The sequence below is a fragment of the Tyto alba genome, unplaced genomic scaffold (genome assembly GCF_018691265.1).
Source record: "Tyto alba isolate M040663 unplaced genomic scaffold, T.alba_DEE_v4.0 Super-Scaffold_2, whole genome shotgun sequence".
Taxonomy (NCBI): domain Eukaryota; kingdom Metazoa; phylum Chordata; class Aves; order Strigiformes; family Tytonidae; genus Tyto; species Tyto alba.
The window spans coordinates 41,366,263-41,510,441 of NW_024881282.1; the positions used below are offsets into that span (position 1 = coordinate 41,366,263).

The 144,179-nt window shown below is 40.0% G+C and overlaps 1 long non-coding RNA gene across 2 annotated transcripts; it reads right to left on the bottom strand.

Moving 5' to 3' along the window:
• Positions 1–9,575: 9,575 nt before the first annotated feature.
• On the bottom strand, positions 9,576–73,427 carry LOC116965719. 2 transcript variants are annotated; one of them, XR_004409588.2, is made up of 6 exons: positions 73,233–73,427; positions 72,757–72,823; positions 21,387–21,506; positions 20,581–20,869; positions 13,929–14,035; positions 9,576–11,433 (listed from the first exon to the last, which is right to left on the bottom strand). It is a non-coding gene; the product is annotated as an uncharacterized LOC116965719 (long non-coding RNA). The 2 variants fall into 2 exon arrangements; XR_004409589.2 differs by having other exon boundaries at positions 21,387–21,524.
• Positions 73,428–144,179: the final 70,752 nt, after the last annotated feature.

Sequence of the window (144,179 nt, forward strand, 5' to 3'; positions counted from 1 at the left end):
GAAGAGTCACAACAAACAAGTCCAAAAAAAGAGTGAATGAGTCAGAAATTTTAACATCAGAGAAAATAACTCGTTCAGATTTAGTCTAAAACTTGGAAAAGAAATTTCTTCTAGTTGGATTTTTGGAATATACAGGTAAATATGTGGCATTTCATTTCCAGAATCCTGGACTAACAGACATTAAAGCTGGAAACATGGAAAGGAATGAACATACAGCATTCAGTGAAAACAAATTGGATCCAATGAGAAAGTCCCAGTAAAGATGACAGGAGGGAAAAGAGAAGGAACAATGCACAATTTATCAGAAAAGGAAAGGCAAAAAATTAACTGTAATTAAAATGGCAAGACAGCTACTTAATCTGAACTGCAAATAATTTTTCTGTGTTTAGTAGGTCTTCCAGGACTGAAACAAATATGGTTGTTCTCTAGATTAAGAATGTTTTTACCATTTAAGACAGAAATTTCTGTCAAGTGTCTAGAATTCTGCAATCACAGCCTTTTAAAACTAAATCAGCAGATGTACTCCAGAAGTCAAGCTTCTTAGGAACTGCAACACCTTTTCTAGAATAAAGCTGAAAAAAATATTTAAGAGCAGCTGAAAAGTAGCATTTTACTTGAATATAGGTCAAGAATCCATAGTTATGTGTTTTGTTTATGTTTTCAGTTTGAGCATGTTAGCCACTCATAGGGAACTATCCTTTTATTTCTGGAATCTAGAATTTTGACCTTGTTTCCTAGGTTCCTAGTGGCAACACTGGTTTCAACAACAAGAAGACTTTTGAAAGAGCTGTTTAATGGTGAACCACTAAGCCTGTAACACCCAGTTTATTTCATTGCATTGTTATTCTGCAGTATTCAGAGCCTAGATATAACAGTCCAGAAAAAAAAATAAAACTCCTACTGCAGTCTGTGAGTCACTCATGTTATTTTGTCACAGTTTTATTCTCCAATATTACCCTATGGCATTTTGCTGAATTTTCTTCATTAGGCTGTTCAGAAACCAAATGGGAAATTCAGGATGAGCCTGTTTCTGACAAAAGCCTCCTCTCAACTTCAATTTGCATACTTGACAGGGAATAAAGGCTGTAGAATACACAGTCACCAGTTGCACTGCTTTGAAGGAATTGAAACAGTATCTGGAGCCAGATTCAGTGCTTCACCTCCTACTGGAGGGAGAGAGGATACACAGAATGGTTTTACAGTGTTCTGGGAATTTCTTGAGGGACTGCCCCATGCTCTGGGTTTGAGAGATTACAGCATGTTGCTCACTCTCCTCTTCTGTCATTTGGAGGGTTCCCCAGAAAATCCTTGTTCTGGGAACTGCAAGAGAAGGTAATTATATTTTATTTAATGAGTAATTTCTCTACTGTGTCAGCTCTCCATAAGGGAGCTACTTTGGGCTCAGAAGACATTTAAGACCCTTGTAAATATTTGCAGGAAGCAAACTTAAACTAAGAATTTTGCTGGCAACAATATGTGGCTGTGGCTGGTGGGATAGCCAGAACCAGGTTCAGATGTATGGGAGACAAGGGAGACTTGAAAAGTGACAGGTAGCTCAGTTTGCATATCTGAACCACAGCTGGCTGTTGGGGCACCTTGTGAAAATGCTTCTGTTACAAGGATCTTGAGCTAAAGCTGGGAAGCCACCACTGAGCACGTCTCTGGTGAGTGGTAAATGGCTTTGACACAAATGATCATAAGGATGCTGCCTGAGGTATGGGAGTGAGGGTGCATGGGGTCCTTCAGGGAGACTTTCTCTAACAGACTGTGAGGGTCATTAGATTTGGTTCTCCACCAACCTCTTCTTATGGGCAGTGCCCTTCCTAGATGGCTGGCAGGACATAGGGATACAGCTGAACTGCGTTTAGGCTCTGTGCTTCTCAGGCCATCTCCACAAGTTCCTGTGGCAGCAGAAGCTAATGCCATCGCTGATGATGCCACGGATGCCAGCTTATATCATCAGTGGAATAAGAGAGCGGTGAAAGGATGCTCTACTTGCCACAAGAGAACTGGATAGATCTCTGTAAGGTGTGGGTGTTATGCATATATTCACTGGAGCTGAGGTTCATGTATCTGAAGTGGAAAAACACCTTTACAGCTGCAATAATCACAGGATCTGTGAGCAACTCCATTAATAGTATCAGCACAGCTGGTCACCTCACTCTTCCAGACCCCAGTGATGATAACTAGGATGTCATGGATAGTGGCAAGTTGGAGAGTGTTTTGCAAAATTTCAGTAACAGCAGAAGGTACTTGACAGTACTGAACTACTCATCTATTCTCATACAGGTCTGGCATACCAAGTACTCAAAGGGTGATACTGATTTCGGAAACAAGCTGGGCATAGAAAAAGAGGTACTGCTGCTCCGTACCCCATACCAACTCATGGGACAAAGACATGTGAACAGATTCCTGAACCTCGTACCTGGAAAATAGCAGCCCACTGGTGAGATAGAAGCCATCAGGCAAACTTAGGGTACTATCAAGATACAACGGGGCTGATATGGACAGCAGGAGTCACCAGTCTTCTCAGGGCTCTGAGGACTGCCAGGCGTGTGGCTGGAGCTGGTACCCATTGTGATTTTGCATCCCTGAGAGATGACAGTGGACTTGCACCATGGAGAGCACTCACGTGGTCCTCCCATGCGGTGGCCTGCAGATGGCAGGCAGCATTGAGGCTGTATAGTGCTAATACGGATGGGGATTGTCTCAGGATGAGTATCTTTCCCAGAAAACGATGACTAAGACAGCCTTAGAAGTAATTCAGACATGGTAGATGACTAAGACAGCCTTAGAAGTAATTCAGACATGGTAGAGTAACTTCACTCTATTTAGAATTAAATCCACTGGAGTACATTAAAATAATTGCTTGCTCAGGAACAGGCACATGCTACATACACTATGGTCAACTTGCAGGTAAGCATGTTTAACATATTAAAGCACCAGAAAGTGTATTCTAATGAAGACTTACTGTGATTTTTACTTGTATATATGTTTCCACATTCAAAACCTCATTAAAAGCAGGCTTGATATATCCATCATTATGGACTCAAAAAATCTCCCTTTACCTTCAGAAAAAAAAAATATCTTTCATTTCAAACAAGTAATGCCATTACAGTTCTTTAAAAGGTAGGGGTGCTCAATGTAAACATCAACAATTTATTTTTAATGTGTGTACTCATTAAATACCTTCCAAACCACTACAAATCCTGTGCTTCTCCACAGCATTACTTTATCATTTCTACAACTAATGAATCCAAAGCATATAATGGAGAATGGGTGCTCGGTGACACAGACAAGTGCGCTAAGTCCATTGTTGTATTTCTGTAGGACTAATTAGTTCAATGTAGATTTGGGGATTCAATTTGAAAAGATGTTGAATGTTTTCAGATCTTGCTGTTAATTGATTTCAAATAATGTGTTTTGTTTTGTTTTTCTTCTATGAATTATTGTGCTGACATGATGTCCAGAAAACTTATTACCAAGGACAGTCTTTGAATTTTAAAAGCCTGGAAATTTCTCACATTTACAGATTTGAAATTACAGAATTAAAAAAGAATTGAAAAAGAAATTCCCCACTTTCCAGTTTTCCCTACTTTTTGGGGGAAACTGACTCTTGTTCTAGCAAAATATGAGAAATTAAACATAATATTTTGGCTTTTTCCAAATATTTTAACAGATCTCATTCTTAAGTAAATACACATGGAATAATTCAACCATTTGAAGTCCTCTCCTGGGCTTGTAATCGCCAGGTGTTCTTGAAAACCACAAGTGCTACTGACCTGTCATACATACAGCACCAACCACCTCTTCATTTTGGGCCAATGACATAAACTGGGGGGGGGGTGATACCTGCTGACTTAATCACTGTTCATACAAAGGCAGTTTTGATTAATGCTTAGCATTGCACCAACTTGAGCGAATTATCAGTTTGCTGGTGCATTAATCCAATGACTTGTAAGTTGGACTGTTCTCTTTGTACTTGAAGAGTCCAGTCTTGCTGCAATATCTTCTTTTTGTTTCTAGTACATGCACTTTTGGTCCAATTTATTTCCACTGATTGGAAACAGTTGTTGGAATATTATTCACTAGGGGCTACAGTTTAATGCAGTACCACTACAGTGCATATACATTAAATAAATTAAATAAATGAATGAATAAATAATACCTCCCAGCTCCACACAAAACGTGTGTATCACTGTGCAGTACAGTGTCACGTCGACCCAGCAAATCCTTTTTCCTGTCACAATATTCATCACTATACCACCCAGGGCTCATAAAGCAAAATTTAAAGATAATGGAAAAAATACAGGACACAACATGTTTCTAGCTGATAATATTGATTCCAGGTGTTCTGAGAGAATATTAATTCAGTCATATGTTCCAGCTATAACACTGCTTACCCCTTTTATGGATGCCTGTTGAAACAGCTCCTAATATTCTGCAGACCCCAAACCACAGATCAAAACTAATTACAAAAATTAAGCTAATTGTTTAAGAGCTTGCAGCAGAGTGCAGATTAGAGACATCAGCAGCTGCACAAGGCCACCTGACTCTTTTCTTGCCCATGTGGAGTTTATGAAAAGAATGATACTCAGCTGAGAATTAAATTCAACAGATATGGTCTTAAACTTTTCCCAGGGTATTATACTCTCAGAACGTAGTTAAGTCACAACCACAATATCCCTTCCTTTTTCAAACTTGCACATAGCATATGTCACCAGATGCAAAACATTTCCATTTATTTCAATTGGTACATTAACCAGACTACCAGTTAGTAGGGCAGCTGAATCACAAATACTGTCTTGCTAATCTGCAGATCTTCAGCAACACAATTTGCATTTGTGCAAGTGAAAAAACAATTTGCCATGCAGTTCACTTGTGGCCAAATCTCAATTTACAACACACTTATGAACTACTCTTTTTGGCTGTATCACTGACACTGCCATGGTTATTCGTCATGTTCAATGTGTCATCTCCTGCTATGGGATGTTACCTTTGTCTCATGACTAACTGTCATTGCTAAATGTGAGAACATCCATACAGATGTCAAACAATGAATATTGCACATTAGAGGTGAGTTCTTGGATGAAACTCTTTTTCTGTTGAGCAAAATAAACATGTCAAGGCCACCACATGCACCAATAAAATATTTCTATATTATTTTCTAATGTTCCAGAAAATTAACTACTCATTTTCAGAAAACCAAAAGTTTAATCATCTCTGAATATAAAAACAGTGCAACACAAGAGAACTGCTAGGAAAGACATCATCACCTCTGGAGTCAGGACCAGCAAAACCAACTTCCTTGAGCCAACACTGAATATATACTGGGCAAGAAAAAGCAGATTCACTTGAGCTGCCCACAGTGCTGATGAGGCAGTGTTCTTCCTTCAAACCTTGTTCAGAGTTACAGTCATGAGTGAAAAGATGAATGTGCTAGCTATGAAGCTCACTTGGATTTTCCCAAATTAATCTGCTTTTGTGCTTAAGGAAGAATTGCTTTTCATGTACAGCTTGTAGTTTTTCTTATAAAGAAAGGATGAGTTTGCTTAAAATTCATAATAAAGGCATGGTGGATCTTGATGAATCAGATTTTGGATGTGAATAAAAGTGATCTAGTATTTGCCTAAGCAATTAGTCTTTACATTCGTATTTACTAATGCTGGCCTTAAAAAGAATAACTGACAATGACATACCAGGTGGTGAATCTGAATTTCCATGGTCTTCTGCATAGGATGAAAGCAAGCAAGTTTGTTCTGCCATTCTACAAGAAGCAGTCTGACAGCAGAGTTATTTAGACATTCTTGTTTATTTCTATATTATTCAAGTACAGTTTCCCTTGTGAGATACAATTCCAATTTAAACTTATTCCTATTTCAAATTTTCTATGAGACTATTTTGGAGCTACTTCAGAGCTGATTAAGTTGCTCTCTGAAGACAGCAAGCAAATTCCACTGCAGAGAAAACAAAATAAGCTAATTTTTATCTGTGAAACTCTGTAGTGCTGCTGTCCTGTATCTTTTTTCAGTTTATATCAGAATTCATCTGACCAGACATTTCTATTTCTTTGTTCTGTCTAGCTGAGAACTGTCAGTATGCAGTATTATCCCGCTATCATGAGAGTAAAACTGTACACATTTAATGAAAATTTCCTATCCCTGTATCAAATTCATACCTAGATATATGGCATTTATCATAAACTGACGCCAGTCCCGTAACTGTATGGAATTTTTCTCTCTTCCTTGAGGTTGGTTTTTGTTTTGTTTGGTTTGGTTTACTTTTTTGTTTGTTTGTTTGTTTGTTTGTTGTTTGTTTGTTTGTTTTTGGAGGGGGTCTTCTTATTACACTGTAACTTTAAAGCAAGCATGTGGGTACTTATAAGGTCTGAAAATGAATGAAAATTTATGCAAATGGACAATCTGGTGTTCCTTGTAGAGGACATTAGGGAGGTACAATAACTTGAAATTCGCGTTCCTATCTGCATTTGCCCTCCAATGTATTGAAAATACCCAGATGGAATTTGCTGAGTTGTGTATTTATCAATCCTAACAGGCTGCGCGCAGAACCTTTTGAAGACAAACCAGCCGTTAACAGCTGGAAGAACAATGCTAACCGCTGTACTGTGTAATAGTTTTTACAGCTTAACTAAAACAAATAGCCTGATCCTTCAGTATGGTAATTCTAGCTTTGTCAGTATTCATAGAGCATTGGGTTTATTTGTATGAGGCTTAAAAATGTACAAGGTGTGCCACTTGTTATGTTCATGTAGTATATTCACACATCATGTTAAAAGTAAGGAGCTTCAAATCACAATTGTTAGCATCTAAAGATAGCTAGGCTTTTAAGAAATGCTTATTAATCTCTTTTTCTGTTAAATCTTGTGAACATTTTTGTCTGTAGTGGGAATGGGCAAGCCAGAAACCAAGAAGTTCGCTTCTTGTATGTTTTTTCTGGGCACCTACTTCAAAGTTTTCCAAAGCTTCTTCCAAACAGCACGTATTTAAAATTTAAACAGGTGAATACTAAATTCTGTGTTCACTGTTAGGACACCACTGAGAAACTATCACTGTTGTGGAAAGGAGCTCCCACCGGTCCTGAATGAAACTTTAATTGAGGTATGAAATATAGGAGAATCAATCTATAATCCACAGAATGATTAAGGTTGGAAGGGACCTTAAAGATCATCCAGCTCCAACCCCCCCTGCCACGGGCAGGGACACCTTCCCCCAGCCCAGGTTGCTCCAAGCCCCGTCCAGCCTGGCCTTGGACACTGCCAGGGAGGGGGCAGCCACAGCTGCTCTGGGCAGCCTGTGCCAGTGACTCACCACCCTCACAGGGAAGAATTTCTTCTAATCTGTCAGTTTAAAACTGTTACCCCCTCATCCTATCACCGCATTCTTTGATAAAAAGTCCCTCCCCATCTTTCCTGTAGGCCCCCTTTACATACTGGAAGGCCGCCGTAAGGTCTCCCCAGAGCCTTCTCTTCTCCAGGCTGAACAACCCCAACTCTCTCAGCCTGTCCTCATATGGGAGGTGCCCCAGTCCCCTGATCAACTTCCTAGCCCTCCTTTGGGGATAGAGTATTTCTAGCAGGTCCATGTGTTTCTTATTGTCGTGGTTTAGGCTTGATTGGCAGCCAACCACAATGCAGCAGCTCTCTCTCCCTTCCCCTCCAGCAATGAGAAGGGACAGAGAGCCAGGCTTGGGGTTCAAGATAGGACTGGGATGGGGGAAAATCCCCCTTTTATGATCACGAGCAAAAGGCAGACTCGTTAGGGGAAGAAAAAAAGAACATACATTTATTACAGACACTAACAACACATAACAGAGTAGGACAGTGAGAAGCATTGCCACATCTTGAGAACACCTTCCCCCCACCCCTCCCTTCTTCCCGGGCTCAGTTCTGCTCCCGATATCTCTACCTCCTCCCCCAGTGGTGCAGGGGCAGGGAATGGGGGGTGCAGTCAGTGCTGCCACTTCCTTCATCTTCGGTGAGGGGAGTGTCCGAAACTTGTTACCCCCTGCTCCATCGTGGTCCCCCTCTCACAGGAGACAGTCCTCCACAAACTTTCTCTGACTTGAATTCCTCCCATGGGCCGCAGCGTTCCCCACACTGCTCCGTCATGGGTCACTAACTTCCTCCGACTGGATTCTCTCCCACGGCTGCAGCCCTTCCCGAGCTGCTCTGGTGTGGGACTCCCTCGCATGCTGCAATCCTCCCAGCACTGAATTACAGCAGCGGGGCTACCTTTTCCCACGAGACCCCGGCCTTCTTTGGGCACAGAACCTTGATCAGGCAAGCAGAAGCCACAGGCCGTAAATCAATGTCTGCTCCACCGTAGATCTTCATGGGTGGCAGGGGGGGCCGCCCTGCCGTCTCACCACAGGATACAGGGGGGTCTCTGCTCCGGCACACCTCCCCCCTCCTTTCTTCCTCCGTTCCTCCACTGACCTTGGTGTTCATGCAGCTGCAGCAACTCCTCCTCACAAGTCCGACTGCCCGTCACCACGTCCCTTCTTAAATACGTTATCGCAGAGGCCCAGCCGATTGGCTCAATTTCCCAAACAGAAGTGGAGCTGACTTGGAGCTGGGGGAGCTTCGAGAAGCTTCTCACAGGGGGCCGCCCCGATAGCCCCCTCCCCTGCCACCAAAAAACTCCACCACTCACTCAACCCAGGACACTTATGCTGGGGACCCCAGAGTTGAACACGTAACCAGGTGAGGTTTCATGACAGCAGAGTAGGAGGGGAGAATCCCCTCCCTCGACCTGCTGGCCACACTGCTCTTGAGTACCCCAGGATACAGTTGGCTTTCTGGGCTGTGAGCACACACACATTCCTGGATCATAGTCAGTTTTCTATCCACTAATACCTGAAGTCCTTCTCCGCAGGGCTGCTCTCAATCCACTCATGGCCTAGTCTGTATTTGTGCTTGGGATTGCCTCACCCCATGTGCAGGATCTTGCACTTGGCCTTGTTGAACTTCATGAGGTTTGCACAGGCCCACCTCTCCAGCCTGTCCAGGTCCCTCTGGATGGCATCCCTGCCCTCCACCGTGTCACTGCACCACACAGCTTGGTGTCACTGGCAAATTTGCTGAGGGTGCACTTGATCCCAGTGTCCGTGTCACTGACAAAGATGTTAAATAGCTCTGGTCACAGTACTGACCCCTGAGGAATGCCACTCATTACTGGTCTCCACTCGGACATTGAGCCATTGACCACAACTCTTTGAGTGCGACCATCCAGCCAATTCCTTATCCATCGAGTGGTCCATCTGTCAAATCCATGTCTCTCCTATTTAGAGACAAGGATGTCATGCAGGACAGTGTCAAATATTTTGCACAAGTCCAGGCAGATGACGTCAGTTGCTCTTCCCTTATCCACCAGATCTGTAATCCCATCATATAATGCTATCAAATCCATCAGGCATGATTTGCCCTTAGTGAAGCCATGCTGGCTGTCACCAATGACCTCTTTATTTTCCACATGTCCTAAAATAGTTTCCAGGAGGATCCACTCCATGATCTTGCCAGGCACAGAGGTGAGACTGATTGGCCTGTAGTTCCCAGGTCTTCCTTTTTTCCCTTTTTAAAAATGGGGGTTGTGTTTTCTCTTTTCTAGTCAGAGGAAACATGACCCCCAATTTTAAAAAGGGAAAAAAGTATTATTAGTAGATATAATTATTAATTTTATAGTAAATTTTGTGACAGGAAGTTTCCCTGTTAAAATAGCCTTACACTAACAGCAATCTTCTCCCCTGTTTATTAAATTGTATACTGTACCTGTGAATTACTACTAGGTTAATCCATCAAATCAGATGACGAGTTAGGAACATGACTATCCTAAATAATAAACTCAACAGCTTAAATACAAGTCAGACCCCAGGTTTTCCACTGATTAAACTATGAAAATGTGGAGGAAACAGGAATGCCAACTGTCAGAGGAAAGTGGTGCTGGCATACAGCTGCCATGAGCCTCTCAGCCAGGAGAGTGCAAGCTGATGGGGTTAACAACAACAAAGTATTGACTCATACAGTTTCTGAAGACGGCTACAATTCCCAGCATGGAAAGTCTTCTAAGTGCAGAGTCTGTAACAGCCGTGTGGAGACCATGCTCTGACCCGTTTGTACCTGACGAGAACCTTATCATCCAAGCCCCATAATTTTTCAGCAAAATAAATGCAATGTTAAGGTCTGAGAGCAAGGCACGGAGATGGTAACATCCTCCACAGCTTTATCTATTTAAAAGGTAGGCCTCTAATGTAAAGCTACTGCTTTGCCTTTCTACAGCTGGTGGAAAAAATGACACCTCAAAAGGGCACTTAATTCCACTTACTTCAGACATACTTTAGCTAGCTGGATTGTCCTGCAGAGGTTAGTCTCCCTTCATTGACCACAGAAAGAGCTTCAGTAACTACTTTACACTAGATTTCTAACTTTTAAATTGCTGAGGTTAATGAGCTGAATCCCACCTCAATTCCGCAACTTCAGAAAGGTGGAGAGCTGGCTTGAATGATCGTTTGTTTAGTTATTTTGCCAGTGCTGTGCCTGAGCAGATGTTTCTATTAAGCTGTCCACAAGGAATCCAGAACTTCTCCTGCGTGCTTGTCATTAATTTAGAAGTCAGTCATGTGTGAGTAGTTTAGGTTGTTCCTCTCAGAAGTCCATTACCTTTGCACTGAACTTTACCTATTTAAACTAATACACTTACGCCTTGCTTTCTTTAAATGGCTGTGGAAACAGTATAATGTAATAATTTGAGTCTGACCCGTGATGTTTTTAAAAAATTATGTGTGCTAGTATACATAGGAAACTTTCTTAACTCAGATTTTTGTTGTATATGCAAAGGATAACAGACATGCAGATTCAGATGATGGAATTAATAGATTGACAATTAAATACCTGGCAGTCTGCCTCAGGAATTCTGAAGAATAACATCTTCTGCCATTAAGTGGTATTATGTCAAAGTATATAAACACACCTTGTGTTCATCATCAGACCGCAAATAAATACTATCAAGAGACATGAAACCAGGCCAGATGGAGCACAAACCCAAGAGGCAGTTAACAAATAAATTAATTAACATTCAAATTGAAATAATTACAATTCTGATCACATACAAATATTGAGCTGTCAGATCTAAGCTTTGTTTGGAAATACAGCATTTGTTCATATTGATGGATGGAAGAATCAGCGTAACTATTGACTTGAAAGCTCAAAGTCTATTAAACACATCATCTCTGGATTCTACCCTTTGTTCACTGACACATCTGAGTGACGTTTGGTTAATGGTTTGGTCTTCATAATATATTTAGTGTAATCTCTCCCACAATGTGATGAACTATACTGGAAATGCAGATGAAAAGGTATATTCAGTGTTTTGCAAAGGGTTGCAGATGGGCAGCACTACCTTCAACATTTGTAGATATCTAGGCAGAGAAAGAGATAATCCATACTGAGTGGCAGACTACCAGGGCTTTTTATACTACATGTAATGACCATACATAATAGAGTTCAGAATAAAAACTAATTGTTTCATCATGCAACCCAGAGACAATAACAATACCTAATAATTAAGGAAGGGGAGCAACAGCTCATTATACAATGCTTAATATGAAGGGCTGGAGGATATAATTACCAAGAGTTCTCTCTAAGGTTCAGTCAGTAATAGATGTCAGACATGTAAGAGAAACCAGATTCTGCAGAGATGCATACGTATAAATACTCACATGCACACAGATGCACATAACCCATTGTGAATGGCATAATTGCAATCAATGGGCCTACTCACAGTGTCTATGACTTATTTACTCTGTGGTTTCTCTAAAATGGTCTGGTAGCAAGATTGGTCTGAACGTAGTAATCAAGTGCATTTACATTCATTACAATGATGTAAAAAGGCCTCAGTTTAACTAGGAATAAGGCCCAGGGTACATTAAGTTAAATACGTACATAAATCTTTGCACAATCAGAGCTTAAGGGCATTATGCAAAAGGTGGTGCTTTCAGATGAAGTCATTTGATACAAGCAGTTAGCATAATTCATGTTACTAAACAAATATGAATAAGGCAAGAAATGTATATTTAAGAGAAATTACTCTGAAAAAGCTCATTACTTTCTGATTATTATTTCTTCTGTGCCCTTTCTTACGTCATTTTTTTGTAAGTACATGTTGATACCTTCTGTGCCAAGGAAAATGAAAGCATGCTATTCTCTTTGCTTTAAATTACTGATCTGTAATTTCATAGACCAGGAAAGCTTCCTCCCCCCTCATTCTCTCTCCAACAGGATGTCTACTGAGCAGCAAAATAGAAGCCAAATTTAGTTACTGTTGAATTTCTTATGGTCTTCCTGTGCACCTGTCCCAGCACAGAACTGCTGATGAGAAGTGAGGCTGTCCATTCTCCTTGCCACGGAGCTACAAGAAGAGGAGAGGGTCTGTGCTCTGAAACTGCAACTGCAGACTGCGCAGTCCTCTCCCGTGTCCGCACTGTGACAGCAGCTACCCATGCACAAGCTGTTTACCACATTTGCAAAATATTTATTCTTCGTATACATTTTTGGCCCCTCATGTGGAAATATTATGATGACAGTTTGCCATTCACGGGCTGGATGCAGTGGAGTTTTGGAAAATGGTCACATCTCCTCACATATGGAGAATATACATGAATTAATGTATCTGCAAAAGGCATAGATTAAATCCACTTGTCTTCTATCAGTCACCAGTTATTAATCATGAATATCCTGGTCTTAATTAGGCCTTTTAGACAGTGGCTTAGGTTGCTGGCATTTTCTCATTTTCCTCACCATTTTCTTACAAAAAGAACCAGATAGGGCAAAAAATACAGTGCTGTACCTACATTGACAGAACTAAAGTAATGCAGCAGCCCCTCCCAGCTTGGTCAGGGTTACAGTAACATTGAGGTATGTGAATACAATTATATGTGTGTTTACATACATATCACTAAAAGATATTCCTATACTGGGAGGGAAATAAACTACTGGAGTTAGCATAATTATGACACTGAACCAATGCCCATCCTAGTCAAGCTATATTAGTAAAAGTACCAGTATGTCAGTATATAGGGAAAGAAAACCTATAGAGTTTGGCAGCTTAATAAACTGGTATAATAAACCCTGTATATGCCATAGCTGTCACAGTTGAAAAGGAGTATGCATCAGCTTGAACCACCCCTGTTGAAGTTTAACTGAGCACATTTCACTTCATAAGGGATCTGGTTAAGTATATGCACACGGCCAGTTAGTGCAGCTCATGAAAAGTTGCAACTGAGTATACTATGATAGCCAGGTTGTTCAGAACATTCAATTGCGTGTCCCTATCTTTTATTAAATGACATGGGAACTGCTAATGTTAGATTTTTATCTCTAACTGTTCCAGCTGCAAAGAGAACTTTGTCAGTGTACTTTGTCACTAACCAACATGACAGTTTCAAGTGTCAAGAACTGATCTCTCCAAGAAGTGTGGATTGCACTGCCAGAGGATGAAAGCTCAAATGCTTGGTCATGGCTGTTTATATACACTATTTAGTATTCCTGCTCACAGTGGTGAGGTAAGTATCGTATTTGGAAGGCCAGCACAAAGTACTCTTCTGTATTTTGCTTCCTTAACTGGGTATTCTCCAGGGAGCTCAATTCCACAGTAATGGCAATGTCCAACCCAGATGGACACATGAGCTGCAGTGAGGAAAGCTGAGATCCATGAGTATGAATGGACAGATTTAAACTACGGAATTACATCTGGACATCCTAGAAAATGGGCATGGATCACATTCAGCACATCTATCCAGTCTATCACAGGTAATGTTACACAAAGATGATTAAGGGACTGGAGCATCTGACATATGAGAAGTTGAGAGAGTTGGGACTGTTCAGCCTGTAGGATCTTGACAATGTGCATAAATACCTGGTGGTGGAGAGCAAAGAATATGGAGTCAAATTCTTCTCAGTGGTGCCCAATGAGAGGACAAAAGGCAATGGGCACAAATGCAAATCCAGGAAATCAGGAAATCCCTGTTAAACAGAGGAAAAAAAAAAAAATCAATGTGAGGATGGTCAAACACTGGACCAGGTTGCTCAGAGAGGCTGTGGTGCCTCCATCCTTGAAGATGTTCAAAACAGCTGGACACAGTCCAAGGCAACCTGCTGTAGCTGACCCTGCTTTGAGGAGAGAGATGGACCAAGATAATTTCCAGAGGTGCCTGCCAACCTCAACCATTCCCTAATTCTGTGATTCTGCACTGACATGCTTCAAAGTGAGAGTTAATTTGTCTCTGGAGCTAGAAAGATTGTTACCTTTTCTTTCACTTCAGTTACCTTCTCCTAGTTCGACCCTTTATATCAGTGCTGCTGTTTGCCCAGACTGTGATTATTTCCCCTCTAACTCTTCCACTGACTTCAAAGGGAATTAGACGATTTTCTAAAGAATATAATGTTAAGGTGTCAAAGACGCCCATTTTCTCTACTGAGGAAATCAGTGGGAATGAGATACTTAGCCCACCTGTGAGTTTCTGTGAATCCAGCTACATTCCTAAAATCTTTAATATTTTTTAGCCATAAATATATCTGGTCCTAATAATTTCCTGGCCCAAATCAAATTCTTCTGTCGTTAAGAACTCAACCCTTTTGTGGATTTGCAGCTTTGGTCACAGCATTTATTCCATTCAATACTTTCCCATTTTCTGTATTTGTTGTGATCAAAGTTATCTTTTAAAATATTAATGTTTTACAAGCCCTTGTTAACTCTATTACACTGACTCTTGTTTTCCCTCTGTACTTCCTCCCCCACCTCCATCTAGATTTTCTTACAGTTTCTGTTTTCCTGTCAAAGTAGAATTTCTTTAATAACCACAAGACTCCTTTAAGCATGAAAAATCCATCTGCACTGAAGCTTATGGAACTTCTGTCTGGACTTCAGCAGTAAAAGCTGAAGTTATATTTTAGCAGTCAAAGTTGATTATGATTCTGAGAGGAACCAGTTCAACGTTTTGAAGATCTTTGTATGAACTGAATACATGCCAAATAATTTTGAGAAATTAACACTGGAACACTTGAATAAGAAGACATTGTATGGTCTTTTTACAAAGTCTCTCTCTCTACATATATGTAATAGAGTGTGCAAGAGAGTGAGCATATGATTACATACATACATATACATAATATGAGTATACATATATACTTCATGTATACACACACAAATATATATATGTACACAAATATATACACGAATATATATGTGTATATATACTATGCTATATATATAGTATATACATGCACACATATATATATATACTATATATAATATACTCATACACATCACTCAGTTCTAACCACAATATAGTCCATTGATTTTAGTAAATGTAGCCATTATTTCTCTGTAATGAAAACACCTCTGCATGACTGATTAGAAGGCAATATTGGATACTACCGACTTCTCTTTACTGTACTGCAGGTGTTAATGCAATTAGAAGTGCTACGCTTCCATGATTAAATTTCCCTTCAGGAAAAAAGGAAGTATTTGTTCTTCATTAGCATTTTTGCTAGATGGGATCCCACAATCCAGTCTCAGGAACAAATGAGGCATTTTCACTCATCACTGCAGATGCAGTGTATTTGTGAAATAGGCTTTTAAGAAATGCAAATCAAGCAAAAGCTATGAAAAAACATGCAGGCGGGAAAAATCCCAAACTACTGATAAGAGTGCCACTCCTCTTTGGCAGAGTGCTCTCCTGGAAAACTGCACAGTGAAGGGCTTGAAGTCAGCAGCCTGAGTGCACTTGGTTGGAAGCAACTATGAATCCCTGCAGCCAAATGCCTGTGAATTTTTAGTAATCTATATGAAACAGGCTACTGCTTTCAAGCATTTTTTGGTGGCCCACTGCTCCCATTACAGATTTACTCCACTAACCTATCCTGTAACTTTGGTAGAGATGGCAATTTGTGGTCAGATAAAAACTGACCAGATCCTTTAGCCCTGAGGGTGGATTTCCAGATGTCGTGGTGTCATGGTTTAGGCCTGATTGGCAGCCAACCACAATGCAGCAGCTCTCTCTCCCTTCCCCTCCAGCAATGAGAAGGGACAGAGAGCCAGGCTTGGGGTTCAAGATAGGACTGGGATGGGGGAAAAAAATCCCCCTTTTATGATCACGAGCAAAAGGCAGACTCGTTAGGGGAAGAAAAAAAGAACATACATTTATTACAGACACTAACAACACATAACAGAGTAGGACAGTGAGAAGCATTGCCACATCTTGAGAACACCTTCCCCCCACCCCTCCCTTCTTCCCGGGCTCAGTTCTGCTCCCGATATCTCTACCTCCTCCCCCAGTGGTGCAGGGGCAGGGAATGGGGGGTGCAGTCAGTGCTGCCACTTTCTTCATCTTCAGTGAGGGGAGTGTCCAAAACTTGTTCCTCCTGCTCCATCGTGGTCCCCCTCTCACAGGAGACAGTCCTCCACAAACTTTCTCCGACTTCAATTCCTCCCATGGGCTGCAGCGTTCCCCACACTGCTCCATCATGGGTCACTAACTTCCTCCGATTGGATTCTCTCCCACGGCTGCAGCCCTTCCCGAGCTGCTCTGGTGTGGGACTCCCTCGCATGCTGCAATCCTCCCAGCACTGAATTACAGCAGCGGGGCTACCTTTTCCCACGAGACCCCGGCCTTCTTTGGGCACAGAACCTTGATCAGGCAAGCAGAAGCCACAGGCCGTAAATCAATGTCTGCTCCACCGTAGATCTTCATGGGTGGCAGGGGGGGCCGCCCTGCCGTCTCACCACAGGATACAGGGGGGTCTCTGCTCCGGCACACCTCCCCCCTCCTTTCTTCCTCTGTTCCTCCACTGACCTTGGTGTTCATGCAGCTGCAGCAACTCCTCCTCACAAGTCCGACTGCACGTCACCATGTCCCTTCTTAAATACGTTATCGCAGAGACGCAGCCGATTGGCTCAATTTTCCAAACAGAAGTGGAGCTGACTTGGAGCTGGGGGAGCTTCGAGAAGCTTCTCACAGGGGGCTGCCCCGATAGCCCCCTCCCCTGCCACCAAAAAACTCCACCACTCTCTCAACCCAGGACACCAGACCATATTATAAGGGTAATATTGTGAATTTTTTATGGCAAAGCATCTCTTCAGATATAATGCATTCAGGCTGAGAGGCTGTTAATCCATCCAGTGTTGTGAGCAATGTGCTTGTTTAATTATATTCCCAGGCAAATGAAGATCTCAGTTGGCTGAGTCCTCATTCTCTCCTCTCCTCTCCTCTCACTGCCTCCACATTTATTAATGATGGAAAGCCCCTTAATTGTGGTTAGGTATCTTCTTCAAAGAGTCATTTACTGTAAAAATCATCAGGCTTTATCCTGGATAACATGTCACTTAGGGTACTAAGGAAATACTGAGTGTGGAATCAAAGATGTGGGAGTCATGAAATACAATTCTCTGGGAGATCTTAATGTTTCAGTATATGCCTTACTTTTCATCAAGAACTTCCAGAAGAATATGAAGTTCAAAAATAAATACTGAATAAGTATTACTTAAGCATTTATTTTCCAGTAAAAAGCAATCTTTTTAATTTATGTAGTACATGACATATTGTGGTATATTGTATAGAGGAACAAAAAGTCTAAACGAGTTAGAAGTAAAAATACACTATATTTACATTATCAGAATAGCTCCTTGGAAAGATTTACCCCAGAGGATGTCATTAGAACTGATTTATTCACTCAAAATATTTCCATTTCAATGAAATTGTGTTTTCTGATGGAAACACTTTTCCTCATTTTTTCAACTACTTCTCTTTAGTATTTTGTTAAATCTGAAAGCATATTGCTCAATCTTTTCTTCCTGAAGGGAAATGCTTAAGTCCCAGACACATTTCATTTGGTTAAACTTAGAGACACTTATAATATTTCTTCGCACATTGTGCACCTTCCTTGTCAGAAAGCTAGTGAAATGAATATTTTTTTAAGCCATTACTGAAGAATTTTTATTTAATAAAATTCTGATCAGTAACTTTAAACACTACATTGTCTGTCTCAATTTTATGTAAGTTTCACACAGGTAATTTCTGAATTCCTTGAAAATCTACACACATTCAGAATCCAAGCTATTATTTCTGTTGCCTGCCATAGATATATATTGTCAGACAGAAATTTAACGCTGTGTTGCTTAATATTTTCTTTCATCACACTCTCATGAAATATTGATAATATGCCCTTAAGAGGTCAGACCTTGTCCTATGCAGTATCTTTTTCTGTGAAACTGTCATAAAATTCTTTTTTCTTACTTTATTATCTCATTGGTAATATCCTGGGCTGCTCATTTTTTATGCATGCATACTGTTTTCTTTCATTAGGCACAGTTCAACTCTCCTGCAAGGGCCAGTGCATGACACACAGATGAGGGAGGAGAAGCCATTTGAAGAAGCTGTTGACTGGTTTTCTTCCCTTATCTGACATGCTTGTTCCCATTGCCACTTCATGGTTCTTTTTTCCACCGACTCAGTGGTACCTCTGACACTGCACCGATTGGAGGGTCACTGAAATTAGGGGTTATTTTGGGGAGGGTTCTTCTTTTAACCATTTATGTGACATGCAGTATGGCCCCATAAACTACTACCTTCCATAGCACTGAGGGGGTGAGGGAGAGGACTCAGCAGCAGGATGGATGGGAAATGAATGAGACTTCATAAGCCAGCTTTGCTGCCGAAACCCAGCTGCCGTTGAACTATGGCTTCAGGCAACTTTGCTAATGTTATGGTAATTGATGGCTTGGAAGAATAACATCTACATGTCAGCTATTTAATTTTCAGTTTTGTGCTTGACCAGTGTTAAGTAAAATGATACAGGGTAAACAAACCAACCAACCCTGAATCCTTTGCCCAGACCTGATTAAAATCAGACATTTGGATGGTGCAAACCAAGGGGATCCCATGACCTTTTGAAGGAAGTAGAATGGTCTAGTGAAAGGGAGGAATGCAATGGAAGGAGAAGTAGGCAGCCAAGGGAGATATCTGAGACTTCTTGAAGCCAACATGACATTCCCTGTTAGCTTCAAGAGGACAGAGATATCACACTGGGCTCTGTTCCTCGCTCTGAAACAGAACTTAATTATGTTGGCTGCTATGTCTTCATTTACATCTTTTCCAAATAATTCCCTACACGCTTTCAGCACTTTAAAGAGAGAATAAGCATGTGGATACAACTTCTCAGTGACCCCAGAGAACTGCATAACACGGCTGAGGTCACTGGATCTTTGCCACCTTTTGTGCTCATTTGGGCTCTAGGCTAACATATCTGTGAAATGCCTGTCTTTTGTCAGCTAAAAAGTATTTTACCCAATACAAGGTGACACTGGGTTGGACTTTATAATATATAAAAAATGAATTAATAACCAGACCAAAATTTATGGTTGCTTAAAGACTAGTCATCATGTATTTCATAGAAAGAAAATAATAAGATCTTCCAAAGAGAAAGGAAAAACCAAAATAAATGGCTGGAGTCTGAAGCCAGGGAAAATCAAAGCAAAAAGTAGGTACAATTGATTAAAATACCTTGTATTGTGAATTTGACCTCCCCTGGCCTCCCAAGTCCTTCACACTTAGGAAACATTTGTAAACAGAAAACTAGGAAAAAGTGATTTGGATGGTTAGAACTTGAAACTTTAACACAATGAATTTCAATTTAGAAGACTTCAGAAAAAAAATAGAAGAAAACCAAAACAAAAGAACTCCAAAGTGCTAAACAACATTTTCACAAAGCTAATTTTGTGACAAAATAGTCTGAAATGGCATGCCAGAATCTGTTTGCCTGTCAGCTCTGCTGCTATGTAACTTACAAATATGCTATTAACATTCTAGCACCTCATCCTAGCACTTACTTTCATACAAAATTAGCCCTGCATACAAGATGTACACACATGTCTTTTTGTGACATAGCAACGCTGATTTGAAAACTGGAATTCACAGTAACCCAATAAAAATGAGGGCTGTAAATTAACTGGGCGTAATGTAGGCTTTGCAGTTCTCCAGAGTCCTTGAATAAATACAAAAATAAATGAGGAAGAAATGGAAGTGAAAAGAAACAGCCTTTTCTTCAGATGGTCTGCATTTCTAATTGAAGATTTTGTCTGGCATTTGTTGGCAGGAGCATGGAACACACAGCATGAAAGGTCAATAATGAGTCTAATACATGGAAAAAAATGCCTTACTGGAGTAGTTGATGGACACCGTCAGTTTTGGAGTTACATATCCTGCTTGTTTGCCCATTTCAAAGCCCTTTCTAACACTTTAGTGATACAAGGCCATCACATTGACTGACAAAGACCTAATCACTTCAGGTTCCAAATTAGGAGATATAGGGGAAAATTTGTTAGTACTTTGTGTCTATCCAGTTCACATAGCTGGTACAAACCCCATATTTATAAAAGAATAATGCTGAAGAGAAAATGCACATTTCCTTCTGCATCACTAATAGGCTGTGCCAGGGGTATTTTAATGGCTTGGAAAATGTTAGTGGTATATGAGAACAGACAAATTAAAAAGAAACTTTACAAAACATACCTGAATCACAGTGACACTTCACATTCATCCAGTGCTGTTTTATTTAACAATTCTCAATAATTGCATTTTAGACTATTTTGTGCTTAGCCTCAGGGGAATTCTCTGCTGACTTCTACAATACAAAATGAATATATTTATTTACGTGATGAGTTCTCCAGGGGCAAAGACTGGCTCTTATCATGTGTTTTTTACTGGGCCTGGCACAGTGGGTTTTGTCTTGATGGTGTTGTAATACAAGCAAGTAACATATCTGAAAGCCAGAAGGTGCACTGTAATCACCCACTTTGATCTGCAAAACAAAATGGCAGGGGTTTAGGAGGATTCAAGTCCTGGCCGCTTAGGAAGTAAAGTGAACTATACAGTATAAGGAGTTTAATGGCTTCCTACATAACAGTCATTCATCACTAACAAGGAGAATATGAATCCTTTTGCATTCATTCCACAACCTCAAGCCACTCACTAATAGTGACAACAATGAATAATACCAGAAGCTAGTGAAATATATTTGATTTCCTTTCATTTCATTCTTCCCAGAAACTCAGCAGTGGTTCTGTATTAAATCTGATGCTTATATTAAACTACATTTTCAATAGTGTTTAAATTGAAATTATGCACCCAGATGCCAGCTGAGAGTCTGCATTTGATGGGTCTGATGATAAAATGGAGGAAAGACCAACTCACGAAATTTAGGAAGCCAAGGTCTTTTGGCATGGCCAAGGCCATGCTCTAGATAGTAAAGTAAATTTTTTAGATAACCTGTTGTTTTCATTATCTGTACATGGCTTTGATCTGTTTTAATTCATTACCTTCAGCATTTCAGTCCTCGAGGATCACAGCTTCAGATTAGCAAGAAACCCTGGAGTTACTGAAGCGCAGTGTAGGGTTTTGAGCTTTGCATCTTTCATTGGAGTCACTCTTTCAGCCATCTGAAGAGTAAGAAATGCCTAATAAAAAAACAGAAATGGCCAACTCAATGTCTGTAACATCTTTTTCCTGACACATCTTTCAGGTTCATTCAAAAATATTTCACTAGACCCTGATCCTTAAGTGACATAAATCAGTGCAGCTTCACTGATGTTAAAGAACCTGGATTTAACAGCAGTTGAGATTAAAGCCTGTGCTCTTTATATTATAGAGTCAGTATTTACATTTGCAAGTAGTATGGTGCATGGAGTAGAAAGAGCATGGATCTCAACCTACAGAACGAAACAGAGATACAGGGGAACCAATACTGTGTGTGATACAGGGATTTTGCTCTGGGTCAGTGAACACCCAGTAGCAGTTGGCATACAGCAGGGGTGCTGCTGGAGCACTGGCATACAGTACAGTGCTCGGTGCTTATGGTTTAGCTTCATCCTAAAGGATTCTGGTTTAGGTGCTCCAAGACTACACCAATATGCAGACCAAAGCATGTTTAGGTGAGATGACTGGGAAACCTGTTTCAAAGCACAGTTCTGATATGAAGAAACATGAATCAACAGCATGAGTCAACATTGTAAATCTAGAGTGTTCTCTCAAAGCACATAAATTGACCTTAATTTTGAAACATGCCCCTTCAGGACTGCACCAACTATGTGTGTTATTAGAATCTTGAATGTTCTTCAGAAGAGCATTTTGACCAAGAGCTATATGAACATAATCTGCTTTCAGCCTTCTGAGCATTTCTCATTTATGAAAACTCTAATTTTCATATTCTCCAATGATGGGCAAAATGGAATACAACAGTAATGTGTTGTCTCATTAGTTGTTTCATACTAGGGTCACAGGGCATAGTTTCAGGTTCAAACTCAGAGTACCTGCCTAGATGCCTATAACTGGATTGAGAGAATACTGTCAATGACCTTAACAAGAAAAAAGTCTCCTCCTAGTAAATACTGTTTCACTGTGCTAAAGTCCTATTGTAAACAGAATGGATGTCTTTAGACTATTGTCTAATTAATCAAATTAAGTTTAAACTCCCTGAAGCTTTAAGTTTAGTATATAACAAAGGTAAGCCACTGCCAGCTTTATTGAGGAAGAATTTTGCCTTAAATATTAATGCAAGCAACAAGACATTTTGAAACACCAGTGGATGGATTGCGGGAATGAACATTTAAGTGCAGCTTGTTCAGACTTGTGCTGGTATTTGGTGCTGAAAAGAGCTTTTAGTGATGTCTGTGGGAAACTTCAAATAACAGCTTTAAGGATTTGCCTGACAATGAGCCTAGAGAAAATACCCTGGAATTACAAGATATTTTCCTTTCAAAATAATCACACGTTAATCATATATATTATAATAAGTAATATCACGTCTTCACTCAAGAAAAATTCATTTTCTGTATTTCTAATACTTGAATCTGGGCTCAAATCACAGGTGGTAAATACTATTTGCAGTTATCAGTTTTCATTGCCTTTCAGGTAGAAACCTTTTTTTTCAACTTTGGTTGAATTAATAAGACAAAAATATATATGTGCTCAGGAAATGTATCTGTTTTGCCTGTCACTCAGAGTGGAAATAAAAAAGCAGGAAAATTTATTGGAATAAAAAAGCTAGCAATTCCAATTCAAATAAATAAAATATTTCTTATAATTTAAGCATAGGATTCAGCTAATACAATTATCATTTACAGTGTAAGCATGTACCTTGGAGCTAGAACTCTTTTCCAATGAATAGAGTGAACTAAACACTTTTAAGGTGCAAAAAATACAACCCATTTCGGATATCTACTTTAGGAATAAATTAATTTGCCCTTTGTTTCTTTCAACTGACCATCAGATGATATCATACAAGTAAGCATCTACCTTAAGTCTGATGAATTCTATTTTAATTGAAAAAAAACCCCAAACAAGTTCCATAGAATATAAGCAACAGTTGAGGTTTTGAAATGTTTTACCTGAGGGTTTTTTTGTTCTTTTGCTTTGTTTTCTTTTTTGCCTTCGTATGAAGCATTACACTCATGTCACAGGTAGCTATGACTGAGATGGACTCATATTTCTAAATGCATTAAAATGTCTTGAGTGCTGCTAATTTACTGGAGCTAAACCACAAGCAGTGGACATAAGGAATATTTTTATCCTGGGTCAGATTGGCTGAACTTTGGGATATTTTTGCTCTCTCTGAAGTAAGGAATTTGCTCCTCTTTCTAGGCTCACCTGAATGTTTGTATTTGTGCTTCTCTACTCCTACAGTTGTCCAGCTTTTCACCTCATATCTCCTTCCATCCTGGCCTATTCCAGTGCTATGTTACAGTTCTGGTTGGGTTTTCTCTTGTTTAGATGCTACTCTGGACTCTTGAAAGTGCTGTGTAATGGTGAGGTGGTGCGATGAGTATGTGGACCCTTCTAAATTAGACATATCTATTGTGGCACACATCATGCTATGTTTAATAAGATCACAGAGAACTGGATTTGAGGGATCAGATGGTCCTCTTGAGCCCTCTGTTCCCATATTCCCACAAAAGCCTGCAATACAAGTAGCATAGATCTAGATCCAAAAATTCACTTAACTGCGAACTCATGAGTAGTCATATTGCCATCAACAGCATGAACAAAAGTTAGGCACATGTTTGTCAAGGTCACATTCAGGTCAAGAAAGTGTAAAATGAGGCTTTTCATAAGGTAGACATATTTGTATAGTTGTAGGTATTCTATATCTTCTGAATTATTTGCCAGAAAGGTTAGGTTTGGACTCATAAATTTTCCTGGAATATTACCTAGGTCCCTGCAGATCTATAAGCAAATACCCATTCACCCAGTATCATACCAAATCTAAATACCCCCAAAGAGTTTTTGTTTTTAACATTATCTGGATAAAGTCAGTTTCACTCCCTGTGTAAATTCCCATTGACTCAAAAGGGTGACAGCATCTGTTTTACCTGCCCATTAATACCTTCATGTGATGAGTATGAAAACAGGGTATAAAAAGGAAGGACACCAATAACAGGAGAGAAAACAAATTAGAATATTACTTGAATTAATTTTGAAGATTTCTTGTGAGAGCTTCATTCTAGTCCAGCTTCTTCACATCATATGAAAGGGACGAGGCAGCAGGAGGTGTTATGTAGGCATTGCTAAAACTCTGCTTTCACAGTAGGATAATTCCTCTGGCTTAAGTGCCACAGAAAGCAGTCCTCTTAGGCCCTGGAAGTGGCAGGGGTATGTTCAGCGCAGGATGCAGGTAATGATGCAGAACTGAGTCACAGTTTGGTCCATTGGGCAGCATAAGGTGAAGGAGGATGTCTTTTAGGCCTGGAAAATCTTCTGAATTATGCCTGGGGACTCTTACTTTTTAATTATCTCTCACAGCCATTGAGCATGACAGAAGCTGTGTATTGCAGTGTCTGAGAACTAACCGGGAATCCTCATGTAACGTAAGAGTTTACGCAACTTAGTGATAGCTAAGTAATAGCTAATATGGGAGCCTCTTAAAGTATGATCCTTTACAAGCAGATGTTTTCATGCTTTCACTTCTTGCTTTTATGTTCCAAAGCTGTGTACTAACACAGAGAAGGGAGTGCTGTTAAACCTGACACCATCCCCCATCCACCTAGTGTCTTTCCCCTCTCTTGAACAGGAGTTGGCAAAGTGGTGTACTAAATCTTGTTAATACTTTTGGTTGGTTTATCCTTCCCTTTTTGACATTGCATCTTGTATCTGTCATTTTTATAGATGTACATAAAATTGGTTTAAGGAACAGCTTCAGTTTGGCATCCATTTTTTAACCAGTGTTGCTCATAAATCATACACAATATGTATCAGTTTTAAGAGGAAAAGACATGGATGTCCAAGGCTTATGAATTCCTTGCAGCTCATAAATTCTCCTGGAAACCTGACTTCTAATGATGTGGGCATACAGTTTCAACTTTAATTTTTCTGTAACTTTTACTAAGCCTAAGACCAAACTTTAAAATCTGACCTCCCATAAAGAGGTCATGAATTGCATCTGTTTATTCATTTTGTTAGAAACTCATCATTACTGAGCCTGGAAGATTTTTCTCTGTCTTGGATTATATTGATAAAGAGGACAATATTGATGTACAGAGATGGGATGAAGTGGGAAGGTTCACTTTCCTAAATTAGCTATGGAAGTTTGAATCCAAAAGCTGCAGAACCACTTTGTATGCCACTGATTTCTGGTGGCATTGTGGTACCAACTTGTATTTTTGTACATCAAAGTTATATCTTTGTTCTGTTGCTTTTTCACATGAGTTTTCTCACCTCTTAGGCAACTCTTAGAAAACTTCAGTACCTGAGAATTTTAAAGTCATCTGCCCAGGAACCAAACCAATACAGATCTCTTAAAGGTGAGTATTGGAAAAAGGATATCTTCTCCCAGGAAAATATTTTGATATGATAATTCTATAATTTCAAGAAGGGTTTTACCCACAGACTGAGGCTGATCACAATTTCTGAGACTGAACTGATGTGTTTGTTGTTTGTGGAGGAATGGGACATTTCATTTATAAAAGCAGTGTTGATTTCAATCAACACTAACAAAGTATTTCATCGGCCTACTGAAATGCATGTATGATGTTTAGTGTATACCTCAAGGAAAAATGGCTACTACTGAATTTTTTGAGAACTCAGCATTTACCTCATCAAAACTGTCAGGAAAAATCAAAGCATTTTCATAAAGTCATACTGAAATTTTTTGGGGGGGCAAGGGATTGAGGATATTTTCATTAAAAATCTTATAATAGTGCTGTAATTTAAAATAGAACATGCCTAAAACATTTGGGGTTCATGTAATTTAAATGTAGGACTTCTGATTATATTAAATTTATGTGCTGCTTTAAGACATTTAAGACTTCACTTTTTCTTATACCCATGAAGTGAGTAATCCTTTTCTTGATTAGCTATGTACTTAAAAAAAAAAAAATCAGCCTTCCTCTTTAAAGGGAAATTTATTGTTACAGTTCCTCTGTGTTTTCTGAGCTTTTCGTATCTACATGGCACAGTGACCTGGTACCTGGATCTCTTGTACCTGGTTTTGCAAGGGGAATTTATATCGAGCTGAAGCCTTCTAAAACTGTAGTAGTTTAGTTCCAGAGATTTCCATTTGCAAATGAGAAATTTATACAAACTATTTAATTAAGAACCTTAACTTCCATTCATACATAAATGATTATGTGGCTTTTTTTTTTTTCTTTTTTTACCTCCTGAACGCTGTAACCAATGCATTTTTAGCTCTAATATACATCATATGGATGGAGGTAGACATCCTGCTTTAAGAAGTAGCTGCATTTTTCAGCTGCAGTCTGGGACAGAGATCATATTTTATTGAGATGCTGTGCTTGTTCTTCCTAAACTAGTATTTCCAAAATTATGGTCCTGACCTTAAGTCATGACACTTTGTCACTTTTTATTTGTAACTATTACAAGGAATGCAAACCCAAGGAGAATTCAATTGCAGAAGTCAGGCTCATGGGTGGAAGCAAAACCAGGATTTTCAATGGAGGAAATATGACTAAACAGGGTGCTGTGATTCCATAAACACCATTAGTGGGTGTTTTTCTCCCCTATTCCTACTTTGGTAGCAGCTTCTCTTTCAGCTAATTGTCTTTCAGAAGGATTTTCTGAGAAACTAAAGCCAGTCTATGATCAAGGACATGTAGAAGCAGCAGAGAATCAAAAGCTTTTCTCTCCTCAACTCAGACAGGAAAGAAACTGTAAGATCAATTTCCCCACAGCATGGACTTGTCAAGTTTACCTGTATACTCTTCCAGAATTTCTTTGTACAATTTCCCTCTCATCAGGAAATCAAACCTTCTTAAAAGTGTTTCCTTTGTGGAATGCCTTCGGTGTTACCTGGCTGCGACACTCTGCCGGCGACATTCATTACAAGATGTTATCAACACATAGCCTTTAGGTTGAGAGAATACATTCTCCTTGCCATTTCAAATCTGGTTTAAAAACAATGCAATGTTGATAGTCTGGGAAGGTTCCAGTACATAAATGAATTTTATTTTAATAGACAGTGAATTCTCTTTAACTTGCCTGGATTTAATTTAATTTTACATATTTTTGGGACCCTTCACTAAATGCTGTTCCTTTGAAATTAAACACGAATTAAGAGGTAAAGGTCTCTGCCAACTCTAAACTTCAGTGATACATTCTCAACTGATGTGATGTACTGGTCTGTAGTTTACCATTTTCTGGCAACATTAGGACATGAAGTATGGCTTATATACAGTGCAATGCACATTATTTTAATCAATCCAGATTGTTCTTGCTTTATAGACATTAGACCCATGGAATAAATTAAGTAAAAACAACATCCATTAAACAAATCTTTAAATTATTGTTTTCATGTTTATGGACATAAAAAATTACATAACTTAAATGTAAGTCAGGTGATATAAATGTAAAGTTACATGTGCATTTTCAATTCTTTGGCTTGGTTCACCTAAAAACTGAGAGGCCATGTAGAAGACAGGCAAGGATTCCCTTTGAAGTATCATTCCTAATGCTTCAAATGTGACAAATTTACAGTGAAAAAGAAAGATTGAAAGAAAGTAAGAAGTAGAGAATTTTTATCTCAGAAAGAACATTTACATGATCTGATGTAGTGAGGACTGTAGGTTACATTGTACCTTGCATAGCTTTTCCTAATGCAGGAAGGATTCCTATTAAAGAATTATTCCTAAAATCCCGTAACTTTAAACAGAATGTTGAGTTGAAGGGATGTTATTTCCAGATAAAAGTAAATATTTAAGAGCTCTTTTAAACATAATAACATGCCCTGCTGATAGAGGTAGTGAGTTCAACAATGCTTGGAAAAACTTGTCTTGCGTGCAGTAAATGGATTACATGGTGGTTTATGCATTGGATCAGTCAGTGGAGGAAGCCAGTCTGTATTTATCCTGTAGTTTGCAGCTGGAAACAGTGTCTTCCCAAACTCACAGAGGGTGAGTGATTCTGCTGCTGGGCTTCTGCTGATGCAGTTCTGCAGCACAAGATGCCTTCCTTGCAAGCACACAAGTGATTAGGTTAATTAAAGGACACAGGCTTAGGTACTATTTAATCATTAAAAATTAAAAGGAGCTACTTCATTTCCACTGTGGCATGCCAATTATTTGTTTTCTAATACAGAGAGTTTAACACATCCGATTTGGAAATTGTAGGTCTGATAATTTAATATGCTGTTTATCTGATCAGGTCATTCCACTAGTGCCAAAAGAGATATGGGGTATAAAATTGGTGTAAGAGAGAGAAAAGCTGGTACCATAAATGTGAAAAAAAATCTCACTCTACCTTAAGTGCCTAATGACTACCATAAATTTCAGATTCCTCATTTTCTTTTAAGTAAGCTTTTTCTCCTGCCTGTGTTTTGTGGAGTAAAATGTGGTGACTTAAAGCCATAAGGCTGGAAAAACAGAAGTCAAACTACAAGAAAACCAAAAATACTGAAGTTTAACTGTCATTAAACTGTTCAGTGATTTTGAAAGCAGAGGCTGATGGTATCTCCTGTGACTTTAGTGCCAAAGTAAACAAGCCTGAAATCTTTGCAAAATTTCCTCTGCAAATTTTCCCAATTTTAAAAACCTGTGTTTGTGACTTGGGTAATGCCAATTCATTGAGCATATTCTGGCTTGCTTTTTTTTTTTTTTTTTTCTGCCTTGGTATATATACATCTATTTCTGTATTCACTTTGTTTAAAAATATTTATGAATATGCATTTCAGCCTTTATTCTTTAGGAAGATTTCTTATTTAGTCTTTGTCCATATACATACCTGCTACATTACATATTCAGTCAAAAGAAATACAGAAAACAAGAAAATAAAGTGTTAAAGATTCTATTGTGCAATGGTGTTCATCCTTGTCTTTACTATTAACATAGTGCAAAAGCTATCAGGTCAGAGTATGTTTTACATCTGTGAGTATAGTCTGTATGTGATCTTTGCTCTTTCCTTAAAGAGTTTGGTTTAAACAATCCCAGTAGTACAGTCTCACATTCATAGTCTTCTATTTTAGTTCTCCTTTCAAGGGAATTACTGCAGTTTTAACCTGCCTCTTGCTCTCTTTCCTAGTGCAAAGCTGTGTGATTACAGGGGAAGGGTGATGAAGCACATCAGCTCTGTCTCTTAATCTTCTTATAAACCCTAACAGATTTTGAAGATAAAATTTGGCAAATGTTAATTGTACGTGCAGAATTCATGCTGAGAAAATCTCCTTCAAAAAAAAAAATCCAAAAAATAGAGAAGAAAAGCTGAGTGCACAGCCGAACTGTTATGTAAGATGTTTATTTCCATCAAATCTAGCCCAGTAGAGGCTATGCAGAAAATAGGCCAAAGCTGCAGAGTCGTGACATCATAACATCAGTAGAAAGGTCAAAGAAAACATTGGCACACTGAGAAATACTAGTTTATAGTACTGGACATTTTGCTCTATATTTAATGGCTTTTTTTGTTTCCCCTACATATTGGAATAGAGCCTGATAGCGGTAAGCAAGCCTGGTCTGTTTCAAAACTTCCAAAGAAACACATTTGTGATAACAAACGGTGGCATATGAACATGGCTGAGAACTACTCATTGTTTTGATGATGAAACTGAAAACCAGAAAAAAAAAAAAAAAACAAGAAAAAAATTTTGGTAGAATGTGAGAAGTTGCATTTATCTAAAATTCAACTTTAGAATTGTGTCTTAAGAAATTGAAACATTTTGCATATAGCACATCCAAATGAATCTACTGATTCCTTAAAAAAAATAACTTGAATTTTTTCCTCAGTCAGTTCGAGACCAAAATAATGAATCAATTTCAACATCATGAAACTCTTTTTTTTTCAGTTGAATAACCTCATGATTAGAAACATTTCTGGGGCTCTCACTGTACTGTTGTCAGGTTCAGAATGGCACTCATGTACAGTTGCTCTTCTGATCTGTCCTTGAGGAATCTACTATTTAGCCAGGCATCCCATTACATTCACATGGATTGCCTCTTCTCGTGTCTCTTCTCTCGTCATGACTGAAATAAGGCATATATATATGCTCCAGTACATAATAAATTCTACACAAACTAAACATTTTTTAATCCAGATTTACTTTAGCTTTCATGCCTCTTCATACTTGTGACTAGATTTAAAAAATCACCCAAAACAAAATCAGATAACTATATTCACAAAAAGATGTGATTATATAGACACAAGAGCCTGAGTATAATAATTCTTACATACTGGTTAATGCCCATTTCTAAAATCAATCTTTTTTTCTTATATGCTATATATAATCAAAACAAATACTAGGGGTGTTTTAAGTGATCATATGTAGGTATCTTGGCTTGGGTACAGAGGAAGGTACTGTTAATTCATGTTTTATACCTCGCCCTGTGTGAAGTAAGTTATTTCAAGAAAGGAAATACTGGCCCAGGGTGCCCAGAGCAGCTGTGGCTGCCCCCTCCCTGGCAGTGTCCAAGGCCAGGCTGGACGGGGCTTGGAGCAACCTGGGCTGGGGGAAGGTGTCCCTGCCCGTGGCAGGGGGGTGGAACTGGGGGATCTTCAAAGTCCCTTCCAGTCCAAACCATTCTATGATGATGATTTTATGAAAGAACATGGTGCCAATAGGCTAGTGCTAGCCCATAAGGAACACCAGTGACCTGACTGCACAGGGAGGTCAGGAGAGGGGCACCAAATTTCAGGCTCCAAGCTGCTGCTGCTACACAGGCAAAGCTGCTTCTGGCCAAAGGCAGGCAGTTTGTTGCAGGGCCACAGGAGGGGTGAAGGCACCTATGGAATACCCACTAGATGCACTACTGCTCAAGAATAATCGAAAGCATTTATTCTATGCCTTTTTTTTTTGGCAACAAAAATTGGTTGGCAGTCTTCTGTAAACTCTCCAAACAGAAATTTGGAAACCAACCTTAACAGCAGATTGTATTTGCCTCAGCTTGTGTACATGAGGGGAAGAGAAAGCAACAAGGCTAAGGACTGATCTGACCAAGTGTAGACACCTACAGCACAGTTGCCATGTAGGCTGTTTGCCAGATTCATGGAGAGAAATAGGTGTTGCTAGAGATAATTTTTCTCATCTTAAAGTAGACATCCAAAATAGATCAGATGAAACATGCCATAAAATGTCTACTTCTGCACTGTTGCATGAGGGGAACCCTGGGTGACTAAAACACAGGATCAGCACTGTAGATGTCTGAATTAAGATTAAATTAATCTCATTCTAAATCTCCTTTTGCATCTTCATTCCTTGGGACATTCCATGTCATTGGGACAAGGAGTCAACATGGCTTCTCACATGGAAACTTCTTTCAGGCACAGATTTTTGTGTGCTCTTGTAGGGTGCCTGGCACAATGGAGGCTTTGTTCATATGGTGCAACATCTACCTCTGATGGATCCTTGGAAAATATCCTTATCCCTGAGATAAAGACATTTTCCAGTGGCAGAACTATCCAGCTCCAATGCTCTGTGATATTTCAGTATTTTTACATTGACTTCTGTGATTACCATGAATTTCTGAGACAAAAAAAGCCCCTAAAGATCTTATTAGCCTGACGTTTAATTTATTAATGTAAATTTTTCGCTGAGTACTTTAAGTCTTATTTTGGAGAACGTAACCTACTATTGCTTGCTTAGTCACTGCTGGGCACTTAGGCACATGAGATGACCCTACAGGCACATGGCTACAGGTCTGTGCTGCCTTCGCAAACTAGAGGACCAGTTTGTGTTTGTGGGAACCTCAAGGCACATACTCACTGTTTCTAATTTTATACCTTCTTTGTAACTTTATGTCATGGTTTGAGCCTACTCAGCAGCTAAACGCCCCGCAGTCGCTCACCCACCCTCCCCCCACTTGGGAACGGGGAGGGAATCGGAGGGGCAAAGGGAGACTCGCGGGTTGAGATAAAAACAGTTTAATAACAGTAACAGAACAACACGCTGACAGCAGTATCAGCGGGTAACGTACCATACAGCTGCTCACCACCCACTGACCAACACCCACCTGCTCCCAGCCAGCAATCCCAAACACAAAGACACTGCAGCACTGCTCCGGGAAGTGAGAGCCCCTCCTGGCTCACTCCTGCCTTTATATAGTGAGCACAATGTCACATGACACGGACTATCGGCCAATCGGGGCCCAGCCCTCCAGCTGTGCTCCCCCCGCCCCCGCACACAGGTGAGGGCACTGGGACCTGGGGAGCCCCTGGGGTCTCAGGGGGCTGCAGCTCCTCCCCCTGCCAGACCAACGGGAGCTCTAGTCCAGCCCCAACCTGGACACTTTACACCTCCAGCAACACTCTTGTTGCAACTGAGGAATGTAACCTGTTCATAAAGGCACACAAATGTTTATTTCACTCCCATGAAACCATCTGGCCTGTAGGTCCTAATGAGCTGTGTCCTTCTTTACAATGTGTAAACCAATGTCCAGGGCTGATGCTGGACTCTGAAGGCAGCAGAGGAGGTGCTTTCAGCCTCAAAGCTGTTCAGATAGCTCAGCCTTACCTTTTGCTGCATTTTGTCTTCATTACAGACTAAATACTTGTCTTGCAAAGGTTAAAACTTTGTATGTCAGGAAAATCAGTTCTTGATTTACTGTCATTTGCTTTAGCTCTGTCCCTTGGCTAACTTCCAGTGGGATTTATTTGATTAGGGTATAAATGAGACAAAATGGAATTATAATAGGCATTCAAACAAAACCAAACTTTGTCATGATTATTCTGTGATTTATAGCTGATATCCAGAAGACAGAGGAACACTAATCAAAAGAGGAAAATTTTGCACATAAAAACCAGACAATCCTGATGCAATCAAAATTGAATCAAACAAATGACAATTCAAATTAGACAACATCTATTTTTCTTTTTCCTTGCAATGAATGAATGAATGACTTTCAACCTAGAAACGGTTTGAGATGATTATAAATTTTGGTCTGCTGTCCTTTCACGCTTTAAATTAGTTTGATGTTTTGAATATATTAATCTTTCCTCTGTCTTAAACCATGATGGCTCTCACCACTCTTTGCATAAATAGCTGACTTATTAAGGCTCATTCTGTGATGAATTCCAATGAGCACAAGAACTTCCCACTTTTTCAGTATGCATGAAGTGTGTGTTCACAAAAAGAAGCTTTAAATCAAACTGTTGTGTGCATTGTCTTGATGGTGATGGAATGACCAGTATCTTCATGTTAGGCTTTTCAGAAGGATGTGTCTGATAACTGTTTTTTTTCCTTTTGGGCTCCCTCAGCTGTTATTTTGATTACCAAGCAAAATAACTTTCCTGAACAATATGAGCATACTTTGAAGGCCTTATGTATTGAAAGGTTGCAGATCTTTAAGCTTGCCCTTTCAATTTTTATGTGAGTGACAGTGAAAGCTGGGCCTGATAAAATTGTTAAGAGGTTTCATTCTGTTACCCAGTGTTCCCTTTTCATCCTCCCAACCTCTGCACATCATCAAGATTAATGTTTCAAGTTACAGAACGCTCAATCATTGGAGATTTCAGATGGCAGCTATAGATGAGATCTCCCAATATTGATCTCCTCTCCCCCCATTTCTTTTCTTTCAATGTCTGAATCATATCTGTCTGAATTATGAACCAGCACAGATTTCTTGCTCTGGCAGATTGCATTAGAATCATGTAGCACTGGGCTTCGGGTTATCGATTAGCAGCAGACTGACTCCACTGTTAACCAGACGTTTCTCCTTCTGCCAGAGACATCTCCATTCACAAACAGTTGTGTGGAGACACAGAACCTGCTGCATTGTGGGGAAAGCTGTGCTGCTACTGGCTGAATGGATGCTAGCACAAGGACCAAAACTACTCTCTGTTTTTGAGGCCCATCAGAACTGACATAGACATTGTTGAGCCTTTTTTGCCCAGAGATGTGCATGCTGGGAAAGCCTAAGTGAGGTATGTTTCAGACCTTTGCTTCTATGATAAACAAGTAGGAACACCAAGCGCTCCATGATTACTGATATGATTTTAATGAGATCAAATCTGGGGAAACTTGGCCATGGCTGTTAGACTTGATTCACAAAAAGAATTACACATGGTGGCATTCAACTTCATTTTAAAGTGCCTTTTTGTCAGTCAAATCTGAAGGTGACTCACCACATCACACGTGGAAATGCAAATGCCTTTGATGGATTCTCATGGTGGGGGGTGTGCACATAGCACACAGTAGTATGAAGTATTAATTTGCCAGCAGCATGTTATGTTATTTACCAGAGCAATTTTTGTCTTAGATTGTTATTTTAAAGGGGTCTTTCATGACTGCCTACATTTTAAGACAGGAATGTATGCAGAACTGATTTTATAAAGCCTGCAAAACATACATTGGAAAGGAGAGTCAATCCTGTAGTATTTTAATAAAGTACTTATGAAATATGGCTGAAAAAAAATAGACTCTAACATATAAACCAACATAAAGCAGTACAGGTACAATGGGTACAGCTGAATGACTAAGACTCTCTCAAATACAGAGTTTAAGAAATCTGGTATATGAAGTACAACAAGCAACAGAATTCCTACATGTAGTTCACTTATTTCTCCTTCTGAGGAAGAGCAGTAGTGAAGATAGATTCATGTAATGCAGTGAAGTGCCAGCCTTGGAAGAACAGTCTTCTTGTATGGAGAAAGATAGGAAATGCAAGAAGGTAGCTCTAACTCACATGTGCTGGGTTGCCTTCTAGAGCTGCCCATAATCCCCACAGACAATTTAGGACATACACAAGAGTCAACAGTGGGAAGTCCCAAGAAAGGAAATCCAGTCAGGTTACGGAACAAAACGTCTTCAGGACAACGGTGGTTAAGCACTGGAACATACTGCTCAGGGGAGCTGTGGGTGAGGCCCTCAGTGAATTCACCTCGTTTTGAAGTTAGCACTGCTTTGAGCATGTGGTTGGATTAAAGGTTGGACCAGAGACCTCCAACTAAAACCCAACCTCAGTCTCCCTATGATTCTGTGCACTCTTAGCTCAGGTACTCTGCCTCCACCCCTCATCCCAAATCTTCCTCTTTTTACAATAGTACTGATCCTGGACGTATTTACAGGTGCACTTGATCACTGATCTTGCTAAGAGTATTTGTATGCATAAAACCAAGCATAGTCATGAAAGAGGGATATATATATATATATATATATATATATATATATATATATATATATATGTGAATATTGGTGCAATCTTTTCCCTATCCTACTGTTCCCCTTTCTACAAATGCTTCAAGAGTTTTTAAATTTTATTTTTGCCAACTCCCATTTCAATTGCTACATTTGCATGTTGCTATAGACCTTTATCTTTCTGATTTCTTGTCTTGCTTCCAATGAGATTATAGTTGCCACTGATACAGAAATACAAAATCTGTGATCTTTTTCTATGATTATCAAGAAAACATCTTGAAAATGACTGAAAAAAAGACATTCTTTTTGGTTCCGTCAGAGTAGCTTGTAATTTTTGAATAGGAAAGGTAACTGTTTGAATGATATCTGTCGATGTTCAGAGACTGCCTCAAAGATGAGTCACTAGAACTGGTAAGTGAAACCCTGAAAATGCCAACAAGCTGTTCTTCTCCTTTCTGTTTATCATTACACAGACTGTTACCTTGATGCAATTTTCATATACTAGCATTTTGCTCTCCCACATTACACTCCGCGCAAATTGTATTTACTACTGTATTTCAAATGGTCAAAGGTATATTACTTATGTTAAATGTTACAGAAAAATTTTACTGGAGGTGGTAAAAATCCATAGAGCCTCTGATAAAATCCAAAGAGCCTTGTAGGTCCGAGTTAAATTTACTTAGCTACATAGATTCAGTAGAAAGGATATTTTCAGCTATATGGAGGCCAATGCATGCAATTTTGTGAATGCTAACTGTAAGAGACTGCACATGCTTTTCTCATAAAAATATATCCATATATGTGTTTCTAATTTTACCCTTAGTACATACTCATCTTTTCTTCAAAAGAATGGGAAGGCAGAACAATTGATACTATTTATTGACTTTAGTACAGGCCAGATAAGAGGACAATGGACTGGCTGAGCTGTCGAGCTCAACAGGTTGTGCTCAGCACCACAAAGTCCAGCTGGAAGCCAGTCACTAGTGATGCACCCTGGGGTTGATACTAGGGACAATACTGCTGAAGATCTTCATTAATGATCTGGATAGCATGACTGAATGTAGCCTCAGCATATTTGCAGGTGACACAAACCTGGGAGGAGCAGTTGATACATGATGGATGTGCTACCATTCAGAAGGACCTAAACAGGTATGAGAAATGGGCTGACAGGAACTTCATGAAGTTCAACAAAGGCAAATACCAAGTCTTGCACCTCAGCAGGAATAAACCTATGCACCAGTACAGCCTGGAGGCAAGCTGGCTGAAAAGCAGCTCTTCAGAGAAGGATCTTGGGGTCTTGATGGACAACAAAATGACCATGAGCCAGCAGTGTGTGCTTGCAGAAAAGATGTCCAACAGCGTCCTGGGCTGTATCAGGAAGACCTGTGGGTCGAGGGAGAGGATTCTTCTGTTCAACTCACCCCTGGTGAGACACAGCTAGAGTGCCAGGTCCAGTTCTGGAGTCCCCAGTAAAAGAGAGACAAAGACATACTGGACCAAGTCCATCAAAGAGCCAAGAAAATGATTAAGAGACTGGAGTATCTCACATATGAGTTGAGGCTGAGAGACCTGAAATTGTTCAGCAGAGAACAATTCTCTGGAGCAGAGAAGTCTCAAGAGGATCTTATCCATGTGTGTAAATACCCGATGGGAGAAAGTAAATAGGTGGAGTCAGTCTCCTCTCAGTGGTGCACAGTGACAGGATGACAGGCAATGGGTGCAAATTCAAATACAGGAAAGTCAACTTAAACACCAGACAAATGTTTTACTGTGAAAGTGATCAAACACTGAACCAGGTTGCCCAGTGAGGCTGTGGAGCCTCCATCCTTGGAGGTACTCAAAACCTGACTGGACACAACTGTGAGTAATCTGCTGAAGCTCATCCTGCTTCAAGCAGGGGGGGTCTCATTAGATGATCTCCAGAGGTCCCTCCCAACCTCCACCACTCTGATTCTCTGTTATTTCACAAGTATCCATGAGTAATGGTTGGCATAGTCATGAACACAGGCAATATGATAAAGAAATCATCTAAAAAAATTGTCAGCTACTCTGAGTAATTATGAAAGACCATTGTTTGGCATGCTCATTAAACAGTTGGATCTATCTGAATTTCAAAACAGACCTGTAAAACACTTCTTAAAAATAGGACGTGTAATCTTACAAAGAAAAGTAGAACAAGGACATACAAAACTTCATAACTATTCATTCAAGTGATTAAATGTAGAAACTCATTAGATATGGACTATTTTGAAATAATATAAAGGCTAAAAATACATAAAGCAAAGAGGGAATTTATGAGCTGAAGAAAACATTATTTAGAGAAAAGTCCTGGAAAATACATTAATGTGATAGAAAATGCTAACCTTTTGAAAGGTTTTTTCACCAGGCCATGCAATATAATGGAAAATTATATCACTTCCACAGAATTCTATGGGATACTTCAGAAAATCTGGACACAGATTTTACTGTTCTATTAAATCTGATAGATTTTTAGTATAATTTTCATAGAGCCATATTACTTCTCTATAGGAGAAGTATTGGCTTTCTCCCGTTGTTCAGATCCTCAACAGTACTGTGAACATGCACTGATTTTATTGTTATTATTTTTGGCTTCCTTCTACTTTCACTGGATAAAAAGACAAAAATCCTAATAATGATAAACTCAATTCAGAGTTGTAGTGTCTAGTTACTAGAACATTTATTGTACCTGTCACAATCCTTTAGCCCTCAGAGAACTAACAAATGCTTTTAGCTTTTGTGACTCCTTATGAAGAGTGCATACATTACTGTCTGGTTTTATACCCACTTCATGGGGGTGTAGTTCTTTTTTACACTCCAGTATTCTCTTTGAGGCATAACAGCTAAAACCACTATTCAACTTCAGTCCTAGTGCAGGACGGCTATGAAAGTTCAGAGGTAGAAGTGCTTTTTTTGTTTAGTTTTGTTCTGTTTTTTAAATATGATTGGCTTAAGAACTTTATTTTAAAAGTAAAGTAAAATAAAATGGAATAAAATTACAAAGTAAAATAAAGAAAACAAGCCCCCCACTCACTGTCCTATCAGTTCATCTGAAAATGTGCTTAACATTTTTGACAGATATTTGACAATCAAGTAGGTATGTGATTATCTCACTGGTGGAATTACACAGAAAATGCATCATCCTATTGTGTAAAACTTGTCTGAGATACTTCCCCAGACACAAAGTACAAAGCCTATCTGCCAGCCAAGTAATCACTGTAAGTGAACTTCAAGCTTTAATGTGCACCTGTGCTTGGTATTGGAGAGCATTTTAGTGCTGTACACGCTGTGGTTTAGCTGGTGTGTGCCTTGCCTTGTTTAGGAATTCTGACATTAGTGAAGTGTTTTCTACTAAATCTAAACCAGTTCTTACTCTCTGTAAGAGAATCATGTGAAAAAATTTACTGTGTATTTTCATGGTTGGTAATTTTCTTCCTCTACAATTTCAAAACTCACACGAATCCAGTGATTTTCTCCATTATTTATTTTTGCAGAAAACCAGGTATGTCAGTGATAATACAATACAGAGCAATTTGCATTGAGAAAAAAATCCAGACTATGTAATGGCTACTCATTCTTCACTTTGATGTTTCACTAACAATCGTCAGCTAAGTACAAGAATTAGGTGTCCACCTCTCTCTTCCTTTGCATTATGCAAAGCTCTACTACCTGCTAAAAAATGTAGTGTTATGGTAAAGAGAGGCTATGTGAGATTTCAGCAGGTGCTAGGAGATTTTCTTCTATAAAACTGCATTTGTTCAGGAGGGCTTCAGTTACATTTAGCAGGATGTTATTTATGTGCATGTATTTCTCCTCTAAAAGTTTGCAAAGGGCAAATTAGGTAATGTGATTAAGTGCCTGAACACAGTAAAGGTTCAAAAAACTAGGTCATTATTGAGATTAACGACTGGATTAAAAGGATTTAGGAGAGTGGTAGGATTTTGATTTGCATATTACTCCAAAGACCTTTGACTTATGTAAAGCCTCCTCTTAAAGACTATCAAGCCAAAGCATTACATCAAGCAATTTAGCAGTTGCAAATTACTCTTGCCTGTTTTTTGACCTTGTGTATATTACTCATATTTCTACACTGGAATTATTTTTCATAATTCAACACTTGGATTGCTCCTTCTGATGTGGCAAATGCAGAGGGGAGCACTAATGTGAAAGAGATAAGTGGTAAAATAATTAAATCTTATTAAGTATAAACTATAGGATTCTTGAAGGATTTCACCTGAGTATTTTAGCCAGCTGCTAAAACAGGAGACCTGTTTAACAGCAGATTCTAGCAATTCAGTCAAAATCAAGTCTCCACCAAAAGCCTCCCAAATTTATTTAGATTAAATGTCGTGCCTCTCTACAAGAGTATACACAGCTGTTTTGATATATGAAAAATATCTAAGAGCTCAAGCCTGTAACTGCTTTGGGAAATTAAACTGGAAGGTCTGCATGGCTGAGGTCACCCATTCAGCATCAGCTAAAGGAAAAAAATTAGTTTTAGGGGTTACTTAGTATAGAACTCCCTCCATTGACAGCCTGTGTTTGTATCTCAGCCTGTGTGAGAAGGCTGTTTATGGAACTTCTATGTTTTAAAATATGAAAGAAGGAGGGGAGGTACTTCCATGTCTGCAATTTAGCATGAACAAATGTGGTGGTGGGAAAGAGGGCAGAAGACATTCTGCAGATGGGTGATTCTATAAGACATGACATTTGTGACAATAGGCAAAATGCAAAATTATTTCAATACACTACAGGGTTAGAAAACACAAATAATTTCAGGATTTTCTGCACAAACTATAAATGATGACAAATATTTGCAGATCATATTTTCACAGTCATATTCTTTATAGATAATCCAGTCACTCGTATCTAAAGAGCATTCCATCTATTTTTATAAACCTTTAACCTTGCAAATGCTCTTATCATTTTAGTGCTCTGCTTTTAAACAATATTACTTTAAAATGTCAGTTTCCACTGGCCTGTCAGAGTTGAGATGATATCACTTCAGAAACTGACTCAATCACCCGCAACCTCAAAAGTAAAAATTCTACTCAAAAGTACTAGTAATACTGATGTGTCTGAAAAAAAAATATATGTGGTATATGGGATCATTAGTTCACCTAAGAGATTCATGTACATACATTACTCACAACATGTGTAAGTTTTTTGTGGGTTCAGGTAGAATGGATGACAAATTTCCCATGTAAATCAATCTTAATTATGCAGTGAGTGAATGAATACAGAATTAAGGTCAAGGAATGGCTCAATATGATTAGTTTAGATATATCGTTCAGGAGTTGATTTAGTGTCAAGATACCATTTGTGCAATGTTGTATGATACTATTAGTAACTTTTGGATTTTAAAAAGCCCAAATCAAAACATAGAATTCTTACATGTAGAAAATAACACAGCTGCTCTCTGAAGACAGCTTTAGCTCTAACAAACTGTACCTTTCAACATTTTCCTCAGGACCTTCATGGCAGAGTTATGATGAGGAACACAGCTTTTCCAACTCCTGGCCTCACCAACTTAATTTTGTCTGCAGTTGAGCTGGGTTTCTATGCCTACAGCATTCAGATTTCATGAAATGTTTTATCCACTCTAAAAATGTTTTTCTTCCTTTCTTAAGCACTCTTCCACTGTAATTACAGAAAGCAACATTTTAAAAGTGCGTTGTGACAAGTTGGTGTGCTGGTTTTTAACTGGGATAGAGTTAACTTTTTCCGCAGTAGCTGGTAAGGGGCTCTGCTTTAGCTTTCCACTGGAAACAGTATTGATAATACAGGGATGTTTTCGGTATTGCTGAGCAGTGCTCACACAAAGTCAAGGCCTTTTCTGCTCCTCACCCCACCCCACCAGTCAGCAGTCTGGGGGTGCACAAGAATCTGGGAGGAGGCACAGCCGGACAGCTGACCCCAGCCGACCGAGGGGACATGCCATACTGTATGATGTCATGCTCGCCATATAAAGCTGGGGAAGAAGAAGGAAAGGGGGGACATTCGGAGTGATGATGTTTGTCTTCCCAAGTAACGGTTACGTGTGACGGAGCCCGGCTGTCCCGGAGGTGGCTGAGCACCTGCGAGCCCTTGGCAAGGGGTGAAAGAATTCCTTGTTTTGCTCTGCTTGTGTGCGTGGCTTTTGCTTTACTTATTAAACTGTCTTTATCTGAACCCATCGGTTTTCTCACTTTTACCTTTCTGACTCTCTCTCTCATCTCACTGTGGGGGAGTGAGCAAGCGGCTGTGTGGGGCTTAGTTGCCAGCTGGAGTTAAACCATGACAGATGTCATTCATGTAGAAAACTCCAAGATAAAACCACTGCATTTTTAAATCTGGTCTCTAAGGTCCCAAGGCTGGAAGGAGACAGAGGGATAGAAAGGGATAGAACAAAAGCTTATGTGGTAAATTGACCTGACTAATGTCTTTGGTGCTGACCAGGTATTAGATTTCAATCCCAGGATTTTTTTTTCTCTGTTCTACTTAATGGCTGTTGACTTTAAAATGTGAGGATCACAATGCAGGCTGCCTCAGTTAAAGACAAGCAACCCAATATCCAGGATGCAGATTTAGCTTCCCTGTATTGTTTGCTTATCTTCTGGAGTCTTGGCTGTATTATTTTCAGAAGGAGAGGTGGAGAGCTTGCCCTATCCAAAAGTGCATGTAATGTGATGGTAAAGGCCACCACTTCAGAAGCAAGAACTGTGCTTTTGAGCTTTGCTAGACTGAGAAGATGTCCAGCCCAGGAACCCTACAAACCCTGGGAAAGTACCCTTGCCACTAAGCTGTAGCATTAGAAGTAATTTGTAGTGATAATTTCTTGCAACTACCTTTTATGAAGAGTCACATCTTGTTGATTTACTTTGGACATATCAAGAGGATAGCTAGGAAATTACTCCCTTCAGGGGATTCGCATTGTGAAGTGCCATGTTGCTGGGTTCCCTTCAAGTCTGAAGGGAAGATAGATGGTGAAACATCCTACTGCAACACTTGTGGTCCTGAGGAAAACAGAATTTTAGCTGCTGGGGAACCTTAGAACCCCAAGAGGCACCTACAGAAGTAGAAAGCAGCGAGTAAGGGATCTGAGGCTGTAATATTCAAACCTGATTTTGGTGTTTTAGATCCTTAAAGAAGTCTTTCAAAAAGTCCTCAGGTTTGGAAGGGGGAGCACGTTAGAACAGAAGTAGTGTGACAGACTGAACGCCCTGTGGAGGGGTGACGACGCTCCTCCAGCCAGCCCTGCCAGTGGGTCTCGGGAGGAGCTGGGTGAGACCCTCACCACACACAGCCCCTGACTGCCCGCAAGCAGTTAGTAGCAAACAAGCACATACTGGTTATAACAGTACTGCAGAACAGCATCTTAATGAATCTGGAGTAAAGACACCTTTCTCCAAAACAATCATGAGATGAACCACATTTTTTCACCATCATTCTTGCAGACATTATGTTTTGGAAGGATATTCCTGGTTTCTCACTGACTGTTTCAGATCTCTGAGGCAGTGAAAAGTGGTTATGTTCTGCCTAAACATAGCCAGTGGAGCTAATCAATTCCAGAAAGAAGCTCCATGTTGCTATATAATTAATGGAGTCAAATTGTTTGATAGCTTAAGCAGCTTGGCTAATACAGCTGATGAACATGCATTCAGAAAGCTTGCTACCAAAATAAAATAAAAAATCCAAGGTGCTACCTGAAAATTCTTATTCTTCAATCAAGTGAATTTAAAATCTCTTACATGTAGGACAAGGAAAGGAAGAAGAGATTCTTGGATGATTTTTTTTAAAATTAAAACAAATTTTCTTTTAAGAAGAGGCCACTTAAATGACAAAATAATTGATGCAATATCTCTAGCTTCACTTTGACACAAAAAAAAATAATTACAAATTTTAAAAATTAGGTGTGCACACCTTAAACTGCAGCAGGTCAACATAAGAAGAGCTCTACCTCATGAGGACTGTGCAGTACCATTGGAAGTTTAAGATTTGGACTTCCCAGACCAGCAGGTCTCAAGCAGCCCCAAGATCTTGATGACTTATTCAGGCATTTAGACATAAAGGGCCAGCTTTTCCAAGACTCTAAAGATAGCTTGGGAAGATGCCAACAGAGTATCATTGGTAGAAGCCAAACACTTTTGTACGGGTTTAGGAGGTTTATTGGTGTTGTTTTGGAATGGTGGAGGAGTTTGTTTTTTGTTTGTTTTGTATTGTTTGTTTGTTTGTTTGTTTTTGTGTGTGTGTGTATGTTTTTTGTTTGTTGTTTTCTGTTGTGTTGGGTTTTTTTCATCCCACAAGTATCTCCAGAAACATCTGGAAATGTTAAATTGTAGCCCTGAATTTCTTCCCCAAACAGCTTCCACTCTAAAGACAGGATGCACCTGCCTTTCCCGACGTATTCACTGGGCACATACTCCAAGCAAGAAGGCTGCATTCCCTCTAACAGAGAAATGGGTAGCCTACTTTCAGAGGTCAATTCATTCCAATCTGACTAAATAACCTTTTTTAGGATAAACTGAATCAACCTCAGGAAGTTCCTGTCACTCTCCGTTGACTATCACTTAGACTAGATTATTAACTTCTAGATGGCTAAAGTTAGGTGAATGCCATCTGAAAAGACAATATTTAAACAATGAATGGGATAAACATGAAGGTGACAAGAAAGAAGGACAAGATAAGGGGTTTAAAATTACATTTTAGAATTAATCAGCACAGTCTGTAACTCTTGTCAAATCAGCACCAGAAACACCATTTTCTTACTAATCTAAGTTTTCATTACTTCAATAATTGCAATGTAGAGGAATATTAGTAGGAGGAAGCTGGGATCTGCCACTCAAATTCAGTCTGGTAGTCAGAGAAGTCCTTGCATTACAGAAATCAGTTAAATTGTCTGTCCTTTCTTTTAACAAGAGGTAATTCGGATTTCAGACTATTTCCATCAGGATAGGTTGTCATAACAATTGAACTTAAATCAAGTGGTCTGATCATATATTTTGAATACTCACACAAGCATGCACATTTCTCCAAATTCTAGCTGCAGAATGGAGTGACTTTCAAAAATAATTGTGTGATTTTAGTTTTCTCATCTTATTACTGAGTGTACATACTTGGTAGCAAAGTTGTATCTAAAATGTTGGAAGAATGAGCAAAAGCATCATAAAAATTGTTTATTTCACATTATTTATACCACAGGGCAATATGTGGATCTCTCTGATTCTCTACATGAATTCAGACTGTAGTACATCCCCACACATCCCAGTGTTCTCTAGCAGGAATTCTGGATGTCCATGGTGCTTTGATATGGTCCAAGAGCTTTCAAAATTGTCAAACAGAACTGCATGGAACAGCTCAAAGTGCACCCACTTTACAGCACAGACACTACCAGTGAGAACTAATAACATATGTTGTGATTAAAATAGGGTGAATCCACTAGTGCTGATTAACTGAAAATGGAGTAATTGTGGCTTTAAGTTGGAACTGCCTTGTTAAACATTCAGCAGAGGAAGCTTGTGAGCGAATTCTAAAACTGCTTATATTATACTGAGGTCACCAGTGTCTTGTTCCTTGGTGCTGTGTCTGTGAGGTGTTGTCTGTCTCCCTCCCTCCCTCCCTCCCTCCCTCCTTTCCTCCCCCTTTCTAAGCTTTCCTTTCTTGTCCTTTCCTTCCAACAGCAGCCACTATATTCAAAGAGGAAAGAAAATCAGTAAGAGTCACACATCTTTCTTTTATTTATGAACTAATTCAATTACCTCAGATGAATTACTGTTGTTTCCAACTATGTCTTTTAACACTTTCTACAAGTGATTTATACTGTCAGATTAACAGTCCACTAATTCTACTAGACAGTGTCTGAGATACCATTTTACAACTGAAAAATCTCTGAGAGATGAAATTCATTGTAGCCTGGTATCTGCTCACACTTCACAGTTGAAATAAAGCCTTGGGCAACCACCATCTCACACAAAAGAACAGCATCTTCTGTGGCTCTGCACCCTCTCTGCTGAGATCTACAGTGTGATCCAAAACATCACCTATCTGCCTAAAGCAAAATATCCAGCAGGATTAGACAATATCTAGACTACGGGTGAGACGCGCTCCACACCACAACCCTCATGTACTCGTGATCCCACAAGTGGCCAGACCGAACTCCCGGCTGGAGAGCGGAGCCGTGCTGGCGGCTCCCTCCCGGATCGTGCCCCGAGCTCGCCCACCCGGGCAAGGGGCGGCACGGCAGCAGCGCAGGCATGCCACGAGGGGCAAGAAGAGCTGTGGTCCTCCCCAGAATCAATCTAGTCTCCATGAAACCTTGAGGTCCCACAACAAAAAATAAACTGTTACAGCACGAGTTATTGGACATGTGCGGATCTGCGGAACCAAGAAGTCAACATTTTTCAAGCAGAAAGATCAAGAGAAAACAGTATTGTCAGTGGTTCAGGCCAAAAATCCGTGGACAAGGTACTCTTTGAGTATCTGTTTATGTAATTTATTAAACACACACACACATTTTAAACGCTCATATTACAGACTCCGGAGAAGAATTTATGTGGAAACATGATTCTTCTCTCTTTCTTGGCAGCAGAAAGGAAATTGAGCTATTAAAAGTTTAAGGAAATATGAAGGATCTGAAATCAAGCCAAGCTGAGTCAGGAAAGTCACACTTGTGACTGTACTTCATGGTTTTTTGGGGGAGAGGGGGGATGTCACTTTTGTTTTAGTTTAGTAAAAAGACCACTTTGGGCAAGGCATTCTGGCTTAATTTTTCAACTTGGATTTGTCTGTTTCTGTCAATATGGTAGTTCAGAATAAAAAAGATGAGATCCAAGAATCAAATTTTAAAAAGTTGGAGAGGTTCCTGTGAAAATTATAGCCTAAATTAACACACTTTGTACAGAGGGAACTCCAAAAAACAGGGATATCTTCATATTAATTTTACCCACAAAAATAGACCTTAAATGGAAAAAAACCCTCAGTTTTGTAGTCAAAGACAGATTTTCTCCTTCTGTCTTTTCTCTTTTTCTTAACATTTTTAACTATTCTTTACACCACCACAGTAATTTCAAACTCAGGGAAAAAAAATATGAAAGCTGAGTTGCCATTTTCTCTACTTCATTTTTCAGTTTCTGATTTCATCAACACTAAAAAAAACTATTAATTTTCCTCATATTCAAGTATTCTGATTTGAGAAAGTAAGTGAGAGTCTTGACCTTTTAGTTAATATGTTTTAGGCTACATCATGAGTTAGAGATATATTCAGGCTATTAATTTCAAGCTAATAATTCATTAATTATATTCATGAGGCTGTTAGTAACTTTATTAACTAAGTACCTCAGAACTTTGCTCTCTTCAGTGCTGTTATCCTAAAACTCCCCTTGGATCTATTTACAAGTGTTCCCACTGAAGCTACGTGACATGCCAAGGCTGTCTGGGTGAGACTGATCTCACGAAAGCTTCAGTATCAGATGTCTCCTTTTTGAGCTCCTTTTATAGAAAATTGAGAGAAATGGGTACTCTTAGGGAATGATTAATCTGACCTATCTACTTTGGGATGAGAGGCATCATGTCCTAGAAATGTCTTTTTCCTTCCTTCAACTATAAAGGGACTCTAGACTTCTGACAGATACCATTCATGGGCTGTGTGATGAATTCTAACTTTCCTGGCCATAGAGACATCATTCAAGGTATGGTAGAATGAAGCTCTTTGCTCCAAATGCTCTGAGCATGGGTTCCTCACTTCTGGGATGGGAATCTATGGAAGCTCTGGGCATCTGTGTGAATTTTAAACCCACCAATAAAATCATATCCTTTAAAAAAAATACTGAGGGCATTGTAAGAGGCAGTACAAAGTAGCATTTGTTTTCAGATTCACTGTTGTTCTGCAGAGTTAATTAAAAAGTGAATTCAGCACCAGAGATCTTTTCAGTGCTGTTTACATTTCCTCCTCTGACAGGCTGTTGGCCAGATTGAACTCCACAGAGCATTCTGCAAACATTACATTTGTGACCTCTGTAAAGCAGGTGCTAATTTCCCTTAGAGATGCCCATTCTGAGGGCACAGACTGACCCCCAATTTCTCCTAGGCATGGACAAAATTGATGGGAGACAATCTATCAACAAAAAGTGCTAGCAGATTGCATGCAGAGAATTAAAGGCAGCTTCTGGTATGCTAGACTGAATTTTCAACTAGGCCATGGCTTCATTTGGTATTTTTATTTCTCTCTAGCATGTGAATTCCTACCCAGTTTCTGCTCTTTAACTCTCAGGGGCATCCATAAGATATTTTGTATGAGTTTAAAACAGCTTTGGGGTTCTTTCCAATCATGCTGTTCTAAAAGAGCACATTGCACTGATCTTTGCATAGTAAAATTTCTATTTGAAACATCATTGTCATCTTCAGTACTGAAATGAATGGGACTTTTTGACCCTCTTGGAGCTCCTACAACGTTCTTTAATGGTTTGGGGGTGGAAGACCTTGATGCTGTTCAGCAACAGATTTACCTCAAAATCTCTGACATGTTTACCATTGGGTTGGTCCTATACACATGCATAACAACAGCAATGACATGTTGTTGAAAGAAACTTTATTTATTTTAAAACCAGAAATTCCAGAAAGTATTCTACTGTATGCAAAGCCAGCTTGTAACGCTAGCATCTGTGGTAAAGAGTTTAAATAACCATGTGTATTCCTAGTATGAACAAATATTTATATAAAAGTTTGTCTACTTTTCTGTATGTGTGTATGTGCAAAAGACTGGGTACCAAGTAATGAAGGAATCGTTGAATATTACACAAATGCTAAACAAACAAAGAAGGCTGAAAATCTTACCATTCACCAAAGTGATGAAAAATTATTAACAGATACCCAGCGCCTCCCAGAAAATTTAGTTTTATGTAAAATCAAACATATCTGATGCTTCAAAACAGTTATAGACTGCTCAAAAGTTTATCTTCTGCACCCAGTTCTGCCTTCACAGTTCCCATACACTAAAAAAACCCACCAAATATTAGTAATTCCTCATTAGCATGCACCTGACTGTATCCTAGGAGAATACTGGGATACAGATGCAGCACTCTAAAGAGGGTATCAATTATTTGCCTTAATCATTGTCATCCATAGCATTTAAACAATACTCTGCCTAATGCTGAAAAACCACTCTTGAACTCAAACTGCGTAATTATCAACATTATTGCTATTTTAAATTATTTTCCTTTTCAAATCATCAAGTCAACCAATAAAAATTATTTTTCACTAGGAAATGAGCAAACCTATTATCTGCCCTTCAGTAAGAAGGGTGACCTAGATTTTAGATCTAATATTTGTTTAATGCCACACTGTGCTTTAAAAATGGCTCTATACAATGGATAGTAAGAACTCAGGAAAAGCCCAAGGCTATCAATATGGTAAGTAAGCTGTGTTTCTGGATGGGTTCTGACTCAGATTCAGATATCACCAGAAGTTCCCTGTCAAATCCGAGGCTAACAGGATGGAAAGAGGAAGACAGGGAATGCAGTAATTACAAGGGCAAGAATAAGAGAAAGTAAAAACGCTGTGCAAAGTTAGAAGCACAAAGTGATTGGGGCAGGGTGCAGATGATGACATCGTTTCCATTCAATATTGACATGTTTATCAGAACTGGACTGAGGTGCTCCCTAGCTCTGTCCCCTGCCCTTCACAAACACACTGTAACTTTTCCACATCCCCTTCAGATTGCCCAGCTTTGGGTAATACCACAGGCAAGGCACAAAGTTTGCCTGGAGTCCTCTGACAAATCACCTAAAGGTTCTGCCATGCAGTCATGGCCACCTTTTATTTGTGTGTTTGCAAGCATTATTTTAAAGCCATTCCTGCTAAATCCAGGTTATGATAAAAACTAACGGGCTTGTGGAGAGAAGAATGACAGACACTTTCACCTTAGATCCTTCACATTTCCATATTTAGGAAAACCAGCTGTACTGACATGCAGAAGCATCTTTCTCCTTGAACTCAATATGACACAACTCATATCAAACTGGAAAAAGTCTACTGAAAATGTAGCATCACGGTCCAAGGCATTTTTAAAAAGCTGAGTAATTTTGTAGGACTTCCTTTTATTTATTCATCCTGGCTGCACATTCTTCATCTGATTTGTAACGAAGAGCCAACACTAAAGTGCTACTAATTCACACACAAAACACTCATCCATCTAAAATATGTGAGACTAAAAAGGGCTCTCAAGTCATGGCCAGCAAGGGACTGACTAAGTTTGTACTAATATCTGAAAAAGACTTCTTGTCCCACTAATGCTTAGGGTTATTTATGATTAGGACTCCAGAATAATTTTAAATCTTTAGAAGCAAAAAGACGATGAGACCTAGAGAACAAGTGAGAGTTACAAAATGTAGTAAATTATGAGAAAGAGGTTGAAATAACACAAGTTTTGACAGAATGTCATACTCAGATGAGCTGATGGAAGACTATGCATAGAAATTACGTAAGTCAGTGGATTTACTGCTGGTTTCAATAAGACCACATAAGGCCACTCAGCTAGATTTTTTTGAGTAGGGATAGTCTTCAACTATCCTTAACAAGTATTTATGCTCCCATATCAGAGAATAATGAGCTAAGAATGGATATTTTATTTTAAAATCCTTTCATTATTGAACTCTTCACATTAAACATCTTTCCACTTGGCAGTTCGAGCAGTGTAATTCGCAAAATATAGCCTGGTCCAAAGATTGCCAGTATATGTTTCAAACTGATAAAGATTACTCCCCAGCTGCTTCCCATTCACAGACAATATGTGTGGCCTTCCCTAGAGAGGATGGAAAATGTGGTACTATATCCCAGTACCACATGTCTTATACCCACTTCATGTGTTTATGTTGGGGTTTTGCTTCTACTTGCTAAAAAGCATGGTTTTCTCAAGACACTGCTTCTTGCTATATTTTGTATATAGCTATTGGTTTTGTTATTCTTATTGTTGCCGTCTTTTATCCCGCTGTTTAAGAAAATATTTGTGGGGCTTCAAATGGCAGACAAAACTGGATAACCTCTTTGCAAGTTTATGCTGGAAGTTCTTTGATACTATCATCACTCTAAAGGAAACTGTGCCCCAGTAGGCTCAGCTAGTGTGCAAAACCTAGTGTGGTCAACAAATTGGTCGTCTCATGCTGCCCTTTAACTGCTGGCTCCACTGTCAGCAGTAATAAAACTAGGGGACAAACCTTGGGAGGTAAGCCAGCCATTGATTCGCTCCTGATACCTGACTGTGTTGGCTGATGTGTGATCTCTTGGTGTCACAGAGATGAAGTGCAAATTGTTTTTGAAAATCATTGCCAGGAGCGAGTGGATGCTTTTTTCAGAATGTCACACCCAGTAAGCCATGACACACAGACAAGCTTTGGTTCCCCTACCAGGTAGAGGAATTAGGTTTATGTTTTGTGGAAAGATTCAAGATCAGACCAGAATTGTGCTGATTTAGTCTTTTTTAACCTCTTCTTGTCCTCAGTATTCTTCCTGAAATACTTAAAAGTGTTAAGAAAGAGAAAAGAGAGAAGGAGAAAATCTGTCTTTGACTACAAAACTGAGGTTTTTTTTCCATTTAAAGTCTATTTTTGTGGGTAAAATTAATATAAAGATGTCCTCGTTTTTTGGAGTTCCCCCTCTACAAAGTGTTATTATTTTAGGCTGTAACTTTCACAGGAACCTCTTGGGTTTAATCTTTTTATTCTGAACCACCATATTGACAGAAACAGAAGCAAGTGATCCCATGAACTGTTCTCCCAGCTCTACTGCATGGGCAGTTAAATTCAGATCCATGTTCTCTATCTAAATCCACCGCAGTAATGTCTGGTCATTTAGGTGGCAGTGGCAAACTGTGGGAAGACAAAGAAAGCTCTTGGGCTGCAAACTGCTGGGGGCTGGGAGAGCACTCCATGGCAGGAGGCAAGTCCTCTCTTGCCCTGTTTTTCTGCAGACAGCCACTATGGAGCCCATCACTGTCAGGATACCATGGTGTCTTGGCTTTTGGTTGTATTTGGTAGGATATCCTCATTTAAAAGGAGGAACAGCTTCTCCAGTAGCTTGGAAACATACCATTTGAGCTTCTTGACTGCCCAGTCTGGAGAAGCTGTCTAGTTGTATATCAGATACTGATACCTTGCTCAACTACTTTGCCATTTAATATAATCAGTCTTGGTGGCAACAAAAGACCAGTTCTCAGCCATACAGGTTTGTGGAAGAAAGATGAATAACCTTTAAGTACCGTTAGTAGTTTCCATCCTACAATTGGGGATCCCCTGACATAGACTCCAAACTCAATTTAAGATACTGAAAGAATCAAATGGAAATATCTCAAAATAGAAAAATAAAGGAATAAATACTGCTATTTTCTGCAATGGAGTGAGCCACTTCATTTGCTTATCTCCTTCTGGGTTTCTTCTGTTTAGTACATCTGCTTGCACTGTATGCTTCTTGGGCAGGCAATGTCTCATGCTGTGCTTATGTATGTGCACAAAGCCAAACTCAACAGCATTACAAAATGGGCATCAAATTCTAAGCTCAGTGGGGAAGGGTCCCATTCTAACTGGGTATCTGAAGACCCACACCACTGCACTGAGACCCCGGTATTATCTGGAACTTCTAGTGAGAACACAAGTAAAAATTACAAAAGGGGAGGGGGAAGGGAAGGAATGAAGATGGAAATGGCAACGAGACTCAGCAAACAGCAGAATCATGGCCATGATTTCTAATCGAAACCCACTGTAAGCGAATTACTGCACCACTAAACGTGGCTCAGCTTCAATCACAGTCCAGAAAAAGAGACCAGGAGCTGGGCAGGAATAAAGGGGGCAAATAACAGTCTTTCAGAGAAAATAAGGGGAGAGCATGCTGAAAGACGTAGGCTATCCAACAGGAGCAACTGCAGCATGCCCAATGGGTTAGGAGGAATGGTGGTCACTGTGCCACTCACTAGTGCTCTGTGAAACTGCTTTGGCATAGGATTCCCTACTACCTGCTTGATTCTGTTTTGCTTGAAAATAGCAAAAGCTTTACAAGAGACTCCGTTACACTTAACACTGAGAAGCAGTTACTAAGAGGGAAAATTTTTACCAGAGATACAAAAGTGAAGCAAGAAACTGAGAGGCTTGCCAAAACAGTCAAAGATGTGCTCCTAAAACACAACTGGAAGTAAACATGCTCCTAAAACATAATTGTGAATCCTCCCAAAGAAAGAGGTCATCCATGATTTAAGTGACCAGCTGTCATGTCCTCAAGGAGCACCTTGAGCAGTCCCATAACTGCTTCTCTCACTACAGAATCCAGCTGAGTACAAGAACAGACTTTACCCTGCTTTCCCAATTTTCTTAGAGAGAAGGAAAATAATTCTTTTTGCAGCTTAATAAAATTAATGGGAAAAAAATTCCCTAAATAATTCCTCCAGCAGTTAACAAAATTAAAATGTAGTTATGAAAATGATGAAACTACAAATTACCTTCAAATGTAAGCCAAGATCAAAGTTGCCAAAATTCACAAGCTGAATGATATTTCTTTAACAGACACATCTAGCATAATGCAAATGAAAAACAGCTCCAGCCAAAGTCCAAATTACAGGGAGCATAAAACCAGCTCCTACTAAATAAGAATCCTTGGTACCTTTGCCCAAAACTTGGTCTGAACCCAAACTAAACATCATATGAGGTTCACAAAGTTCAGATAACTCTGCTAATTTTTAATTGCCACATGCCTCTTTACAGTTCCTGGAATTAGAAGCCGGAGTGCCAAAACTGTCCTGGAACCTGTTTCAGCGCAGTTATGTGAATGACAAAAAATGTTTTCCACCAAAACTTTTGAAATTCCAGATGACATCTGATTTGACTGAAAGAATTACCAGAACACACAGGGCAGAGACAATCCCATGCATGGACTAGAAGTGATGGAGTATGAAAAGGCACAAAAGTACACCTTTTCTCCCCTGTTTTTTTTTTTTTTTTACTTCTGGCTGCTGGATTCTATCCTGAAAATAGGAAAGGGGGAGGAAAGAAAGGCACTTGATTACTTGATTCCTGTTTTTCCTTTCCCCCCTACCCCCCCCCCCCCCCCCCCCCCCCCCCCCCCCCCCCCCCCCCCGGGTGTGAGAACACCCTTCTGGGAACAAGTCCTTTACCAAGATTATTCCACACAATTCACCCCACTCAGAACCTATTCTGAGGCTCTCCTGTCCTTCAGTGTGTGTTACTGCAAGGACGGACTCCTGCAATTCTGAAAATGCAGCTATTCCAGTGTCTCACTGTCACTCTCAGCATCTCAGAGTACGGCACTTACTGTGCTCTCTTGATCCAGAGCAACAGAAACACATTACTTCAAGGCTAATTAACCCAAGGCCAAAGTCATGAAATAACTGTGCCCTTGATTCACAGAATGGTTTTGTTTTTGGGCTGGCATGAGGAGCAACTTTATATTATGGAAAATATGTACCGAAACAATGCCTGTGAAGTGAATGGCAGCCTAAGTGCGTGATGGGTTACTGTGGGTTTAAGCAAAGGAGTGTTTGGCTGGGAGTTGAAATTAGAGCTTATTGTGTGCCCTTGAGTAAACAAAGCTATAATGGGTTATTGAGACTGCTGACTTCTAACAAACAATGCTCTCTGTGTAAGCATGACATTTTAAAACCATGAAGCCTGAGGCATGTATGCTTATTATCATACATCTTTTTATTGACCCATTTTATGTAATGCTTTTGAAAGAACAACACAGAAACACACAGTATATGAAGGGAACAGAGCTGAGGTATGTGGATAGGATTGTTACCAAGTATTGGCAAATGCCATGATGATGGCCAAGGAACACAAAATCTAGGACTTTAGAAGTAGCTGCAACTAAAAATTAGCAACATAGATTTGTTCCAAAGGCGTGGCCTCTCAGGGAAATTTTCAAACTGGAACTTAATGATCTGAGAATGGTGCAGACATACAAAAATCCTTACAGTAGTGTTCACATAATGGACCAAGAATGGGCTCTTTTTCAGTCCAATTTTGACTATTCTTATCATGAACAGGACCAATACACTCTGCCAACATTACCTTGGTGAGAAGATGGGGAAGCTTTACAGATTGCTTCTGAATGATTCTGATGTCCTGAGTGTGTTTTCTGCACACTCTATTGCCTTCACTGTATTTGCAAGCAGCTTGCCAGTTTCTTGCAGGATCAAGCCCCAGTGAAAAAAGAAGTGTGTTTAGCTTTTCCTCCAGTTAGTATTTTGCTTAAAAAGATGGGCAAGTACAAAAAGCTCTATAAACCACCTGTTGTTTGAGATTTTCAGGACCCAAAACATTTCAAAGCATACCCCTAGAAGGAAACAGCGCTGCCCTTGTCCCATTTCTCATTCCTGTCACAGCCTGACTGAGCAAACATGCTGCCATCTTTCATTTGCATGACACATGGAGGTGCTGGGATGGGAACAGATTCATCCTGTGCCATGGTCAGTTCTCATTTCTGTCTATGAATAACAAGTTATAGCAACACTGCAACAGCAGTGACTCTCGTTATAGACTCACTTTGGGGACAAAGAGAGTAATAAGAACAGAAAAGCACATTAAAAAATAGAACTCGTTTTACAGTGTTGACGATAGGGTTTTGTCTGCAAACAAATAAACTCTGGAAGTGTAATTCCCAGAGACCACTGCAAAACATCTTCTTTAATCCCAGTTTGTGTGGTAACCCCCTGGCTCACAAAGCCCGATACTGAAGCAGATTGAAATTAAAGCAAAAGATTTTTGTGTGTTTGATTTGAGTTGGCAATGTGAAATCCGGAGGAAAATACTGCATCTTAATTTTCCAAATGGAAAGCAAATGGAAGACTGGAAAAATCAGGAATTTCCTTAAGAACTAAGTGTCAAAAGCTTTAGTCATGACACCTCCTCTCCTGCCCAAATCTCAGCTCCATCCAAGATATCCAGTTTGAGTAAGTAACTACAAAAAGGACTTAAATTTGGTTCCTATCAGTGTACCAAATACCCTTTCTCGTTTCTGAAGCAGGAGCTCACGCTGTGCATTTGGCTTGTCTGCCTCCGTAAAACAGCAGAGCTCCATTCTTGTCTTTGAGGTTGGGCTCCTCTCAGGGCAACCTCTCTTTTCCCCATCAAAACAAAAGCAGTCTTGCACAGGGAATGCAGAAATAACATTTTTGCCACGCCCTTGCTACTTTAGTACCTCTCATTTCCAGACAATGTACACAGAAACACTGTTTATTTATTTTCCAATATACTCAGAGTAGTCAGGGACTGAGTTTTCATCCATGCTCTGGACATGAAAATATTCATAATATCTGGCAGTAGTATACCAAGAGAACAGAAACACACAGTAGTACCTTATGTTAAGACACACCCCACTATTGAACATGTTGCCTACTTGACATAACAAAGCAAATCTATTTTTCATATTTTATTAAATACAAAAAGAGACAAATGCTACATTAAAAAAATGCCCCAGTTCCCTTGGATCTGTGATTGTATGTGAAGCTCAGAGAAGGACAGAATATCTTTAATTCTTTTGATTGTGACTGTCTTCCATCCAAGTTTCGCTTGTAATAGCAGCAGGCTTGAAAGACAATGTAATTCATGTCAGTGATTTTTTTTTTAATTTATGGTATTATGAGTTAAAGGATGCATCTGACATAAGATCAGACAGCTGATACCAAATTCTTTTTATTTGCCATTTCTTAATAGTGATTTTTTCAGTATTTTACACAGAGCTGTCCTGTGGGGCAGTGTTTACATTTTCTGGGAAGAGATACTGGAATAAATATGGAAGGTCAGATAATGTGGAAATACAATTATTGTCACCAAATAGTTACAAGGAAGGGAAGTGGGAAAGGATTTCATTCAGCTAATTTATCACTACATTATATATAATAAGTTAACCTCAGGGTAAGGAAATAAACTAGTTTCCCAGGTGACCTGAATCTATTTCTGGCTCTGCCATAGATCTGAATTCTGACACAGGGTGAATATTTTTATATATAAATAGACATTTAAAATATATTGTTTCTGGCCAGCAGTCAGACCACAATCAAAACCAGATCAGTACTACAATCAAAAACAGAATCTAAGGTACGTCTGGCACCTGCTTTTCTTCTGAACTCTCTTTGTCTCAAATGCTCAGAATATTTTAGATACAGATTTTCATTTCTATGTGCTTTTGTAACAGCCAACACAGCAGGAACACAGCTGAAACCTACAGGTATGATCCAAATAATAGAAATACTGTACCACTGCCACATGGATAGTATAAACTTTTGGACAAATATATCTGGTACTCTTTCAATGACTGTTTCCTCTTTTGTCTTCTTCCTCCGGTTCCCTCTCCTGGCTTGGTGCAGCTACAGGTGCTTCATTCAGCACTCTTTAAAGCAAAAGGGCTCTGCACTCTTGGTTTTGGTGACCCCAGGAGAAACGTGGAAGAGGGAAAAGGAGATCATCCAAATTACTGATACATTTTCTTCTTTACTATCTCACATTTTGCCTTGATCATGACTTGGCCTTAGCTATACTATCTGCACAGAAACTTCACACTGCTGTAAAAATATTTTATTGGAAAGGAATATGCTAAAGGAACTCTAAAAAAAAAAATCTACATATTAATATCCTTACAAACATCTTCTTTAGCATAAAAATGTTCTCAGCAGTTTTCTTCCTCATACTCAATATATTCGATTTTGTTTCTACTATTACCACAAAGCTGCAAATAAGCTTTTATTTCAATTCCCTAACAACTTTATCTGAATTCATTCTGCATGAGATGTTATTTGCTTTATCTCATAGTATGGTAAGATTAATCCAAGAAACATGGAGAAAATCATCAGTTCAAAATGATTAAGGCTGTCTGAGCTAGCTTAGATGCTTATGTATGCCATCTAGAAATGAAAGAGTTACTAGATGATATCTTTATATAATTAGTTGGTTACAGTAGTTCTACCATCTCTGTCATCAATCCTTGGTCTTTTGACTCTGCACAAGCGGATTATTGGTACCACTGAGTATCTGAAATGTAAAAAATTCACACTGAGTTTTTCCACTGTAGATGCATACAGGCACACAAAATTCCATAAATACAGTTTCCATTAGGACGTTGCATTTATCAGTTCTAAATAAACTGATCTTCAGCAAAGTCTGTACTATTTGATGTATTTTTCGACTCATCTGCCAGAGAACTTTGCAGAGAGATAATGGTGGAAGAAGACAAGTAAGAGGAAAAAAAAAATCTCTTTAAACATTTAAACCAGTATTAGATGTTTAGTACATATATTCTCATTTTGAAACTAACCAACTAAAAGAATAATGATTAGATTCTAATCCTCTTCCTGACATGGCTATATTGAAAAACAGCTACTGCAAGACCATACACAAATGCTATCATTTGTGTTAGTCAGGATGTGTGGTGATGCAGAGCACATGTCTTAAATTAGAAGCTGCCTTTTTATCAGTATGTCAGCTAAAGACCACATCCTAATCTTAGCCATGTGCTACTCTGCACAGCACATGAATGTGCATCTGAGATAAGAGCCGGGTCCCAAGATGTGTCATGGGAGAGGGGCTGTTCATCTTGCTGTGCTCCATGAAGCACCTCAGAAAAAACATAACAAAACAAACAACAAACCCAACAACAACAAAAAAAATAATTAGGTGAAAAGTCAGCACCACACAGAGATGTGTTTGACTCTGGTTTGCTTTAGAATGGTCCATTTCAAGGAGTTAATTTGTCGGTGTTTTTTCAGAAGTGAACGGACAACACAGTATGAACACACAAAGAGTATCTTAATCACTGCAGCTCTTGTCACCCTCCTTGCATAACAGCATTATGTAAGCATCTGATTTGCATCAGTGTACAGCTCTGATTGCTGAGAAAGCAGTTTGCAATTCAATAAGATTCATAGACAACATTGCCTTTCTCTCATTTTCCTGCAGTAGTGTTGGTAGCTGGAATTACACAGATTTTTTCCTCACACTAACAAGCACCAAGGCCGCTGTGAATAGTATGATTTTTGTCTCTAGATGTATTAAAAGACCTTTCAAGACTGAGAAAGATATTGTTCATATTTTGTATACTCGAGGCTCAATATGAAAAAGACAAAAAAATGTCACTAGGTCAGGAAGCACAGATGTATCGATTTCTTCAAAGAGAAGGATGAGATTACTGTACAATACACTTTTAGCTCGCAGTGACTGAACCATTCGCTATCTGAAAGTATTTTCTTGGTACTGATTATATCTAGCACCTCTGAGCTCAGCACATTATGTTTTGATTCAGAAAAGCTAAAGAAGACATTTTTAGCACTAAATCGCTAAATACCACAATAGAGACCAGAGCTAAAATCCAGGACATTTACAAGAGGTGATCTCAGTCATCTTTTATGAGTGAGTGCTCCTACAACTCTACTACAAAGAGCCCTCAGTATAACCAGAGAAGACAAAAGAGTCAAGAGGCAAGGAGAAAGGTAGGCTACCCTTTCCATTGTCCACATAAACCACTGAGCATTAAACAGCATAAAGGGCTCAACCAAGAGGCATCAGGAAACCCACAGCAGAGCTGGAAGCGTGACTTGGAGGTGACTCCTGCCTGACACTTCCACCAGAGAGCTGTACAGGAGAGCTAGCCAGAGAACGTGGATTACTTTTATGAAAAGGGTCTTGTACCTGTTTTAAAAGAAGCAGAAGTTCTTTTACCAGTAACAGCATCAGGAAAAGTTGAAAGCTACTGAGGCAGATGGCATAAACAAGGTAGAGTTTGCTAGCCCTGTGTTTGAACAACCAGTGGTTTTGTGAGAGGTCTGGGCTGGAAAAGGCTGTGGAAGCTCAGTAATGCATCCACCTGGAGACCAAAGAGGGTATTCAGTGCTTTGAGTATCCAGCATACGAAAACGTGCTTCTTTAAAGAAGGCTTTTTATTGGTGAATTCTGAAGACTGCAGCAATATCTGAATTAAATTATGAAATAAACACTAAGGAACAGTGTCAAAATATTAGTGATCGAGTATTGTAGGAAAAGCTACAGGAATATCAAATATTTATTGTACAGAAATGGATTACTTATTCTTCAGCTCTTTATTTCAAGGATAAAGCACTAAACAAATGGATTAAAGCTATTTTTGAGAAGATACTATCTGAAAGTAGGCCAGTAAGCCAGAGTTTCTCAAACTGGCCTTTTTTTTAACACTGTGAATTTAGGACTCCCTCCTCATATATGACAGATGACTGAATTCAGGTGAAAGAAGCACAGTGAGGTCTTGGGTTTTTAACTTTCCTTTTCCAGTGTACCCAGACTTTTCAAATGCTGTCATTGAAAGAACTGAGAGTTTCTTTCTAAAGGCTTTGTCTCCCCTCTGGAACAACAGAACATTTGAGATACCCTTTGGCAATTAAAGAATGTGAAAAAAAAAAATGGCATATGAAAAAAAATCCTGGTAGTAAAACAGATGAGGTCTTTATTAACATGAATGAACCAAACACATTACATCAACTGCTTCTGAGCTGCTTATGGATTTCTGTAGCCAGAAAAGTTCATGACATTTGTATTTCTATTAGTCATTGTATTTTACTTGAGCTTATTAAAAGATTGCTACAGTATTTCTTTCCTCCTTTTAAAATCATTGAGGTTCCTTTTCAAATTGTACTGCTAATGATTTAAATTTTTATAGCATTTTTAAAATTACATTAAACTGCTGGAGGTATTACCAGCTCTCTACAGAAATGCACAATGGTAAAGGAAGGAATGTTTCTGTTAAAGCACTATTCTGTAGCACTCATCACTGCCAACACTTAAGAGTGTTTTCTTTACTCTCAGCTGTGTGATATAGTAGTGAAGATCACTTCATGTTTTACAGCGTGACTGATGGAAGTGGACAGTTAGGATGCAATGCATGTATGTGGGTGAAACCCACAAAACATCGCTCTTTTAAAGTGCATGTGTGGGGACGTCTATACTCAATTGCCTTGAAAGGACATTAACAGTACAATTTCAAGTTCACAAGGGTTAAGGAAATATAAGACATCTTCATTCAGTGGTATCAGGCATTACTTTACCAATTTTAAGCACATGTTCACCTTTGTTTTCCACCAAGTGGTGATTTGCATGGTATCTGTTTCTTCTCATTGCTGATTCCCAGTACCACTTACTTTCCTCCCCAATTACCAGTCTGCCTTTCCCTTCTCAGCAAGCACCAGCCTTCAAAACCAGACCTTCTCTGCAGCACCAACATCTACTCTCAATTTCTTTATCTCGTGTTCTTCACCCCCATTAGTTTAGATCAGATCTCTGTGCCATTGGCATCCAACTCAAATGGCTTTCTTCCCATGTGCGTGGGTTACAGGGCAAAGAGGAGAGAACAAGAAATATGTTTAATTGCCCCCACATACCTTAGTTTTACTGTCTGACAGGGCTCTGAAGATAAAGTAGACAATTTACCTGGTTTATAGCACAGTCAAGTATGGATGGATTTTTAAACAGAAGGCAAAATTAAATTAACAACTCACAAAAAAAAAAAAAAAAAAAAAAAAACCAAAAAAACCAAAAACAGCTAAACGATTTGAAGGCAAGAAACCCCCCAAATTGTGGCAGACATCCAAAATAAGAAAACTCAGTTTGCCTGGCTAATTCCAAGTGCTGAATAGGGCATTTTATAATGTGAAGCACTTGGCTGTCTGGAATACGAGTGTTGGTTACTCTAAGAAAACCTCTCATATGTAATACACATGGACATCACAAACCAACCCATTCCTTTTTCTTTCTCTGTGTCTCTTCTCCTTCCCTTAAGTTTTCCAGTTTCATTGTGCATTCATGTTGCCCCATACAGTGATTCTTCAGCTTATATCAATTAAAGGCTGGTAGCTGCTTTTTTTTTTTTCTTGTCTCCCTATTTGTTTCTCTTTTTTTCAGAAACCCTGTTGACCTTAAATTGACCTTTGGAACATGTTATTATAACAGATTTGAAGGACAAGAGAGGTGTAAAGGCAGTACCATGCCCTCAAATTCATCATTACAGAAAGTTAACTGAAGATTTTAGGAATACAATAAAAACTCTGAGGTGACACTAGGACACCATAAAAGAGTACTATCAATAAGGTTTTTTTGTCATCTGTCTCAAATGCCTTTTCATTTCTTGGATATAGGTGATCTTTAGAAACGTGTATTGAAAATGGCAAGCATTTCTGTCAACCCGATTTTTTAAACTTCTATGTTCTCATAAGTTTCTTCTTGCAAAACTTAATGTCCAATGCCCAGTAGTACCAAATCCAATATTCCCTTTCAGAAATAAAGAAAACATCAAAATAAAAAAATAATCTGATTTTTCTTTAATCTGAGTTCCAGTCTTAGTTTAGAGCTATAATTTAGAATTTTAAGCCTATTCCTCCGCCTTCTCTATTACTCTTCCTTACCCTGGACACCAGTTAATTCAAGAGGCATTCCTTATTCCTCTCAAAATCAAGATCCATAATCATTGACTCTGTCTTCCCCTGCAAATGAGTAACCCCCATGTGAGAGAAATGCGATCTGTATCTCAGCTCAAAGTATTTTTTGTTCCCTTCTTTTGTGACATGCAGAAGTGTTTTCTCTCCCAGAAGTGAGGGCTTATGCCCTCTTAGCTGTGGATCAAGATTCATAGAGAGCCCCAGCACCAATTACTTCTGAGATCCAGCCACCACCACTCTGCCGACAGCCCCACAGGGCTTCACAGACCCCAGCTGCCTTGTACACAAGCTCTGGGACTGCAACCAGTGTTGGTGGCAGGACACATCCAGCCATGCTGCCTTCAGACATGTCTTTGGAGGACAGCAGAGACCAGCAGACACTGGAAACTCTCCGCTCTCCCTGCTAACTTTGCACAAGTGGTGCTCTGTGGAAAAACCTCTACTGGATCATGGAAAGGAGGCACAGCAGAGGTAGATTTTTGACCTTCATCACACGTTAAGGAGTATGTGCCCCAAAGAATCTCTTCAGATGCTAATCCTTCAAATGAGCAAGAAAGCAGCAGGTGCTGAGCTTGAAGGCACTGATAGCATCAGTAGTATGCCCTCCAAAATATTAATTCAGAGGCAAGCACTCCACCAGATGTATTCCTCTAGGCTTAAAGTCACCTTTCATTGGCTGCTTTATTGAAGTTTTTCCTGAAACAGCAGTTGCACCCTGGTGCTGCAGCAAGCCCAAAATAACCCCCAGTATTAGCAGTAATGAGAAGTAAGAGAATGAAATTGGTCAAAAAAAACAGTCATAGCAGCTAGTGCTAAGACACACAGAGAGAATATACAAAGGAAAGTGTGGCTTGGTTTGAGTTTATATTTGCTTTCAGTATCAGATACAGAGTAGGTAATCTCCTCCTTCAATCCAAATGCCTTTTTCAGTGCCTTTTCCACAAGCAAAACAAATCCCTGCAGATTTTAAACAAGTAACTTTCAGAAGAGCCTTGTTCCACATAAAGCATGCTGATGGCATGGTGAACACAACCAGTTCCCGTGAAGAGACTGAAAGGAGAATCAACTGTACAGAACTCAGCTTTTGAGACATTATGTAAAAATATTTTAACCACCTCGGAGTCTTTCTTCATAAGTGCTTCATTTCTATTTAGTGTGAAATTAGCACAGGTTGCTTATGACAGAAACATGTTTGCAATGATTAGAAAGTAAGCCAATCAAATCAAGAACTGCTATTTGTAAAATCCACCTAGCTGTGGAGAACACAGGTTGTCTTTATGACTTCTTTTTTTTTTAAATAGCCAGAATATGGTTTTCAAACGTTTTAGAGAACCTTAAATGGGCTCAAGAAACACACAGACATACTCCCATCCCTTTCCTGAATGTATTCCTATAAAAGTAGACAAGCAAAGTGTTAGTGGGGCAACAGATCAGCAAAGTAAAATATGTAACTGCTGTGCATTACACAGGGTTAGTTATTCACAGACCTAGGACTCAGCCTCATCTCTCCAGGTTCACAAGATGGCAATCCATCATCTACTACCTCGTAGTGAAATTCAGGCAACACATCTCTGAAAAAACAATGCAAGGAGAAGGTCTTCCTCCTCCATCCTCTGCCAGCCCACCACCCATGAAACATGCTGCACTGTGTCTGAAAGGAAAGGTGGAACTACATCTTTAGACCTTTTTTTGCCCAGGCTGTATCTGCCATACTTCAGCTGTCAGTACGTATGTGAAGCTGATCCTGTTAGTGGGCACTGCATCTCTCCTCAGAAAACTCTCACCTCTCCAAAAGTGGGAATGGACTACTCATATTTGAGCTGACACTTTGATTTTGATCTTCAGAGTGCATTTTGTGTTCCTTCTTTTGAAGTCTGACACCTGCAGCTTGTGTTGCTAGCATCTTTGTATACTGAGCTGAACATACCAGGTTTCTCACATGGAAACTGAGGGGAAGACATAAAACAAGTTACCGTACTTAACCAAGTGGACAAAATCAACAAATCCAGAAAAACAATAGCATTAGTGGATCAGTTTAGGTCTCTGGATATGTTTCTAGCCTACTGACTTTACTTTTTTTTTAGCAATGATGGGACGAGTTCTGTACTATGAGGAACAAAGAATTTTGGATGGAGAATTAGGTATTTTTTAAGAGGAATATGATTCATGGAGGCCACAAGAGCTTTTCTTTATTTGTGATCTACTTCAGTGTTGGTAGTAAACTCACTACCTTAGAAATACTGAACAGAGATTAATAGGGGAACTCAGAGACAAAGCAGAGAAGATGACATGTCAAGATACACGTGTTCAAGCAGCTATGTCAGCTGGCGTCTGAGAGCATAACAGTACTACAGGTGCAAGGACTAACATAAGATCAAGTAAAAGCTCAGCATTTGTATTTAAAAGCTCATAAAACAGTGAAATCTGATTAATATAGTTCAAATGTTATCTTAAACACACGAAAAATAGAGAAAACAGTGGGATATTGTAGTATCACACCTTTGTAATGATGTGTAATGATCTCACAATACACAGCTCTCAACAAGACTGGATGCTACAGAGGATCTTCCAACAGTGCACCATCTTAAAAGGTTTTTACAGCAGCAATGTGACTTCCTTCTCTGTCATTTTAATGACTTCATGAAAGATCCAACAACTCACCCAATAGCAGATTTGGCCTGGATAGGCAGTTCTTCCAGTAAAATAGGATCACAATTCAGATTGGAAGGGACTGCTTGATTGTTCTCATACCGAGAAGTTTTTCTTTATATTCTGCCTCAGTTGCTCTTGTTTCAATCTGTGGATGCTGACTCACTGTCAGGAGCCTGGCTCCATCTTCTTGATGGCTACTGCTTCATAAGCACCCCCCAAAGCCTCCTCTGCTCCAGGCTGAGCCAGCTCCAGTTCCTCAGCCTCTCCCCACAGGGCACATGCTCCAGCCCCTGACTCCCTCGGTGGGTGCCTGATGAACTTGTGCTGTTTTCCCAATCTCTTTTGGCATTGGCTCCACCTCATATAACTTGAGGATCTACATCTAAGTAAGCTCTTCTTGCATCTCTAGTTTGCAGAAGGAAATATATAGCCTCAAAGGACCTATCATACAGTCCTACCATTGCACTGGCTGAACTGATTTCTGATAGTGCTTATTCTCCCTCTTTAACTGGGGATGGAACTCGGACCAAGCAGCCACATTTCCTCAGTCAAGTTAGATTACAAGAAGTTCAATCATTATGTCACCCTTTTTATTCCCTTTGAACTGTTTTTTTCAAAAGATTTCTAAAGAAAAAAAAAAAAAAAAAAAAAAAAGAAGGGAAAAGCAGTAAATCAGTTTTAGGAAGTAGGTCACTACTTATGATGCTTGCCTACGAGTAGATATTTGCTGAGTTTGACAAGAAAATTACACCAGTCAGCAAATTTTGTTTACAGTTACAATCCTTCTGTAGTCCTACTGTTTCAATGGTTTGACTTTCATATAGCTCAGGAAGTTTCCTATTTTACAGTAGCTTTCCAGGTTTGCTACTAACATCACAAAAAGATATATCTGTACTAAGTTTACCTTTTTTTCTCATTTTTGTTTCAACAAAGATGCTGAAGCATGTCAGGGCAGTATGATTTGCCAAAGCACTTCCTGATGCCAGTCAGAGAAGCAAAAGGGTTACTCTCATTTGCACTGGCAGGCATTGCACATATTGGAACAGACACTGATTAATTAGATTCAATAGAATAAACTAAAGCAAATATTTAATAGAGCAGGGTGAACAGTCAAAGCAAACAATTTGTAAATAAATCACTGGCTGAAAATTCAAATTCATTCAAGTAACTTCAGCAAACATGAACCACTAACACACTGTCCAACAACCATGACTTTCAGCCAGAAAAAAAAAAGAAGCTAAATTAGCATGAATACTATTTGCTCAGCCTTACCTTCTACATTAATTTCTATGAGGCAAAACTGTGACACTTTTTTCTTGAGGATTGCATAAAAACTTTCTACAAAAGCATAATTATACTTTCAACCCAGAAAATCTTTCTTTCTTCCTTATTTCAGAGTCTCCACCTAATGGGAGTATTATATTTTTTCAAAATTTTTAAAATAGCAATTGTTATTCAAAGGTTTTATACCACTGTTCTTCCTTTCCAGTATTTTTGTATATTGCAGATTTTTATAATTTTGTTCATAAGATCATAGGTAAAACTCTCAAAAACACACTTAAAAGTCTTAGTCTCCTTTTTTTTTTTAAGAAACGGTCTAAGTCAATTGTCCACTTACTTCCAAAGTCAAAATTACAATATTGTATGAAGATTTCTGGATGTTTATGTCTTGAGCATACCCTTGCTTGATACACTGGTTTGGTAAAGAAAACGCCTTCACAAGAAAGCAGCCCTTGTTCACTGCATATTGTACCTTATCTTTGCAGGAGAGCCGTCTTTGAACTCATGCACTCATACAAAGTAAGATTTAATGATATACAACACTTGCATGCAACTTAATTACACTGGAGCCTGGAACACTTTTTTGTGGTTCAATGATAAAACTACAAATGAACACTTTGAACAAAATCTCTAAGTGGTTGAACCACATTATAAAGTAGTGACATTTGGCTAAAGAATCAAAACCATACAAATAAATAATTATATATGTATGTTTGAGCAGGCTGTGCATGTGAAGGAAGATGAGTCACTTAATTTTTTTGTGTTGGCCTTGTGACAGCTGAGCAATGTAATTATCTTCTTTTGCATTGTGCTACTTTTATCTCGTTGATATTAGATTTTTATTTTTTCCATATTCTGATTTCTGCAGCGGGTGAAGTGGAACACTTGGGGAAGCAAGGTATTGCTCTAATTTAGTTTGTTCGTGTTTAATCTAAAGAATAATTCAGTACTTTTAAATAAAAATAACACCCAAGTGGGGGTCTCTTCTTATTAGACACCCAAATAATGATTAATAAGTAATCCTACTGAACAGTTTTAAACTGGGTTAATTTACCCTCATTTAAAGTAAGGAAATAAAAACAAACAAGAAAGTCCTTTCAATAAGGCCAGAGGACTTACTGAATACACACTATGCATAAAATGTATTTAGGAAGGTGTATGAAGCTAGAAATATGTTTGGGGGTTTTGCTGCCCATGACAAACTAAAAAAAGCAAAAATTAATTTATTTACACTGATGACTTTGCTTGTGGGCTTATGCAATATGTATGAGCATAGGGCAAATGGCAAAATGCATGCTGGCTGCTATTATTACCACCCAAACATGCAGGCAAAGGAAAAATACACAGAAATCTTGAGGTTGCAGATACATAGCGGAAAGCCTGGGTACATCCTTAAGTAATGGGATTTTAATAAATAGCCCTTTCCTATTACATATATCCAAACTGGAAATGTGATGTCAAAAAGACTTCTTCCAATATCAGCCTTTGACAAGATCCCTGTAAAGCCAGAATCTAGTTCATGGGATTCATGGGAACCAAAAAAAAAAAAAAAAAGGAAAGTACTCCTGGTAAAGTAGCACACAAAGAGGAAGGCAGTTGTATTTTTCACTAGTTTGGAATATAGGTTTCAAACTATTAATATGAATGTCTACCGCAGTAGACATAGACATCTACAATAGCACACTTAGACGTGTACACTAAAATGAGATGGCTGTGACCTAGAACAGGCCTCTGTAAAGCAAGGATCTAAACTGGGTGAGAAGAATCTCATCTGAAGTGACAAACATACGGTACAGTAGTCAAGCTCTACTTGAAATATTGCCCAGAAGTGTGAAAAGAATATCACCTGGCATCTGATTATCTAGGCTGACTCAGCAGTCACAAGAGCACTGACTCGATGGTGGCATGTATGCACGTGCATAAAAAAGGCTTTCAGACCACCTCCCTTCCCCTACCAACATCACCTTGGCCTTGCAGGGGTTGTGTTTCAGCCTCAGAGTGCAGGAGCAGGTGCAGTGGATGTGCAGCAGCTGCTCTGCCTGAGTTCTGCTGGAACATGGGTACTCCCGTAGTGCTACAGGTGCCGTCACACAGCATGAGCTGAGAGGCACACCCGTCAGCAGACAAAAACACCAGACCAAATCCAGGTTTCATTACTCATTTCGTAGCTTGGTGACATTTCCATCAGCCCATACAAACTCTAAGAAAGAAAAAAGTAACTTTGGACCATCAACTCTGGAATCCTTTGTGGTACAGTAGATATTCTTACTAGCCCCTAATACTGCCAAGTAAGTCCATGTAGAGATGTTTATGAATACGAAAAATTGTTATTTTTTAATTAGATGACATGTCATTTTGATTTTAATATTTAATACTGAAATTTTGTGGTGAAATCCAGTGCAGGTTACCTTTTTATACAACAGTATTCCCAGACTGCACAATTCTCCCAAGCAGCACATTTTGCACATGCAGCAACTTTCTTACACGATTGTGAACAGCAAGCAAATCACTGGCAACACTATACAAAAGGATGAACAGCCTTACACACAAAACCTATTAAAACTAAAACCACTAGGCTCTGAGTTCAAGGCATTCAAAAGTTGAAGTCAGAAGCATTACTAATGACAGGCACATGTAATAAGATCTGTGTGGTGAACCAATGCACCGTTGCAGTCAGACTTAGAGCCAGATCATCACTTTAGAAATATCAATAGCTGGATAAGGTCCAAGTTACTTCCTCATCAAAGCAGTATGACTCCTGACTCCAGTGAAAATAATAACCTCAGTTTGTGGAGACAAAGTCCTGATCAATAACAAATCTTAACATGTCTATGGGATCTTCTGCCTTCTCAAATGTGAATTAGTACTGACACCACCTTGGCACTCCGCCAGCAGTGTCTACTCACTGAATGTTGATTGGCAAATGTGAGCTGGTGACAGCTGAATACAAATATTATATTTGAAGTATGGTCTACCAGAAAGGCTATGATATAACTGTAAAATGTGGCTATAGGAAAACTAGAGAAATATTTGATTGTGGTTATTACGTTTTTTTTATACAAAATATAGCCTGACAGACGCATGCGTGGTGAAGGCCCTAAAAAATTACACAAGATGTTAGTCCTTCAAACCAACTCCCCAGGTTTTAGAGCCAAAGGACAACCATCGATCTTTTCAAGTTTATTGTGGATTGCCATGTAGCCTGCTCACCAAACCTGTAACTGAAAACACTACCAATTTTGCTGTTTAACAGAACACCACAGATTAGCTATGGTCCATATATCAAAGCCATGGGACTTGGAATTAAGAGATGCACAGCTCTGACTGTGCACATTTCATTCCACCAGCTCAAATTTCTGATGTTTCGTCTCTCAAAATAACCCGGTGTTCACCAAGAAGGTCCCTAGAAACCTCTGGAAAAACAAGAACTGTTTTACTAAATTAGACCCCTGACCCATTTAATCCTGTCTCTGGTAACATGAAGACTTCAGAAGCTAGGCATTCATGACCACCAGGATAGGCTTCACCCTGATTTTCAGTGTAACTCGGAGATTAACTTAAATGCTAAATTACAGGCTTTGCCCTTCATTCTGAATTTTTATTATCATAAATCTGGATGTGAATTATAGCTTCAGAATCACAACATCCTTAAAATATATTTCAAAACATGTTCTGAAGGTCTCAATTCTATGCCTAACGATCACATGAGGAAAAAGGGTAATTTTAAATGACTGACTGTCCAGGTTTCCCCTATGATCACATTCTACGCTATATCCAAAAGCATGCTGACACAAATCCATGCTCTGGGAAATCTGTTTTACCAGTAGTAAGGACTGAGGCCCGAAATGAAAATGACATATATTTTATGTAAGTCTTGTATTCATTTAGTAAGTGTTAAAGTAGATGTTAAAATTCTAAATATTCACAGCCGCTACTCCGATAGAAATTTAAGTATCTCAAACATGCATTTGAACAGACATTCCTGCAGGACCAAGTGGAAATTCATCAGAGCATAAATGCTTGCCTGAACACCCACTGACGCTGGCAGCATAACCGTATGTAAACTTCTGGCTGAATAAGGACCTCTAACTGCTTTGAGCCATTTTTTCATCTGGACTTCCAGAGACATCACTACCATTCCATTCACATGTCCCACACTGCACGGTCGCATGGATAATGTTTCATGCATATTTGTATATTAAAAACAGATATCAGAGGCCAGGAAAAAATGCATTTTAGTCATAGCATTCCAAATCTTCCCTGGAGCACAAATACATATCTTAAATTCTAGAAACCCTGACTTTGTAGTATTTCTGCAGAAATTAAGCTTGTCTAACATTTTCACAATGAACAGCTGAAAACCAGGCTTCTGAACTCATGTTTATATGCTTTAAGAAACAACCCGATTTTTAAAAGCACTGAGCCTTAGGTGACTGGTGGATTTAGGGGAGAGGTTTTCTAATAGAGCTGGAACAAATGCCTAATCTGCTCCCTTTGTGGTTGGTGGGAGTATTACTGTTGAGCTCAGCGAAGCTCAGCTGCTAACTTTAAGACTTCTGTTTTTGAAAAACAGGTAGTCATAGGAACTGAATATCAAAGAACAGGGCAGGGTTTTCAGAACACCACAACCAAAACACGCTCTGAGTGTTTACTGTCACTGCTAGCTTGAAAGACTAACAGGTGCATGGGAAACAGGATATGAGAAAGACGTCTTCTTGTTCCAAAATAATTTTAATCCTATGATATTTCCTATGTCCCCCTTGCCTGAGCCTTGAAAGGGGAGATATGCCATCTGTTTCAATAAAAAATGAAAAGTATAAATGTATACAAACACATACATGATTGGGTCAGCGCTAGAACTAGAGAGAGCAAATACAGGATCTATCTTTAAAATATTACATATGGAAAATTATGAACCAATAAAACACCTGTCCTTTCAGCACTCTATTCTTCAATGTTTCTTTTAAATACAATTATAAATTTGCCTTAGAGCACCACATTTTTGCGATCACCAAAGCTACAAAAAGTTTATCATTTAAAGCAACAGACTGAGGGAGTCCAGTAAACTCAATTGTATTTCTTTTTTTTTTTCTTTGTTTTCATTTCATTTATTGGTTCTTAATGGATCCTTTTCAACTATGTTTCTCTACAAGGTACATTTAATGATTGAGTTTTTTCATATTGCACCTAATGCACTTTTTGGTGTTTTAGTTACAATTACCAAATTCAGAATGAAAATAAAAATCACTTAATTATGTAATTGTCTTACAGACAACACGGTAATTAAAGCCCTCAGAAAAACAGCCCAGAGGCACTGGCTGTGCAGGAAGGTAAAGAAAATACAATACAGGTGTCCCAGAAAAGGACTAAGTAAAACACTGTAGGGAAAGAAATTATATATGCATCCCTGAACAGATGCCCTTAGAACTGTAACTTTATCAACATATCGTATTTACATAACAGAGCATGTACAGCAAGACATGTCACCATAAATTAGCTATTCAGAAGTTATAAAAGACACTCAAGCTATACATGACAAGAAATAGTGCTGAAGGTGAAAATAAAATGTATGACAGCTTAAGAAGTAAAACTATAGGTAGGCTTAATCTGTAAATAAAACAGTTTACTAAGCAATGTATAAAAAATACTAAAAGTTGAAGATATTCTTGTTAAAGGACTTATCTAAAAAGTTATCTCTAGTGTTGTGATAAATTGGCAAGCAGTAGTACTGAAAGTGTGCAATGTCATACTAAAGTCAGTATAAACAGATCTCCAAGCTATTACACTTCCCTGAACTTTGGAAGTATATGCAGCTGCACACAGCAAAACCAGCTGGACTCTCTTATACAGCAAAAGGGCGAATCTAAAGAAGTTTCACATTTATGACTTGCATGAGAAATCCTTCAGTTAAATCCAAGAGAAACACGAACAATTACCCTGCTAAAAAAGCCTTAACCCTTTCATGCTGGCTTCATGAGGTGATGACACAGGAGAGGATTAGGTTATGACCAGATGGTAGGAATGGTTAAAAACCAGTTTCTGCTGCTGCCCAGAGACGGGAAGGGTGACTGTGTGCACACTGGGAAAGTCCCACCAGTTGCAAGAGATGATACAAGCCCTCAGAAGTGCTCAGAACCCATGTGGAGAATGGTCCCTCTGTGGATAACTTGCACCACCTCTGCATTAACAGTGCTAGAGTTACCACGCTGTTTCTCCGAAATGCCATCACCACACAGCAAATACCATTACATCTGAAATCAACACGAACAATGATTTTCTTTCTCATTCTAGAAGCCTCAAATGCCACACAAGAAATCAGCTTCCTTATGTTCCCAGCAGTTAACATTTCACATGTGTTTTGGCACCTGGCAGTAGATAATTATTGGCTACACTCTTTGCCATGAAGTACTTTCCTTTTATAATTAAGAAGTCCTTTGAATTGTGGAGAGCTAACTTTTCTACCGCTAAAGACTGCAGGCAATTAGTATGCAAATTACAAGTTGACACCGACAGCTCATATGGACAAGATAATGCTCACACACTGAAGGCTACCTGTGCTTAATGGAAAAGCAATAGAAAATTATGACTTTTAGAAGTTTCAAGTAATTTAACTTAAAGTGTATCAGAACACAGAACTGCTTGCTTCCTTCTATTGGTGTGAACCAAGGCACAGACTCTGTGAAAATTAGAAGATGCAAATTTCTTCGGAAGAAAGTCTTCTTTCACTTCCCTTCTTTACACTTCTTACCTTCACTACACTTGGACTCGCACCTCTGTGATGATCAGTCTGTGTGGCACCCATGAGAAGAGAGGTTCTGGAAGAGAGGTATGAAAGAGTCAAACCACTCCTCGAGACTGTGAGATCTTTTAACAGTTCCAGAGGTGTTATCCAGTGCTTGAATAAATTAGGACACAGTTTGCTGCTAATCAGCTCCTGGTTCTGCCTTCCAAGTTCCCCCAGCTCACTTTTTGTGACTAAGAAACACTAGCAGATATCTTTAATATATGCCTATATAACTATTTATATACAAAGTTGATGCTTCTTTCCAATCAATCTGTTGTTTTGGTGCAGTTATTGTAAATTGCATATTTATTTGAAATTAGATTTGAAGGCATTCTCCTAATTCTCCATTGCAATTGTTAACACTGTTTCTTGAGAATTCCGTGGGGAAAAAAAAAAAAAAAAAAATTGCCTTTCTATGCCATTTTGGCTCTTTCAGCTACCTGTTGTTTCCCCGATTTATGTATCTGCCACTTCAGGTACTACTTTTATACACGGAAGTCCGCAAGATGTCTTTGGAATCTACAAAATACATGAAAAGGCCCGGTAACCAATTCCCGGGAAGAGGTTCGATTCACACGGCGCTGCACCCCCCCGCCGAGGGCCGCGCCGGGCACCGCCGTGCAGCCCTTGGGCGGCCCCGGGGCCCTCAGCCCGGCCCCCCCCCCCCCCCCCCCCGGGGCCGAGGCAGTTACCGCCCCGCCCCCCGCCCCGCGCGCCCCGCCCCCGCCGGGTCCGCCGCAGCCACGGGCGCCCCCTGCCGGCGCGGGCGGGCGGCGGCGGCCCCCACAGGCCGGCGGGGGGCGGCGGGCGATTGGGGCCGTCACGGGGGCGGCACCCGCGGCTTCCTTAATTCGAGCTTTTACGGAGGGGAGAGCGCTAACAGTCCGGAAAGCAAACGGCGGGGCCCGGAGGCCCGGTAACACAGCGCCGGCCTCTAACCCTGCCCGGTGGCTCCCACACGTCTCTTACCGATTTCCTCCCCTCCTCACCCCCCCCCTTCTGCCTACACCGATCCGCGCTGCGCCACGCACCCCCCTGCCCAAACCGGCCCGGCGCCCGGCCCCAGCGAGGCGGCCGTCAATCGCCCAGCCCCGCCCCGCCCCGCGGCGCCCCGCGCTCCCATAGGCTGGCGGCACCTCGGCGGCAGCCAATCAGAAGGCAGTTGTCAGGCGCTCCCGTCTATTTTTAGCACGCACAAACAGAGGCGGCGGGAGGTGGGCGCGGGTAGGCGCAGGCGGGCAGTCCGCCATCGGCCCCGGGGGGGCCGGGAACACGGCGGGAGCGGAGGGGGGGAGGCGCTGAGGCTGCCGCGGCGTTGACTGAAGCCCGAGCTGAGCGGGAGGGTGCTGGAAGGCAACGTCGAGCCCAGGCTGCCCTGCACCTTCCCGCGGAGGGAGAGGCGGGGAAAACCCAAACCCCCCGCCGCTTCCAGCCGTGCTTTGTAAAGAGAGTGTTGAAACAAAAAGCATTATGTACGTACAAAAAGAAAAAAAAAAAAATAATTGCAGCGGCTGTCGCAACTCGGAATGGCTCTGCAGCCCGCTCCACCCCCTGTCCTCACAGCTTTGCTTTCTCCGGCCTTGAAGTGCCGAGAAGGGCGGGCCCGCGCCCGGAATGGCGGAGGGGCCCGTACGGAGTCCCTGAGCCCAACGTGTCGGTGGTACGCGGCCCCTAGGGCAAATCGACAGCAGAAGGGAAAGTTCGGATTACTAGTATGGGCTAAACGATGCATCTTTTAAAGTTTGTTTTGTGTGCTCTCGTTTAAAGTCATGCCTAAGGTTATCTCTCTTCACTGATGTGCTTCTGATACAGTCATTGAATAGTGATGTGTAGGCTCTCCAGAAAACAAGTTAAACTTGGATGATGCTTGCACTGAGCGTTTTGGAGGGTTCTGATCTTTCACATAACTAGAATTGCATTATTTTCCCGTTTCTCACAAAGGTCCAGATTCAATAGAGTGTATTCATATATCCTTGATTTCAGAAGGATGAGATGTGCTGAAGCATTCAGTGAAGTATAGGGGTAAAGCTGGGCCCTTGGTATAGTAAAGGAAATCATAAAGTTCAGTAACAAAGCTATCCTTCTAATATTTAAATCAAGATAAACCAGTAATAATGCCAGTATATTGTAGAAATGTCAAGGAAAAAACTGGTATTCCTAAGCAAATTTTTAAGACCCTTGTACAAACATAAAATGTTTAGATGGTCGGCTAAATATATGGGTACTTAGCCACAGGTGATCAACTGGGGGTTTGTGCATAATGATAGGTAGCAGTAGCTTCTTGGGCTTTGTAGTGACCAGCTCACAGAAAATACAAAGAGTGGATGCAATGCAGACCTATCTGTGCAGTAAACCTGCAGCCCCCAGCATGAGCAAACTGAGCTGTTTTGTGCTGACAGTACAGCACAGGAATGGGTTTCACTGCCGATGTGTACTGAGATACAGTTTTGGACACCTTGAGAAGAAAATTTTGCAAAATAAGACAGACTCGAGAGTCAGCCAACAGCCATTTGTTTTGCAATGGAAAGTATTCCTTGACAAATCTTGCAGGATCAGAGCAGAAATTTGCCCGGCTGCTCTTCTTGGTCAGTGTCAGACTGTCCTGAAATCCTTGTCCTCCTTACTCAATCCCCATGGATGCTTTTCAACTGAACAGTAGGACATACCAAATCAGCAGCGAAACAAAAGAACAAAGTCTGCTGCGACAATGTTTGGATGCCATTTCAAAAAAAGTGGCCTGTGGATTTAAAATCTGCCTGGAAAAAAAAAAACGTTGTTTATTCTGTCATTGCCAGAACATTGATATAGTCAGAAACATTATTTCAATGAAGTTTTTACATGCCATTGAATGTTTTCTCTGTGTTCACGGGTTGTCAGTCTTATGTGCAGATTAAACTAAGTTCTCACAGAGGAAGTTCACGCAGCATGAATTCCGTTAGCTTTGCTGATCCCATTATGCACCATAATGCGAGAGTGAAGATTGCTCTGCATAAATATTCATCTAGTATCTTTCAAGTTTTCACTTTTCATTATGCTGTTGCCTGACCCTGTCTGCCACTTTTCTCTGAATAATCATTACTGCTGAGCAGCCCATTTGGAGAAAAATGCATTTGCAAGACTAAAATACCCAAACATCACTGGACTTGTAGATTGTCACCAGGACAAGTTGCAACCTATTGTCACATATTGTTGTGGACATTAAAATGATCAAATGTGCTATTTGGGATTGATGTGCATTTTTCTCTGCAGATGTCATGGCCTCTGGCTCACACAGAGGCCATACTGAACATGCAGGTGGCAGCACCCCAGTTTTCATTCTGATCACCCCAGTTTTCACTCTGAACACTCCAGGTCCGAATTGTAAGTTTTTGTTGTTTAAATTCCAGTAGGTTTTGAGTTGTATCAATTATTTTTTTAGTGCAGTTTCTATTGATCCCCAACCCAAAGTCTCTGCTTGTGCACTGAGATGAACTGGAGTTGGTGAAAATAACATAAAAAATGTGATGTGTTTTTGTGGAGGCAAGGAGTCAAATCAAAGGGCTCATTCCATATCAAGTGAGTTAAAACGACCAAACATGAGAGGATTTAGCCCAAGCATAATAAAATTGACCACAGTTTTCTTGTGAATCCTCGACAGGGCTTGGGATACGAATGTCCGTTCCCCACAATTGTTAACCTAGCCAGTAAAGGAAATTGTGACTGTAGTCTGTTCACAGATACACTGCTTTGTGTTTCAGTCTGTGTGTTTCCAGCACATGAGAGCAGGCACAGATTTTCTAGGTGAGCTATGGGTATTGCATTCCCATCCCCCTACACTGGCGTTGCAGCATGTGGAGTGTACTGAACTGAGCATGTGGTGGCTGTGCACCTTAGCTGTTTGTTTTCAGGGAAGAGTGTGCATGAGTTTGCCCTCCTTTCCCCCCTCCTAGTTATGCAGCTGAGTTACCTACATTTGGGAAAGTAACAGAGTCAGCACCCCTGAAATGCAAGGAATGGCCATGTCTGGGCAAATCATTCTCCAGATCATGGGGTGTCACATCCATGTTTGCATGCTCTGACTTAGGGGAGATGAGCAGAGTAAGTTTTCAGTAGCTCAGACTTGCAATCACAGCTCTCATACAGGGCTCTCCTACAGAAGACAAACCACCCCACCATACGAAACAAGCAGCTGCCTGAGGAAGGCAAGAGGCACCACAGGCACGCATCCCCGCAGCAGGAGTGTGATGAGACACTTACAGGTTGTGCTGCAGACCTTCCCGAAGCTCTCCTTGGGCAAAGCATCAGAGGGCACAGACTGTTCTCCCATGCAGTGCTCTGAGACAAGCTAGCAAAGGGAGACACACCCTTCTACTTAGAAGATGTTTACGTTTGCCAGGTATTATCGTAACAGCTTTTTTTCTTTTCCTTCTTTTCATCCAGTCAGTTTTCCCATAGACACCACTTACGTAATTTCCCTGCTTGACATCTTAATTGCAGAAACTATACCAACAGGGAAAGGCTGCTGGATGGCAGACACCAGTGCCCCAACGGGTAAAAAAAGAGTGATCATATTACTCAAGGAAGACCAAAGTGGTGAAAATATGGTCTCATCGAAATTCAAGTTTAAACCAGACATATTTCCATGCTGATTGAAGTGAATGAAATCTTTTTCAAGCTAGACAGCTTTGATCCAGTCCTCCAGAAAAAAAAAAAAAAAAAAAAACCAAAAAAAAAACACCCAAACCAGTGCAGGGTAGAAACATTCATGTGACGAAGGCTGTGTGATTCAGAAAGGTCTGTAACCTCCTGACTTCGGGCCAGCTGCTTGGCCACAGTCCTGCACCGATGTACTTGCCTCTGTGCTCACATGGAGACTAGCAGAAGTCTGGACATCAAAGAAATGGGCCAAGCATTTTCCAACAGAAGACTGGGCTGTTGTTCTCTCTGTAAAGAGCTACTATGCTCATAATGACACCCCAGTCTGGTTTAGTGGGAAGTTAGAATGGCAATAATTTTCGCATTAGCAGTAGCATAATCCCATTTTTAATGTGTACTTCACATCCACAAGCCTTAAAATAGATCATGTCTCTGTGTTTTATGGTGACTGATGCTGACATTAATATCTCTCAATGCACTATGCCTTTTTCCAAAAGAAAATTGTCATGTAAAAGACCCTTGTTCTTCTAATTAAGATCAAATCATTTGTAGAGTACATTATATTTTGGACCTGTCACATCAGAGCATATACATCACATTGACTTATGTGTGGTGTGGTCAATCAGCTGTGAGAGTGAAGGATTATGCACAGGCTTTCTGGGTGCTTTGGGGCTTGAACCCTGCAAGCTGTAGATCACAGATGCTTTCTGTCACGTATTAATAGCTGGCTCAGCACAAGGACTGGAAGCCCGGAGCTCCCATAAATGCTAAAAACGGTTCGGCTCCAGGACTTAGAATGCATAACTTAATGTGCCAGTAAAACACTCTGGAAGCTGCTTTTCATTTTTCTCCAAGCCACTTTTTTAAAAGGACTTTGAGTTCAGGGAAACATTAATGTGTCATAAAATTTTTAAGCTAATGTGACACTGTGATTGTTTTATTTTTGCAATGGAGGCTTAGCAACTATTTTCACAGGCAAAAATGCATTTTGTCAGCCATCTAAGGACAAACTCACCTATTTGGAGTTCCTGGTTGAGACATGAGTAAACTTGGCCTACCCTTAATTACAGCATTTGTTGTTCAAACCTACAGGTTTGCCTTTAAAATGACAGTGGAGTAAAAGTGGTCTCTCTAATGGAGTCTCTGGTGAACTAACAAGGCAGTGGCTTCTAGTCTTGGTCCTCAGCTACTGCAGCTCGCCATGAGACCTTATTGATGGCCACATCCTAGGCCTTGGAAGAAGGAAGGGAGTATGGGGTGGTTTCTTTGCAGTTGTTAGTGCAGGTTTAGGAGCGTATTGGTATTTGAACTTGTTTCTGACCAAACTGGACTCATCTTCAGCACTGTCTTGCAGGATGTCCCTACCTATGTATAACATCAAATGGTGGAAGCTTTATTGATAAGCATTTATCAAAGAAGAGATTTATCTTTTAGGAGCGTTCATTTTAGTACTAGAAATAGAGGCTAATTTCCTCTGCTCTGTGCTACATTCAGACCACTTCTGAAAAGCAGTTCTTTGATGAGGAAGGTGCATCCCCTGAGGAAATCCAGAGATCCACGTTCAGTCCCCATCCCTGATACACATGCAACAGATCTAGCTACATCAGCCGATCTGATCAGCTTCATATTCTCCCCGTTGGTGAGAGTGGTAATGTGCACTGCCTTAAAGACTGGGAATGAGTTCGGTAGCATTTACAGTACGATCATGGTAGTGGAACAATGTAAAGATGGGAACTGCTTCCATCCTTTTCCAGCTCATGTCCAAGGGCTGACTAATCTCCCCTTAGAGTCAGTTATTAGCCAGGTTAATGAGTCTGGGTTACTGACCGCCCCCAGCCACAGGTTTGAAGTCATATTCCAGGTGCATTTCTCCATCCAGTGGTGTCTGGAGTCCTTTCTTCCTTCGTACTGCTACCAGTTCAGTACAGCCATCTGTAATGGTCCTTTAGACCAGAGGAATAACATCTGGGCCTATTCCTGTTTTGAGTGATTTGGAGAATTTTTTTCTCTTACACGAGATACCTACAGATGTAGTATCTGTGGGGTATCCTCTCTATTCTCCTTTAGTTTGGGGGGTGCAGAAGCAGATTCTGCCTTGGGGGTCTGGTTTGACTCCTCCCTTTCTTTCTTGCCAATGCTTCTTTTAACCAGAGAATATTTAACCTGCCTTGCCTCTCCCCATGCTTCCTCATTGCTTTGATGCATCCTTTTATGAACTGATGAGGAGGTCATCAGATCTCTGGGCGTATCCTTCCTCTGTCTGCAGATGGCTTTAGGCAGAAGCAGGGCACACAGCCTGATGCAGGTTAGAGAAATCGTGCTGTGCCATATGGCAGAAGCAGCTGTACAGCATGGTAACATCCGAGATGAAGCCCAAATCCATCCCTGTTGCCGGTGGTGTTGTGACTCTGGCAAGCTCACTGGTGTGTGCTGGCTCCTGGCCTCCCCCTTCCTCGAAACATCAGCTTTTAGCTGCTGCCAGGGGCACTGTCATTGGACTTGTTTTTTGTTCTTGCTGCTCTTTCAGGTCAATAGATCCCATGTTCTTCCAGCACTCTGAAAAAATAAATGATCTCCCAGAGCTACATCATCCTCTTGTTTTTCCTTTAAGATTACCATCATCAAGTGAACAAACATTGAAACCGTTCATGTTTATATAAATTCTTTTTTTAACTGGTCACTTTTAAAGCTTTTTTGGTTTCTGTTTTCTCTTGGGATAGGATTATGCATTATGGCGACTAATTAGTTCAGACCCTGTTGTGTTGCTTTATAGGTGTTTAGCCAAGAATTGGAACAATAATTTTGTAAATGCAGTCTTTTCTGTGACTTTCAGAAGTGTTTCTGTTGTGAAGTAACACTGACTTCTGATAAGGAAGCAGACTGTTAAGAATGATGATTATGCTAAAAGTGAAAGAAATGCAATTGCAAATAATGTTCACGAAGTCAAATATATCCTGACCTCACTTGGCATGTGAAGTTGTTTGCACAGCCCTAGTTAATGACTGGACAATTAATAACTGGATCAGTTGCTCCAAGAGAAGTTGCAGTTAAATGCTCTCCGCACATCATTCACCTCTGAGTTCAGGTGATCTTTTATGATATTTTTGAGACTTTTCATTCTTCCTCTAATTATATCTACTCGTGTCTTGCCTTACCTTAGAATTTAAGCCCTGGAAGAGATTGCTTTTGTGCCCTTTGGATTTTTAGCTAGATTGCCCCCCTTCCTAGTATGAGTTACAGCAGGCTTCACGTTGTCCCTAATTTATTGTAGCCGTGTGAGATGTACCTGAGGGCATTACTAGAGCTCATAAATTTGCTATCACAGGATGTGGGATGGAGAAGAACGGATATTTATGACAAAGACCAAGCTGGATAGGGCTTTGAGCAACCTGATCTAACGGAAGGTGTCCCTGCCCATGGCAGCGGGGTCTGGAACTAGATGATCTTTAAGGTACCTTCCAACCCAAACCATTCTATGGTTGTGTGAAAATTGAGAGAAAACGCAGAAATCAGTCTAACAAATGAACAGTGCACCGCCTGCACCAGCAAATAGGACTCTGTGGTGTAAAAGCATTTAAAGTCCATTTATTTGTACAAATGAATACACTCATGAGACAGCATTTGAGATTTCAATACTTCCCTTGGTATCTTTATAATTTGAAAAATGCCCTGTATTCTGAAGTGACAGGGTTTCTTACATATCTCATGTATGATTTTCATAAATTCATCTTACTCAAAATTTTTAAAAGTGTATTGGGAAGAAGGAACTCAGTATGATGTTAAGCAGTAGAGACAGTCTGAAATTCATGAAATTAAATATCACCTTAAGCAGTTGCTTTGAAGTTTCACCAGAGTTTTCCAGCTCATTTCCTACTGATAGAAAACTTGCCAAAAGTACTCCCAGCAGAAATAAAAATTTTTTGGCCTACTGAAATCCAAACACTTGGAGATTATCAGCAGATCAAAGACACAAGAGTCAAGCTGTATGCTACAGACAATTTACATAAAATTCATATATCTGTATATCACTGTCTGTGTATTGCTAGCTAATTCATGTATTACTTATGCAGATACCTCTAAGGATGTGGAAAGATGTGCCAGCAAAATCTATAGTACGAAAAGCACATTTCAGATGATTGTTTTAGACTTCAAATATTTTGGGATGACCCTACCAGATTTTTTTTCTTCTTTTGGAAAACTTTCAATAATTCTTAAGTTCCTCTGTCAACTTTTTGCTGTTTTTGTTATTGTTAGAGGGTCTATTGAGTCCAAAGTGTCTCTTATGTTTTATTTTGTTATACAAGCACATCTGGATGGTTTATCTTTCATTAGATCATGGTTATTTGGAAAGGGTAGTTTGCACAGAAACAACAACAACTAAAACTGAGATTCTTATTAACACAAGTGTTTGAACTGATAACATAGCCTGAAAGCTTAATTTCTTCTTCCTTCATTAATTTCCTCCTGTGGAAGAAGGTTTTTGGTAGAGATGAGCCTTTCAGTGCAGATGTGTGTGCCTTGTGCTGTCCCTCCTGCACCGCTGTGGCCGATGGCCTTGTCACCAGTGGGTCTCTGCAGGAGCCCAGGGCTGGGGTGGTGGGGACCAGGGAGGAGGTGGCACAGGCTGCCTCTGGTCCCCATGGTCTGACTAGACCCCACATGACAAAGCGGGCACTGACACCTATCCTTGCTTCAGCCCATAATGTAGCACTTTAAATAATGTTAAGCAGTGAATCGTCAAGCAACACCAACCGTGCAAAAGCTTGCGAAGCAGCACAGGTTGGGATAAGGAACCTGGGGCTGCTGCTCCTGCCCACCGCAGCAAAGTGCGTGTCCTCCGCAGGGTGTGACATTCCTCACCCCTCGTGGAAGTCGCATTTGCAGAAGTCTCTTTGATGGAGCCAAACATCCCACCTGTGTGTTTCGGCTCTGGGAAGGGCTATAGCAGCAGAGTGTGCTGGGGGATGCAGGTACGCACCTGCTACCGAGGCGGAGGGGGGGCACATACTTTAACACTGCATTTTCATGTCATGGACTTAAAGGTATTGTTCGCAATGAATTAGTGGGAAAAATCACATGCTACACCTCTCTAAGTTGCCGCAAAATAGAATTGTCCTCGGCCAGGCCAAGCGCAGAGCTTGGAACCCATTGCACAGTATCCCAGACCTTCATCCCTGGCTAGGTGTTGAGAGCATGTGTAAGAAGTCAGAAATAAAATGTATTGGAGCAGAAACAAGAAATAATCCTACTTGAGGTGGAAATCTCGAGATGGTGTGGTGTGAAGACACTGTAAGTGCCTCTTTAATGATCTGTAAAAATACAACCACAGAATACAAAGCTCATTTTAATAAATTATTTTCTTTTTAACTCTTTCTTACTTTGAACACATCAAGACTTGCTTCCTGCTCTGTGTAGTCAATCCTGATTTTTTTCTCGTTACTCCCTTGTGTGTGTGTGTTTGTTTTTAGTTACAGAATTTCTCTTTTTAGGATAATGCTGTTTTGTTATATTTCAATCGCAGTTTGTAGTCCTGTTTGCTACACATGGTCAGCTAAAAATAAGCTGCTTTTCCCTGGGGCGTATTATATAAATTCAGTTCCTAGCTGTTACACAGTGCTTTCCAGATGCACTGAGCTGATTTCACTCATATCTTGTGTAACTTCAATGACACCAACAGAGACAGAATATGCTGATGGATTTTACCAACAAGAATTCATATCAAATCCTTCTCTCTTGTTGTTCCCCAGATCAAGGCCAATTTAAATGTAGTTGAAATGCACAAGGGGCCCTCAATCTTTCTTGTTATGGTTACTATCATTTCATGTATGACAAACTTTGTTTTCATCCCCGGAAACTGCTTCTGGATATCTGTGCTATTTAAGACAGTCCTGAAATAAATTTTGCTGGTTTTGCTGCCACACGGTATTATTCTGGCAGCATGGGATGTCCTCCCACAGCCTTGTGCTACATGACATGTTTGTCTCTGGCCCATGCATTTTTTTGTGGAAAGGACCTGGTGAGGTTCCTCAGCATGTTTTATACAGCTGGTCAAAGCAGCGGATCATACTGGCCTCTTGTTTTAAAATCTATCAATTGACTTCCTGCTTTGTTCAGATACTAATGTTAAAAAAAAAGGAGAATAAAAAGAAAAAGTTGTCTCAGTGGACAGCATAATTCCACAATGCAGAATATGGCTGTAAACTCAGGACTCGGGGGAAGCAACAGCAAGGCTGTGAGTGACTAGGGGCAAAACTGTGGGGAGGTCAAGGGGGAATGTGAGGGAAGGAAAGTAATGATAGGATTTGATATGAAGCAAGCCTTTCCTATTCATTGGTAAAAAGGAGTTATCCGAAGAATAATCGACTGGATTTAAGATATAAATATGCTCATGCCTTAGCTGTTTGCAGTTAGATCAGTGGAGGACACAGGGTACCTATGAACTACCTGACTGGTATATAGATCTAAAACTTACGTCCTTAAAATGCTTGCTCAGCTGCTGCCCAGATCCCTGTGCCCCTTTACCTACAATCTTGATAGGCACTCACAGAAAACATCTACAAAATACATCATCCGGTAAAAAGCTTAGGGCTTGTTGCCAGCTCCACAGGCTCAGCTGCTAGAGGGCTCACTGGAGTGTGGGGTCCAAATTTTGTTGAATCCGTGGCCTGCAGGAATAGAATTTATTCAGCTCCAGACCATCTGTTGAAACTTTTCCATGCGGCAATAATTAAGTAATTATTAGGGCAGAGAAAGAATGAGTCTATGGCCTGGGGACAAGGATGAGGGTGGCTTGACTCCTGCACAAGCTCTGTTGAACACTGAATGTTAAATACTCAGACACTTGTGAGAGCAGGGGCAGAAGCCTTGTAACTCAGAATACCCTTTCTGCTGGAGCATCCAAGTGGGGCCTTTGAGATGGACCTTCAGGTCTCCACAGGCACCAAAGAGAGACGTAGCCCAGGTCTCCCTCCTGCTGGACAGGAGACCTAACCAGTGAATCACTGTGCAAAAGGAGGAGGCATACTCATCCTCCCCCTCAGCTTTGTGTGACAGGCAGAGATCAAGGGCAGTGTCCAAAATCATCATCTTGAGACCAGCACCACCTGGCAGCCCCAAGTAACACCTTCTTGCAGAGAAGCAGCTCAAATAATACACTTGAACTTCTGCAGTGCAGGCATATCCCCAGTCAGCCCATGGGGTTTTCTACTTCAGTTGGTAGGATTCCTCAATCTTTGCACTGAGTTCAGTCTGAAGTCATGAGTTCAGAGGCTCATCTACTTCTTCTGATGGCATCAGCTGGTCTAATAAAAGATGCTACTTCAATTCCTGAGCCCTCCTCACTTCTATTGGGGTCCTACCCACCTAAATCAGGGCTCAGGATACCACCAGTCAGTTTGGACATGGAGGTAATTTTGCTGATCTGGATGATGATACTCTTGGCATTGCCAATATCAGTCAGAAATAGTACATGAAGGTGCATGCAACATCACTTTTTTGTTGGAGGTTTAGTTTTACAGACATTATTAAAACTGCTTTTTGTTAAACCTGGCATCAGAAGTTGTATCACAATATCCTATGACCAGAAAAGCTGTTTTGCTAAAACAAATGCAGTCCAGATTATTAGTGAATGACTGTAGCAACTGTCAAATCTCCATGAATTAATTAACCTCTAAGTACATTGAAGAGAGGTGGAGTCAATCCACATGACATAGAAATTCTTATCCTGAAATTACAGAACTGGGGACCTAAATAGAAATATTAGAATGAACATATATACTTCAATATTTTTCTCTCCTATTTTTCTTCATTAATTAATTGATTTATTTGGAAAGCTGTTTGCTTTTTTTTCTATTGTGGCATCACTGTAAATTTTTCAAAGCCATTTTGAGATTCAAAAGCCACCTTTTTTTTTTTTTTTTCCCTAAAGGGAAGGTAACAGAAGTACTTTTAGTAGGTTTAATGTTTGAGTGGGACTATATTATATTTTAGGGAAAGGCAGGCTTGTGTTTAACCCCCAAATTTTAGGCCTAAGTCTTATTTTAAAGGTTGCTTAATACTGAGAGGAGCCTACCTACCCTGTATGATACCTAGTCTGTCTTCTGTGGATCATCGAGACCTACAGTGAGCATACTCCTGAAGACAGACAGACATACAGCTGGGAGATGCCCTGCAGAGCATACAAGACCCCACATGTATAGCATTTGTCTATGCAATAATATATGCTTGAACAGCCTTAGAGGTTGCTGTGGGCTATCCCTGAGGCATTTACAGGGCTGGAAGGCAGGCAGATCAGGAGAAATACTGTGCTTACTTCTTTTACTAAAATTGAATGTTGAATACATGCTGTCATGAGTTTCAGAAATACATTCACTGCATACCTCTGGCCAGTAAAGTGCCCCCAGTTCTAGCAGCTTTGTGAGTATGGAATGACTGAGAAAGTAGCCTTCTATAATATATTGGGTTTGGAAAAATTAATTTAAGTGATTTAAGCTGAAATAATACTGCCCTCTTCATAATTTTGCGTAATACCTGCCCTGATATTGAAATACTCAAAGCCAGCAGGAAAATGCAGGAAACAAAGCAAATAGTGAATTTTTCTCACTGTTTCCCTATCGCAAAGCTGGGGAGAGGGAGCTCTACAAATACAAATGCAACATCCATAGACACAGTTGATCAGTGACAGTTCTGGCTTGAACATTCACCCCAGGGAAGCTGCTGAATTTGGGGAGGAACCTTATTATTTCATCTGAGCAAAAGCTAGTGTTTGGAATATTCCTTTAGCCTCCTGTTGTTTACTAACGCTCTCTGCTCCCTAATTCGGAATTAAAATGTATGGAGAAATGGAAACGATTCATAAAAAGATGTGGTCTGGGACCCGTGTAGGAAATCATGCAGTCTCAATTTGATCTAAGCTTTAAGAGATCTAAGCTTTTATGTCTCTAAGGCTTCAGTGAGATCTCACTTCACTGAAGGTTTAGTCCCTCTGTACAGATAATTTAATAGACCACTGGATGTCACCCTTGCTCTCCCCTGAAGCAAACACACAGCAATAATAGACTACGAAAGTAGTTTTAAAGTTCTGGATACACTATGAGGTGGTAAATGGCAGATTGTGACCAGAATACGGTTATTGTAGGATAATATATATATATGGCATTTGAAAAAGTCCGCTGTTGAGGTCTTGTATTACCTTTTACATGAGGAACTCTTTGAGGTTAAGGCTACTATTTGTTGATTTATTTTTAGTCCCTCCAAAAGTGGCACTGTAAAGTTGAAGCCTGTAGAACCTACTCTAACTCAAATAAAATTTGAAATTCAACACAGGGAGTTGCCACTTACTGATTTTGTATTTTATCAGTTCTGCATTTTCTGTAAGTGAAACCCGAGTTTCATTTCAGTAAAAGGAGGTGAATAGCTTGTAAGATCTTTATAGGACAAGCAGTTTCTGCCACCTTCTTGCCATTGCCAAATACTGTCTAATAGCAATGATGCAGATGTTCACAGTTGTTTCAGCAACTTCTGCAGTAGCATTCTTCCAAATAATTTTTACTCTTGTCAGTCCTCTGTGCTTTTGCTCATAACTGACTACTGTTTCATGACTGTCAAGAAAAATCCCATAAACCCCAGGAACATATGCTACATGTTCATTATTAACAGCTCACTGTATAAGCATTGTGGGGGAAGAGAGAGGAAGAGGAAGGTACACAGACTTTGTAAACTGACCTAGCTCTGTCTGAGATGAACAGGTGACAGTTAACATGAGCTAGGAATTTGCCCCAGGAAGTTTAAGTAAACCTGTACAAACTTTGCCTCTCCAAGACATCCTCAGGCACTGCTGTATGGTTGAAGATATCCAGGAATGTGTAGTCCTCTCAGGTTCCTCAGCCTGTCTGCAAACAGGGATGGACTCTCAAGGCGAGTTTTGCTCATACTCTTCACTCATAAATCATCTTGTGAGAATAGTATGGTCCTCTTGAGATGGCTGTAATTTGGTGACTCACCATCAGCAAGACAGAAATGAAAGATCAGAGAAGAATATTGGCTGGCACATAGAAATGTTCATGAAATACTGCAATTATCCTTGCTTGTGAGACACTGTCCCAAGAGAAGAACTAGTTATCGGTTAGTAGCACTCTAGTTGTTGAAGAATGTTATTTTTATGTAGTGTATGCAAAAACATAAATGTCTTTTACAGACAGCAGACGTAATTGAAAATGGAAACTATTTTAAAATTTTCATCAAAACTCTGATTTCTCAGAAGAGGAAAAAAGATTCATCAGTTTTCAGAGATGGAGAAAGGGAAGTACAGCCTATAAATTTGATTACTGAAAGTCACACAAAGAATGAGATGAAGAATCAGAAATAGCGTTTTACCCTGCCATTTTACAGTACCAAGTGTACTGAGCAGTCCATACTGTAAGAATTTGGTAGTTCTTAAGACTAGCATACTATGCATAACCAGCAGCTGTGAAATGTCCCAGAAGTGGGGCAGTCTAAAATAGCTAAGCCAGAAGATGATAAAAAGATAAAATACCCTGTATAAATTCAGAAAGAAAACTGAAATCTCTTGTGCTTCCTCTTGAGCTACATTACAATAACAAGGAGGCAATAAGAACTATGATGTAGATTTTGGAAAAGAAAGTGAAGAAGGAATCTAAACCAAAGTTAAGTGCGTCTGTTCAGATTTAGGGAACATTCCAAAACCAACAGAGTTTAAGAACTGGAACATGGGGCTTGACAAGTATGAGAAAGAAGCTGTAGAGCAATCATATTTAGATGAAGTATGTCACTGATAATGAAAAATTTGTATAAAATTCTTTTACATTTTTCCTAAATGTCTTCCGTTAAATATATTTGTCACAGTAATAAGTAATCTTATAAATCTTGTAATTTTATAAATGGTATCTATTGCCATTATATTTCCTAAATCTGCACATAATGCTTAGCTTCTCAGGATTCTGACTACTTGTATTTGTGGGCTTCAACTCTTTCTTTGCCCACTAGATGGTAGTACCAGCTTTAAATACACTATTCAGAGCTGAAATTACAGCGTGGCTTTGTTTCATCATTTCATCCCAGATCACAGGCATCAAGGAGTACATTATATTTTTCAGCTGCCCCAGCATAACTTCACTTTAACTCCAATAGTTTTCCATCAGTTTCTGTAGGAACATCCATGGATAGCCAAACAGACATTGATGCCAGACCTTAAAATGAAGTGGAAGTGTTTCAGCCAAATAGAAGTATTTGCAAGCAGGCCCTGAAGTTACTAATCTCGTACATTGGATTACAGTTAAAAGATATTCAACCTTTTTGGCTGCAAACAACTTATTCCTCAGAATTGACTCACCTCTAAACCATGGAAGACACAGATGTCTTAACTTTCTTACAGCTGAAAGAACATTCTATTTATAATTTGTAATCATTAGTCCTTTCAGCATAACTCTGTTATTTTGTAGCCAGAAATTTCAAGTGATCTAAATTTAATATGGATACTTGCACATGTTTAATTGATAAACCTTCAAAAAGTAAGAAAAGATTTTATTTCTGTATCAGTCTTACATATTGTCTGTTTTACCAGCCATCACCATACCCATGGACTATGTGTCTGTTTATGCAGATGTTCTTCAGAGATTAGAATAAAAGAAGCCCAGATTTGCTCTCTAGAGAAGAAAGTCTGAACCATCATTACTATACCTTACCCTCAGTTCTTGGCTAGAGAAAAACAGAATGAAAGTTGCTTCTATAAATCTTCATCATCGTCGATGTAAATGAATTTAAAACCATTGAACTGAGGGGTTTTAAGCATCAGTGAGAGACAGGGGCAAAGTAAAGCTCAGGAGCCAACATGAATCATCCAGAATTGTCACCAGCTTGGGGTGATGGAAGAGGTGTGACATCTGCAACTGAAAAGACCATCCTTCCATGGGGCATGACCAGTCACATGGTCTTGTGCGTATGATGCATTGGGAAATATCGTGGACCACATGCCATCTGAGCAAAGATTTTGTTTGTCTTCGCTAATACTAAGGGTTTTTGCTGCAAGGTGCTGTGGAAATGAGATGTCAGTAAATGGAAAAATAACTGATTTTTTTAAAGGAAAAACCTTAAGAGAATAAAGGATAGTGTCAGAAATTAATATCTCAGTGGAATTAATATTCTGTGTCATTGGAAAGGGAGCAAGAGTGTCAGGAAGCAAAGTCACCAATTAAGTGTCCTCCAGAATATCCATACTGTAGTGCTTTAGTCTTTCACACAATTCACGGAGCTGATCCATGCTGTTTTTGCAGTGAAATGAATCCACTGGCTTTGGAGAAAGTTAATAAGTTGCTGCTTTATTTGAAAATCTCAAATGTTTGTATTCTTTGGTTGGACTTCTGTGTCCTCTGTTCTTGCTGCAGTTAGATCCATGACATAACTTTCCTCTAGATGATTCACTTCAACAAACATAACATTTACTTGAGCCCCTGCTTTCCTTTCCCCTGTTTTGTGCTCCCCACAACACAAGCCATTTCTTGTGGTTTGTTTAATTTGTGTAGTTTTACCACTGAGCAGCTGTTGCATTTGGTCTGGAATGACGTGAAGAGGACTGTGCCTCATGCGCAGAATTTGAAGCAGATTGTGTGGCGTAGTAAGAGATTATATTCCTTCAATCAGAGGAGAAGACATGATCCTCCAGTTGAAAAGTAAATATAGAATGTTATTCTGAGAAGTACAAGAGCACTTGTATCCAGGCAATATAGTTTTTAATTCCATTTCTGATTCTTAGTGTCTGTTAAAGGTGAATCAGTCACTCAGCTAAAGATAAGAATCATCTTTTGAGATGTGGCAAACACGATGTTTGTGACAGACAAAATAATTACTCTTTTCAGCAATATTTTAAACTTATATAATAATTTTCTGCTGCAAAATGTTCTACAGAGTACTTGGTTTCTGTAATAACTGTGGTTTGCTTGTATTCTGTACAGTGACTTATTACTGGAAAGCATGAGGAGAAAGAAAACCACTCAAAATGGAATATCCTACTGGATCAGTAGCACTGACCTTGATTTTCTTGCTCAAGGGTTTTAAAAGTACCTGTCTCATACAGGAGTCATACCTTTGCATTGCATCCATTCTTGGAAGTCAATCTGTAGAACATAAGATAGAAATTAAGCCTGAATTCATAACCACTGAAATGTTGCCCCCAAGCTTAGAAGACAAACAAATGAACAAAACCAGCTGAAGTCAGAGTTGTTTAAAATTCTGACCATCACAAGATGGAAATTTGTGTGTGATTTATTGCCTGGGTATGCGTTAACAAATGAGAAAAAAAGTAAGAGTTCACTCCTGGGAAGTTGCTTTTTATGTTGGAGAGACTTCAAGACCACCTTAAAAATATGTACACGTCCTTCATTTTCCATCTGCCTGTATTGGGTATGTTCAATTCATTATGTACCATTAATATAAAGAGGATTTCAAATTCTCTTGACAGAGTTGGATGGATATTAACGTCTCATTCTCCATTGATATATATTTATGTATTTTAATGACGACTTCATTTTTCCAAGGGTGTAGTGATGGATCTAGTAAAGTTGAAATGGCTCCAGACACTGGCTACCATTTTATGCACCTGTAGTGTAGTAGAACTGACAGGATCAAGACATTGGCAGGGAAACCAGTGGGTTCTCCATCCAAGGAGACACCAGCACCAGCTCCCTCTCTCCCCTTCTTTATGACCTGATACATGAGCCAAAGCACAGTGGAACCGGTTGCTTACTTGATGACTTTACCTTTAAGCAGTCGGACAACGTGTGCTGCTCAAGGCAGTTTTTCACAGATACTGTTAAATGTGACTGTACTTGCACTAATGCTTTCACAGTAATTATCTTGGGAGAAGCTGAAACTATTGTGAACTGAGATAGTCTCATTGAACAGAAGCATATAGAAGAAATATAAGAAAAAAGACCTTGTAAATGTATTTGCCAGACCAGAAAAAAATCAATATCGCTGTTATTTCTTACATTTATTTGGTTTATTTTTGAAGTTTGTCCTCAAGATTCAGATTATTGTTCAACACTTAGTTTCCCCACCTGAACAGGCAGAACAATTCGTATCAATACATACAAGAATATTTCATTTAAAATCAAGCTTGGATCAGAAATAACCAATTTCTCAAGAGATTTAGAAGAAATGTACTCCAATCCACTATACCAATAGAGACTAGGAAAATAGTCCAGGGAAACAACCTCTCGGCTCTCTTTAAGTCGGCAGGAATTTCATGTTCTTTAACTTATGGTTATGTTGTTCATTAAAAATTACCTCCTAAAATTTGGATCACAAACACTGAAATTAGATACAGCCTGCACAAGGAAGAAGTGGTGTTGATCGCATTCAAAGAACTGGCCATGATCTGTAGTCCAGTGTCTTTCTGAGGGTCCTGAACTTGCCATTCTTCAAAATGGGTAGCATGTGAAGGAGTGATTTGGCAGAATACCACTGAAGAAAGGTGAATGATGCTTCCCTAGTCCAGACAAGCATTGTGCATCTGATACTTCTAATGAAAAATAGCACACATGCTCACATCAGCTGGTTGCTAAACAGACAAACAGACTGAAATAGTAAGAAAGGATCAATAAATCCTGCCCACCTTGAAAGGCACGGGTTCAAGAATACCAGTACAGCTGTCCTTCATTATGTGCAGCTGGTGGATTTGGCAAACTGGTCTTGTCTTTGACAAAGCAAAGCTTATAGCTTTCAAAATGCCATTTGGAGACAGACCTTTTATCACCTTTTGTTTGTTCAAAGTTTCAAGTTTGTTCACATTACTTACTCTTCCAGAGGGACAAAATGAGTCAAGTTCAGCAACATCCAGTGTTTAAGTTGATGCTTTGGTCAGGAATGACAACACAGGGTTAAAGACACAGTGATAGAAAGCTGCTGAAAGTTTCTACCTAAGCTTCAAAGAAAATAACAACTATGTATGCCATTGCAATCTAACTATAGTTTTTAGAAAGTGTTTTTGAAAAAGAGAATAAAAGGTCTGATATAAAGAAAAGGCAAAATTGAAATAACTTTTCTTCTAGCTTCACCACAATATTTCATGGTATTCCTTAGTAAGATGGAATTTTGCTCAGTATCTCTATAGATCCCATAAATCTGCCTGTTTGACCTCAGCTGAAATATAAGATGGTGTTCCTGAAAGTCAAATGACTTACTGACTACAACCCCATTGGTGGACTATATATGGCAGTTCCAGTTGTCAAAGGTGTTTCATCCATTTCAGTCTCAGGGAGGTGCAATTGCAATTGCAGTAACACATCTGGATGCCTGTGGTATTTTGTTCAGCTTTCAGAAAAGGTATGGCCAAAGAAAGAAAGTTGTTTAGCAAAACCATGACTCTGTGAGTAGTCACAGACATTTTGTGTGTTTATCCTTTGAGAAAATTCAGGCAGGCCTGCTTCAAAATCTTCTCTTCTTCTTGGATGGGAAATGAAGTGTTGACATTTGTCAAAGAGTAAACAAAAAAATTGAATTATTTGGTAGAATTCTTTAGGTGCCATTTGTACTGGTTAGTTGACAGACAGGAAAAATAGAGGAGAAAGGGAGGGCTGAGTTAGTATGGCTCCTCAAATCCTTCATAATGACTTGCACCTTAATTCAGTGCCTAGACGGAAGCTTCAGGATGTCAGTACAAAGTTTGCACCAAACAGGTAAATATAGCTCGGTAAGGCATTCATAAAGCTTCTCCCATGGTAAAAAGAAGATAAGAATAAAGTGAGTGAAGAAAAAATTCAATGAGAATACATGAGACCATGCAGAAGGTTGAAAGGGAAGAGTGAATTAGCTTAGTGGTCCTTAATCACTACTCAAGGATGGTATTAACAGACTTGGGTGGGGACCTTAAGTGAAATCAGAACTACTTGTTACAGTTAATAAAAGCTAAAGCCCAAACTGAAAACCAAGTAATCATAAATGGTGAAATTGCAAATTCTGTATCTCAAACTAAGTTTCCCAAAGTTTGAACTAAGGCTTGAGTCTGGTTTTGTTCCATGTCTAATAGTTACAAGAGAGTTGATTTAATGTATCAGCTGAGCTGAGGTCTGATAACAAAATAGCCATATTATGGCCAATATAATATTTTTTTTAATAACAGATCAAAAACTTCCCTGCTTGAACCACAAGTTTTTCTGATTTAAATAGTTCTGCTTTTGTGTGATCCCTCCTGCGTGTTTTCACATGCATCAAACCAGTTGATTTTGTAAGCTGATAGTGTGAGCAGATGAGTTTCGGTGCACGCATTCATTAGTCGACCTGGAGTTTATGTTTTGTGTTCATGATGTGAGTTTGTTTTTTTTTTTCTTCTTTGAACTTGATAGATGGAAGGAAGCCCATTGTAAGATTATTGCTTTCTAATAACATACACAGAAGGTATATCTGGTCATTGTTTGCCTGATAAGGAAGCTTTAAACACATGTTCTTAATGGTGACTGTACAGATCTAACTGATAGAAAAGTCTAGTAGATAGAATTTATTTACATTTTTAGCTCCAACTAACTCTTAAACCACAGGAGTTCATTGTGTTAAATCCTCATTTTTTATGAGTGCATACTTTAAGAATAAGGCCCCTCTGAGGAGGAAAGTACTATCTCTTTGAAGCTCTGGCATGCTGCTGAGCAACATTTAACAGACTGCTTTCTCCTGTCAGGAAACTTAATGAGCTGACTTCTTGGGAAGAAACTGAGTTATATTTCTGGATTCTTACTTGTTGGAGAGCAATTTTGTTACACCTGAAAGAGGAGAAATAAAATCTTTCATCCTCTATTCTGTTGTTGGCAAGACATTCACAGACACTGAGCAAATGAAAGAAATTTGAACTCCAGACAGTTTATTTATCTGACAGACAAAAACAAAACTAACCTAAATTTAAATTACTATCTTTTGCTCTATTGATATATTTTACTGCTACACAGTCAAAAAATGTGGGAGAACGTGCTTCTCCACCCTCACATATTCACACTCACACATTTTTGTGAAGTTATTTGTGTTTCTATGTTGCATGAAAGTCCGGTCTTGGAACAGGAATCTGTGATGTTAGGCACAACCTACACTGAGCAAAATGCCATTTCTATCCAAGGAAAAAATATAAACAGATCTATAGGAGAGATATAAGAAGACCTTACCTGTTAATGTGATATGTAGTGGCCTCAACACACAGCAAGCTAAGCAATCCCAATGCTTCAACTGGCTTTGAAGCAGAGGTAGTAGACTGTCAGGAGGAAGGAAAAGGGATAAGAGGTAGATTTAGTATTTATTTATTTATTATTTTATATTATTTATTATTCTAATGATTGTTAGAAGCTCTTCCCAAGGATGGGGATCAGATAGGAGAAAACTGAAAATGCTTGACTGAAAGTTTGCAACTGGGCAAGTGGAGACTGACTGCAATGAAAGTACATCACATCTGATGAAGATGGATTGGATGGTGATAAACCATTAGAGGCTTCAGGAGTGAAAACGAGTCACTTGAATCAATTTAACGGAGTGGTTGTATGAACTTGTGTTAATTGCTGTAGCTCACACATCAAGTCACAAAAGCACTCACTTTTGTCAGTTTATCAGACCAATGCTTTCAGTTGCGGTTTGGAGACTTGTGGTCTATGATCCACCTGTCACAGTACTGCAGAGGTTCTAGGAATAATCCTTTCCTCCATGAACACCCCAGAAATATTGCTGCATTCCAGACTACAGCCTTTTATACAAAAGAAAGAAACAAGATTTCTAGTCCATAGGAAACAAACTGATCTTGAGGCAGATCTTCCCTCACAAATACCAGCACAGACAACTATGAGAATATACTTCTGCACCATTTCTGCCACCAGTCACCTGCCCATACTATGAACCTAATTCTCAGGGACTCTTCTTTCTATATGGGAAAAAGGCTGACTTTCCACACGTACTTCCTGGTAAACTTGCTCATTCACACATTACCATGATTGCCCTTTCCCCCATTGCCCATCACACCCTACTGCATATGCATACACAGGTCCCAGAAAGGAAACAGTTAAAATAAATTAATCTTGAGTTTTTAGATATATTTCTGTAGTTTTCATATTAGTGTTGAGTCATCCTTAATATTATTTTTCCTCTACCATGTCAGTGACTTCTTCATAGCTAAAAAAGAATGGTAGACACTGATGTGACCTCTAAAACTATTTTAGATTTGGAACTGAAAAAAAAAAATCAAATGTGTGTCCAGCTGGCTGTGAAAGCCCATGAACAGCATACACTTTCCATGCAAGGTTTTCTGATAAATCTTTTCTATCTAAAGCTGATTCTGTCCATCATCAGACTTCATTCCAGCCAAAACCACAAGGAGGAGAGAGCGAGCTGACACAGACTACCAGGAGCTCTTTGTGTGCTATATTTGCACAGATGTGCATGATTACACAACTCTTTGGCTCAGAAAAAGGGGAGAGTGAGTAACCAAAAGGTCTTCTGCTCAAACGTCCCCATATAGTTGCACTGAGTATCTCTGTCTGTCAGCAGTATATTTCTCCTTAGTTGGCTCTTGAGGAGGTGCTAAATCCCAGAAAATCTTTTATGAGATTTATCAGTTGGATGCGAACTTCAATCTAATGGGAGAGAATAGGTGCAGTGATAAAGCACTTGGAGCTAGAAAAGACAGCTGTGGCAAGAAAGCCATATAACACTATTCACAATGCAGAAAGCAGACACAGAATGATATAGGAGAGGTTGCCATGGACTATATTTATTTTTGTTTTCCTGAGTGACCCACGAGGATGATGTAGTCAGAGCTGAGTGGAAAGTGAGCGAGCAGAGGCCTAAAATTTATTCTCTGAGGACTGATCAGTGGGGGAGGTGGGTCTGAGTGCTAATGACTTCAGCTAGAAAATCCCTCTAGGGTTTTGGAGCTTCTAGGCTGGCAGACTTGGATTTCTATCCCAGCCTTGGTCTTAAATCATCTCTGTGCAATCTGTGACTGTTCACAATGTACAAAAACAGAAGGCTTGTATCTGTCAGAGAAGTCCCTTCTGAAAGCCAGGGAGAAGTCTGCACATTGCCACTAAATGGTAAGACATGTTTTTACTGTAAGTCTTTAGCACATCCTGGAAAACAAGGTTAAAAAATGTGCTGTGATAAGAAACTAAGAGAAGTTTTAGAGCTAGCATGAGGACTCAAGGAATCAGTGATAAACTCTGCAGCTAGTCTGCTAGATGCTGACCTTCAAGTTTAAAAAGTTTAACCTTATTGCATAGAGTAACATGAAAGACTGAGTTGACCATGAAATCAGTACAGAGGGTAACTTGCCCTGTTTGACAGGCTAAGATTGAAGTTTGAACTCTTGAGTTGTTTGGAGGACATTGGCATCAGTATAGTCAAAATTAGACTGGATAAATTTACAACATGTGGAGCCAGAGTTGTCAAAACGTAAGCAATTTATTGTCCTAAGACTTCAATGAAGAGTCACATTTTTGTAATGTTTAAAGACCCAGAACACAACACAGCAAACCAAAACCCCATCAGTATCTGAGAAATATTTTGCCGGAACTTGTATGTAGGGTAGAGGCTGGGGGAGGCAGGATCAAAGATTACAGGAAATGTGAGAGTCTAAGAGGGAGGAAAGGTTGCAGTTGTCAGCAGCAGTGAAGAAAAGTAAAAGGAGGGAGGATTTGTAAGGGGCGGAGAGTGGTTCAAACAAGATGAGCATCAGCTGGCAGCAGACAGTCCAAAAGCAGTGTGTCAGGAAGACAGCTAGATAGTGACATGGGGAAGGGGATGGAAACCATGGGGTTTGTTGGCATTCTGTTCCTTGGGGAAATAGCTTGAAAGGGTAAAAAGACATGGGTGAAAGTGGAACTTCTTACTGTGACTGTGGCAAGGCTCATAAAAAGAAATGTGGGAAAAGTGTTGCCCCTTAGCTCAGGGAAAAAAGATTTGGGGGGATCTTTATACTTCTTCAAACTGGGATATAACCTAAAGAAGGTATATAGCTGTGCTTGAAAGTTCTCCCAAGTAATAGGAAAGGCATGTACTTTTTGGAAACTTGAAATTTTTTCACAGCTCAGAAAATCTTACAGCCCTCCCCAATTACGGTGTGGTACTATCTCACTGGCAGGCAAGGTGGAAACTCTGCAACCACTTTTGAACAGAAAGCTTTGCTTTTCACTGTGCCTCTATTGCTGCACTTGGATCAAGCCTGAGAACATGGAGATAGTTTCCCTGGCTAATAAATAGGTTGTAAGATTAGTTTTACTCAATACTCCTATGCTTTGGAGTAGGACTTTCTCTGAGTCCTGGGCCCATCTTTGGCTTAGTTTCACTGGAGAAACAGTATCACAAAACCCTGTACCTCAGCTGTCTTGCCAGATGGTAAGACAACAGGAAAGTGTGAGATAGGAATGATATTATCTTGCTGAGCAGACGTGCTTGAACGATTTGGTGGCAAGATGGGGCAGCGCCATTTATAACCATTCATGGCTTCTCACACCTCTTTGTTGACCTGAAGTAGAGTCATGTACCAGCACTGCTAACGGCTGAATATGTGTGAAGTCTCAAAAGTGACTCCCAAGGTACGGTAGGTACTGCTACCTGCTTCTGGTTCTGCTCATGTGCTGTGCCTTTAATAATAGACATGCTTTAAATATTCAGGGAAAATTATTCAGATTTTGGAGGTAACAGGTGGCTAACACAAGGAGAACCGATCAAGTAAGAAATTTTAGCTGAGGCCGTTTTTCCAACTTCTCATTCAACCAGCAAGCCTCAAATGTTTGACTTAAAATTTGAGCATATGAGCTACATTAGCACTCTATCCAAATAAACACACTTCTGGAGGGTTGCTTTTAGAAGGAATGCACTGGAAATGACAACATGAAGCTACACATGTTGACTATCCGATTCATTCAACTGCATTTTGATATGATCCAAAACCAAAGTCTCAGGGAAAATCAGCAGAAAACCTGTGTCTAACACTCTACTTGTTTCCCTGTAAACACAATGCTCCAGAAAAAGGGAGTGCTGGGTCAGAAATAATTTTTCTGCGAGTGCCTTTTCAGCAGTATAGTTCAGTCCATATAAACTGTACTGCAGTTTCTCATGTGCTTTATGGGAGGCATTCTACTACAGCTCCCTGACATGGAACCTTTGTCAAGATGAAATTGTGGTGGTTGGTGGTCACTGGTCCCTGTCTTCCTCCTTGGCCTCCTTCCTCCATTCATTCCTATAGAAGAGCCCCTGTTAAGCTGAGCAAAAACTCCCAAAGTATTAATTACTCCAACTTCCTCACCTTTCCTAGATGATTTTTTACATCTTCAGCCTAATAATTTTTATTTATTTTCTTAATTCTGTGACTGCTGGCCTGATGATGATGGGCTCTCTTGGGCACATCTACTCTACCAGTATAAAGGCAGACTAAGATGCGGTAAAGGAAACCTTTATTAGGGAACATGGTCATGAGCCTAGGGAGATGCAACAAGAGGATGCATTTGAAAATAAAAAGCAAAATATATTGCTTTGACAGTATTTGTTCAGAGAGCGCCTCATGTACCAAGCCCACTCCCACTGGATGGGAGCAGTGACTCAAGACCCTCTGTGGAGCTCTCCCTCCACTTTTAAGGCAGCAACTTTTCAGGTGCCAGAGGAAAGTGCTATTGCTTAATCCAGATGTGTGACCAACCTTAGTGAAGACACTGAACAGGCAAAACTTCATCCTGGGGCCATCAGCCACTTAGCTGATCTCTGTTACCAGATATGCCATTTCCACAGCAAAGCACTTTTCACTCATCTTTTGTAAAAAATGCATAGGAAAAGCTTGGAACATGAAGCAGAGTCCAGCTTGCCTGGAAATAGATGTTAGGGGTGGAAAGCAGTTCAAGATTAATTCTAGTTTGTGTAGATGTTTGCACATCCAGACCTAAATTTCAATATATCTGAAGCTGAGTATCACCTTAAGTATCAAAACCCCACATATCTTTATGCATAATTACTAAGTAAATTAAGAGTTAGTGAAAAACAGTGTCATTGCTGATAAAAATATAAAAACATTGTCTAAAACCTACTGATAGTTGGTATGGTGATATTCCAATGTCTCAAAGAAACAGATCAGGTCAGAGGTGGGGTTATAGGGCACAAATCTCCTCTGTACCAATGAGTAATGGTTCCTAAGGAATTGCTTGGTATGCCAATGATCATATGATCAGGTTTCTGAGGATATAAACGTTGTAAACATCTTCTCTGAATTACTCAATTACATGGTCAATGGGACTTCCATATTAAATCCTGTATCAAACATAATGTCTTTTAGGAAAACATCCAATCACGATCAGACTGTTAGTAGAATGAGCTGCAACAGTTGATCAGGTGCTGCAATAATTCATTACCTTCTGAGATCAATGTGTATTGCATTTTGCCTGAGAGGTGTCTTGGTTGCAACTTTCAGTAATTTAATCTTGTCTGACATCTTTTTCTAAGTGGGAAAATATTTTATTATCACTTTTTTTTTTTTCACTCCATGTTTATGACTCATTTGTGATCATGTCACCTAAGTATTTCTCACCAGACTAATCCTTTTGAGTCTGTTACTATAAAACAGATGCTCAAGTCCTTCAGTCATTCTCATTAATGATTTTGGACATTTCTGCTTTTCAGATTTCCTCCTTGACTTGTGAGAGCTGGACATAACATTTCTGTGGTGGTCTTATTGCCCATGGCAAACCTAACCCTGCCCACCCACACTCCCACCCCAAATCCAGTAATATTGCCTATTTTTTATGAGACTCAACAGATCTACAGCAGAGGCTAAAATGATACTGGTCTCAGAGAAAGACACCTTACAAGGAAAGACCTCAAGAATTAAAGGGAAGAGTTTTATGACAAGTAACACTTAAGTTATGACAAATAATACATAATGCATGGTGGTATGAGAATCTGTACCTTGGCAGAAACACCTCTGAGGAAGAACGAAGAATAGGTACTGCATGAGCAGCTCATGACACATGGGTCAGTGTCATTTCACAGAGCCTTGCATGCAAATGCCACCATACCATCACACAGGTGTATCCTATTCTAGCCACAGGGGAGTAATAAGTGGGATATCCTGTCTTTAATAGGCTAAAGAGTGACGATTCAATTTCCACTTTCTTTTTCACATTTGGGAGTTCTGTAGACATTAAAGTTGTGCTGCTTTGTGAGATAATAGACAAGGCTTCCATGGGATTTAAGTATGTTTACTTAGTGATACCATTATAAAAATATGTATTTATTTCCTCTAGTTTGTTTTATATCATGAACTATGTCATTCTTGGGACAGGTGACTGGTTAAAGAAGGCAGAAGAATTATGCTGTCATGTTTAACTATGTAATCTAACTGAGAGGTGCTTCTGATCACTGACCGTTATTAATTGAGCCAGTTTTAATCCCAACAAAGCATATCATCAGACCAGAGTGTCTTCCATGTGGACAGTTGAGGCAGACACATTAGTAAAATAACACCAGTAATAACAGAAGAATTTAGCCTACAGTGCAAAACACTGTCAGAGCTGGGAACATGCTGAAACCTATAACATAATATGTAAATGTCAGCACATAGTTGGAGTGGAAATGATTATAAAAATAATACACAGTGGAATAATTGTAATCTAAAGTCTTTAGGAAATCCTTCCTATTTCAAGCATTCAGGAGGAAAATGAATGCTGGATTTTCATCTTGTCTGAAATCAAAACTGTTTAGGCAGTGATATAATTACTTTCTATTGATTTTAGTCAATCAGTAAAATGATTGTGTTGTGTTTTTGTTGTTTGTTTTGGTTTTTTTTTTTTTTTTTTTAATGGGCATGTAATTGATAAAAACATCGTTATTTCCTTTTTTAAATTCAGTGACAATCTGTGCAAAGATGGCTTGGAAACTGAAGCACTAGTACAGACCTTCTGGTCAGGGATCCCAGAACAGTTTGCAAGTACTAAAGAATTAAGCTGTACAAATGACAAGCATTAGGTTACAGCTCTGGTTTAGGGGTAAAGGAATTAAGTGCCATAAAACATGCTTTTGACCCCTGGTTTGGCTCTGACTAGAACCCTCCTGGCTCTGTCTGCCATACCCAGCCCCACTGGTGCCCGTGGGTCTGCAGAGCAGGGACACTCACATCACGGTTTCACAGAAGGCCCCTGTCAGGGTGGTAACAGCAGCCAGGTCTGACTCCCCGGCCTCTGCTCTCATTGCAAACCCATCCTCAACCCCTCTTAATATAAACATTTAGGTGCTGTCAAATCTAAATGGAAACCTCCCTGGAAAAGCACTGAAAGCCTTCCTGAAGGCCCCTGAAGACTGCAGAGAGCTGTCAGCATGAGAACCCCGGCGGGCCCTCAGGGCAGGGGTCAGATGCTGCTCAGAGGGGCCGTGGGCGCAGACCCCTCATGGGCACCCCCCGCCAGAGAGGGGCTTCAGCTGGGAAGGTGCCGGCCCAAGCTGGGAATGAGTCTCTGTGCCGTTGCCCCCGCCAAGAGCATGGTTGTGCTCCCCTGCCTTGCTCTCGGCAGCACGGGTGCGGGCTGGCCGTGTCCTGCCGTGTCCTGGCGTGGGCTGTGTGGGCTGTGGCAGTTCCCTGGGGTGCTGCGGGGCTCGGCGCTGCTGCTGGGGCAGCTCCTGCGCTCCGGCGGGCGGAGGGGATGGTGAGCACAGCCTTCCTGTCAAGCTGGTGTCCTGTTACTGAAACTACTGCTGAAAAAGTTCAGAGCACTCCGAAAATGCAAATATTTGGGATTTTCTTCTTTTTTTTTTTTTTTTTTTTTTTCATCACCATGTAAATCGCTGTATCAAAAAATGCTGGAGTCAGATATGTAAAGTAGAGCCACACGTCAGTTCAGGGTGATGAAAGATCTCTGTGAAAATGTAGTGGTGGGAAATCTGTTTGACATAATTATTAGGCAGTTACTGTACAACCAGAAATGTGTATCTTCAATTAAAAGAATGAAAACAATTACTGAAAATTCTTCTAATTTTCATACTGGCTAACAAAATGACCCTCCCTCTTACTTATTAATAAATATAATAATTTCTAATCATTCAGAAGTTGTTTGTTTTTTCCTTAGTCTGTTCTTTTAATAATCTTTGTTTCCCTGGAAGCCATGTAACTTACAGGGTGTGAGAAAGCCTAACCATACCATCATTGTAGTTAGGGGAAAGAGTTTGCAAAACAAAATTACAACAGGAAAAATTGGAAGTTTTGCAGTTTGTTTTGTGTCTGGTTGAAAAACCCATGTCCTAATATATTTTAGATATTTTTATTTTTTTGTTTAAAGGGGATAAATAATACACTTAAAAGAATTTAATTTTCGCCAATAATGATAGATTCAAAATGTTTGGCTTACTATAGACATCCTAACTTTTACATTATTCTCATCTGTGATATCTTCCCTTGGAAAATTCAGAGATTTCTTAAAGGATGAAAACTTCTGCTAAAATTATGGTCTATTACATAAACTAATAATAAGACACGCTGCTTATAAGTTACTTTCATCCTACTTTCACCTTGTTACAAAAAAACAAACCAAGGTTACACAACCATACTGTTTGTCTCTCTCCCAACCCTATACCTTCTAATCCCATTGGCCAAGTTCAGACAAATTTGATGGAGGAATAAATACTAAGTTTTTACAAGTTCCATAAAAAAATCAGCAGCTGGATGATGAAGAGAAACCCTGACAGGGCTCCCATCAGGGGAGCAGGCTGCTCGACGGTATAGTTATAGCTTCCTTTTGCCAGCACATCTTCTATCTTGTGCTCAGCTATGGGCTAAACAAAGTTTGGCAGTAGAAAGAAAGGAGAGCTGCAGATGCTCTGTTGGGGCAGTGTTGGAAAAAAACAGGGTTTTCAGAGGACACCTGTAGCATAGGGAGAAGCTGAGCATGTTATAGGAGGTTAAACATACATAGAGAAGAATGGGACATACATCAGGAAGGTGCTTGGAGTATTGCATGTCGACGTAGGCATCCAGGGCTATGGCAATTAGCAAAGGCTATTGTCCTGGAGAGTTGTAGGGAACATGACAGGGAAAGTTAGGATATTGCATTAGTGATTCATTCGTGTCAAACAATTGTGTCTTTTCAGATTCTATTCCGAGACTGCAATAATGAAGCAATAATGAGTCTTGCAGTGACTCAGACCACTGTCAGAGGTATCCCTTACAAAGGTGGTGGCATCAGCAGCCTTGCTCCTTTATTAAGTCTCTAACCCTTCTTGAGCTAACTCTTATATTTTTAACAAGTCAGCATTAATGTGAGACATTTTCAGGCAAACGCACCATTTGGGAAAAGTAGCCCAAGGCACACAACCCCACAGGGTGCCCTTTGGTGCTGCCCGCAGGGTTGTGGGCAGTGCCAAGCAGCAGTCTTCACGGTGAATTTAGCTGACTTCTGTGTTCAAATGAAAGGCTATGAGAGATTATACTCACAGGGTATAAGTAAGAATAAAACTAAAGGAACGTTGCAAGAAATATTTTAATTACATTTTCAATTTAATTGTTAGATATTTTAACTCTTTTCTTTTTTTTTTTTTTTTGTTTTGTTTTGTTTTGTTCCAGCAAAGGATAGAAACTTTCTTTGACCTAGTGAGGATGAAGATATCATTATGGCTATATCACTTCTCTTCTCAGCTGCACAAGACAACAGTGATTTTTAAGTAAGCTTAGATTTTCTATCATCAGAATACCTGGGATGAAAATACTTTGAGAAATTACAAGGGGACAGGGAGTTATATTCGGTAGCCTAGTGGACTGTCTGTTGATGAATGATGGATGGATGAATAGATAGACAAAGTGATAAGAAAGAATGCAACAATTTCAGAAATTAATTTCTTAAATATAATTGGATGGATGTAATTAGCTGTCATAAATATTCCATTCTTTTCTACTTTCCTGGAGTAGACAGACATAAATTCAGTATTTAAAAACCATAGTTCCAACAGATGTGGATAAACTGTTTTGGTCTGACTAATTCTACACATCCCCCGGCAATCTGTGTGTCCAACACAGGAAGTTTCATGTGCCAGTGATCTAAAGATATGGAAGTGACTTGATAGTATGTTAAAAGGTGGGTTAAATACAATTTCCAGTTTAAAAAGTGATGTTATTCTGACCCATGTTAAAATACAACAAATGTGTTTAGTAGCTTCAAAATCCATGAGCATTTATAAAGGAAGAAGAAATTACATTTTCTGTTACCAGAGGATCCAGATCCTCAGGGCTGGTATAAATCAGAAAAGAAGCAGAAGTATCAATCAAAGTTTTCTTAATTTATGTAATTTAAAAATTTAATCCACAGGCTTTTATGTTAAGAGATTGTATGTTTTATGCTTTATGGTTTTATGTATTCCTGCCTTTTTTCCAGAAGCATTTGTGCCTTTTCCTTAACAGAGACAAATGTAGGAGGAACAGGAAAAATTGCAGTGAAGACATTCCAGTTGGTTCATAAGTTCAACAAGATGTTTAAAAGTGCATTTTTGCCTTTTAAATATAATAGTGCCAATGCAGTCTTGAAATGCGCGGGCGAGACCACAGCTGTAGGAGAGCGCGAGAGTATAGCCCTTGCGTTGCTGAGTGATCTTCTAGTTGTTGCTACACCTCCTGTGCCTCTGTGGCATCCCCTGTAGAGGTCAAGGCCAGTCCATTGGGTAGGAACATCACTACCAACATCCAGGTACAGCCAGTCAGGCCTTCTCTCCCAGCATCTCCATGGACAGGCAAAGGCACCTTCCAACTGGCAGAAGTGTAAGTCGCAAATCAAGCAAGGGTGCATGTTTTCTCATGCCAGAGTTAGACAGTTAGTCCAGAAAGAAATATCAGGAGAAGGATCACTAATATTCCTCATAGCAAAGGGAAAAAAAGGGAAGAGTTCAAAAAAAAAAAAAAATAAAAGGATGTATGGTCCAAGAACTATTAAGAAAACAAAACGCAAAGACAAAGATGTCAGAAACAAGCAGTAAGCTAGCAAAGGGAGTGAAAGGCAGGAGAATAATATAAAGAAAAGAAATCATGCTGTAGGGATGTAGAAGATGAGATGATCAGATTACCAGCCTTTTTTGAGGATGAACTTGCCCTCCAGAGCATTCATATTCTGGCAGTTGAGCCCTCCAGATAAAGTCATCTAGTTGCATTCTGAGCGTAAGCTGTTTAAAAATAATTATCATAAGGTATGTAGCTATACATGTTGATGATGTATGGTGGGAAGTCATAGGTGAGTAATGGTCATACCATAGGATATAAATAATTAGAGGCACATTAATATAAAATTCCTTTGTGGTTATACATCACATGAATGTGATTGCCAGACGAACAAATCATATATAAGTGTACATCAAAGCATGAGTTAATAATTTTCCCTTTCTTGAAAAAAATTGTAAAAATGTAGAAAACAGATGCTCAAAGAGAGCATTAGAGAGGGATACGGGTGTCAGAGCATACATCATATACACTCAAAAGAGAGAAGGAGAAAAGTCAGCTCAAAATAAAACCAAATTATATAACCCTGGAGAACTTACTTTTTAAAAGATACTGAGGACAGATGACTAGTGCTCTGACTGTAAGAAGCAACAATTTTATGTTCCTATTACTGATACAGAGAAGTAAATAACAATATATCTGTTACAGCTAAATGGATACTAGAAAGGAATTTATACAGTTTTGAAACTCTTCTTTTGCTGACAACAGTGGTGGTTTCACTTTTCTCATCTTCTTTTCAGAGTGGCTTAGTTCTCAGGTCACAGACTATCAGATAACCCTGAAGAAACCCCCTTTAGTGCCAGATATTGAGCGCTTATGAATAAAAGGATAGATTTCATCCAGCTGGGTCTCCTGAAGGAATATTTGTCACCAGTCTTCTCGGTCCTGAAGAACAAGCAACTTGGTGATGGAGCTATAAAAGGAGCCTGTGAAGGTTTGCAAGGCTCATGTGTCTTTACATGAGTGGCAGTAATCTCAGGAGCATCCTAGCAGATCTGTCTGCCGCCCTGGCAGAGCTGGGGCTTGGCAGAGTGGGCTTGGGCTCAGTGTAGGAACCTGGTGGCACTGAGCCTCTGCAGTAGCAGGTTAACCCACCAACCCTTCCCCAAAGTGGCATTTCACTGCCTAACATCTTTGCACATGATGAAGATGAACCTCAGTCAACTGAGGAGCATTTATTTCCCCAATTCTCCCCCTCAAGGAATTATATTTAGCAGCTGGTAAGATATCAGTAATTCCTACTGATGTCTTCAGTGAGCTGTCAGACCTAGAAAAGCTTCATCTCGGTCACAATCAAATTACTGAGAAGGACTTTAGGAAGACGGCTGTTGATAACAAGATTAAACTGGAAAACCTGAACTTGGCAGAGGATTTGCTTACTGGAATACCTCAGAATTTGCCCTCATCTCCGAAAGAGATCAGTCTTGACAAAAGCAGTATTATTTTAGTGAGACAAGAGGCATTTCTGAAACTAGAAAATCTCACTCAGATTGATTTCTGAAATAATAAAATACTGCATATAGCATGGGACATTTAAGGGCCTGCAAGGTCTCTTTCCCTTAGATTTAAGTCATAACAATTTATCAGAAATTCATCACCAACTTCCTATTACATTACAGTCTCTTTTTCTCTTTGATACTTAAATTCAGTCTATGCCATGGGACTCTCTCTCTGGCAGTCATAAAGTTGAGAGCCATCTTCTTGCATAGTTAGTGAATAACCAAATAAACCCTGATAGCGTTGGTGTGTGTGCACTTAGAGGCCTATAAGGGTATCAGAGAAGTCCACTTTGATTAAAAATATGTGCAAAAGGAGAAAGAGAGCACATAGAGAGATCAGAGTGGAATTTCCTTTAGGTGGAAAAGATGGATAGATGTTAGCTTTTGACCTCTGCTGGTGCAATAATAAACAGTTTAAATAAATAAAGTTAGTCACAAGAGTAGTAGAACACTGGATTTATTTTAAAGTATTTAGCAATGGTGTTTTAAAAAATCTCTATACTCAGAGTCTCCTTGAGGTAACTAGAGTGAAAATACCTGGATCTTTTATTTGGTCAGTGAAATAAGAACTCCATCATGTTTACAGTCCATGTTATGCAGTTGGCAGCTTGCATATTTGCAGTTAAAAGATGTCCTCTTTAAAAAAAAAAATCCTAAACATGTCAAAAGAGGAATTCCCAGCATACCCAGATTGAAAGTCACTGATAAATTCAGTGCTATAGTATGTCATTACAGGGATTCATCGGGTATTTTTATTTCTGTATGTTTTCTGAGTAATGTTGCAGCTTTTCCACTACCAAAATCCACTGCTGATTATAGCAGGAAATATTCCAGACTTCTCCTGCATGCACTTAGTGCTTACAAAAATGTAGATATATATTTAGGTATTAGTTTCATATTTACTCCAATGGCTGTTACTGCAAACGACATTCCCAGTGCATCCCTCCTGCGGGGATAGGTACAGAAAAGAGATGGAAAGAGATCTCCAACCCAGTATTTACTTCTGTGTCCAGTATTTACTTCTCAGCCTCGTTGAGGTTTCCTGTTGTAGGGCTGTCCTCCGCAGTGGTAGGGCAGGGGAGCTCCTGTGTGCCTGCTCCACCAGCTCTAGTGCCACCTAACTGGTCCAACTCCCAACTGAAGTAGCTTCAGCTCTGTTGATACAGCAGATGTATTTCTTCCATTTTGTGAAAAAAACCCAACCAACTGGAAAAAAAAAACATCTACTTTTAAAATTGTCTTCAGCTCTGTTAATTTTATAATCAAAGGAGAAATTTAGGGAGGGCAGAAACTGCAAACTGGAACTCTTCCAAGGTCTGGATGCTCTGAGGTAATGAGACTGTTCTGTACTTCGTGCAACAGCTCTAGGATTGCAGACCAGGAGAGGAGAAAATCGTAACCTGCATCAACCTGATAAGGAGGTTAGTTCTACAACTCCCAGGTGTTCGCTGAGCATGCAAATAAAACAAAACCTAATCATCTCGATTTAGGAGCTGAATGGAAACAGACAATGCAGAAATAGCCTTAAAGCATGAAAGACTCCTCATTTCTGGGGCGGAAGCAACAACAAACCCCCCCAAAAAAACTACCACCATCCTCCTTCCCCCAAAACCTTTCCTCTTTGGGGTAAATGAGAATTGTGCACACCACAGCCAAGTTTCACTAAACCTGTGACACAGAAATGCACATGCTTAACATCACAGTTCATTGACAGTACTGATTAACAGCAGGGGAATGTTTTACTATCTGTTAAGAATTGCACCGTTTGCCATTAATCAGTGACATGCCCTTTTAAACATACTCTGTGCATGTCTGCACAAGATACAGGACAGAGCATTGGTGCTGGAAAGAATTAGGTACGCAGATAGACTGAAAAGGCTAGCTGGAGATTTACCTGTCTAAAGGGAAAACTGGTGGAAAAAAAGAGGCAGCTTTTGGGCTGTGATTTAACAGCCCATATGGAGTGTGGCTCTCTCACAGTTGTTCCCATCAGTTGTAATTCAGTTTCTCTTGCAATCTGGAGGCAGGTCGAATTCTCAGATGCCGTCAACGCAGCTTTTAGTTGCAACCTTGAATACAGGCAGCAGAATAGTATTATCTTCCCTTGGCTTTCTTAGGGCCTGCTCAGCTGCAATTTCTTTTTGGTCCACTGCTAATTAAAAGGAAATGTCACAGATTCTCCTTTCCATCCCATCCACAGGAAAGGAAGAGGGTCTTCTTCATGAGGTTTTCTGAAGGAAAAGCTTTGGACAGTACCGTGTTCCATGTTTATAAACCTGGGAGGGCAGTATTCATTTGACCTTTCCCACGAAAGCATCACTCAAGGAAATTTCAGTAGTTCCCTTAGGCAGAAGAGCTGAAATGCAGCCACATAAAACATTTTGCAGCAAGCTGCAGGATTTGGGGAACACAGGTAGCACACTGGAGGCAAGTCATATGCACTGCCAAAGTCTATAAAGATTTTGTGGGAACCCTGAGCCAGGAGAGCAGAAGCAGCTTGCTGTTATGGCCGGCATGACCAGTTCAGCTTCTTTACCCCATATCTGGGGAAGGATCGCTCCGTGGTTAAAATGGGCAGAGCTGCCTCTCCCAAACGCTACTGGGGGTGGGAAATTCTGCTTTGTTTTGCTTTGTTTCATCTTGTTTGTTTGTCCTCCTATCTGAATGTTTGAAATGAGTGATTTCTCTTTGCATACATGGTACTGGAGATTTAATGTGCAAGACAAGAGAAGTTGAATCTTCCTTCCCAAACAGCAGGTGGTGGTGCTGGGTTACGCAGAGTGCTTGAGAAACTGCTTACAGATGTTGTTTCATTGTTAAATAACAAGCTGGAAATGGATGCTAAGAAAACTTCTCTCCCTTTTTTTTTTCCTCCTTGTTGGAGGGTCACTTAATGTTTACCCCTTTTCAGTAGGTAGTTTAACAAGTGTTTGAAAGTGTGTTTCAAAACTAAATCCTGCTAAAATAAATACTCTGGAGTTCAAGATAAATATAGCTCACAGTATAAAATGTTGTTCATCCTCTAAAAATCTTGCAAGTTGTCTGTCATAGTTTTGTGAAAATTAATAAAGAAGTTTTGTGTTCCTTAACTTCTGTAAGAGTTTGATTAAATTTTTCATTCATTTTCCAGACTAGTGTGGTGGGCTATATGTTTGTTCTTCTTTGTTCAAAAAGATTTTTTTTGTTGTTTTTTTTGTTTGTTTGTTTGTTTGTTTGTTTTAAATGTTCAATTCTACTTTTCCCCTTGGGAATTAGGAATGTGGTGCAGTGTTGCTTATTTGTAAATGACTGTTTCATGTCGTTTACAATACTGACCCCCTCAATATGATACCTTCTGCTAATTAAATATAATGCAGTAATAAACCAAGTTCTAAGTGAATTTTCATTATATTTTTCTGTTACTTCTGACTGATTGGTGCCATTACTTTTCTCACCAGTACCATTATCTGAAATTATCATTGTAACATGAATGTTGCAACCATTATATAATTTTGAAGCCATGCCTGGAGCAACCCACACACCAACCAAAGCCTGCACGTGAACAGCTTCAATGTTTTTTTTTTTCCCCACAAACTGTGTACAAGCTTTGGCCCAACATATATTTTTCTGAAACCTGTTTGAATAATATTTAGACTGGGTTTATGATTTAAGGTTTTTTGGTTTGGGTTGTTTTTTTTTTTTTTTTTTTTTTGTCCTGGAGCAATAGTTAAATAAACATTGCTGTGGCTACAACAGCTGTCCCAATTATAGAACGATCATGCTTTAATAGCCTATTAAAGTATATATGTAACTTCATTCAGACCTTTTGTATTTCTAAAAATTGCTTCTTGCCTGGGCAAAAGATAGCTAGGAAAGTGTGCATATGCCAGTGCTGGCCTTATATAAAACCCATGATGATAAAAAAGGCGTACACAGGGAAACACCTCTGCAGTGGTGTATTGGCCCTCAGCTGCTCATACACAGTATGGCACAGGACAGAGGCAAAAAAGAAACACAGATCTCATTCTGTAAGTTTTTAACAGACTCTTTTCCCATGTTGGACTGCAAATTCCTCCTGCTATGTCTCTGTTTAAAATATGACTGCAAATACAATAATCCAATATTTTATATAGTTTTGGCTTACCTGTACAAAATAATGTCATCCACAAAGTAACCAGAGAAAGCAGTTTAGTCAACAGCATAACCTAACCCCAACTTTCCCTGGGCTCAGTCATTCAAACAATTTCATTATTGCTTTGCCAAGAGGTTAGAGAAAAAGTTAGCAGAGGCTCTTGCGTAGCAGAGGCATGTTTGCAAGCATTATGGGCAGGAAGGATGATCTTGTGACTCAGGCCCTGGAGTGTCCCAGATGTGCCACAGATTTCTCACACAGACTACCTAATCTCCTGGGGCCATATGTTCAGCTGGTATAAATCAGTGCAGCTCCAATAAAGTCAGATCAGCTTTCCAAATTTTCTGCAGCTGAGGTTTCTGACCCCTTGAAGATCAGTTGTCCATCTGTAAAGCAGAGATATTAACACTTCCCTGCCTCATACACTGCAAAAGGTTCAGGTCATTAAAGTTCATTTGCCACTCATGTAACACCGTTTGAGAAGCTGCAGAAATGCCCTTGCAGAAGTTTGGCAACCCAAGTAGGTTTTAAAAAGATTTGCTATAGATATTACAATTTTTGCTAAGAAGGAGTTAATTAGGACTTTGTGTCTCCCCCCCAAAAAAATCCTCAAACCTCTAGAACTTGTCAATTGCTTATCATTCGAAGGGGGAAGCAACTGCAATTTGGTGGTCCTGCCTAAAATGAGTGCTGCTGAGCATGGACCTCAACAGGAGGAGCAACTCAGTGTGGACTGAAATGGGAGAATTTTAGCAAAAGGCAGCCCTCCTGCAAGGCTGCTTTGGTTCCTCACTTTATCCTTTTGGTTTGTGTTGGGGTCCTCCAGTGTTTTATGTTGGCAAAGCCCTTTTTAATATTAAGTAATACAAAGGAAATTTGATGTCTTTTTGCAGCAGTTACTGAGCAATTAAGGGCTCAATTCTTCAAGAGATTATAAGCCTGTGGGTGGTCTCATTGATTTCAGGACTACTTGTGTGTTTAAAACTGGGCATGCGCTTGTGTGTCTTGTTCAGCTGGGCCCTCCTAGAACTGCTGCTGAGATTTCCATTTTAGCGTCACTTTTTAGTCTCTAAAATTATTACTGGAACTGCCTCCTCCTCTGGGCATCGCACACACCAGCAGTCTGCCTCTGTCTTCTGACTGATTTAATGCCACAACACTGAGGCGTAGAATCATGGCAATGTTTCCATTAAATCCACACCGTACTGCATATTTCCCAGTATTTATCATTTAGTTACTGCATCCTTTCCAGACTAGGAAAAGAAATTTCAAGATCAACTTCCTTTAAAAAATACTTACTTCACATCAAGCAGGACAAAGGCATGAAAATATGTATGCATTAAGTAAAACAGATGATCTGACAAACCTTCCCTCAAAAAAGTTAAATGTAGCTAAACAGAATTCCTATGTGGTAAGTGTATTACAGGGCTTTAAATCGGAGCACATGGGATAGGCTGAGCTGCAAGCGAAGAGAAAACTTTGGTTACATATGTTCAGCTGGTAATGTGTGTTTTTATGCTTTCCAGTGTCCTGCTGGGGTTCTAAGAAAATATTTACAAGATGCAAATAAAATGTAAATGGAATCATGTTTCCATGAAGAATAATGAATGAACAGCATCCATGCAGCTCGTGCAGTATTTCATACTGCACCAATGTTGCCTTATGATCCTCTAGGACCTTTCTTTGCACAGAAAGCCGATTACCTGAAACATACTACTGCTTCTTCCCTTTTTTTTTTTTTTTTTTTTTTAAACAGACATTCTATTCAAGATTATCTTGCCTTGCAACACATGCCTTTCAGATTTTATCTCTTCATCATCTAAACAAACCCTGGTTTCTGAGATGGCTTTCCATTTTCACAGGTGTTTCTTATCAGTTCCACATTTTCTTCTGACAATATGAAAAAAGAAGAAATCATATGTCCCTGCTTAGTAACTGTTGCCTGATCCAACACTAAAGCTTTTCTGAATGCAGAAATGTGTTGCGTGGCTGCTGTAATATCTCTATACCCCCAGGGTCTGCTGGTGCTTTCTTTTTTACAGCTACAAAGAGTCACATGCTTGGCCCTCAGCACAGAGGAAAAATTGATTCAGAGTCAGAGAGGAAAGATTTGACCTATTTAAAACAGTGAAAAAAATGCAATTATTTGGTATTGTACCTCATTGTCTTGCCAATATAATTATTTATTTACAACATGCTGGGCTGTGGAGTATCAGTGCTCCTATTACTGTTTCTCCTGTGTGGAAGCACACGTCTTACAAAGGTAATAAATCAGGTCTCACAGCAGTCACATGGACTCACTGGTACTTTTCTTCATTGAATCTTTGTTTTCCTGCATCAGTGCTTATCTTTCACATTTAGGCACCTCAGATCTGCTCCTTCCATCCCCCCTACTAGAACAGAAAAAGATCACTTCATACAAGGGAATTGATATATTCTGGCTTCTGAGACATCAAATGCAGCAAAGCACACGAGTACCACTAGTGTGTGAATTTGATCCATCCTGTTTTACATTTTTAAATGTAGATATGGGAAAACACACACTGGGAATATGTAAGCCTTCAGATGACTTATATGGTGTAGTCATATTTGTCTTACATGAGCTATCATAAAAACATGATCTTACAGAAAATAGACATCTACAAAGCACCTATAATTCCTTGTGTCATTTTGAATCTTTGATATATACTTACGGTACTTATTAAAATACTTGTCATTTCTATAAATGAACAGAGACAGCAGAAAAATTATTTTTAATAATTTTGGAGTAATATGTATAATTAGATAGGAAGCTTTTCAGGGCAAATACTGTGTTTTACCGCTGATTATCATTTCCTAGGAGGCTTCAATCTCAACAGGTGCCATCAGCTTCTAAGTGAGAGAAACAGCATGCAACATTTCTGCAGCTCTTACGGCATCCAGGCCGTTGTGCACAGCTGGAGGGGTGCTGACATTAGCTGGCCAGCCTGCCCCCAGCCCCTGGTCACCCTGTGAATTCCCACCCAGCCACCCCATGCATTCCCGCGGGCAATGTGGCTGGCAGAGCCCGAGCAGCACAACCCTCTGGAGGCTGTAGTGCTGCTAGGATTAACAAAAGTTCACATTATTGCTCTGAAGGGGCTTCTGGAGCCAACTACAGGCTTTTCAGAGATATTCAACCTCTAGAGACTTTTTTTATTAAAAAAAAAAAAAAGGTATTTTTTCGTTAATGCACATGAAACAAAAATTCTTGCAGTGGCAACAACAGGGGGGACAACAAGGGAAGCAGCAGGTTGGTGTTCAGATGTCATGGGGATTGTCAGTCTTCAGCATAACTAACAAGCTTTTTGAGTACAGCTGGTTTCTGTACATGTGCACTGTGAGTCTTGCAAACAACTTTGTGTGGCTATCCAAAAGGATGGCTCATGTGAACAAACCACGTCGCTTAAAACACAAGCACATTGTTTCTATCAGTTGTACTTTCTTTGTCCACATACTACTGTAAGAGTCTCTTGATATATTCTGAAAACAGAACAAAACTTTTCTCCCCTCCCCACTGGAGATGTCTGTTAAGACCGTATCTGATTTCAATAGCTCTGTTTTTTTCTCCGTTTCATGCTAGTACTATTTTAAAGGCAAAGTAAGAGAGGAGCATCATAGAATTACCCTCCTGGTCTGGTGGTGTTTCAGCCCCTCATGACGAGTGAAGGAATAGTCCCGAAGGCCCGAACCAAAGTCCTTTAACACAGTGTTACGGGTGCCCAAGCTCCAGCGGTGCCAGCGAAGGGTGATGACATTCAGTGACACACCTCTGGCTGCCTGGCAGGGCCCCAGGGATGCACAGCTGTTGGGAACCCCGCTCCACCCCAGCTCTGCTTCTCTGGGGTGGCATAAGGCACTCAGAGTACAGCTGGTGCTGCTGCCTCTTTCTTCATTCGTACCGTTACCAGGTGTGAACAGGGAGCTTGGATAGAGTTTCTGCCTTAATCTTTGTACAAGCGTGTTACAGAGGACCTCCTGTGTGCGCTGTCAGTCAGAAAGGAGGGAGAAGTGGGATGTTGTATGCCACTGATCTGATCCCGCAGCTTTCACACCAGCGGGGATCCACGGAAGGGGCTGCAGGTTTGTGGGTGTGGGAACGGATGAGAAGCTGGTTGCAATTTAGGGAAGGCAAGCAGGGGAAGAAGGGCAATGAAACACCCTATTTTGCAATGGCAGTTTAGCTGCCGGTGGCAGCCCGGGTCTCCCCTCTTTGCAGCACATCAGGAAAACTTCCATGTCATCCTGCAGCAGAAGCGTTAGTCCCTCAGACTGCAACACTTCCTTCAAATGTGTTTTGTTTGCTTGTTCCCCTTACAAAAACACTTATTTTCCAGAGCTTGTTTTTACATCTGTGGAAACCAGGCACAGATGCTTACTGGCGGACTTCAGGAGAGGCTCGCTGCTGAATAACCACGCGGCAACAGCCCAGATAAATAACGGGAGACTTTTGCTGTGCGAGAGGAGTTATGAAACCTGCCGGCGCTGCTGTATCCCATCCGTAAGTGAGATGGCGCTTGTGCAGTCCTGCTCCCTCCCTTCTCCCTGTCGCGGAGCCAGGGGAGCCAGGCGGACCCACGGGCTGCGCTCGCTGCTCTGCACCGGCCCCAGCTCCCGGCCAACGCCAGTGGGGACGGCCAGGAGCCGAGCAGCCCTTCGCCAGCTTACGTGGCTCTGGGAAATGGAAAGTCCTGTTTACTTTTGGCTGCGATGGGGCTTTCGTGTTTCTAATGAGACAAATTTCTGCCTCTGCCTTGCTTTAACTTGCTTGATAAGTCTAAATGGGCACATTTTTCATCCTAAAAATAAACAATTAAAGAAAGCTAAACAAACAGAAGGGAGAGAAAGAACTCCTTCCTGTTCTCACAGATAATCTCTGCAAAATTTAAACATGCTTATCAGCCAGCTGTGCTTCATTATTATCTTTCGCTTCCATCTTTTGTCCCAGTCTGCAGCGGATGCAGGCCGTCTGGTTTGTGTCATCCAGCAGTTTGCACTGACTGGTTCTGATAAAGAAGCCATCAGCTTCTCGGGGGGAGGGGGGTGGGGGGGATGGGGGGGTGGGGGGGGCGGGTGGGAAAGGTGGGAGGCTTGGAAAAGAGCAAATGTGATAACAAAAAGCCTGCTTCAGAGAGCAGAGAAGTCATGAAACACATCCTCAATTTGGCACCAGAGAGCAGGGGATATTCCCACCTAGGCGAGCAAGACCAGTGCCTCATATTTTTGCTCAGGTATTAATGCTGTCATTACATTAAAAAGAGGTGTGGTGGGCTATGCAAGGATCTCAGAGCCCAGCCACATCTGGTTACACTGCTCATGCCAAAGTGTTTCAAGTTTCAATGAAGAAATGAAATCCCAAACAAGTGATTGAGTGCTCTGTGTTTCTACCATCCTGGGAGAGTGAAGGGACTGCGTAACTGGTAGTGGCCCTTGGTGATTCATGCTTGAATTGATGAAGGGAGAGTGGGATCCGAGGCAGAGGTGTGTGGGGAAAACGGCTTTGTCCACAACTCTGGCAGCCTTCGGGTAGAGATTGGGTGGTGGTCACGCTTAGGCTGGGAGGGGGCTGTGTGCTGAGTATTCTTGGCTGCTGCAAAAACCAGAATAGAACAGCTGTGCAAGTGGTCTAATTTATAGCATGGTCCAGCCAGGAATGTGAGGAGCTGCAAAGGTGTACTACAGGCACTTTTACCCGGATCTATCCTTGCCTCTTACCCTGCCCTGCACACGTGGGCACTGAGTCTGCTGTACCATATTGCCTGGAAGAGAAATCAGTCACATACAGAAGCGGACCCTTGGTTTTCAGAGAACAAATGACAGCTGATAAACTGTCATAAAAGAGTTGTATGATCAGCTGGAGCTCCTGCTTGCTGGGGACTGAGGCGTGGGTGCAGGGTGGAGTAGACAAAGTCTGTTTTGGAGGGGGACACGCAGCCTGTTTAGTCTGATTTCTTGCTTGAACTGGAATTCAGGGGGAGGGGGTGGGATGGCAGGGGGAGCCCACCCCTTTCCATAAACACACCAGTGCTTTCCAGTGTTAGTGTGCGGGGCAGAGACTGGTTCCAGCCACGTAGGGGCGATGTTGGGGCTCGCAAAGGCACCGGCGGGGCTGGCAGCAAATTTGGGGGGACTCTTGGAAAACAGGCAGACCAGTTCTGAGTTTGTCGAGCCGCAAGGGCAGTTTACAGGCAGGTTTCACGTGTGCTAGCCCAGGTTTCATCAAACTCGGGCCGGTTTGTGGCTTTGAACAGAAAAACCATGCTCGGATTTGCTGCTACAGAAGTTCCTGAAGATGGAGTGGGGAGGGGGTCCTTTGTTGCGTTTGTTTTGTTTAACCTAGATTATTTCCTTTGCATTTCAGGGTTAAACAAAACCAGATCTCAAAATGAAATGCGGAGGGGGAAGAGAGAACATGGATTTTGATCAAAAGAGAACACTTGGTTAAAACCCAGGGCCTCACAACTATGGTGTACCAAGGAATGCCAAGGTTTCCCAGCCTGTCGTGGCATCTGTTTCAATGAATGTGTGGCAGCACAGGTGGTGGGGGTGCTGGCAGCCAGGAGCAGCCAGTCTCTCGCTCAGAGGGTGCTGGACCGTGAGCACTGGTCACCACTGGTGCTGAGGGGCACCGGACAGGGAGCTGTGGTGGTCGTCCCCATCTCCACATCCCCAGCATCCTCCCCAGCTGCCTTGTGTCCAGGCTGGCAGTCCAGGAGTCAGGTAAAAAATTAAAAGTATCGATAGTTAAGTTATACACTTACTCTTGCAGGTGGGGCTCTGAAGCCAGTCTCAGAAAGCTTTTAACTGGATTTGATATGTGTTTTTTTCCCTGCTGTGGCTTTGCAGAAGACTTCTTTAGGGCTACAGCTGTCCAGTTTTTCCAGCACTGTAACTTCTCATATCAACAACCTTTCATGTATTTTACAATAGGCTTTGTAGTCACCACATGCCACAGAAACATTGCTGACCACTTACAACATTCAAACAAGCTGGGACTGTACTCATCATCCTATTCTGGGAAGACCTACAGAATGGAAAGGTCACACAAAGTCTTACAGAAGTGCACTGTTTTGAAGCATGTCTTACCGCTGCCTTGGATAGAAAGGGATTGTTAATATACCACGTAGCAGGGACTGGAAAGAATTGTGCATGAAATGACAGAGGAAGGTTCCTGATAAATTACTGCCCGCGTTATAACTTCATGAGATAAATATGATGCTTTTTTATATACATTTTCTTTGAAATCTTCCATGCATTCAGATTTTGAGAGCTTGTAAACTAACACTTTATTCATTAGTTGGCAGCTGAAATAAAAATAAAAATTAAAAAAAGAAAAAAAATGCTCTGCAATTAAACATTCAGTTTTACAAATCCTCCACAACATATCAAACCCCTATTTTCATCATACTGCCAGAAGAGTTGAAACACAAGCCTGTCATGTCTCCCTGCATGAGGACCTCTGTTCTCTTGTAGCAACTGTTAGCAGAACCTGAGGAGTGATCATGTTTATCTTAAGAAGAATTTTTGGCAGGACTAGCTCCTGAAGTTCAGGTTCAAATATTCCTCTGTCTCAAAAAGAGTACCTGGTTGGGGAGAAGGACTGGTTGTGTGGAAGTGAGTGAGGACAATGAAAAACAGGTGAACCTGCTTCAGGGAGCACTGCAAGGTAAAACTCTGGGTAGCTGGGAAGTTAACCAAAATTAGAGACCCAATGAGAAAAGAACCAACCCAGGAATTAGCTGCTGAAGAACAGGACTTTCGGAAAGGTGTGTTGTGCAGTGGTCAGAAAGGGGAGATCTCTTTACTGGTCAATTGATGGATGTTGGTAAAGTTCAAAGATCAGAACAGGAAGGGATAGACATCACTGTCTTACACTGTAGATGCTTCATGCCCGTGGACATGGTCATGTGGTCATCTGTCTGATTCAAAGTCCACTGAAACAGTTGGAAAAAATATATCCTCATACTGCCTTTGGCCATGATCTTAGCATGAGGAGATTTGAAAAGTCACCTCTTACCACTGTCTATAGACATGCAAACACTCTTTGTTCATGGTAGCCAAAGTGAGAGTCTGCCTACCTTTCTTTCCTTCTAAGCCCAGCATCAGTAACCTGCACTTTCTCAAGAAAAGGAAATGAAGTCGATGTTATTTGCTTATGCCTCCTCTGGATAACAGTCTCATCTTTATCTGGAAGATAAGACACAAGACAAAAAGAAGAAAACATCAGAAAGAGCATAAGAAGAACAAAATTGTTGCTGGAGCTGCTAAGTGGCCTGGTGTGGTGGCATGCTGAGACAGGCTGAGAGTAGTCTAGAGAGGGAAAGGGTGCTATAAATGAAATCCACCATTACTGGGAAGGCTATTCTGTTGTCACACACAGACTGATCAAAGAACTAAACAAATACACCCAGACCTGCAGATGAATATTTCTTGAGGGTGTGCTGGCCGTCAGGAGCATGTTCCCTGCTTCCTCAGCCGCCTGCAGGGTTAGAGCAGCATGTTTCCTGAGGAGCAGCCCCAGACATTCCTGTGGGGGAACTGAAATGCAGAGTTCTCCCTGCTGCACTCAACATTGCTGCTCAGCTGGGTCGACCAGGAATCTGCACCAAATGGAAAGGGCTTTCTGGCAGGTGGCGGATTAGCCAGCAGGCAGAGCCAAACCTCTGTTCTGTATCTGTCAAGGGTGCCCAAAACCTTCAGAAGCCAGACAGTTGAAATGCATTCCTGCAGCCAATTGTTTGAAGAGCTAGCAAAAATACATGACTATGGTATAAGACGTCTGAACTCCAGAAATGTTTAGGAAGTTACTGTGCGTTTCAGACTCTGTACAGCAGTCATGTAAACACATTGGGAAGTAAAGGACCAAATTTTTTTTTTTCTTGTGGATAAGCAAAATATACCCTTTGTGTATATATTTTTTAGTAAATAAATACAGCCTTTCCAAAATACTGAAGCCACTGCATCCATTTAAATGATCGCTGTTCTCCCCCCACCCCCTGGATACTCAGCAGTCATGAGCTGCACCGCCCAGCCTGTGACCGCTCCCTTCTTAGTGGTTTCCAAGGGTTTTTTTTCCTAGCTTGAAGAGAGTTGGAGAGTGTTAAACATCCTTGTAAATAGTTCTCTCTCTCTCCCTCCCTTTGCCCTCTTTTATCATAGCCAGTTTCTCCCCCTTCATAGTTCAATATATGTCTGCATGCTGCAAAAATAAATCTAGGGACAGAAAGGAAGGGTGACTTGATTACCTTCACCATAGCCATCTGCTAGGGCCAGCTCAGCCTGGTCCAGTGGACTTGTCAAATACTTCAATACTAGAACAACATTTTAGATATCATAGTGAGCAGCTAGTAGCTAATCCAGAGTTACAGTTTTGGAAGTAAGCTGGAATGATATTTTCTATGTCTTAAACTCAGTCTGTAATGTCTCTGTATAATGCCTATCTGTCTCTAGTGTCTTTTCAAAGAGCAATTGGATTGTTCTAAGAAAGAGCTATCTCACTGATGGGGACCTTCCAGTCACTTCAAGAAACTTTTTATCCACCACAGAACATAGAATAACATCTACAATTTCTCAAGAGAAAAGAAAAATATGTTTGCCTTCCCCAGTGGCAGTTTTTATTTACTGGATTCAGAGCAATCTGGAATCTCACAAGGAAACAAAACTCAACCCGAGTGGCTTGTTGCCATTTGTTTAGACATTACTGAAGGCCTAAACCTTTCTCTCCAGCAGACCGGCTTTCCCTAGCTATGCTTTTTTTTTTTTTGTTGTTGTGATTTCATCACAAAACTGACAGCAAGTGGAAATGATGGCTTCCTCCAAGGTGCCTGGCAAACCTCACGTCCAAGAAGGACTGAGAGCAATCCTGGACATGCTTCTTGGTGGGTTCCATCCAAATAGCTGTCCCTGGTCTCTAGGGTATGTTATGCTTTGGAGTGCTCCTTTTCCCTGGTTGTCCAAATGGGGTGTCTGTGGGGCAGGAGGAGGAAGGGAGTGCTGCACGATTTAGCTGCACGCCAGCCTCAGAGTCGGAGCTCTTCGCATCGGTGGAGCGAGAGGGAAACAGGGGCTGGTGGGCAATAGGCCCTTGTCCCAACATGTAGTCAGGAGATTGTCTAGGCATGTATTTAGACCGTGAGTTTGGAAAGCGCTCGCTGGATCTGCCAGTGAGGGCTAACCACTGCCTGTCTGGAAAGGGCTGTGCACATTTTTAAGAAGGAGCTGGTTTATTCTTATTTAGCCATGTCTCATATATGGGAGGCAGCATAATAGCACAGCGTGGCCTAATTGCTCACATCTGGATCCCTGCTGAAAACGTACAGTGGTGTGCATGCAGTTCCAGTGGAAGAGGCATGATTTACTGAGCTGTTCTTGGAAGCAGCAGAAGGTTAGTTAGTAAGTACAAAGCAGATATACTTCAAGTAGTAACTAATGCCCAGAGCTCCTCTCCACCCTTTTGTTCCATGCACACTCGCACACATACACACACACATAAGTGGGCTTCCAAAGGAGTATCAGTTTCAGAGGTTTTTTTATTAAAATAAAAGCAGAAAAGGAAGTCCCTGTGTAAAGGCTATGATAGCTATGGATACTGTTTATTCATCAGAGCTGCACAGTTCTGAATTTTGAAATTTAAACAGAAAGAAAATTAGCCACATTATGCTTACTGTTTCTATTACAGTAATAATAGCAGTAGCTACCTCTATATTATTTTCCACTGGAGTGCCACTGTGAAACTGGCTGCAGAGGGAGGCACAGGCTTCCTCCCAGGAGCTGTTCTCCCTCACACTGGTGTCACAGTGGTGCAGAGCAACTGAAAACCCAAGTTCATACTTTGCTGCGGTGCCGTGCACAGGCCTCGTGCCCAGTGGAGCTGCCTCATGCAAATAAAGCAGCTTTCGGAGGGAAGGGGATCTTGTAATTTTATGTAACCTGTGTGTGAAATTCTGCACATTTTCTTTGTTTGTTTGTTTATAGGCTTGAGGGGGGTAGAGAGGATTCTGAACCTGTGTAATATCTGTGAAATTCTGCAAAGTCTGTTTGTTTGTCTGGGAGAGTGAGGGGGCTGGGAGGACCTTGACATCTGTTCTCTTTATGAAGGAGTGTGCTAACAACTGTAATTTGAATGTGTGTGCTAACATTGAAGATTGTATTTGAAAACAGGAGTATCCCCTCCACCACAGTTTCCATGCATGAATGGATGCTCCTCCCTTTCTTCCTCCCCACACCCCTGTAATCTAATAATTTCCTCAGGATTAATTCAGTAATCACATAAATGTGTTTATGTACCTAGCATGCCCACTCTTAGGTCAAGTTTTTGGTTTGGTCACGCTTGCTTATCCTGGTTTTCACTGCCTATTATGAAAGACGAAGAAGGAGAAACAATTACAAAACTGAGAAGGAAGACAGTAATTAAAATGAAACATGTAGTAGTTCCAGAAATTATTCTGAGATGAATTTGTAAAGATATTCTTTTTTTTTCCTCCCACTGGTGTTTGCCCCAGTAATCAATAAATCAGTTCCAGATAACATCCATCCACACAGTCATCCCCTCATTCTGGAATCCAATTTGTTTAACAATCAAAAATTACAAAACCCCTCCCTAACCTCTGACTTCTCCCATCCTGTCTTTCTCCACCCGCAATTGTCTCTCCTCACACATCTCACTATTACTGATTGACCAACTGCCAGGTTTACCTTCTTCCAGATTAATATTTTTCCTCTAAAAACCTGAGAGGGAATTTTTGCATATAAATTCTGCTTAAGATCCCAATTACAGCAATCCATGCAGCTAGATAGGTTATTTCTTCTGTTTCCTGTAGACAAGTCCTGCCACAAATCTTTCAGCTCTACCACACACAAAGACAAGTTTTTGTTTCATTTTGTTTTGAATTATTTCTATATAAAATTCAACACACCAGCTGAATGTTCAGTTTTGTTTTTGGTTTTGGTTTTGTTGTTTTTGTTTTATTTTTTTTTTTTAATAACTGTCCTTACTAATTTCTGAGTTTCTTTTCCTTTAACTTGCTTATTTGCCAGTAGCCCCTATCTGGCATGAGTATAGGCAGATTATTGTCAGTTTTTGTACTGAAATAGGAATCTATTGACTTGTGTTGCCATATAAGGGACCCCTCCTCTTGCAAGGAATTCACATATTTTGGAAAAAAAGAAAAAAAAAAAAAAAGTCAGGTCAACACTTTTGTCTGTTTAAATCTTCACAGCATGATATTTACACTGCAAAGTTGTAGCTAGAGATGAAAGAAGTCATGAAGTCATGTTAGATGCAATTTAAAAGCTCTCTGATGTTCTCTTAGCAGCTATTTCACCCTTAATCTTCCTGTGGGGACAGGGAGGGGAAGGAGGGTGTCAGCCGCCTGTTTGTGGCGGAACAGATGGATGCTTGACTCCTGGTACCACCATACTGACGGGTCAGGGTCCTGATCCATCTCTCTAATCCAGATCATCTCGCTGGTCAGGAGAGGGTGCCCAGTGCCATGCCAGTGAGTCCTGGTGGGTGGGAGGGTAGGTGTCACCCACCTGGATCTCTCATGCCATCTCTAGGCTCCAAAGGGATCTGGACCTTGTGCAGGAGAACAGATGTCAGTGGTGCAAACCCCACTGAGCATTTAACTGCTACTATTTATTCTTTCCTGCAGCTCTTGGTGTTATTCAGCAAGAAAGTATGGTCTCCCTCTTATCTCCTTACTGTTTGTTTTCTTTTCTCCTTCTGTCCTTTCCTTTTTTTTTTTTTTCTTTTATTTTCTTTCCTGTGTGCATGTGTGAGTCTGTCTTCTCTGTTAACTCTGCTTCTTCCCTCGCTTCAGCACTTTGTTTCTTGGCACAAGAAAAAAGTTGCAAAAATAGGGCATGAAAATATGCCATATGAAACAGTTACAAGAATGAATGCTCTGGAGGTGTAGGAGTGGCTGCAAAGCCTGTTCACTCTTTATATGTAGCTAGAGACACTTACGAAAGTGGCTGCATGGCGAGTAATGTTGGTACTAAGGGACCGAACTCAATGACCATAGCAGGTCCTTCCAGTCTCCTTTAATTTTCTTTTGGACTGTCATTTTTAGGCAGTTTAGGCCAAACTAAAACCTCATAAGCAACACTTCTAATAGTGACATGTAATTAAAGATTCAAATGCTATGGACAGTATTCCAGAAATAGTAGTTTTCAGTGTTTATAGGGTTTCAAGGGCCCTGGTTCCTTTAAACAGTACCAAAGAGAACGTTAGTCGCCCTATTTTGTGGCAATATGACAGTTTTCCAGTTACAGGCATTCTTGGCACTTATATGACAATTATCATCCAAGGAAAGAAACTCTGCCTCTGACCGGCACAGTTACTGTATGTAGTGTTCCCAGATGTTGTTTTCTTCAAATGTGGCTCTTCCTCATGAATGTGTCCCATTTGGCAACAGGTACAGCAGCAGAGGTGAGTTCTTGTCATGCCAGCTGAGTAACAGAAAATACAGAACGCTTCACAGCATAAACTGTAATGACAGTTCTGGCCAACTGTGGTGTTTTCTTTATCTTTTTTCTTTTATTTTCTTGCTTTTTTTTTTTTTTTTTTTTAAACATTTTGAAAAGCCCTTTTCTTTGTCTTCAGAAACTTCACACAGAAAGTAAATGCTGTAGTATTGGCTTAGTTCCTGGGACTGGATTTTTGCAGTATTAACTGGAGACACTGAGCAGAAACAGATAATCAGGACTGTGAGACTGGAAACCACCCTGTCCTCTTCCTGAACAAATAAAATAAAATTAGGAGCTTGGTAAGCTTGTTTCATTTGAGTCACTCACAGAAAACATTTACAGTAACAGGACTGAATGCTACTCTTGGATAGGAACACAGAGTATTGATGAGCTAAGTATGATCAGTATATCTAAAAGAAACAAAATATTTTAATCAGTGAGTACATTTTTATAAATTGCCATTAAGTGTTGCAGAGACTTTATTTATTCTTGTTCCTGTATGGGAAAAAGCAAAGAAAACCAAAAAGCCCTTCTTCCATCCAGTGTGACAAGATTGAAAGCATTTGTTTCTTGGAGTAGAATGATTTTCAGTTCTTATATCCTTCCAAATGTCACATTCCACAATTTTGAGAACACCAAAATTGAATTACTGATATTTATTCAAGAAACCACAAAAATTCTTGGACTTTTCAACCACTAGTATTGTGATCAGTGTGACTCCTATCTGAGTGCTAATGGTGAAAATGATGACTTATTTTAGAAATAAAAAGTAACATTCTAGACACTCCCATATTGGTTGAAAATAAAAAGAATAGCTGCTTCAGTGAAAACTTCAGTTAAAAATAAACCTTCACTTTCTTACCACTAAAGGCAACTGAAAAGCTCCTTAACTGTTTTAACTGTGGGTTTCTTTTAAACTTTATGATTTTATTGTTGTTGTTGTTGTTGTTACTACTACTACCACTATTATTATTATTACTACTACTATTATTATCATTTCATTGGTAAAGTTGCTAAAAAAAGTCACCTGGGAAGTGGATTTGTGTCTGAAAAAAAGGAGTATAGTGGCATCCATTTCAACTGGATGGCATTTCTAATAAAAGCAAGATGAAACAGAGAGAGATATAGAGAGATTTATGCTAAAATTGCCCATGGTTGTGGGGTGGAGGTCATTATTGTATTCTGCAGGTATGTGGTAAAACCGGCTTGCCCAATCAGGCAGAGTAAGGGCTTAAACTATGGCTTTATACATCAAATTACACCAAATAACACCATTCAGACTTGATCTCTAGATGTCTAATGCAATTGATGTTTAGTTGCTGATAAAGGGTAAATCTACTCACAAAGATAGACAACTAGAAGTCCAACACCATAACTAAAACCTAAATAATATTTCAAATCTCCAAGCCAAAATGTGCATGGAGAATGAATGTATCCAGCAGCAGATCAGGAGAGCCACTTGTCTCCTATGAGTTTGTATCTACGAAAAAGCCTCTCTTTTGATTTCCAAATAGTAAGATAAGATGCATGCATTAGTGGTGAAGATGCTGGTGTGAGGTTAAATCAAAAGCAAATACTGAGAAACTTTAGGTTAATTTATACTGTGAGACTGTAGGTATAAATTATTAATCCCAGTGGGCAATATGGAGACAAAGTACTTTGTGGACTTTAGAGCAGGTCTAGGCTTAGGCAAGATAAAATAACTGTTTATATAAAGCTATGTATGCTCTTTGGTCAGTATTTTCCAGTGAGTTAAGAAGAAAACAGAGTAGTACTTCCACTGTTCAAGGTGCACTGAATGAATTATTCTTCATTATAAGAAGTAAGTTTTAAATGTAATTTTCAAAAGAGAGCATTTCAACACTTCCATAAGCTTTACACAAGTTCCTGGGCAAGTCCTTCAGCCAAGCAGAATATGCATTATTCCATGAACTTCCCCCTGTCACAACAGATATGTCAGCATATATATACACACAGCAGTCTTAAATGCTTGCAATTTATATTTCAAAAAAACCCTCATCTTTATCTTATTCCAAGATAAGCTGGTAGATTCATAAATGTCTTCCATTCATTCTCACTGCTTAGTGCTTCGGGGGAGAGGAAGCAATCAGTCAACCAGTGAAAGAGGGAGAGAAGCCTTTCACACAACATTACCTGAGCAGTTGTGCTCATTTTTCCTGCTGAGGAGCAGAAGTACTGCTGCACAGCCTGTCACAGCTCCTCTTTGGTGCTCAGTACTCTTCTGCCCAGTGCAGGGGAAAAAGGAGAAATTAAGGAACAAGCTAAATTCAGTTCTGCAGCAAGTGTGATGTTCCTAGCTTTCAGCATTTCTTATAAGAGATGTAGGCTTCTCTAGACTTATTTTGCCTAAATATTGGTCACTTATGAACTGGGAAGCATTAATTTAAATTTTCCTTTATCACTTCTGTCTTTCCATCTACTTTCTCCTACCACATAGGCTATGCCTGGGTAGCCATCTTAGTACAGAGTTCCCGTGCACAAGGGGCTGGAGTGTTAGCTGTATGAGGTGTCCAGAAAAAAGGGAATCTACGCTGTTGTGCAGTTATTTCAGTGTTTCTTCCTTGAGTATTTAATGACTTGAATTAAAGTTCTAGGGCAAAACAGAAAGAGGACACGGAAAAATTAGTAAGAAACTGTATAATAGGACTGAAAAAAATAAGATAAAAATGATTGAATTACAACAATTTTGGAAGCAGGCCCATGAAGTGGGGTCAGAAGATACTTAGGGTTTTCCTTAGACTTTTCCTAAGGACTCAAAGGGACTTTGTAGATTTTATTGTAACCTTGGTGGTCCTTGAGTTGCTGTACTGAGGTCTGGAGGAAAAGACTTGCCCTTCAAAGAAAGAGTGGATGGAGAAAAAAATCTATCTTCTGAGTTTAAGTGTCCTTCTTATAGTCCTGAGGTCTCATTTCAGGAGAATGACATAGACTGACCTCACTGACTGGCAATAACAGTGACAGGAACAACAGCAGCAATGACAACAAAAATATAAAAGACACATGTTTCGTATATTCCTCTACCTTTTCAATTACTTTGAAAACAGGAAAATACTGATCTTTTTTTCTGAATATGAAAGTACCAAAGTTATTTTCATCACCTGCGTAGTTGTGCATAGTTGAGAAATGAAAACAAGAAAAAGCAACTGTAAAAATAAAGAAAAGTTGAGAGTTAGTTTTCATAGTTACGTCTTTTTCATGTCTCAGAAAACCACAAAAGGAATCTTTGGTCCCAGTTGGTCTCATGAAGTGATAAATTAGGTCTTCAATACCTATTCCTCTGGCAGTTCTTTGGGCAAATGGGAAACACCTATAAAGCCAAATATTTTGGTCTGTAGGGGTAAAGGCTTTTATTACAGCTAGGAATGAAAGATACGTGCAACACTATAAAAGGGGTATTTTTTTTTTTATTTTCTCTAATTTGAGACTACTGATATTCTCAGCCCATTTTAGTTGTTAGCTCAAAACACCCTTTGGGTGCCTTGTGATGCCCTATTCAACAAATAATCCCACTCACCTAAACAGGAATGACTCACAACATGAGCGACTAGCCAGTGATATTTAAGTAATCATAATATAAGAGTGTTGGAAGAACTCTGTGCTGCTTTGGCATCTCTACCACTGTTTGGAACATATTTCAGTTATTTTTATGACATTTTAATCCAGTTATTTTTATGACATTTTAATCTGATATTCTGTAAATAGCCCAAGGAGAATAACTTTGTAGAGGAGATATAACATAGCAAAATATACCAATATAAGAAAATATGCTCTTTTAAATAATCATTTATGGGGAGATTGCAGTGAATAAACTTTTTTTTTTTTTTTAATTTTATTATATCTTGTGCAGTTTTGTATTTTAAGTAGATGCACGAAGAACAACTGGGTAACTTAAAAACCCCAGTCTTGATGCAAGCATATAAAAGTCTCCTGACTACCCAAAGCTTATATATGACTCTTTTGATAGGCCCTCTGTATTTTCTAAGTACAATGCACTTTTTTTGTTCTGATTCAGCCACAGTCACCTTTCCAGTAAGTTTTAATCACCCATTATTTTAAACTTTGAAAATTTGCTTACCCTACTAAGTCAGTGAGAATCATTCTCTGGCATGTGCTTATGGTGGAAACAGTAAAGACAAAACACCTATCTAGGATTATAGGAGTTTTGCTTTTAAAGTGATACAAACTCTTACACTGTTTTCTTTCCTGTATTTATACCACAGCCTATGAAAATGTTCTTCATACGCTGTGTTTTGAATGGGGCACTATTATCTGAATTACTGATGTTTTCATATCATACATTCTTGCTATTGTTTGATTATGAGACTTCTGATGGGAAGCAGGGAGACCTTCTCCAGGCCCTGATAACCCATTACATGGTGTGAAGCACTGTTTGAGGATGACCTAACTTAGTCCAGCTCCTTATGTTCACAATGTAGATTCAAATAAAAAAATGTATCACAAAGACATGTTGCTGTCATAACCTTAACAGACTTCTAACAGGCTGAAAGAGCATGCAGTCAAATATTTGAAGTGGAGCATTTTCCGGCAACCTCACTTAATCCATCCTTTGTAGAAGGAAAATTAAAGCTATGTTTCCACTGAGTTCAGTCAAAGTTTCTGGAAATATGTGCTTGTAAACAAAATTACAAAGATTCTTCCCACCTGCTTCTGCTTTCACTCCTGATTAAACCCTAAGGTCAATTATTTGAAAATCTGGGGAAACTTCTGAGTCAGAGGTTGATCAGATTCCAGAAAGAGAAGAAATCCAAATGGGAAAAAGAGAACAGATAAGGCAAAACTGGTAATGTTGACAAATAGGTTGGCTTTTTTTACTGTAGTCTGTCAAGTTAGGACAGGGAAATTGTGATGTAATAGGAAGAGTAATTGTTGGTTATAATACAACCTGACATTTATTTTAAATTGATGGAAAGTTTTGCAATAAGCACATTTGGTCCACATTTTTTCTGCAGGGCAAGAATGCTAGGGCCATTTTGTCTTCCTGTTGAATAAATGGTCCTTCTCTCTGCTTTTCTTAATTTTTTTAAAAGAGCCTGTCCATGTAGACATAAGGTACCTCTAATGTTAAAAAATTGGATGAAATGTTTTGTTTATCCATTTTTGTAAAATGGCACACTGAAGAAAAATGCATGTATGAAGGCAAGGCACATACTGGACTACATCTTAGTGAAAATTTGGAACAAAAACAGTAAGACTATCCTGCTTCAATACAAGCATTAAACATTGGGTTTAAAGTGTTAGAGCCAGCTTGTATTCTTGTTCACACTGACATGATGTTCATAGGTTTAAGCAGCAGATTCAGGGCTCTGGAGATATATTTGTATATATATATATATATATATATATGGAAAATAAATAAGCTGGAAATAGCAAAGGGGCCTTTTAACAACATCAAGAGGCACATCTGCAGAAGTGATCATGAGAGTTTGGTAAGGAATAGAGCCCACATGATCTTCCCTGCTCACCTTTCAGACCCAAGTCTGTAGCTAGCAGAAATCAGTGTGGCCATCAGCACTATTCTCACCTGTACCAGCTGAAATGTTGAGGCCATATTTAAGCCATTTAATACAGATGCTCAGCTGAGACAGTGGGACTCTCTTTCTCCATTGTGTTTACAGGAAGCCAAATCTGAACTGCTTCTTTACTCTTGGATTTGCAGCAGCAACAACAGTGCTCCAGTTAGACACTTTTGGTTAGGTGGGATCATTTCTTTTAGCTATCTAAAAGATAGGTATGTGGGCTTTCTTCAAAGTCAATGGAGAGATCAAGTCCAGATTTACTGTATTATAGGATATTTATCTAAGACAGGTGGGATGAATCTCTGTCTCTCTGTCTGCACTGTTTTGAGGAAGAACCAAATGACTAATTTAGACTAGATGTCTAATTTTCCTACGGCTTTATTTGAATGGCATACCCACCTTGTTCTTAATGAAAATATCAGGCCCTGTGAAAATGTAAGGCACCTCAAACATGGAACTTTTAAATTTCGGAGAGGTAAATATCTTTCTTTGCTATCACGACCTCATTCTCTATCTCCTGCAGTTAATGGCAAAGATACCATCAACGTCAGTGGGAAAGGCTCAGCCACAGACACTCAGTGGTCTGGTTGTATTGCCAGCCCTATGCCTAGGTAAGCTGAAATGTCAGTTACATTTTTAATAACAGTAGATTTAACAGGATCTTGTGGGTTGCAAAAACTAACCAGAAGTGGGGATCTAGTGTTGTTGTAGGAACTATAATATCTCTAGTGTGTTTAATATGCTACTTATTTTCTGGATTTGGGGCAGTAAACTCAAAATGCACTAATTGTGTTTTTGTCAGATTGCTTGTGGTAGTTTGTGCAAATAGTGTGCAGATAGGTGACTTGTCAAAGGTCCAGAATCTATTTATTTTAGAGTTAAGTCAGACTTTTCTTGAAAAATTTTCCCTCTTTCTCTTGTGCTGATGTACATTTACCAGCAGAGGTGCTAAACTCTGGAGTGACCCTGCTGGTTAGTCATGAACACTGTTTGATGGGGGGAGAATAAATGCTGATGGCATGCTCAGTATTTAGTGTCCTCACAAATGGAGCACACCAAATCCAGAACAGATAATGAGAACATTGAAAACGTTAATTGAGGCAAAGTAATAATATTCCAGAAATTGGAAATCCCATCAGATGCAGTCAGAGAAATGGAATGTATGTCATGAGACATAAATATGTCTGATGAAAATAAAGAGGGTTTAAAAAAGTTATTGAAGACACTGAACCAAAATATTTCAGTCTCAGAATCAGGAAGTCTGAGAGAGAATGGTCAGGTGTATTGGAGCCTCAGGAATCTTAATAAGAATTTAAGAAGGGGAACAAGTTTTTGGAGTTAATAGGTGGCTTTTAAACATCTGTTTTTACCAGTGATAATTCAGTTGAGATGTTGCCTGAGACATACTCTTTTAAGTGAATAAGCATGAGATCAATGAGGTGCAAAAGAAGAATGATGGAAAAAAATAACAAATTCAGAAAAAAAAAAAAAAAAAAAAAAAAAAGAATGATATATACCTAGAAACTTTGAAAGGACTGAACAGTGGATTTTCTGAGCTGCAGACAAAATAGTAACAACACAAGATACATAATATCAACTGCTATAGTAGGAAACTGGATTGTAGCAAATGTTTTATTTACCTTTTTTAAAGACCTAAAGGATAATATTTTAAAAGACAAAAGATGATTCTTAAGAGATTAAAAAATAGGTATTTAATATATCTCTGTAATACAGTCATATAATTTTTAATTATCATTTGCATTTCACACCTAGTGTATAAACATTAGTCAGTCCTGTATCAAATTTGCAACTGCCAGTCCTAGGACTTTTATCTGTTAGTCTAAGGTTTTTTTCATTCCACATGATTTTTCTTTTTCATTCTTTTCCATATGTCTGTAGTGTCATCAGTGCAGGAGAAAACAGAAAAGCCAAAGAAATGAATGGGCAGAGCAGTTCATTAAAGAGATTATATCTGTATCTGGGCGCATCTCAGAAATCTGGATTAACATTCAGCAAATGAGAGTGGAAACTTTAATTTAGTTCCAAGAGTAATAAAAATGTTCTGGATGGAAATGTGTAACATTTAACAGCACAGCCTTCTTCTTACTCACATTGTCTGTATAGTGCATTACTCCCCAGGGAGATCATTCCTTCACATTTTTCTCCATCAAAGCCAGATTGCTACTATGCCACGTAAATTGAGGCAGTACTTGAAGTGAAAGAGCTGATGGCTCATCATTATATAAACCCTGCTGTCGAGCTCAGAAGCGAGGGGGTTACTGAGTTTCTCAGTTCTGCCTGTTCAGCGGTGGGGATTTCGGTGGCCAGCTCCTGCGCTCGCGGGACGCTCTGTGATGGTGGCTAGCTGCGGTGTCTGGAGCCACAAAAACCGAGCTCTGCGTGCTCGTGTGCCGTCACCTCCCGGCCCGAGCGCAGAGCAGGCCAGTGCTTTTTGCAAGCTGGTTTGCAGGCTAGCTCAGCTGCTTTGCAGGCAGGCTGTGGGGTTTGGGGGGGAGTCAGGCGGGTGGGGTGAGGTGTAGGGTGTCTCCCCAAAGCTGCGAGCGCCCACAGCAGCACACGGCAGGGGATCCTCTGGCCAATGCTGGACTATTGCCCTGTGTGAGACTGAAGGAGCATGTTCCCTGGCTCGTCTTTCTCCTTATCTGTTTCATGTTATTCCTTTCCATGGTTCTCGTCCCATGAAGTGCCATGTTAAAACCTCCCTATTAAACAACAGCCCAACTCACTACTTGGACCCCATCTTTTCCCCTCTACCAGCCTTACTAAGACAGCCTTTGCTCCTTTTTCCATCAGATACTCTGGGGATGGTGGAAGAAGCCTGGGGTTTTTTTGTTAGTTTGGTTTTTTGTTTTTTTTTTTTTTTTTTTTTTGTTTTGTTTTTTTTTTGTGCAAGGCTATAATTTTCTTCTTCCTGTCAACTTCACTGTGGTCTTTGGGAGAGCAGGAATGTCAGAATTTTGTCCCTAATGTGATACCTTAAGTTTTCATTAATGAAATAAGACAGTCAGGATCTTGGCAAGATATAGGGAAAGCCCCAAAATGGATAAAAGGGGACCCCATGCCCACAGCTGCTTTTTTCTTTGAGTCTTCCTGTGAACTATGTAAAGCAGTTGACAAAGACTTCTGACATACAGGATGAAGAGGGAAAACAGATAGGAAACACATTTTAATAAAGCAATATTAAAAGCTTGGAAAAACTTTATAAATAATAAAAAGAAACCCAACAAATTTGTTTTATTTTTTTCTGTCCTTCCGCTTTGAAAACCTATTTAAGGGGAACAACATGGTCCAAGTCATATTCAAGGGCAGTGCTACTCCCATCTTTTGTAACTTGATTCCATTTCTGCACAGAGTTTGACCATCCTGGCCCTTGGGAGCATTCTAGGAGGCTCATAAAAGAATTCCTAGTGCTAAAAACATTAGCTCCAAATACATGTTTTCAAAAGTAAAAGTGAATATCACCTTTCTCCCACCTGCTTCTCTGCTACTGCTTTTAGTGCCTGGCAGCTGATCTCGATCCACCTGATCTCAATCCAGCTCAATAGAGAACGGACACCATGTATCCCTATTTTAGCCTGAGAGAAAAAAGTGATAGCAGAGAAGTTCTTTGAGAACAGTTTGACAGTACTCAATAAGGAACAGCTAGCCCAAAGGATGTGAACAAACAATGAACTGCTTAATGTAGTGACAAGTGTTATTTGCCCCTATTTTCCCTACTGGCTTATTTAAAGTTAGTAATCCTCATATTTTCTCCTGGTACTTTACCACTTGATCCTAAGAAACCAAGTAGCACATTATAAATGATGAACCCTCTGACTGCACAGTATAACTCTGGTTTCCAGAGCAGCTCTGTAGATTGGCAAAAAAAAGGGCTCAAGCATCCAGGAAATTCTGGTTAGATATCATATGTGCCTGTCCCAAGCTCAATGACCGCATACTTTATAATAAGTCTTTTCTGGCACTGCATAAAGCAACAGAAAATTACAATGTATGCTGATCCACTAAAATCTTTAATCTGCCTGGTATAACTTTCTCACACTTATTGTGAAGTTTCTAACACCAATACAATAAGAAACTATTAGCTATTTAATTCCTTAATTAATTAAATGGTGCTCTATGTTTATCACAATGTCAGACAAGTGCCCAGGAAAAGAAAATAGTAGATGCGTACTATGAACAAATGATAAGATCAAAAGGGGGAAAAAATAACTTGCTGGGCTTGAGATTTGGGCATCTGGTCTTCTCACAGGAAAACCAAACCAGCATGGTGTGGGCAGACTCAGTATAGATCAATAATAGAAACGCTGTTGAATTTTCCATGGCAAAAATAGATATAGAATTTTGCAGAAGTGTTTTCTTTTACTCCTAAGCAGAAACTCTCTAGTGTCTCAGACAAGCTGGTAGGATCTGGGATGGAAAAGTTGGTAATATGCTATAAGACACCTCTGAATCTGGCTAGATATAGACAGGTACGTATGTATAGCTGATCATCCCTGGACTTGACGTCTCACCTGCTGTTGTATTTGATACAGATAGTATTAAATATACAAGGAGTTATGATAGAAAAAGTGGAAGAAATTCTGACTGAATAAGGAAAGTAGCACAGAGGACTGAATTACAACTGCCTCAAACTTTTTTGTCTAGATTTCATAAACATTGTGAAATGTTTTGTGGTCTCTACTATGAACAAAATGTACCCAAAGGCTGTTGTTAAAAATCTGCTTAAAAAAAAACCCAGAATTGCCATTTTTTTGTGGTCAAAAACCGTAACAGACTGCATTAAGAAGAAAAAAATTGAAAGAGAAGTGTAAAGTTCATGTTCATCTTCTGGTTTCTGTGCTTTCAGGGTGATCCTGAGTGATAATTTATGTCTTTTTTTTTCTTCAGCAACATGTCTGAAAATTACCTTAGGAAATAGGATGCAATTCTTAGATGATACCTCAAAGAATATACATATTAAACTCACAGGACTGAGGCTTCCCAGAGACCATCAAGTATTGCATGTTTAGATTAATATCATGAAAGCTGGAAATCCTTGATAATTGTGATGTTCATTTAAAATTTAACTTCTAGGGATTCCAAAAGGAAATTTGTAAGGAGGGCATGAGGGGACCCATTGGAGTGTGAGCTGATATATCAGGTGAAATCTCCTAATAGCATACACAGATAATCTGAAAAGTGGCATTAGGTTGCCTTGCCCTGATAGAGCTGTCAGCAAACTTCTTTGACTAAGCAGTTGTTCTGATTTTTTTTTGGTCAGAAAATACCTGTTTGCTGACAGAGTCTTTGCATAGGAATGTGCTGTTTAAACAAAATTTAATAAGAAAACCTTTTTTAGGTTCAGGATGGAATTGCAGATCAGGAGTGAAAGAAAGAAGCAGAGAGAGCCCCCCCACACCCAGCTGACTGGTGGTTAGGGCACACATTGCAATGGAAGAGCTTCGTGCTAGTCCCAGGACTAGTCCCAAGTGATGCTTTAGCTCAGGTTTATCAGATGAGAGGTGACTGCTTCAGCTCTCCAGAAAGTGACTATTTTGGGACATAGTGATTTCTCCTATTGTTATTTGGCATAAATAGAAAATTTATGAAGTCTTATAACCATTATGAAATCTCAAGAAACCCAGTTCCACTCAGTTGTATTTCTGAGCTTGCAAATTTCAAAATACAAAAAGTAAGTTGACCGACTGAACTGGCAAAATTTTCAACATGCCATTTTTATGGAAACAGGAAAAGTCAAAATCCTGTGTGTTGCCATTAAGGATAACAATCAAATATAACAATATCTATAAAGTTTAAGACAGCCTGGGGTATTTTTGAAATGTCTAAAGACAAAGCAGAGCATCATCTGGCAAGACTGATACTTGAGCAGGTCTCAGGATTCTGGAAGAGCATTTGACAGATGAATCTGTCTTCATTATGGAGACTTCCATAAAGCACAGCTTTGAAATAGGGCTTAAATACAGTATACTCATATTCTGGAAAACTGACTCAAGAAGAATTGTGCCATGGACTCTCACTTCCTTATGACACCCAAGTGTAAACTGACTTCACAGAAAGATGATTCTGAAGTAGCAGACTCACACTACCCCTAGGCAAAAATACCCATTCAGATACTGTTCTTACCCTACGTATTCTCTAAAGGATGGAGATCCTGGACAGGTGAATTGTATAATTACTGCCTTCCTTTTATAAATTGGTGAAGGTATGGTTCTTGTCGCTGAGTGTTTACAGCAAGTGGAAGAAACAGCATGTGAGTGGGGGGGACACCTTACTGCAAAGTATTTATATTTAAGTAGCAAATATTCCTCATAGTTTAACACTGCAGTGCTGGTTTGGATGGCAAGATGGTGCAAAGGACAAATTTTAAAGGTCTGCCAGTACTTTATGGATTTTAGGTATCCAACCTCATCTAGCAATCCAGACTTCTTCTGTGGTCTGTGGAAAGAAGCTATATAAGCCATGTGGTAATAGATTCATCTTAATATAGATCTGTATGATTAACAGAGTGAATCACTTCCTATAACTGCCTACCCCTCTCCATGCACTAGAGAGGTTACACCCATAACTGATTGGTTACATTGGGTGCTTAATTTACAGATAATGGAAGTTAGATGAAATCAAAGTCCTCTCCTCTTAGCACTGTAAATAACTATTTAGTTCCTATTGTGTAACTTGTGAGTGAGGTACCTCAGTCTCTGTGAAAAACAATGAGACAAAACTTTTGAATTCCCCATATGCGGTTTATTTTTCTGTTCTGTGGACAACACAGGTGGGAAAGGGGAATCAAGCCTCTGGGTGCATTGTGATTCTTCAGTTTTTCATCCTATCCCTTACTGACAAAGGAATCTGCCGTTTCATCTTTCTAACATAGCTTTGACAAATGGGTGGAAGTGAAGACTCCTGGAAATGTGGAAACATTAAGATCTTTGTGACTATAAACTTGGAGTGATGACAGTCAAGAACTGCATTTTAAAAATCAACCTACAATAAAATTTTAACTTAAACCAAACAGAATATATATTTTTGTGAGTTCCTTGCACAGTGTGAATTTTGCACACACTAACTGTACCACACTGTTACCTTAAAATAAGTAAAATCCCCTGAGATTATCTGTAGTGTGAATAAATTTTAAATAGCACAATGTTACTGTCTTTAATTTCCAGTAACTCTAACCTAGAACATCCACATGTAACATGTGGGCATTATTCAATCTTAAGCATCTTCAGTGATATTCAAGAGTGGAAGAAAATGAAGTTACTCTCTTTTTAAATTGCTTCAATACCTGACCCAAGATGCCAACTGAATATTCCTTGAATGATGATTAATTCCTCTCATCTGCACTTCTAGCTATCTTAGTCTGCAAAATGAACCTCTACTATCTGCTTGAAGAAATCTGTAATCCAAATAACCACTGCAGGCATTTGAATACTGCTCAACACCAAAAGGCCAGAGTCTGACATACAGACCTATTCGTAGGAATACAAGATATGAAATCTCATTGAGAGCAGTGGCCTCTTCTGTTGGGACAGTTCACCAATCATGTTCCATGATCTAAGATGGAGCTCTGATTTTTCTCAGTCCTTGTGAAACAGTGTCTCCTGTTGACTCATAGAGAAAAATATTGTTACTAGCAGTTTCCCTCTGGCTCAAATGAGATGGACTGACTGCTAATAAGTATCACCTCACAGCCTTAAAAAGAATGAATTTTACTTCATCTTTCTGCATATTTTACTTCCATTACTAAGTGACCATTACTAAAATTCTAAAGGATCTAAAAGTGAGAAGGAAAAGGGGCTGGGTAGCAGCTCCTTGGATTTCTACATATGTCTGTATTGAATAAAGTGAATCTAAATCTCAGATTGACAGCTGGACTTTTATAATAGTGTCCAAGTTCTAATGAACTTTTAATTTCCCTTCCCTTCCCTTCTCTTCCCTTTTTTTTTTTTTTTTTTTTTTTTTTTTTTTTTTTTTTTGACAATTATTTGAAGGCTAAGTGCACTTTTCCCTGGCAGTTTTAGGAGCTTTTAGCTTGAAAACAAAAACAGCAGTGAAGTATGGGAGTTAACAAATCAGAGCAGAGCCCTTCATGCTGTACATAGTACTTGCACTGCAAGCAATATGACTTTTGTGACAGGAAATGCACCGTTTTATCTTAAAGGTCATAGGAGGTACTGCATCAAATAAATCACTAATTTTTTGGGATCTCTGGTTATTACATGCATTCTCTTGGAGATGCAAAATTCCAGAGAGAGGGAGTCTGCTTCCTAAACATGCTCTCTGTGCTGGTGTTTTGCTGTGTGCACAGGGGATTTGCAGTGCTGGGGCCCAACTGCATGTTAAAATTGGGTGGTTTGAAATCAATTCCTTCTTGACATACCTTTCAAGTCTGAACAGATTGGAAGCCCTCAGGGTTCTGAGTGTGACCTTCTCTGGAAGCAGTTTATGAGATTAACTCTCAAAGCACAGCTGGTCTCTGTCTTCCGTTATGCTACATATTAGTGATGCCATCAAACTCTATTTGGAAAAGCACAAAAATCTGCAAGCCTAAACTCAAATCTGGCTGAGTAAAACTTACTCCAAATTCCTTGTGTTTCCTCTCTATATATTTAGACTCTCTCATGGAAACGGCTTCCAGAAAGGTTCCTATGTGTTAATATCACCATATATTATATTGCAGGTGGAGGAAAATATATATTCTTTACAACAACTCTGGAGAGACTTTAGGTTTTCTCTTATGTACAGTGAGTCTCTCAATATCATGGTGAGGGAAAGAAGCACATTTTCCCCCAAAATTTATACAGAGCAATTTTCTTTGGATAGATTTTCTTCATAACACAGACAATAGTAGCTGAACAGTTGTTAGGAAATGGGATTCAGCAACTAATCTAAATAAATGTGAAGTAGAAGCTCTCTTGCTTTCAGTGTGGAATTAATTGCCAAGATTAATCCATGGGGCTTTCTTTTAAATTGAGTCTATTCAAAACTCCACTATATAAACAGCACAGAAAGAATGAAGGCTCAAACTTTATTAGTTACATCAGAGTTACTCTTCAGCATTTGCAGACGGAGTCTGTGGCTGTCAGGACCAGAACAAGAACAAAATTTGGCTTCATTTGAATACTACAACTGGGCAGTGTCTGGACCAAAATGGAGTGAATAGGAGCCAAATATTTGTCAAGTCATGGCCATTTTCAGTCATGGCCATAAAAAAGGAGGTTCCTGGTGGGCTGCTCCCCAGTGTGCCCTGTCATCTTGTTATCGGCTTTGGGATGGAGCTGCTCTGCCACTTGTGCTCCTATAATGGCAGCAGCTGATTCAAACACTAAAGTAGACATAGTAAAACTACATGTCATGCATTCCACTGTTACACCTAAGAAACTAAAATGTTCTGGTTCTTTTGCCTATTTGCTACTTCATTTATATATGAATATGAGGTTGTCATCCCTCAAAAGACTCAGTTTATGAGAGTCTTCAGGACAACAGTTTTTATCCTGAAGAAATCACCATCTATTGAAGGATGGCATCTGGACACCTATCATAGAAAAAAGACAGCAGGGGAGTAAATAAGAAGTAGGGTTTGGACACAAGATTGCAAAAGGTCATGATTTTGGAGTACATCTGGGACCTATTTAAAATATTCAAACTGAAAAATCAAGTGACTCTCTGGATTTTTATCCAGCTTGTTCCTAATACTGGAAGAAAGCCTGTCTAGCATTATTTTAAAAACTGTTTTTTTCCCCTTTATGCAATGTAAAGTATAATGACTTCGTGGTCATGGTGGAAGCATCACGCATCTGCTGTTATTCTGATTTCAGAGCAAGCTGTCTTCTGTCTCACAGAGGCTAAAGGGCCCAGCTACAATTTCTTGGAATTTCTAAAACTAGAAAAGGATAAATTCTGACCTGCAGTTGAAGCTATACTGGAAAAAATGACTAATAAATCATACTAACTTGTAAAGTGGGTGGAGTAGAACATCTGCCTCAGCCCTATTCCAGTCAAAGCCTCGAATGCAAGTTTCTGTTGCTCAAGCCCCTGGAAAACCATGTGGCTTCTATTTAGATTTACTAGCCAGTTATAGCCACCCTTGGCAAAGGTTTTGTCAAGTAGAAAAAGATAGGTTCCTAGTAGTTATGCATAAGCTATCTTTTTACTAAATGATCACATTAGCCTTACCTGACTCATTTGCTCTGATGGAAAAGGAAGTATGAACGACACAGTGATAATCTCTGCAATTACAGGAATAACAACTCAGTTCCTCTTCAAAAACAGAAGTAGGTGATACATCTTTGGAAACAGAGAAGAAAAAAAGTCTGGAAGCTTCCAGAGAAACCCACATAGTCATTGACAGTCATGAGCCAGAAACTTTCTGATAAATGTTCTTTATATGTTCTTATAATTTGGGGCATACAACAGAGCAAATGAATGACTGCACTGGAGAAAGAGGACAATCAGCAAAGATGTGAAATTACACTTGGCACAGTTTACTTTGCCTCAGAGCTTTCTAGAGAATCAGTCTTTCATTTTAGCATGAGCCAAACCCAGGTTTTTTTAAACAATCTTTAGCTTTTTTGGCTGGTTGCTAGAAATCTGGGTTAAAAGGAACTGTGAAACAGTACACTGTTACATTTCCAAAACCTACATCAGGCTCTGAATTGTTCACTTTCCTGGGGCAGGGGAGAGGAAGAGAGAAAAATAATTAAGGTGAATATTTTGTTCCTTGCATTTATTCTCTGCAGTAATAAAATATTCTAGATCAAAGAGGTTCTTTGTTAGCAGTCTTCAAGTTGAGGCTCAACTAAAGACAAATCCAAATGGTGTCCTTTTGATCCTTTTCCATTTCATTCTTGAAACCACTCCCTTGATGCTCTGCATATCTTCCATCATATGGTCTTGGATGGTAATAGACTTTCCCCACTTTCAAACAGGGGCTGATCAACCCCTCTTGGGGCCAAAATCAGTAGCAATATGTTTGGAGGGAGGGTCTGCATGTTGAGTAACCTTCACCACTCTTTATAAAACCAGCACTCTGGAGAAACAACAAACAGCAATCTTTAACTCTATGACATGAATTACTGAAGCTAGACCAGTGGGCTGACCAAGCATTTGTTTTCAACATTTTTGTGGAATATCTGTAGCCTTTCTTTATCTGCATCTGTAGTTCTGTGAGTTGGCTACTTGAAGGGAGTTAAATAGCATCAGTGATCAGGGTCTTTCTCTGCTCTGAACTTTATTTAAGGTATGTATAATTGGCTGTGGAATGTTTGTTGTTTTCATATTAAAAACACAACCAAACCAAAATCAGTGTTATGTGAGCAATTTAACTGCAGAAGTCTTTCATGTTTGCTGCAGTTGTAATTAGAGTTTCAGCAGACATTTTCAAATATCCAACTGTAATCAAGGAAAATGTAAAACCAGATAGAAGGCAGTGGAGGAGCTAGCTATACAAGCAGAGGGTTTAGTTCTCATGCAGGACATCTGAAAAAAGCTACCACAACACTGTGGCAGCTTGATGTTACTGACAAAACCTGAGTGCAGCCCTGCAAAAGAAATGTAGTGAATAATTTTTTTTTTTTTTTTCTGATTTGCCATTTACCAGTAAGTATTCAAGAATATTCTAAACCAGTCTGTCTCATTTGAGAGCAATACTGGAGGTGGCTTTCTGAAAGAAAGTGAGGTGCCACAACTGTGAAAACAGAATATCAGGGCCTGCTCCTTTGCAACTGTTGTGGTTTAGGCCTGATTGGCAGCCAACCACAATGCATAAGCTCTCTCTCCCTTCCCCTCCAGCAATGAGAAGGGACAGAGAGCCAGGCTTGGGGTTCAAGATAGGACTGGGATGGGGAAAAATCCCCCTTTTATGATCATGAGCAAAAGGCAGACTCGTTAGGGGAAGAAAAAAAAGAACATACATTTATTACAGACACTAACAACACATAACAGAGTAGGACAGTGAGAAGCATTGCCACATCTTGAGAACACCTTCCCCCCACCCCTCCCTTCTTCCCGGGCTCAGCTCTGCTCCCGATATCTCTACCTCCTCCCCCAGTGGCGCAGGGGCAGGGAATGGGGGGTGCAGTGAGCGCTGCCACTTCCTTCATCTTCGGTGAGGGGAGTGTCCGAAACTTGTTCCTTCTGCTCCATCGTGGTCCCCCTCTCACAGGAGACAGTCCTCCACAAACTTTCTCTGACTTGAATTCCTCCCATGGGCCGCAGCATTCCCCACACTGCTCCGTCATGGGTCACTAACTTCCTCCGACTAGATTCCCTCCCACGGCTGCAGCCCTTCCCGAGCTGCTCCGGCGTCGGACTCCCCCTCATGCTTCAATCCTCCCAGTGCTGAATTACAGCAGCGGGGCTACCTTTTCCCACGAGACCTCGGCCTTCTTCGGGCACAGAACCTTGATCATCAGAGCAGGAGCAACAGGCCATAAATCAATGTCTGCTCCACCGTAGATCTTCATGGGTGGCGGGGGGGGCCACCCTGCTGTCTCACCACAGGATACAGGGGGGTCTCTGCTCCAGCACACCTCCCCCCTCCTTTCTTCCTCCGTTCCTCCACTGACCTTGGTGTTCATGCAGCTGCAGTGACTCCTCCTCACAAGTCCCACTGCACGTCACCACGTCCCTTCTTAAATACGTTATTGCAGAGGCGCAGCTGATTGGCTCAATTTCCCAAACAGAAGTGGAACTGACTTGGAGCTGAGGGAGCTTCGAGAAACTTCTCACAGGGGGCTGCCCCGATAGCCCCCTCCCCTGCCACCAAAAAACTCCACCACTCACTCAACCCAGGACAGCAACAAGGTTTTCATGATCTCTTCTGGAAATGAGATCACATCCACTGTGGAAAGATGGCTAGATACATTGTCCATGATGTGAATGAGTGGGTGAATTACAGGACATGAGGGAATGAGGCCCCAGAATATATATATACATATATATATGTGTGTGTGTGTGTACAAACATACACACACATGTACAGATAAACATATTTGTTTTAAACACTTCTATGCAAAATTGCCTTTAGCAGATACAATTGTGTGCCCTGACAAGCAAGCAGAACCACTGCTTCCAGATCTCACTGGCAATATGTGTCATAATGCAACTGGAAAACAGGCCACAACCAGCTGAAGAGCTGCTTTTAATTAACCTCAGCGCAAGACGATAATGGAAGTGCATTTCTTTTTTCCTGTTGAATGAAGATGCACTGATTCAGCAATAATTGAACCCTAAACACTTTGTAAACTACTTCTGGAATGAACTGCAAGAAACGCCAGCAAAGTCATCTGTGAGTCATTAAGAGGAGAGAGGCCTCTGTTGAAGCTGATCTTCCCAGTCTCAGATCACAAAGGGAAGGCAATCATAGTGGTTGGCCATCTTGAGCGTTGTACTTGGCATATGCAGGCCATGTTGTGAGTTTTCTGAAGGTAGTTGTTACGAGACAATAGGGTATTCTGATGTGGTCTGAGATTTCTTAATCAAAGACACTCTCTTCTAACAGCTCCTTTATCCATTACAGTAGAACTGTTTTTAAAGTGCTTATGTTAGTAAAACAGGACTGCATTTATGTTTCTGCTTTGTGACTGCCAGAGCCCTCAAGTGCTTTATTATAGTACATTGCCAGTTTTGTTGTAGCTAAGGTGGAGAACTCCTTATGTTTGCAAGCTTTTTTTCATGTAAGACCATAAACTCTTGCTGGTCTTGTCTGGAATTGCACACGCCTGTTCATGATGCAGGATTGGTTTTGTGGTCCAGACCTCAGATTCAATGAAAAAGAGGATCTTAACATACAACTTTCTGAATAAAGCACCATTTCTTAGGTGAAATCTGCTGCTGTGTGTACATGTGGACAGCTATATAACTCCCTATGAAGTGTCACAAACCCTGACTTCACTCCTACACCAGGTACTCCTAGGTGTTCACTGAAAATCTGCTGCTTCCGTGGGAAATGAAACTAAGGAAGATGTGTTTATTTAAATAAATAAATAAAAAAAAAAAAAAAAAAAAAAAAGAAAAAAGAGAAAGAGATTAGTCTTTGCAGAGAAGTATGCCTAGCTGACAGGCACCAGATAAATTAGAGTGAGCAC